At 37.6% G+C, this 144,179-nt stretch overlaps 2 protein-coding genes, 1 non-coding gene and 1 pseudogene across 8 annotated transcripts; 2 read left to right on the forward strand and 2 right to left on the reverse strand.

Moving 5' to 3' along the window:
- The window catches only part of LOC114902448, a 12,884-nt pseudogene extending 10,738 nt beyond the window's left edge, over positions 1–2,146 (forward strand).
- A 1,593-nt stretch (positions 2,147–3,739) lies between these two features.
- Positions 3,740–3,813, reverse strand: TRNAW-CCA. Its single transcript has one exon. It is a non-coding gene; the product is annotated as a tRNA-Trp (tRNA).
- Positions 3,814–7,619: 3,806 nt separating this feature from the next.
- On the reverse strand, positions 7,620–74,153 carry ZGRF1 (zinc finger GRF-type containing 1). Of its 2 annotated transcripts, XM_029235539.1 has the most exons (27): positions 74,109–74,153; positions 72,902–72,982; positions 66,538–66,597; positions 64,035–64,220; positions 61,518–63,729; positions 52,016–52,089; positions 50,402–50,452; positions 48,526–48,609; positions 46,214–46,399; positions 33,495–33,645; positions 31,050–31,705; positions 30,192–30,330; positions 29,518–29,702; positions 27,688–27,884; positions 26,364–26,503; positions 24,457–24,600; positions 23,063–23,177; positions 21,366–21,628; positions 19,493–19,652; positions 16,159–16,236; positions 15,806–15,953; positions 14,053–14,180; positions 12,041–12,164; positions 9,421–9,597; positions 9,148–9,282; positions 8,165–8,426; positions 7,620–7,989 (listed from the first exon to the last, which is right to left on the reverse strand). In XM_029235539.1, exons 1-27 carry the CDS (start codon positions 74,127–74,129, stop codon positions 7,832–7,834), a joined length of 6,315 nt encoding a protein of 2,104 aa, XP_029091372.1. In that variant the 5' UTR covers positions 74,130–74,153; the 3' UTR covers positions 7,620–7,831. The 2 variants fall into 2 exon arrangements, with proteins under 2 accessions (XP_029091372.1, XP_029091373.1); XM_029235540.1 differs by lacking the exon at positions 46,214–46,399.
- A 3,798-nt stretch (positions 74,154–77,951) lies between these two features.
- On the forward strand, positions 77,952–97,570 carry LARP7 (La ribonucleoprotein domain family member 7). Of its 5 annotated transcripts, none has more exons than XM_029235875.1 (13): positions 77,952–78,140; positions 84,124–84,334; positions 84,822–84,922; positions 84,995–85,078; positions 85,212–85,376; positions 85,455–85,548; positions 85,623–85,970; positions 86,054–86,198; positions 88,076–88,227; positions 89,029–89,147; positions 92,505–92,664; positions 92,912–93,003; positions 96,905–97,570. In XM_029235875.1, the coding sequence occupies exons 2-13, from the start codon at positions 84,133–84,135 to the stop codon at positions 96,983–96,985; spliced, it is 1,743 nt and encodes a 580-aa protein (XP_029091708.1). In that variant the 5' UTR covers positions 77,952–78,140; positions 84,124–84,132; the 3' UTR covers positions 96,986–97,570. The 5 variants fall into 5 exon arrangements, with proteins under 5 accessions (XP_029091708.1, XP_029091706.1, XP_029091709.1 ...); XM_029235873.1 differs by having other exon boundaries at positions 77,952–78,103; XM_029235876.1 differs by having other exon boundaries at positions 77,952–78,103; positions 85,626–85,970; positions 96,905–97,211.
- The last annotated feature ends 46,609 nt before the right edge of the window (positions 97,571–144,179 follow it).

Raw genomic sequence — 144,179 nt, forward strand, 5'->3', positions numbered from 1 at the left:
TCCTTGCTCTGTACTTCCACTGCAGGGGGCACAGGTTCAATTCCTGGTCAGGGAACTAAGATCCCTCAAGCTGGGCAGCATGGCCAAAAAAAATTAAAAATAAAAATAAATAAATTTTAAAAGTCCTTGCATCCCTGGGATAAATCCCACTCAGCATGGTGCATGACTCTTTTAATGTATTGTTGAATTCGGTTTGCTAGTATTTTGTTGAGGATTTTTGCGTCTATGTTCATCAGTGATATTGGCCTGTAATTTTCTTTTTTGGGATATCTTTGTCTGATTTGGTATCAGGGTGATGCTGGCCTCGTAGAATGAGTTCAGAAGTGTTCCTTCCTCTGCCATTTTTTGGAATAGTTTCAGAAGGATAGGTGTTAACTGTTGTCTAAATGTTTGGTAGAATTCGTTTGTGAAGCTGTCTGGTCCTGGATTTTCATTTGTTGGGAGTTTTTAAATCACAGATTCAATTTCAGTACTTGTAATTAGTCTGTTCATATTTTCTATTTCTTCCTGGTTAAGTCTCGGGAGATTGTACCTCTCTAAGAATCTTTCCATTTCTTTCTTTTTTTTTTTTAAATTATTACTAGGTTACTTTACACTCTTTTCTTACTAAGATTTTTTTTTTTTTGGGCTGTGTTGTGTCTTTGTTGCTGCACAGGGGCTTTCTCTAGTTGTGGCAAGTGGGGACTGCTCTTTGTTCTGGTGTGCGGGCTTCTCACTGCGGTGTCCTCTCCTGCTGCGGAGCATCGGCTCTAGGCCCGCGAGCTTCAGTAGTTGTGGCCCGCGGGCTTCAGAGTGCAGGCTCAGTAGTTGTGGCGCATGGGCTTAGTTGCTCCGTGGCATGTGGGATCCTCCCGGACTGGGGCTCAAACCCGTGTCCCCTGGATTGGCAGGCAAATTCTTAACCACTGTGGCACCAGGGAAGCCCCTGTCCATTTCTTCTACCTAGAATAATCTGTAGAGCTTAGTGAAAAGGAAGTGAAACGTCTTGTTGCTGAAGCAAAGGAAAAATTACAAGAAAAAGGTGGCAGTGATGAAGAGGAGACAGGTGATCCTTCAGAAGATGGCATGCAGGGTGCCTGTACCCAGGCCCGACCTCGGGAGCCCCTGGAGGATGGTGACCCAGAGGATGACAGGACGCTGGATGATGATGAGCTGGCTGAGTATGACTTAGATAAATATAATGAAGAAGGTGACCCAATACTGAAACTCTTGGTGAATCTCTTTTGGGTCTTACAGTCTATGGGCGTAATGATCAAGATCCTTATGTTACTCTGAAAGATACAGAGCAGTACGAATGTGAAGTTTTCTTGATTAAGCCCAATGACATTCTCATAGTTTGTGGCAGAGCCGAACAGGACCAATGCAATTTAGAGGTACATGTTTATAATCAATAAGAAGATTCTTTTTATGTCCACCATGATATCCTGTTGTCTGCATACCCTTTGAGTATGGAATGGCTGAATTTTGATCCTAGCCCAGATGATTCAACTGGAAATTACATTGCTGTGGGAAACATGACCCCCGTCATTGAAGTGTGGGATTTCGATATAGTGGAACTCTTTAGAGCCAGTCTTTACATTTAGAAATAAGCTATCAAAAAAGAAGAAAAAGAAAGGAAAGATGAATTCCTCAGCAGATGGGCATACCGATGCTGTCCTTGACCTTTCTTGGAATAAGCTGATCAGAAATGTGCTGGCCAGTGCATCAGCTGAAAGCACTGTTATTCTGTGGGATACGTCCTTGGGGAAACCAGCAGCCAGCCTTGCCATACATACAGACAAGATCCAGACTCTCCAGTTTCATCCATTTGAAACACAGACTCTGATTTCTGGATCATATGATAAGTCAGTGGCTTTGTGTGACTGCCGAAGTCCAGAGGAAAGCCATCAAATGTGGCGATTCAGTGGGCAGATTGAGAGTGACTTGGAATCACTTTTCACCTTGTCATTTTTTGGCCAGTACAGATGACGGTTTTGTATATAATTTGGATGCACGCTCAGATAAGCCAGTTTTTACACTTAATGCACACAATGATGAAATTTCTCGTCTTGATCTAAGCAGTCAAATCAAGGGCTGTCTTGTGACTGCATCAGCAGACAAGTATGTGAAGAATCTGTCCATTTTATTGGAATATAGTTTTTCGTAGTAGACTCTTATGATCCTTGGTATTTCTGTAGTGCCGGTCGTGACTTCTCCTTTTTCATTTCTGATTCGGGCCCTCTCCCTTTTTTTCTTGATGAGTTTGGCTTAAGGTTTATCAATTTTGTTTATCTTTTCAAAGAATCAGTTTTCGTTTCATTGATCTTTTCTATGGTGCTCTTCATCTCTATTTCACTTATTTCTGCTCTGATCTTTATGATTTCTTTCCTTTAACTAACTTTGGGTTTTGTTTGTTCTTCTTTCTCTAGTTGCTTTAGGTGTAAGGTTAGGTTGTTTGAGATTTTTCTTGTTTCCTGAGGTAAGCTTGTATTGCTATACACATCCCTCTTAGAACTGCTTTTAGAATTGCTGCATCCCATAGGTTTTGGATCACTGTGTTTTCATTTTCATTTATCTCTAGATATTTTTTGAGTTCTTCTTTGATTTCTTCAATGATCCATGGGTTGTGTAGTAGCATATTGTTTAGCCTCCATGTGTTTGTTTTTTGCAGTTTTTTTCTTGTAGTTGATTTCTAATCTCATAGTGTTGTGGTCAGAAAAGATGCTTGATATGATTTCAGTTTTCTTAAATTTACTGAGGCTTGCTTTGTGGCCCAGCATGTGATCTATCCTGGAGAATGTTCCACCTGCACTTTAAAAGAATGTATATTCTGCTGCTTTTGGATGGAATGCTCTATAAATATCAATTAAGTCCATCTGGTCTAATGTGTCATTTAAGGCCTGTGTTTTCTTATTGATTTTCTGTCTTGATGATCTGTCCATTGATGAAAATGTGTTGTTAAAGTTCCCCACTATTATTGTATAAGTGTCAATTTCTCCTTTTATGTCTGTTAACATTTGCCTTATATATTGAGGTGCTCCTATGTTGAGTGCATGTTATTTGGAATTGTTATATCTTCTTGGATTGATCCCTTGATCATTATGTAGTGTCCTTCTTTGTCTCTTGTAACAGTCTTTATTTTAAAGTCTATTTTGTCTGATATGAGTATTGCTACTCCAGGTGTCTTTTGATTTCTATTTGCATGGAATACCTTTTTTTATCCCCTCACTTTCAGTCTGTATGTGTGTCTCTAGATCTGAAGTGCCTCTCTTGTAGACAGCATATATACAGGTCTTGTTTTTGTATCCATTCAGCCAGTCTGTGTCTTTTGGTTGGAGCATTTAATCCATTTACATTTGAGGTAATTATCGATATGTATATTCTTATTGCCATTTTGTTAATTGTTTTGGATTTGTTTTTGTAGGTCTTTTTTATTCCTTTCCTCTTTTATTCTGTTATCCTGTGATTTGATGACTATCTTTAGTGTTTGGATTCCTTTTTCTTTTGTGTGTGGTGGTATATCTATTATAGATTTTTGGTTTGTGGTCACCATGAGGTCTTGATATAGAAGTCTGTATATATATATGATTGTTTTAAGTTGCCGGTCTCTTTTTCTTAACATTTATTTATTTATTTGGCTGCGCCAAGTCTTAGTTGTGGCACACAGCATCTTCGTTGCGGCATGCAGGATCTTTAGTCACAGCATGTGGGATCTTTAGTTGCAGCATGCGGGCTCTTAGTTGCAGCATGTGGGATCTAGTTCCCTGACCAGGGATTGAACCTGGGCCCTCCTGCATTGGGAGCATGGAGTCTTAACCACTGGACCACCAGGGAGGTCCCAAATTGCTGGTCTCTTAATTTCAGATATCCTGCATTTGCACTCTTCTCATGATTACTGGTTTAGATGTTATATTTGTATGTGAATGATTTCCTACCTTTACTATATGTTTGCCTTTACTAGTGACCTTTCCCAATTTGTAGGTTTTGTGTTTCTAGTTGTGGCCTTTTCTGCCTAGAGAAGTTCTTTTAGCATTTGTTATATAGCTGGTTTGGTGGTGCTGAATTCTTTTAGCTTCTGCTTATCTGTAAAGCTTTTGATTTCTCCATCAAATCTGACAGCCTTGCTGGGTAGCGTATTCTTGGTTGTAGGTTTTTCCCTTTCATCACTTTAAATGTATTGTGCCATCCCCTCTGGCCTGCAGAGTTTCTGCTGAAAAATTAGCTGATAACCTTATGGGGATTCCATTACATGTTATTTGCTGGTTTCCCTGGCTGCTTTTAATATTTTCTCTTTATCTTTAATTTTCATCAGTTTGATTACTATGTGTCTCAGCATGTCCCTCCTTGGGTTAATCCTATATGAGACTCTCTGCACTTCCTGGACTTGGGTGACTTTCCTTTCTGTTGTTAGGGAAGTTTTCAGCTATTATCTCTTCAAATACTTTCTCAGGCTCTTTCTTTCTCTTCTCCTTCTGGGACCCCTATAATGTGAATGTTGGTGCATTTGATGTTGTCCCAGAGGTCTCTTAAACTGTCCTCATTTCTTTTTCTTTATTCTGTTCCATGGCAGTGATTTCCACCATTCTGTCTTCCAGCTCACTTATCCATTCTTCTGCCTCATATATTCTGCTGTTGATTCCTTCTAGTGTGTTTTTCATTGCAGCTATTGTATTCTTCAACTCTGGTTGTTCTTTATGTTTTCTAACTCTTTGTTAAAAACTTCTTGTAGCTTATCGCTCTGTGCATCCATTCTTTCCCTGAGTTCTTGGATCATCGTTATGATCACTACTCTGAACTCTTCCTCAGGTAGATAGCCTATCTCTGTGTCACTTAGTTGTTCTTCTGGGGTTTTGACTTGTTCTTTTGTCTGGAACATATTCCTTTGCTATCTCATTTTGTCTACATTTATATTTGTATTTTTATATATATGGAAGGTTATGTTTCTCAACCTTGGATAAGGGGCCCTCTATGGGAGGTGTCCTATGAGTCCCAGCAGTACACTTGCCTCTTGTCACCCAAGGGCCAGGGACCAGCTGGTCCCAAGGTAGGTTATGATCTATGTCTGCTGACTTGGTTCCACAGGCTGCCGGATCTTAGATTTCGTGCTTCTGGTGTCTGCCCCTGGTGGGTGAGGCTGGTCTAGAGGCTTGTGCAGGCTTCCTGGTGGGAGGGGCCAGTGCCTGGGCACTGGTGGGTGGAGCTGGGTCTTGGCCCTCTGGTGGGTGGGGCCATGTCTAGGGGCATGTCAAGAGGTGGCTGTGGGCCCAGGACCTTGTTAGGCAGCCTGTCTGCTGATGGGTGGGGCTGTGTTCCTGCCCTATTGTTTGGCCTGAGGCGTCCCAGCACTGGAGTCCACAGGCTTTTGGGGTGGGCCAGGTCTTGGTCCCAAAATGGCAGTCTCCAGGACAGTTCACACTGATGGATGCTCCCCAGTAGGCCCACCACTGGTGTCTTTGTCCTCACAGTGAGCCACAGCTGCCCTCCACCATCCCAGGAGACCCTCTAAGACCAGCAGGTAGGTCTGGCCCAGGCTCCTATGAAGTCACTGCTTTTGCCCTGGGTCCTGGTGCGCATGAGACCTTGTGTGTACCCTCCCAGAGTGGAGTCTGTTTCCCCCAGTCCTGTGGAGCTCCTGCACTCAAGTGCTGCTGGCCTTCAAAGCCAAGTGCCCTGGGGGCTCCTTCTCCTGATGCCAGACCCCCCCGGCTGAGGAGCCTCACGAGGGGCTCAGAACTCTCCTGTGGTAGAACTTTTGTCATATAATTGTTCCCCAGTTTGTGGGTTGCTGACCCGGGGGTTATGAGATTTGATTATATCGTGTGTGTCCCTCCTACCATCTTGTTGGGTTTCTTCTTTATGTCTTTGGATGTAGAACATCTTTTTGGTAGGTTCCAGTCTTTTTAATTTTTTTTTTCAGTCTTTTTCATTTTTAATCTCCTCATAAGAGAAGATGAGCTCAAGGTCCTTCTGTTCTGCCATCTTGTGTTTTGTGAAAATGTGGCTCCTTTCTTGTCCATGTAATTGACATAAGGTGGCACTCAAGTTTGCATTCTCAGTAGAGTTGGGAAGTAAACTGGTCCATTAAGGTTACTCCTTTTCTTCTGGTTGTAAGACACGCAATTCCAGGGTAGAAAAGTAACTTCCAACTAAGCAAGGCCTCTTTGGGGTAATGGCAGATTGTTAAAGGCTTCTCTCCCCTCCTGTTTCCCCGGATGGTGATGTGGAGCTCAGCTGGGGCACCCACCCTGTCTAGACTACAGGTGGCATCTCACATGCTATCTTCAGGCCTGGGTCTCTGTCCTAGTGAATCTACTGAGGATGTGCTGGGCTCAAGGGGCTTTTGGGCCCCACCAGGGTCCCCAAGGGGCAATGAGTAATTTCTGAGGTGTCTCCTATTCAGTCAGGTATTGCCTGGAACTCGAGAGTCACATCTTTCACTTACATTAAAAGAGCAAATGCTGTTGCAATCATTAACACATTGTGGACAAGGCTTGGAGAATTACAACTTTTGTTTCTTCGTTAGATTTATTTTTCTCCCAAGTTTCATAGAGGTAGACTGGTCATTTTTTACAGTGAAGTAATTCAAGTAAGCAATTTTCTGCATCTTTAAAATAAATGTTGGGCTTCCCTGGTGGCGCAGTGGTTGAGAGTCCGCCTGCCGATGCAGGGGACACGGGTTCATGTCCCGGTCCGGGAGGATCCCACATGCCACAGAGCGGCTGGGCCCGTGGGCCATGGCTGCTGGGCCTGCGCATCTGGAGCCTGTGCTCCGCGGCGGGAGAGGCCACAGCAGTGAGAGGCCCGCGTACCGCAAAAAAAAAAAAGAAAAAAGAAATTGACTCGAATCACTCAAAAAATATGAGTTTTTAATTGGTAAAGACAAATATTTCATTGGTATTAATTATAATCAAGCCCTTGCCATTTTTCCATGTAGGATAAGTAAATGTTCCTTTGTTAATAAATGGCTAAAAATCATATAACAAATGGTTTATTTACATATTTACATATGGAATATAAGGATAGAAAAAAGACTGAAGCAATATGTTAGCAATTATTATCTCTGGGTAGTGAATCTCCAGGTGCTTTTTATTTTCCATTGTATACTCTTCTGTATTTTGCAGATTTTCTATAAGGGGAATGTATTCTTTTTATAATATTTTAAAATCCATTATATACTATATATACCAATAACTACTATGCAAATAAATGCACAGGAAAAAGACTATAGAATGAAATGAGCCAAAGGGAGTCTTTCATCCATCCATTCATTCATTCATTCATTCATCCAACAGATACTTATTGAGCACCTACTATACCAGGGTCATGGCAAGTTTTGAGCACTGCTGTCTTCAGGAATGAACTTTTAGTTCATTTCTCTTCTTTCTTTTGTACTGCTTAAAAGTTTTATTGTGAATATGTTTTTACTTATAAAATGACAGGGCATTATAATTATTTTTAAAAGATTCAGCTAGAGCTGTAGTTCAGAAAGGAGTGTGTTGGTATAACTGTGTAGACATGTTTTAACAGATGAGCTTTTGAGATATTCACTTATTTTTGAAGTAACATTGGTATTCCCCATAAAGGCTTTTTCTTGCTCCTTGTAAAATTAATTTCTTTAGCAAACAGAAGCCATAATTTTTAGAAAAAAATTATTTTTATTAGTGAGATTTTATATTACTTTCAACATCTGCCTATCTTGATATAAGTAACTATACTTTTTCTGAAGAGCAAAATTTTACATATGTTTATTTACTTTTGTTTAAATGTCTTTTTTATTTCAATAATGGGTTTGGGGTAATAAAAATATACAAATGTATAGTGTAAAATGAATTTGAAATTATATAAATACAAACTACATCATGTCTTTTTGCAAATAAGATTTATCTTTAGATTTATCTTTTTCACTCTTTTTCTTCTGTTTTTCTTCTGCTTGTTTTTCAAAATAATCTTTAAGGAGATGGTTCAGCTGTGGTTCATACTGGCTTGCATGTTGCAATCCATCTTCCCTCCCTTAGAAAGACACAAAACATGAGACAACTATACTTTACAGTAGTTTCCATATTATCATTTCACTCATCTCCCATAGTGGCAAATTCAGAGCTGTTCCTACCTGAACCACCCCAAGCACTAACCCAAAAGTCAGTTTTAATTCAAAATGCTTGAATTAAATACATTTTTATTTTACCTTCACAGTGTTGGATCACACGCCCCCATAGTCGATTTTTCCTCAGACAGGCTAAATTTCCTACAATCAACAAATGCCTCCTTCCTCTGGTCAATGCAACATTCATTCTTTTTTCTGAATCAATAAATCCTACTTGTCTGGTCCTTACGCAGGACAGAATAATGATCTCCTTTTCAGCTCCCTGAAAAGCATCTACTGTGGACACCTGCACAGCTTTCGTATCAGTATGGTCGAAGTCCACAGCACTGAGTAAATGACAGAGCTGTGGAGGAAAGAAGACAAGGCTCATGTGGTGCAGACGTCATGAAGAACCTACGCCTCTCAACCTACCCACAGCAGCTGTCATCATTTAACTAATAGTGGGTAATTTTCATTTTCTTTTTTATTACTCACAGAGATTTGGCTAATTTCTGAAATGATAAATAACTAATGATAATGTAAGTTATGAAACAAAATCAAAGTGATGATTTATCTTTTGCTAGGAAACTTATTTAGATATGCTAATTTAGAGCTGATAAACTAAATGAAACAGATGAAAAATACTAAAAATAAATAAATATAAATGAAAACTAGTTAGAAGTAACTGGCTTGTGTGTAGATTAATATCTGGTATCTATCTTTGATTTACTGATAAAATGTAATAATAATGAAAGAACATTTTGGAAAACAGATTCAATCCCATCTGTCCCAAAACACAAAGCATATACCATATTTCCTTCCCTCTAATTTGTTTATTTGCATTTTTGCCCCAACAGCTGTAAACTGAATTTAATTAAACCTTGTTAGGTTTACATTTAATTATACAGAAAAAAAGCCAGACTAGACAAAAGTCTGAATGCTGTTTTAATATAGTAACTACAGTCCCCAAAGTTTTTCTAGCACCAAACCAACACAAACCAAACTACTACAAATGTAATATAAAATATTATAATATGAAATTATAATATTTAATAATGATAAATATCATAATAGGTAATACAAACCTTGTACATTTGGGATTTGTACAATGTTATCACCCCAATCATAGAGCCCGCTATTCCACTTGCAATCAGTGATTGGATGAGCTTGAGTGTGAAAGCAGCTTCTGCCACATTATGAAAGCTGTTATCTCTTTCAATCTGGAATAAGAAACAGAACCTAAATTACATTTCCCAGAAACACTACGGAAAGACCATGAAAAGCATGCAAACAACAACAATAAAATTAAAACAGGAAACTAAACTGTGTTGACTCTTATCAACACTAATGTCATTTACCTGTTCCAGTCCTTTAACATTATAGAAACACAGGGTTGGGAGCCATTCCAGTAAAGGGCTCCTCTCTGTTTCTGAAACACCATTCATGAGGTTTCCTTCATAAAACAGATCATTAGCAATAGCACTGATTGTAGGGTGACAACGGTACTGGGTTCTCAATAGAACTGGTTTGTGACCCTAAGAAATTTAAGTGCAGAAAAATAAAGAATTAAAACAGCATTTTTTTTCTTAGTGGAAAAAAAAATCCACAATAATATTTTAAAGTTTAAAAATACTGCCATATTGTGCTCTTAATAAATTACAACCATGATAAAATGAATAAAAAGAATTTTTTTGAATTTACTAAAAATATTTTTATAGTAAACTTTTTATACCAGAAAATTATAAAATATAAACAAATCTTAGACTGTCTAATAAGTATGGTACCTAACATCATGCTTTCATAATCTATATGGAATTGGCCTAACACTAAATTGAAAATAAATCTTTAAAAAAATTAGAAACTGCTGTTGATAACTCATTAACTATCCTCCTTAGGTACAAGCCATTTTTCATTCTGAATCTTCAAAGAAGTTTCCGATTTTCTTAATACATCATAAACCAACTCCCATCTACTTCAGGGCTTTCCTTGAGTATGTTCTTTATTTGCAAAATGTTCTGTAATATTGTTTGAACATTTTGAATAGTTACAAGGCACGCTAATAATATGTAATAAAATGCAGGATTAGTGACCACATGGACAAAGGATCTTCTATGAGGGAGAAATATGTGAGGAAAAAAATCAATCCCCAATACTCTTTTAGGGCATAAATATGTGAAAAGACAACCCACCAAATGGAAGAAAATATTTGCAAATCATATATCTGATAAGGAATTAATATCCAAAATATATAAAGAACTCCTACAACTCAACAACACAACAAACAACCCAATTCAAAAATAGGCAAAGGGCTTGAATAGGCATTTTTCCAAAGATAAGTGCATGAAAAGATGCTCAACATGATTAGACATTAGGGAAACCACAATGAGATACCACTTTATACCCATTAAGTTAGCTGTTATTTTAAAAAATGAAAAATAACAAGTGTTGGTGAAGATGTGGAGAAATTAGAACCCTTGTACATTGCTGTTGGGAATGTAAAATGGAGCAGCAGCGATGGAAAAGAGTTTGGCAGTTTCTCAAAAGTTAAACATAGAATTACCATCAGATCCAGCGTTGCACTTCTGGGTGTATACTCAGAAAAACTGAAAGCAGAGACTTGAACAGATAATTGGTACCAATTTTCCTAACAGCATTATTCACAATAGCTGAAGGGTGGAAACAACCCCAATGTCCATCAACAGATGAGTGGATAAATAAAATGTGGTGTACACATAAAGCGATGCACTATTAATTTAGCCTTAACAAGGAATAAAATTCTGACACATACTAAAACATGGACAAACTGTGAAAACATTATGCTCAGTAAATAAAGCCAGACACAAAAGGGAAAATAGTGTATGATTCTACTTACATGAAGCACCTGTAATAGGCAAATACAGAGACCAAAAGTAGAATAGGGGTCACCAGGGGCTCAGGGGAGAGGGGAATGAGGAATTATTGTTTAATAGTTACAAAGTTTCTGTTGGGTTGATGAAAAAGTTCTGGAAAAGGATGGGGTAATGGTTGCACTACACTGTAAATGTACTTAAAAAAAAAAAAAGTAAAAGTACTGTTACATGCCGCCAGTGTGGATAAACCTCAAAAATGTCGTGCTAAGTGAAAGAAGCCAGACACAAAAGGTCACATATTGTATGATTTCAAGCTGTATGATACGAAAATTGTAAGACCGTATGATATGAAATACAGAAAAGATAAATCCATACAGACTGAAAGCAGACTGGTGCTTGCCAGGGGCTGGAGGGAGGGAATAGAGAGTAACTGCTAAATGGGTACAGTTTTATTTTGGGGGGATGAAAATGGTTTGGAACTAGACAGAGGTAGTGGTTGCACAGCACTGTGGATGTACTAAAATGCCACTGAATTATTCATTTAAAATGGTTAATTTTTGGGGGGGGATGATTTGTAAAATTTATTGTTATGATTGCTTTCCACATTTAAATATATATTCACTTTTGAATTTTAATTTTTGCATCATTGAAAGTGAACTTCCAAAATGTATAAACCCAGGCCCCCCCAAATCTGCATCCATCCCAGTGAAAAAAAATGGAAGAATGAGCCTCCAAATGATAGCAATTATAAAATGGTTAATTTTACGTTACGTGAATGTCACCTCAACTTAAGACTATATTAATAATTTTTAAATTAAAAAAAATGTGAAGTAGAGCTCTACAACAGCTCTACAATAGGGGACATGGATAACAGAGACATACAGATTTTTTTTTATTTTACAGCAAAATCAATATACTTACTACCCACTACGAAAGTACACAGGAAAAAGATTCATTTCATTCTTAAATTATTAGGGTTCAACTTATCTTTAAGATGAGTACTTTCTAAACAATTCCAATTAAAATAATTTTAGGGCAAGGACTTGTTCTTCTAATATTTTCACTTTCTATCAACCTACACAGTGTATAATCAATAAATGATAGTTCTGTATGAATTCAGCAGTAGTACCATTAAGCAAAGTCGATCAAAAAGCGTTTGTTCCAATCCATTTTCATGAGCTGCATCAGAACCCTGAATAGTAGGAGGGAGCTGTTTGGGATCTCCAACAAGAATCAGCTTTTCACACTCAAACCTAAAAACAGAATTCTAAAAATTAATCTAAGCAATGAGAGAAACATGCATTAACATCATTTACTGCACTATTTTCTAAAATGTATTTCAAAGAATTTGAATACCATGACACGTTCTCAGAGCTAACAAGGCTTAACAGTGATAATAAGTGTATTAAAAGGCTTTAAAAAGTTGTGCAGTAAAGAATCCTTGGGCTTCCCTGGTGGTGCAGTGGTTGAGAGTCCGCCTGCCGATGCAGGGGACACGGGTTCGTGCCCCGGTCTGGGAAGATCCCACATGCCGTGGAGCGGCTGGGCCCGTGAGCCATGGCTGCTGAGCCTGCGCGTCCGGAGCCTGTGCTCCACGGCGGGGGAGGCCACAGCGGTGAGAGGCCCGCGTACCGCAAAAAAAAAAAAAAAAAAGAATCCTTTACATAACTTTACTTTTTTCCACATAAAACCTAGTAAGTGTCCCCTGCCTCTGCAAGGACTTAGTATTTCACAGAACACACTTTGAGAAACAATGATTTTTAGAATCTATAAACTTAGAAACATTCTTAGAAGTCATCTGCCTTAAACTCTTGTTTTAGAGATGAAGCAAATTAGGCTCTCAGGGGTAAAATGTCTTTCTAAATAGGAATAGAATATAGTGGGAAAAAGTCCATGTTTTGAAGAAAAACCTATATCCAAATTTTAGCTCTGTTATATTGTGTGGACACAGCAAGTTATTTAATCTCTACAGCTTCACTATTCTTATCAGTAATCCTGATATAATAATACCACGCATGGCTGTTGTAAGGACTTAATAAAGTATGTAATGTGTTCAGTAGACAGTAGGTGCTCCACAGTATTAACCCTCCACCCTCTCATGCAGGGCGTTACTTTCTCCATCCCTGGCTCCTGAGTAGGGTGACCAGCTCATTCTGGTTTGCCCAGGACTGTCCCAGTTTAAACACTGAAGACCCCATGATGCCGGAACCTCCCAAGTCCCGGGCAGATCGTGACAGTTGATGCCCTACTCCCTCATCCTTACACCTGGGAAAAAAGAACTGTAAATTCACCAAAATAATTGTGTGCTTTATTTTACAGTGGTTGTTAATGTTACATCCCCATTTTTTAAGGGGAAGAAAACATACTTTTGGTTATGACGTGTGGAGATTTATTGCCAAATATATTGAATCAAAATATATTAACATAAAAGTACTTGTGAAGTAAAATCTTTCTTGTGTGTTTTCAACACTTACAAACTGGAAATCAGAAGATTAAATATTTACTATAAAAAAGAAAGAAAACGAAACAACAAGGGGGACAGAACAAGGCCTAGGACTGAAGCCTACTGAGTCTGGTCTAGTACTCCTTCCACTACCTTTAGGATTCCTCAATAAGAGATGCTTTGAAAGCACAGTGTTTCAATTGGCTGAGACAGCTTAGAAGATTTCATAGTTTCCTAAATTTTAGTAGACAAATTTTCATTTTCAACTTATTTTTCTTTATCTACTTTCATAATCTAAAAAATATTTTCGGAACCTAAACACTGGAATTATATCAAGGTAAGGAACTAAAGAACATTCTTCAGTAGAGTTAGGTTCTTAAACTATGACTAAAGAGGCACCTTTAGTCTGGCTGAGAAGCCTGCAACGTTCTAGTAGAATCCTAGCACTTGAACTTTCAAGGCTTTAAGAATGTCTAAACTGTGATCCAAGTAGTGATCCAACTGCCTCAATGGTGATCTAACAAAATTTTGATACATTAACCCCTCCTTCAAATTTCCCTCTGGATTCTTTCAAAAAATCAGTTTAGTACTTGCGTTGCTAGGAATTTTCACAAAAGTCTGGGAAGAGTTTGAACTGAGGAAATGTTTGAAATAATTGTAACATCTGAGCATCTTTGGAAAAGAACTTTTTAGGTTACCTTGCAATGGGAAGGAGGGAAGCCGGTTCTGTGATTTGACTACACTCATCCAGGACAGCCACAGGAAATTTAAGATCATTCATGCATGGGAATGGGCAGGCTGCACAGGTAACTCCAACTACTCGGACCTTTATTACAGTAAGAATGTTATTCATTAACAACTATTAAACAAATTAAGAGAATATATTTACCAAAGAACTTACAGGCTAAAATCAGAAATGAGCAGGTCCTAATTTAATCACTGGCAATCAGAAATCATAGGCCACTTTACATTTTCATTATTCCCACATAAGAAATGGAAATTCCTCTAAGAGTTTTATTTATGAACAGGTGATACCAATGAGCAATAGTTTATAGTAAACCGGGCTTTCACTTAGAAAGGTATCAAAGAAACCATTAATAATTATTCTTACATATCAATATGCTGGATAAGGATGTAAAACGGTAAGTAGTTTACATAAATGACTAATTTGCATTAATTGAATGTAGTCAAACTAAGCCCCTCTGGATTTGGTTGGGGAGAAGGGAGGAAAGGTAAGTCTATAACTCAGATAATAAAAAGCTGGTCTGAAGGCTTCCGAGGACTTCTAGAACCCAAACTTGTTGTAGATTGATTATTATTTACAATTCCTTCCTTCCCCGTGACAGTATTACTCATCCACACCCTTTGCTGCGTGCCTCTGCAGTGTCTCCCACCAGAGAAGTAGGTGGAGTATACTTCCCTGCCCCCTGATGTCGGGCTTGGCCATATGACCTCTTATAGCAATGGAATGTTAGCTGACATGCTGGGAACAGAAGCTTTACACGTATTTGTACGATCTTGCCTGCCCTCTTGCACTTCTGCTGTCTGTCAGGAGAGGGGCATCATGCCACAGACAACTGTTCTCAGAACAAGAGGCTTGACCCACACCAAATGACCTGTAGAGTTGTTAAGTTTGTTGTCTTAAATTATTGAGATTTTGTTTGTTAAGCAACATGATTTCAGCAATAGCTGACCAAAACAGGGTCCCAAACAGGTTGACTGTCCCAAATCTCTCGCAGAAAAAGTGGACCCATGTCCACATTGTCCAACAAGCCAACAACCCTCTTTTCCTCCACTCCCTTTTCTTCCCCCCAGGCTCTCCTTTCACAGGAGAAAGCTACTAAATGACTTCTTTCTCTCCTCCCAGCTGACACCCAGACTGGCCTGGATCAGAACTTGATGAAGGAGATGATGCTACTTGTTGCAGCCGGAGACCCTATGTGTCCAGTGTTGGTTCCCAATACCTGGGATTAAGTGTCTGAGCCTCCTAGATTCTTAGGATAGATTTCAGACAGACCCTGAAAGGATTGGTTTGGTTTCTAAGAAAGCACCAAAGATAAAAATGAACTTGGATATTTTGCCTAGTGTCAGGCTTTCTCTTCCTCTGTTTCTCCTAGAAAAAAGCCAAGTTTCGTTTAACTTCCCAGGAATCTATTCCCACCTCTTCACTTTCCCCTTAAGCCTATAAAAAGATATACATATAGGGAGAAAGAGAAAAGATGACTCTGTCATGGAGAGTTGGATGTGTTCACAAATTTGAAGAACGCTTTGCAATAAAACGTGCACTGGATAGACAGGCACACTTCAGTTGAATCTGAGCTATCACAGTCATTTGTTTTATTTAAGGGAAATAAATAGGAATAATACTCCTATCAACAGGAATAAAAGGGATCTGAATCGTATATATAAATTAAATAAATAAACAGACAAACTGAAGCTGTTTCCCCTCACCTGCTTCAGCAAGGTTTTATTGGTCCCCAGTTTATGCTGCTCAATACTTTTCCTCACATAGACTCTTTCCACAGGAGTCAGGTCTTCCTTTATGAGTGCATGTAGTTCTTTTAATTGTTCATTTTCATTTTCTGAGCCAGCATACAAACTTAAAAAATAATTACATAAAAGAATACCCTTTGATTCCATTTTCACAGCATCACAAAAAAGTAAAATACAGATTTCCTAAATTAACACCAAGAAAAAGATACAGCTTTCTCTAGTCTTCTTCAGAAACCAGATTTAAGGTTAAGACTTATATAAAATTATACTTCTGTGAACATTCTGTGACTTTTGGAATTTAGCGTTCTTACCTGTAAGGTAAAACTGGCTTGGCAATCTTCCTGACACTCCCAACCCTGACAAACTTTTCAAATCCAAGACTAAGAAGCCTTTAAAGAAAACAGGGTAAAATAGATTCTGATTATTTAGAAAATGGAATCTAAAAGTTTCACATAATATTTACATTATTAAAATTAACTTTGCGTAACAGTATATTTTATATTATGTAGTTCAATGTGAAATGGCTAACCTCAAAGTAAATATAATGTAGTTGAAAGACTTTATAAAATGTGTTTCAGAGAATTTTAAAAAATGTATTATCTCTTTTTTAAAAGCATGCCTTTATTTTCTTTTATTTTAACTTTATTTATTTATTTTTGGCTGCATTGGGTCTTCATTGCTGCGCACGGGCCCTCCTCAGCTGCGGCGAGCAGGGGCCACTCCTTGCCGCAGTGCACGGGCCTCTCACTGTGGTGGCCTCGCCCATAGCGGAGCACGGGCTCTAGGCGTGCGGGCTTCAGCAGTTGTGGCATGTGGGCTCAGTAGTTATGGCTCGCGGGATCCAGAACACCAGCTCAGTAGTTGTGGCCCATGGGCCCATTTGCTCCACAGCATGTGGAATCTTCCCGGACCAGGGCTCGAACATGTATCCCCTGTATTGGTAGGTGGATTCCTAACCGCTGCACCACCAGGGAAGCCCAAAAATATGTATCATCTTATGTTGAGGGCTCATGAAACGTTCATAAAATATTTATGTTAGAATTTATCACAAGTAAAATTGCCCTGGGAATTCCCTGGTGGTCCTGTGATTAGGACTTGGCTCACTGCTGTGGCCCAGGTTCAATCCCTGGTCAGGGAACTAAGATCCCAAAAGCCACGCGGCCAAAAAGAAAAACAAAAACTACAAAAAAACAGGGCTTCCCTGGTGGCGCAGTGGTTGGGAGTCTACTTATTAGCTATGTGGCCTCAGCAAAATACCTGACTTGAGTTTCAGTTCCTCATCTCTAACATAAGATATTGTGCAGAGCTGTAATGAGTATTAAACAAGATAAGGTATGTTAAGAAGCTAACACTCTTCCTACTAAATCTCGATGCTAAATATATGGTAGCTATTGCTTTCCATATTATTATGTCTTTAGGGGCAACTTTTTTTTTTTTTTTTTTTGCGGTATGCAGGCTTCTCACTGTTGTGGCCTCTCCCGTTGCGGAGCACAGGCTCCGGACGCGCAGGCTCAGTGGCCATGGCTCACGGGCCCAGCCACTCCGCCGCACGTGGGATCCTTCCGGACCAGGGCACGAACCCGTGTCCCCTGCATCGGCAGGTGGACTCTCAACCACTGCGCCACCAGGGAAGCCCTAAAGAATCTCTTCTATGTGTTTTCTGTTACTTTTCAGTAGTTAGTATTACTCTTCTAGCTTCTTGATTTTTCTTTTCTAACAGTCTACAGTTAAATTTTAATCTTAGGCTAAGCAATCTGAAGTTCTTTGCTGTTTAGTCTCCAGGTAACTTGTCATTATCTTGAATCAGAAAATGTCCTCAGCCACTGTTTTCGATTACTCAGAAGAAAGAGTACACACAGGTAGAACCTTCCTGGAGGGCAATCTTGCAAAGTATATTAAGAAGCTTAAAAATGTTCATATCTTTTATTCTAGGCCTAGGACGTTTTCTTCAGGAAAGAATAAGAAATGGATACCAAGATTTATGTTTAAGGAACTTGGTTGCAATATTATTTATAATGGCAAAAATCTGGTAAGAACTTACTGATCAAAAATTGCTTATCGTATAAGAAAATCATTGCATTTAATAGAGCTATGAAAAATTTTGGTTTCTAAGCTTTAATACCATAGAGAAATAATCACTGAGTAAAAAAAAGCAGGACAGGGCTTCCCTGGTGGCGCAGTGGTTGAGAGTCCGCCTGCCGATGCAGGGGACACAGGTTCGTGCCCCGGTCCGGGAAGATCCCACATGCCGCGGAGCATCTGGGCCCGTGAGCTATAACCACTGAGCCTGCGTGTCCGGAGCCTGTGCTCCGGAACAGGAGAGGCCACAACAGTGAGAGGCCCGCGTACCGCAAAAAAAAAAAAAACAAAAAAAAAACAGCAGGACCCAAAACAATATATACTGTTGAATCCTAAGTTTGGAAAACAAAATGAGTGTGTGTATATGTATTAAAAGTCTGTAAAGAAATATAATAAAATATTATCTGTACTGTCTTGCATATTTTCTGCCATAAGCATTAACTTATATAATTATAAAAGTTAATTTTTAAAAAGTCTACACTTAAAAATAACGGATTATTTCTCCTAATCAAACTTTATCATTTGTGTGAAATTCAGATCATTAAACATTGGAATATTGGTAAAACATTACGTAATACTTTCTTTGCTTTTTTTTTTTTTGGCCACACTGCGGCATGAAGAATCTTAGTTCCCCAACCAGGGATCAAACCCGCCCCATGCAATGGAAGCGCCAAGTCTTAACCACTGGACCACCAAGGAAGTCCCAATTTTTAATAAAATTTACACAAAAATTTTACACCTGTAAAACAGATTGTGCTATTGCCTTCCATGAAACAGCAACAGGCTAACTTATTAGTCTGTAAGTAGGATAAAATCAAATACAAAACCTGACAATTTTGGTACAGGGATGGGATAAAGGTAAAACTAAAGGTAGATCCCTCTTATTGAAACCAAAAACATAATTTAATCAAACCGTTCAGCTATTTTACTATTATTTGTTCATATAGGCAGGTGGATAAGAGAATAACCCATGACTTGGTTTTGCAATTTTAGCCTACTTCCAAGGTAACAACCCAAAGCTCCTGGGTCAGAGACAAAGGACTTTTACTTATGGCACAGGAAGCAGCATAAGCACCAACATATCTTCTGTGGTTTCCCTTGGTCCCCTTGTCCTATGAGGAGACACAGAGAATCCAAATGGATGCCTGCACTGCAGTGGATTGAGTTGTAGGAAAGGAACACTGAGCTTGGGAATCCACTATTTTTATAACAAGCAGTAAGTAACCCTGCTCTTTGTCTGGGAGGGAGATACTACCTCATCAGTCAAGGTTGCTCACTGCAGACACAACCCTATGAAATGTGCTGAGTAAGAGTGGTCAGGGCCTCGCACGGTAGATTCCTCCCCCAACAATACACGTTCTGGGCTGGACTCAAATTTTTACATGAGCAACTAATAAGTTAGCCTGTTACTGTTTCATGGATGCTGGTTCTTGAGTCAGAGATAAAGGCCTTGCATGTCTGGCATACCCAGGAAAAATGTGCATGGACACTCAGGGCCTATGGTGATCTACCTCTCTCAACAATAACCTAAAACATTAGGTACTGAAATATACCTGTGATACCTACCCAAGAAGTACTCTGTCAACAGCTACATTAGTAGAAGAAGAAATCAAAACTTTCCATGGTCTTGCATTTCCAACGGTAAGAGCTTCACTCTTTTCAAATAGCTGCACAAAAAACAAAATCACCACTGCCAGCAAATAACTCTTTCCTGCTCCAAAAACACCTAATTATTTTGAAAGGGAAAAAAATAAAGGCAATATCATAAATAAATTTCTGAAAAGCACAAGAAATATTTCATCCATCTCCCTCTCTCCTTCATTTAAGTAATTTATTGAAAAATATTAACTGAGTGCTCACTATGTGCTTAATTAGGACAAGGGATAAATACATAGATAATTATTCAAAAGACCTCCATATTTAATGAGCCCATAGTCTACTTAGGAAGATAGACAAGCAAAGAACAATGATAAAACAATATGGTAAGTAACATTGTTGGTATCAGAGAAAGAACATCTCTCTTTGCTTTGGTGGAGTTGGGAATGCTTCCTAAAAATAAAAAGAGTAACAGAACTAAATCTTCCAGGATAAGATATCCTGTTAAAGAGAGGGTCATTCTAGGCAGAGGCATGACAAAGCACACAGCTGACAAGTATTTCCATACAGCCTATAGCAAATAGGCAAGAGATGAGGCTGTCTGACAAGGTAGGCAAGGTAGGCAAGGCTGTCTGACAAATCACAAGAGTTCTGCTTGCTATGGCTAAAAGTTTGAATTTTATCTTAAAGACCAGGGGAAATCAATGAAGGATTTTAAGTAATGGAACTAAATCACATTTTTTTTTTAGAAAAACTACTTGAGGGAAAATATGAAGAAGGGTAAAACTAAAGGTAGGTCAATTAGAAAGCTGTGTGAGGTGATCATAACAATAATACATGCCAACTTTACTAAGTGCCTCCCATGTGCCAGACACCACTCTAAGCCCTTTATTTATGTTAACTCATTTAATCCTCCAAACCTATGAGACAGATGCTATTATCAAACCCCATTTTACAAGGTAGTCTCACCAACTAGGCTATACGGAGGCATGATGAAGGCTTGGATTGAGGAGGTGCAAATGAGCTGGCGAGGAGAGAATCAATATGAAAAGTGGGTACAAACAAGAAGGGACATCTCAGTGACTGATCTGATGAGGGGAGAGAAACAGCGAGATGGAGGAGTGTTAAGAGAAAGTCACTTAATCTAGGGAGAAAAATAATCTAGGATGACTCCCAAGTGTCTAGCTTGGTCAACAGAGTGGATGTGAAGCAAATCCTCAAAATAGGACGAAAAGTAGGATCAGCTTCAGGGAAAAGGTCTGTGAGAGGAAATGAGTTAAAGAGGGAACAGATTCCAGATAAAAGTAGTAGCTCTGAAGAGGAGACAGTAAAGCTCCTTCACTGAGACAGAACCAGAAGAGTAAGAATAGGTCCATACTTAGGTAAGTTGGAAAAGGAAGGCAGGACATTGAAAGGAGTTTCTGTTATGACCTCCATTTCTTATTTTAGAAGCAAAATCAATTTCAGAGAGAGAGAGTGGGGCAGGGGCAAGGATGGTATTATGGGAAGGATGAAGGTTTGGAATAGCTACTATGAAGGATGAAGGGTGAGCTGACTAGGAATTAATTAATAGAGAGCAACACGTAGATGTCTAGATCAAATCTGGATACTCTGATAATGAGAGTATAATGCTACCCATTCATCAGATATGCTGCCTATTCTCCCTTTTAGGGTGGTCAGTTCTGCTCTCATCTAATAGTTTACTAAAATGGGTCCAGATTTGAAAAATGTAGAGTTATTCTGGAATCTTGTCTGACTAGGAAATTACAAGCGAGCTGATTGAGTTACAAAAGCTTATATGACAATGTATTTACTAGAACCGTTTTCTTTTCTTGCTTCTTACCATGTATGATCGTGATAGGGAGGGTATGAATTCCCAGTTCCTTCACTTCTTCACCACTTTCACGTGATGCCATCATTTGAGCTATCTGAATTAGAGCTGTAGCTTGATCCTTGTTTAACTTGTGCGCCTGAATTAACTCACTAGCTAACTGCAACGTTGCTCCTATACTGAGTAGTTCAAATTTTGTGCTGATATTCGAGGAGGCTGGTGGGATAAATTTTCTCTTATTGACTCTTTTGTTGCTCATTGTAGTTGATGAAGACCTAAGCAAATGAAAATTTTTTTAAATGAGAGGCTTTTGAAATAGGTGAGTAGACCTAGTCATAACTTAGCCTTCACTTTATAAGCATCACAGCGAACATTTTTTTGGAGACACAAATAAACATATACCCCAATTTGGAGGAGGATGGAAGAGAACTAACATTTGTTGAAAACCTACTATGTGCTGGCATTATACTAAGCATTTTACATGTTACTTGATGCAATCTTCACAACAGTACTAAGTAGTTAATTATCCCAAATAGAGGTACAGAAATATTAACATTTTTCCCCCAAAGCACACAGCTAATAAGTCATATACTGACTTAAAGCCCATGTTCTATTAAACAAAACCGACTTAGGTAATTAATATAGCCTCTGTTTAAGGTAAAACTGCAATAAACTGGTTTTATTTCTATTAAGACTGAATTCCTGGGCTTTGCTGGTGGCGCAGTGGTTAAGAATCCACCTGCCAATGCAGGGGACAAGGGTTCGAGCCCTGGTCTGGGAAGATCCCACATGCCGCGGAGCAACTAAGCCCGTGCGCCACAACTACTGAGCCTGCGCTCTAGAGCCCGCGAGCCACAACCACTGAGCCCGTGAGCCACAACCACTGAAGCCCGCGTGCCTAGAGCCCATGCTCTGCAACAAGAGAAGCCACTGCGATGAGATGCCCACACACCGCAACAAAGAGTAGCCCCCGCTCATGCAACTAGAGAAAGCCCGCGCACAGCAATGAAGACCCAAAGCAGCCAAAAATAAAACAAATAAATAAATTTAAAAAAAAATACATTCCTTTCAAAATAGATAAATGACATAATGGATAAGGATATTTATTTTTCTTACCTAGGACTTTATTATGGTGAAAAAAAATGAAATACCACAAGTTAGATCATAATATTGCAAATTAGAAACTAGACTTTTTCTATCATTTTAGTGAATTCAATATAATGCCGCTCCCAATTTTTAAAAAAGGGGCACGGTGCTTGAGAAATTAAAAATGAGATATAGGTTATGTCAAGAATAAAATTAGTATCAATATATATACTGGATTCAAGCTGTAAAATGTTACATAATTTTAAATGTTTTAAATGTTAAATAATTTGTAGCATAAAAGTACAGATAAATAAATAAATAAAAACACTCAAAAGATCCTTAGGAAATTATTCCTTGACAAAGGAAAAAGATTTGCAGTAACCCTTACTAGACTCTACCACAATAAATAAATAAACAGATAGATGAATGGGTGGATTGTTGGGAAATGATGTGTATTCCCGTTTCTCTTTTGAACCACTGACAAACAGTAACCTCATAATCACTGAAAGAAAATTAACACTTTGTTGGCAAAAATTTATGTAATGTACTTTTATTACATTTTCATATTTACAATTAGTCATCATTTTTTAATACCAATGACCCAAAGGTAAACAATGACTTACATTGTTAACAGGTACTGTGTTAGAGGTAGAGTAGCTGGATTAAAGTTGTCCTGAATATTTTTCAAAGTGGTCAGCTCTGTGCTAGCATTACAAACCAATAATGCATGGACCACTGCTGTAGACAGAATGCAGAAAATTAACATTAATGTAAATGAAATGAACCATTAAAAAAACTCTATTAAATGTACACATAACTCAGAGTTCAGCTACTGAATTAATCACACAACATAAAATAAACACTTAAGTACATGCAGAGGTCCTTTTATCCATTAAACTACTATACTACATGCTCATTCATACTTAATAAATTGCATAACTTAACATCAAATTTGGACTTCCACATGTCAGTTAATGAATAAGAATAACTGTTTTGAGTTAGGGTGTGGTGACACTGCTTAACAGCCAGTTCGATTTAATCAGCATACATTGTACAGTAGTGTTTATGGAATTTGTTAACATTTTCTTGCATTTCTTCCTCAATTATTTTATAGGAATATATGGAAAGCAGAAAATTAGAATGCTTTTATTGTTGAGGAAACAACTGCAACAAATATGAAAATATGCATTCAAAAAATGACAAATGTTCACTTAATTAGGCTCTTATTGAACTCAAGCTGGTTGACTAGGTTTATTCAGTTCTAAAAGAAAAAAAATCAAGTTAAAAATGTCTATGAAATATTTGAAATGGGTCATTAAATGCTGTGTCTTAATTAGATATGGACCAAATTCGACCATCAGAAATTACTCCAGAGATCAAAATGTATAGAGAAGTATACAGATTCATAGAACTGGATAGGGATTCAGCTTACTAAAGCTTCCTTTATTAAAAGAAAAGTAAGGCTCAGAGCCTACTGTCTTATTAAGAATTTCTCAAGGCAGATGATAAAATAGCCTCAAATGAAAATCATACCCTCCTGCTCAACTGCTCACGAAATCTCTTGCAAAATCTACAAGACCTTCTCAATGTAAAAATAAATGATTTGTTTACTAAATGTATACTACTAGAATAATAAACCAAGAGGATTAAATAAATCAAGAACTGGAACTTGATATAAGAAATTATTTAAGAAAATTCTTATTTATATGTTTAATATTTATATTTTTAGAAATCGGGTATATACCATGTAAAATTCAACTTTAACAAAATACTTAAGTGAGGGGTCAAGATTTTATTATATTGTTAGCCCTCTAGGACTTGAGCTGCAGAAATATTTAGATATTCAACTTTCATACACATTTCAAGAATACTGTACACAATAATAGGTAGTAGAAGCGGATGCTTTTTGTTGGCTTTAATCAAACAATCCCACACAAAGTTAGCATTCTTGCTCACAGTCATCACATGTCTTTCATTCTTTTTTAATACAAATTAATATGGGCATAATAATACTTACTGTTAGTGGGCCAATTCGAAGGGAAATAACCTTTCAAAGGTAGTAGCTCTACCTCATTGATAGATGATGGACCAAAGAAAGTACTACATGCAATAAAAGTATCCAATTCAAAGTCTAGGGTTTTTGAAACCACCCAAAGATCATCTGAAAAGACAAACACTTTTAAAGGATTCAGAACTATGCTCCATCCAAAGCTACCTTGGATTTCTTTGATGCTTAGTCCTACATTATTTCTCAAAAAAACAAACTTGGTTATTATCACCAACAAGATTCCACTCAGAGACCCAAACACATAACATTTCATTCCCATGTTTTTAACTCAATTAGTTTAATGTTTTTAAAGTTACTTTATAATTTTAAAAAAATGTAAATAAAGCAAAGATAACATCTAACTCATTTTTCTCTTATAGCTACATTTGATTTTCCCAAGGTAGAATATTAGTCTAAAAAGATGCTCCACCATGTAAAGGTTTCTATGCTCAAATAAAGTTGGCAATCCATGGATAGAATACAAGTTCTCTTAACAGACTTCCACTTAACATATGTTCCAGATTAATTAACGTTCTCCTTTCTTCTCCATAGTACACTGAGCACTCATAGCTAGTAGGCTGCTTTCCAGAATATCTATGCACTATTTCTACCATCAGTGGAGTTTACAAAGAGTCAACTGCATTTGTTCTAAAACTTATTTATACTAGTTGTATTTGCTATTATAATTATATAACTTAGTCACATATTATTTGACCCATTATGAGTATGAAGGAAAAAACTTGTTGTTTAAAGAAAACTACATTCCGGCCTTACCTGGTGGCACAGTGGTTAAGAATCCACCTGCCAATGCAGGGGACACAGGTTCAAGCCCTGGTCCAGGAAGATCCCATATGCTGCGGAGCAACTTAAGCCTGTTTGCCACAACTACTGAGCCCATGCGCCTAGAGCCTGTGCTCCACAACAAGAGAAGCCACCGCAATGAGAAGCCCGTGCACTGCAACTAAGACCCAATGCAGCCATAAATAAATAAATAAATGTATTTTTTTAAAAATGTAGGTAGCTATAAGGTACTAGATTTAGCTTTGCTTTGTTGATTCAAAGTTTCTTATATCATTTAAAATAACTAATCAAATAACAAAAGCAAGCTAGGTTAGGATCAATGACAAGCGTAGGTCATGAAACCAAAGATAAAAATTAACCCAACTTAGGGACTTCCCTGGTGGCATGGTGGTTAAGAATCTGCCTGCCAAGGCAGGGGACAAGGGTTCGAGCCCCGGTTCAGGGAGATCCCACATGCTGCAGAGCAACTAAGCCCGAGCACCACAACTACTGGAGCCTGCGCACCTAGAGCCCGTGCTCCGCAACAAGAGAAGCCACCGCAATGAGAAGCCCGCGCACTGCAATGAAGACTAGCTCCCGCTCACTGCAACTAGAGAAAGCCCGTGCGCAGCAACAAAGACCAAACGCAGCCAAAAAAAGAAAAAAATTTTTAAGGATTTTATTTCCAAATATACAAAATTTGGGGTCCAAGGTTGTCATATTGTGCAGCAATGACAGAAGTATCAATAAACTCATTACATTTTCAGCTTATTTTTTATATTAGGTTCAGGATACAGTTCATTCAGTATACTTATGATGCCAAGAGCTTGGTGTGACTCTTTAACCAAAATTAAACAGTTTTTGGTAGCCTATAATAAAGCTTTTAAAAAAACTAAAATTTAAAATATGCTTTTTAGGGGTGGGGGAATAAAATAAAATATGCTTTTTAGAAATGGTCTAATTTATTGTACAATAATTCACAATATGTACTATGAAACTGTACTCTTAAAAATCTCTTTAATATAAAGAATTTACAGGGCTGTATGTAACTGAGATACAAGGCTAGACGCAGCCACAACATAATCAGATCAACTTACCTTTGCTGTAAGTCGAAGAACTTTCCTTCCGACTCAGCTTAAGATAAAGTTTGCTCTTAGGTTCATTATAAAATTCAGGATCTACAGTAGTAAACTTCTTTAGTTTACCATACTGTTTTCTTTGAAAATCAAACCCTTTTCTGCAAAATGAGTAAAAGACAAAAGTGAATTTGAATATTAAGGTATGATTTTTTTTTTGAGATATAACTGACATATAACATTATATTAGTTTCAGGTGTACAACATAATGATTTGATATATGTATATACTGTGAAATTATCAGCATAAGTCTGGTTAACATCTATTGCCACACAAAGTTTTTTCTTGTGAAGAAAATGGATGAAGTTTTTATTTTTAAATAAATTGAATTTTTTAAAAAAGCACTGAAGAACTCATTGCGTGTATAAAATTTTTTCTTGTAATGAGCTCTTACTCTCTCACCACTTTTCAAATATACAGTAAAGTAATATTAACTATAGTCACCATGCTATACATTACATCTGCAGGACTTATTTATTTTATAACTGGAAGTTTGAAGGTACAACTTTTTTAAAAAAATCTTTAAAATACAGTATGAAGAGGCAAGAACCAGGGATGTGTATGTTTATATACTTTCATACATATATACACAATAAAAATACATTGTGTCAAAGGAAGAAAATAGCAAGCCTCACAGAAACATCATTAGTTTTAAAAGAGATTGAGATAGGAATAGTATCTAAAAGACAGGGTACTTCAGTTTCTATAAGTGTAAAAGTGGAATAATAAATTATCATATTACCATTTCTTATAAATTATGATGATTAAATGAAATAATACATGCAAAGTGCTTAGAAGAGTGCCTGGCATGTACAAACTCCCAATAAATGCTGTTATTATTAAATTACCATGCAAATGCTCATTATATTTACTTTTTGGGTAATCCAACTTTTGTAAGACATGTTTCCAAAAAGTAGCATTCTATCATCCTATAAACTATGTAGTTCAGGCTTGTGAATGACCAATATGTATTATCCTGTGCTGATAAAAATTATTCTTGTGATTTTTTTGATAGGGTTTCCCTTAGAATTATGATTATATGTAAAAATGCTTAGAAAAATGGCATTCCTGCCAGTAATCCTGATATTGCTGACACTGCTCAATGTTTAGAGGGGGCCAAAAATAGCTTTAGGGAATTATTGCCATTTTATAGTCATAAAAAATGAGGTACTCTATCTTTTAGACATTCTTCCTATCTCAATCTCTTTGAAAACTGATCATAATTCTGCGAGGTTACTATTTTCTGATATAATTAGAGGCAATTACTTGGCACCATAAAACATACCTCACCAAAAGCTGGCATTCCTCATAGAGAGGTATCTTTTGACTTCTTAAGTACAAGCCAATACTTTTTATATCATTTAAAACCATGCTAGGTAGAGATTTTTCCTGTGTTAAATATCCTGGGGTCACTTCTTCAAGCCACTTGAAAAATTTACATCGGTCAGCTCTGGGTCCATCGCAGGTATAAAAGAGACGACCCTAAGGGGAAAAAGATATTGAAACTTTAGTGAGAAAAATAATGTTTTTATTTTTTATTTTTTTTTTACTGTTTTTGTACTATGTTTGTCAAGACTTTTATAAAGACTGCTTGGCATTAATGTACTCCAATAAATTAGCCACTATACAACTTAATCTTTTTATTAATTTAAACAATAAATTAAAACTTAAAACCACCTACTTTTCATTTATTACTTTTTATCAAAAATTACACTATTCTGAAAACTCAATCTTATTTGACAAATAATATTTATTGATCTCTGACTTAACATGTTCACTATAGAAAACCTGAAAGCTGCCCCAAAACAACTATAGGGAACATCTTGTGCATTTCTTTTTTTTTTTTTAACATTTACTCTTTTTTTAAAAAATTTATTTAGTTTTGGCTGCATTGGGTCTCTGTCGCTGTGTGCGGACTCTCCAGCTGCGGTGAGTGGGGGCTACTCTTCGCTGCAGTGTGCGGGCCCCTCATTGCCGTGGCCTCTCTTGTTGCAGAGCACCGGCTCTAGGCGCCCGGGCTTCAGGAGTTGTGGCTCGCGGGCTCTGGAGCGCAGGCTCAGCAGTTGTGGCGCACAGGCCTAGCTGCTCCGTGGCATGTGGGAATCCTCCCGGACCAGGGCTCGAACCCGCGTCCCCTGCATTGGCAGGCGGACTCCCAACCACTGTGCCACCAGGGAAGCCCCTCGTGCATTTCTTTCCAGACTTTTTTCTCACGTAAGTGCAAGCATGCGCACACACACACACAAGGATACACACATGTATATTGTTTTAATAAAACTCAGATAACAACACATTTTCTAGTCTATAACCTAACTCTTATACCCAACAACATACTATGAGCATGACAACCATGTCATCAAATAATCTTAAAAAGAAAAAAAAAAAACACTTTTAGTGGCTCTATAATATTTTATTCTATGGTTATAATATTTTTATGAATTCTTGCTTTTGAAAACTAAATTTAAAACCAAATTTACATACTCAACTAATGATGAAGTGGAATATGCAAGCAATGGAGGAAAAGTTGTATTATTATGAGTGAAAGCACAGTCTTATGAGTACAAACCATCGGTCAATATTACAAACATTTTACTAACTTAACTTCTTCCATAATAATGTTATCAGCAGTATAAATTAAATCAATATGCTTTTCTATTCCCCTGGCCTTATCAGTTACATTACTCATACTAGGGATCACATAGTAGACCAGCTTTAACCTTTACTTCCTTCAGGCTCATCTCTGCATTCTCTAAGCCCTCAGGTTGGGACATATTCCCTTCTCAGTGCTCTCACTGTAATTTGGGCATATCCCTCCTACTTTATCAATTACAGTATTATATAAAATTTCCTTTTATATATCTCTCTCCATCCACTACTGTGCAACAAGTTCCTAAGCAACTTGAAGGTTGATTTTAACTCATATTTTTGTATCGTCGAATGCAAATCATCTTTCAGGAAAAATGTATTGAGAGTTTACTATATGTTAGTTACTAATGTCTCAAGCAGAAGGCTCCCAGTCAAGACTTACTCTTTAAGCTTGTTGTAAAGCAATAGGTACCTAAGCCTTTTATGAGACTGACTTGTCTCATAAAAGGAGGGGAAGAGGGAACAATACCTTATTTGGACCTTCCTTTTTAACCATGACAAGTTTTGCAGGCTGATGATGATGGCAGGATGGCACATTATTTTCTACATTTTTCAGTTTGTCTCTGTTTGATGATGTGTAAAACGATATGTCAACTTTTGAAAGAGCTCTGTGCAACCTTTGTGCCAACCCAAACAGCAATATATTTAAATGTTCTACAAAAAAATTTTTCAAGATAATTTAAAAAAATACATAGGTACAGATGAAAATTAAATACAAAATAATTTCACATTTGTATCAGATATGTATTAGCTAAATTTGAAAATAGCCTTTTGACAGTAAACTATAAGCTAATACTAACATCCATTTTTTAAAAGTCCAGTTTTACTCTTGAACAAAACAAACTATGCACCATACTTAAAATTTCCTACTTAACAAAACCATCTGTAACACTTCCAGTTAAAAAAATTTTTTTAAACTACACCTTGAAAAAGATAATGCTGTCATTTCCCACTCAAAACTCAACTTTGATCTGAAATTAAAATACAACTTGCTGTCAAAAACTGGATTAAATATATAGAAAATAACAAATCTCAAGTAGACAATTTAATGTAAAAATTCATAAAAGATATACTTTCTTACAGCTAAACTATTTACATTAAGCAGCAATCAATCATAATAAAATAAAAAGATAACAGTCATACCTATGAGACAAGATGTAAAAATTTGCTTATAATGAGCAGGAGACTGAAAAACAGCTGGTATGTGAATTTGCCTTTGGGGAAGATATGTAGATTTTATTTTCTGCCTACTTGGGAAGCATAGCTCGGAGTCATTTATCTCCTGAAATGGAATAATTCAAGTTATTATAACAACTCCAGAAAAATACTGTTTACTAATAAGCAAATTCCATAGATATGTTAAAGGAAATAAACAAATTTTTCTTTTGACTTCCAGAATCCATGAAAACCATTTTCTAATTTTAAATGAGAAACTAAGTATAGCAAGAAAGGCTATGCCATGGCACTTTTAATGATAAATAAGACTAACTTTTCTTGTCTGCCCCTTAATAAGTTTTTAAATATTTTTGCTAGGAAAAACTTAACTGATGTGAGTGAATCATTATGTATCTCTATTTCTGGTTACAACTATAGTAAGAACTGTTCGTAACCAATGTATAATAAGATGTATCTTTACCCTAATAATGATCTGATCAGCAAAACTGAGCTGAGAGTGAAAAATGAAAACAATCATAGTAACAGTAGTAGTGGAAGTGATGGTAGAAACAGAGCTATAATTTATTAAGTATCTATTACGTGCCAGATACTGCACCAGATACTTTCAAATATATAATTTCATTTAACGTCCACAAACTCTAGGAAAGATCTTAAGTCAAAGAAAATGTGAGTGTAGCAAGAGTTTTGGAAAACTCTAAAAAAAAAACAAAGCCATTGGCTCCGAGATTAAAATCATTGCACCTACATGATTTTGGTAATTCTTTTGCTGAAATTCAGATAATAACTACTGGAAAAAAGATGCAAAACACGGGTACATTTCCTCACCTGAAAATCTCCTGTTACACTGCAGTTGTAGCAGGCATACTCTCTTAACACATTTTGAATTTCCTCAGTCTTAGAAGTCTGCTTTAAATTCAAAGAAAACGCTTTCTTTCTGGAAACCAAATCTTGACTGCTAAAATCCTGCTGCTGTTGCTGAAGCATGTGTTTCATGATTTGCAAATGCACAGAGTCTACAGAACTTTCATTCACAGCACCACTCTGTCCTTCACCCGTGTCACTAAAATGCATCCCAGAAATAGCCTCAGCAAAGAAGCCATCTGTTACTTTCTGATCAACTCTGTCTGGAGTAGTCAAGTTGCACTGGAGTATGTTTTGATATTTCAGCCACTTGCTTTGAGTAGATATATCATCAAAAAGTGAAACGTCCCTCGGAGTCACTTCCTTAGATTCTTTAGAGATAGAAGTTTCGCTCTGGTCCTCTGACCCAAAGCTAAAAGAAGGAACTTCTGACTCTTCACAAAAGTTGAATATTGGAGAACCAGAAGACCCTTGCCTGTCACAGTCGATCACATATGAACAAGAATCTACATCAGGTGGCCCACTGGCAGGTGGCAAAGTAATAAGTGGAACTCGGGTTCCACTTACTAATGAAAGCCTTTGAAGGTTCTTATCCTCCAGAGAACTCGATTTTTTCATTACTAAAGAAAAAAAAAGCTAGTTAAATAAAAATGTTATTACGGACATCACCCAATCTCTAGAAAACAGTGGGTATCCATACAAAAAAGCAAAAAGTACCAACATGCCTTGTACCAAAACAAACAAAAATATCACATTTCCTTTAAAAAACTTTAATGGTTTTAGTCTCCAAAAAATAAAGAAACTTTTCCAAGGTTGATAAACTTGAAATCCTTCTCTTTTTCTCTTCCCTCTTAGCTAAGGATTTCCACTCACCAGCGCCCCACCAATTACTACATTATATTTACATAACACTGAAGTTTTCAAAGTATTTTACAGCCGAGAAGGGATTCATCATCCTCATTTTATAGATAAGATTGCAACAAGGCCTAGAGGTAACATGACTACCAATTGGCAGAGTTAAGACAAGAACCCAGAACTAGTTTTTTGTTCTCAACTTTATATTCTCCAGAGACTGAAGTTCAAGGTTTATTTATCGATGTGTTGCAACTTCCTTTATATATTTATTACATTCACAGACTAATATGTTGACCTTCAGGGTAAAGAAGACTTTTAGCTTTATTTTGATACATTGTTATGTGATAAGAGTTCAACTCTGGTAAACTCATGTTATGGCAGATTTTGGCTGAGTTTTATAATTCCTTCTGTCAGCATCGTTAGTAATTGATATATTCCTGAAAATGTAAAAAGCAGTAATATTTGTTGAATAAATAATGAATAATACTGCATGGGAACTATATAAGCTTAAAGTTTTTCTCTGAAATGCTATGGTTTACCTATTTTATAATAATGTACCTTCTTGATAGAGTTTCTATTTTGTTGGGAATAAACTCTGGAGGTCACTTGGGAAGGTAGTAGAACAGTCAATGATATTTTTTTATAAACTGTTACCTTGTAATTCTAACAAGCTGATCAAGCAACACTGACAGAAAAGTTAAAACCTCATTAAATAGTAAAAGATTCATGGTATAACTGTGTAAATCATCTATAGGCCATTGTCACCTCACTTGTTTTAGATACCCACAGCTCCCATACTGACTCTTTCCTACCTTGTTTCCTCTATCAACCACACCTACTAAACCTTCTTCAACCCAGCTACCCAGACACATTAGTTTTTATTTTTATATCATCCACCCATAACCAAAAAATTATCTACAACTTCACCCCTCACCCAATATAACTTCAGAATCAAGGGAAGATACATTGACGAGATTACAAGAAAAGAGAGAGAAAAAGAAAAGTTAGCGAAAGGGATCCTACAGAATGTATTATACTTATCAAGAAGCAGGAAATTACTCACAGGGAAGAGTCAAAATGTATGAAAACACAGAGGCCTGAGAATGCAATTGAGGTAGCAGCAACTGAAGAGTTCCCTGATATTGCCAGGATCCCAAAGCAAAAGAGGGGAACTAAGAGGTTATGCTAAGGTCAACCATGACCAGACATTCACAATGAATCCTTTCCCTGAGAGGGGAAGGGGCTGTAGAGGGGCCGGGCTCTGGAGTTACAGCTGTGAGAAGTGTTGGCAATGGTAGAAGACACTTTTAGAGGTCTGTGATGAGAAGATGAGAGAAGAAATAAGAAGGAACTAGAAAGCTGGAAGGGAGTATTGTATTTGAAAATAAGAGCCGTCTCCAATAGAAAAAGTCAAAAGGGAGAGAGGGTGTGGGAAGGTTTGAGGGCGTAAGACATTGAATCTTGTTTCAAGATTATTTTTAGTTTAGTAACAATCTCTCAAATAAAAAACTTCACTTTACATGGACAGACAGATTAGAGCCATATGGTAGCAACTGTCTAAGTTGAGAAAGTGAAAATCACCAGGTAAAGTTCTTGCTTTCAGGGACTCCTCAGAGAATTCCAGTATGAAGTCTTCATCTCTTGAGTTCAAAGGTAAAGTAGAAACAGGGCTTAATGTGGAGATCTTTTGTTCTGGTGACGTCACCTATCCAGAAAGAAGAGACAAAACTACAGATCAAAATCTTTTTCCCTATAGTTTGAATGAATTCTAATAACTAGTGTAAAAATAATGCTTTCAAGCACATTGTGTAGAGCTATAGTGGGGCAAAGCTTCCTCCAAAAGGGGCAGGACAGAATAAACTCACTAAAATAAACAAGAATAATAGAAAGTGAAATACAGAACATAAAACCTGTTGGATTTACTTGAAATGGGTCAGATTCTGATTTGGATTGATCTGGGTTATGGGGATTTGGTTGTGAAGATCAGTTTCCAGTCTAAGGGTCTCAGGCTTAATCAGATCTTATGTTTGGAGCTGTGAAGGTAAAACTTCCTGAAAACCCAAGGACAGCTTTCTCTTAGGTCCTCAGGTCTAGGAGGACTTTTTTGATATATTCTACATCTGAACAGTCATATTATTCTCTATGTTATTCTCCTTAGAACAGTATTTAATTTTGTTGCTGCTTCCAGAAATTAATCACCCTAAAAATCTAATACTAATTGAACAGACAAAACTGGGGCTTGGGCCTCACAGGCAGCTGGAATCAGGGCTTCCACTGCTGTCACTAACTCCATATCTTTCTCTGAAAGTCTGCTTCTCTCTCTTTCCCTGTAGACCAGATTCCTCCACATGGCAGGAAGCACAGCCCACTGAAAACTTCCTAAACTTTCCACCATTAACCACTGTAGCAGACGCTGCTGCTGTCCTGGCCATGTCTCCTTGGCCCATCTATGAGGTCATCTACAGTTGGGGAATTGCTCCCCTACCTGTCCCAGGCTTCCTACCTCTAGCATCTGCATCATTCTGCCTGAGGACAGCGGCTGGGGGAGCGCGCTGGGACAGCAGGTAGGGCAGACCAGAAATGCCAGGTGGTTAATATGCCCAGGAGTAATCTTCAGCCAAAGAGGGGTGGGAATTGGTGCATAAATACCTTACTTTCCTCATTCTTTGGGAGGACAATTCTAAGTTTTGTTTTATAGGTCTCTTAGAGGGCTCCCAGCTGGACTCAACACCTTTTATTATTGCTTTCTTCCTTTCCCTGTCCCCCAGTGTGACTGTATATGGAGACAGGGCCTTTAAGAGGTAATAAAGGCTAAATGAGGTCATGAGAGTGATGCCCTAATCTGACAGAATTAGCATCCTTATAACAAGAGAGTTCTCACTCGCTGTGCTCTCTCTTGCTCTCTCTCTCTCTATGTGCACATACCAAGGAAGGACATGTGAGGACATAGTGAGAGGGCATAGTGAAAAGTAGCCATCTGAAAGCCAGGAATAGTTCTCACCAGAAACTTGATCTTGAACTTCTACCTTCCAGAACTGTTACAAAATAAATTTCTGTTGTTTAAGCCACTTATCCTGTGGTATTTTGTTACAGCAACCCTAGCCAACTAATAGAGTCCTGCATCTTACTCCACTCAGTAAAGCCCACCTCAGTCCACGCTGTTAAGTCAAAAAAGCCAGGAGTCTTTCTCCTGCCCTTCCTTCATCCTACTCTCTACATCCAATCCAGCAACATCCATGCTTCTAACTCAAAAATTTATCTTAAATCTCTTTATCAACTGCTCTACACTTTCACTGCCACAATCTCTACTTCAAGTCACTATCGTCTACGGCTCCTCTTGACTGGTTCCCTGGCTTCCACCACAGTGCCCATCACATGCATCTTCCACCCAGCAGCCAGCAAGATCTCTTAAAAATGTAAATGTAATGGGTGTTCTGCTGAAAACCCTTCAGTGATTTCCCCTGGGAACACAGAGCAATATCAAAGTTCTTAACCTGACCTGCAAGGCTTTGTATGTCTGGTCCTGCTCCCTTTCCCAATTTCATTTAATTACCACTTTCCCTGTCACTTTCCACAATCCAGCTACTTTGATCTCCTTTCACATTCTTGAACCCACCCAACTCTTTTCAATCGCAGGGTATTTACACTTGCTGTTTCTGTACGTGGTATGTTCTTCCCCCTACTGCTGCCACAGCTGGAGAAGCCTTCCTAATCATCTATAAAGTAGATTCCCCTATAATTTCAGAGTATCTTCACAACTTTTCTGTATAGCAGTTATCTCAGTTTGTTTGTTCTCTTGAGTAACATCTCTCTCCCCTGCTGGCCTTTAAAATCAGAGATCATTCCTGTTTTGTCCAACACTCTATATCCAAGTCTTACAAGTTCCTGACCTATAGAAGGCATTCAGTAAACACTGCTGAGTTCCTATTTATTCATAAATTTTATATTTCACAGTAAAATTTCATTGCTCATTTCACACATGTTCCACACATTTCCAATTAAGATCATGCCTAGGCACTTCATTGCATATCATTTGTTACTACTCTTGGGACTCTTTTTCTGGTATATTTTCTACTTGGTTTAAGAAAGCTATTAACTTTTCAAGTTTATCTTATCTTCAGCTCCTTTACAAAATTATTTTTAAACCTCTCTTTTTTTTTTTCTTTTTTTTTTTTGTGGTACGCGGGCCTCTCACTGTTGTGACCTCTCCCGCTGCGGAGCTCCGGACGCGCAGGCTCAGCAGCCATGGCTCATGGGCCCAGCCGCTTCGCGGCACGTGGAATCCTCCCGGACCAGGGCACGAACCCATGTCCCCTGAATCAGCAGGCGGACTCTCAACCACTGCGCCACCAGGGAAGCACTCATTTTTAGTTGATTCATCTAATTCTATTTTTTCCTTTCTAATTATGTATGCCTCGCATTTCATGTCACATTGCAAAAAATAAAACATCTGAATAACAAAGAAGATAGCAGTAATCCACATTTTGTTATTTATTCTAACAAAAATTATACTGTGCTGTTTCATTACTAAAATAATCATGGTTGGTTGTTCATAAACTTTCTTGATCATGTTAAAAAAAATCATCTAGTCTTAAGATTTTTATCATTTTAGTTTTTAGTAGAGTCATTTCTTATAAGACCACAAACATTTTTTACTCACAACTGTTAAAACTTTGTTTGGGGAATTCCCTGGTGGGCCAATGGTTAGGACTCAGCACTTTCACTGCTGGGGTCTGGGTTCAATCCCTGGTCAGGGAACGAAGATCCCATGAGCCGCAGGGTGCAGGCAACAAAACCAACAAAAAAACCTTTGTTTACATTATACCTTATTTGCTTCCCACGAAGTCCTCTCTGTTGATTTAAAATTATAATCCAAATAATTATATAAATGTTCTGAATCTTTAGGAGGGAAATCTAAAATTGCTGTGGGGGGAAAAAAAAGCATGTATCTTTACATAGTTTGTTCAATGTCAAATAACTTCTTAATGTTACATTTTATTTATAATTTACTTACAATCATTTTCAACTGAGTCCTTATTAGACTCAGCTGTCACTTGAAAATTCTCTTCAATATTAAAGCTAGTACCTCCTTTTGGAAAGTTTTCTTCATCTGGGAACTAGAAAATAGAGATCTACTTATCAGTTCAGAAAAAAATGTGTGTGCATATCCATATATTTACCTATCTCTCTCTACACATATAGTTTATAGTTATAACTTGAGACATAGACAAACAGAAAGAAATATGTTATAAAGCCAGTTCCATTCCGGAAAAGCAGGGTACATTATATTTCATCAATTCTTATGACTCAAGTTTCTTACATCTTAACAACTTTGAAATAGGGATGCACCTCAAAAATGACATTTTTACATCTCTAATAGCACAGGCAACATCTGTGACATAGTTGTCTTTGCCTGTGCAAGTGCAACTATATGCAAAGTAGTAATACTATTCAAATAATGATGACTTAAATATGACTTTGTGCATTGTTAACATTAGACATATTAAGCAATTCTGCTGTTTAAATGCCTTCAGAAAGATCACACTAGGATTTAGCATTGAAAAAAATGTACTGTGGGGACTTCCCTGGTGACACAGTGGTTAGGAATCCACCTGCTAACGCAGGGGACATGGGTTTGAGCCCTGGTCTGGGAAGATCACACATGCCATGGAGCAACTAAGCCTGTGCGTCACAACTACTGAGCCTGCTCTCTAGAGCTCACGAGCCACAACTGTTGAAGCCCACGAGCCACAACTACACAGCCCGTGTGCCACAACTACTGAAGCCCGGCGCCTAGAGCCCATGCTCTGCAAAGAGAAGCCACAACGAGAAGCCTGGGCATCGCAACGAAGAGTAGCCCCCACTGACCGCAACTAGAGAAAGCCCACGTGCAGCAAGGGAGACCCAATAAAGCCAAAAATAAAGATTAATAAAGAGCAGAAACTAACACAACATTGTAAAGCAATTATACTCCAATTAAAAACAAAAAAAGGTATTCATGGATAGCTTCTATTTGTCAGGCACAGAGTAAGGCACTGGAAATACAACAAACAAGCAGCCACTGACGGTGCCTTCACAAAAGCTGATACTTTTGGTGGGAGAAAATTAAGGACGAAGCAAAATTTGTGGCCCTGAACCAAGATGGCGGAGTAGAAGGACGTGCTCTCACTCCCTCTTGTGAGAACACCAGAATCACAACTAGCTGCTGGACAATCACTGACAGGAAGACACTGGAGCTCACCAAAAAAGATACCCCACATCCAAAGACAAAGGAGAAGCCACAATGAGATGGTAGGAGGGGTGCAATCACAGTAAAATCAAATCCCATAACTGCTGGGTGGGTGACTCACAGACTGGAGAACACTTATACCACAGAAGTCCACCCACTGGAGTGAAGGTTCTGAGGCCCACGTCAGGCTTCCCAACCTAGGGGTCCGGCAACAGGAGGAGGAATTCCTAGAGAATCAGACTTTGAAGGCTAGTGGGATTTGATTGCAGGACTTCGACAGGACTGGGGGAAACAGAGACTCCACTCTTGGAGGGCACACACAAAGTAGTGTGCGCACTGGGACCCAGGGGAAGGAGCAGTGACCCCAGGGGAGACTGAACCAGACCTACCTGCTAGTGTTGGAGGGTCTCCTGCAGAGGCGGGTGGTGGCTGTGGCTCACCGTGGGGACAAGGACACTGGCAGCAGAAGTTCTGGGAAGTACTCCTCGGCATGAGCCCTCCCAGAGTCAGCCATTAGCCCCACCAAAGAGCCCGGGTAGGCTCCAGGGTTGGGTTGCCTCAGGCCAAACAACCAACAGGGATGGAACCCAGCCCCACCCATCAGCAGTCAAGCAGATTGAAGTTTTACTGAGCTCTGCCCACCACAGCAACAGTCAGCTCTACCCACCACCAGTGCCTCCCATCAGGAAACTTAGTTACCCTCATCCACCAGAGGGCAGACAGCAAAAGCAAGAAGAACTACAATCCTGCAGCCTGTGGAACAAAACCCACATTCACAGAAAGATGAACAAGATGAAAAGGCAGAGGGCTATGTACCAGATAAATGAATAAAATAAAACCCCAGAAAAACAACTAAATGAAGTGGAGATAGGCAACCCTCCAGAAAAAGAATTCAGAAAAATGATAGGGAAGATGATCCACGACCTCGGACAAAGAATGGAGACAAAGATCAAGAAGATGCAAGAAATGTTTAACAAAGACCTAGAAGAATTAAAGAACAAACAAACAGAGATGCACAATACAATAACTGAAATGAAAACTACACTAGAAGGAATCAATAGCAGAATAACTCAGGCAGAAGAATGGATAAGTGAACTGGAAGACAGAATGGTGGAATTCACTTCTGCGGAACAGAATAAAAAAAGAATGAAAAGAAATGATGACAGCCTAAGACACCTCTGGGACAACATTAAACACAACAACATTCACATTATATAGGTCCTAGAAGGAGAAGAGAGAGAGAAAGGACCCGAGAAAATATTTGAAGAGATTATAGTCGAAAACTTCCCTCACATGCGAAAGGAAATAGCCACCCAAGCCCAGGAAGCGCAGCGAGTCCAATACAGGATAAACTCAAGGAGAAACAAGCCGAGACACATAGTAATCAAACTGGCAAAAATTAAAGACAAAGAAAAATTCTTGAAAGCAGCAAGGGAAAAACAACAAATAACATACAAGGGAACTCCCATAAGGTTAACAGCTGATTTCTCAGCAGAAACTCTACAAGCCAGAAGGGAGTGGCATAATATACTTAAAGTGTTTAAAGGGAAGAACCTACAACCAAGATTACTCTACCCAGCAAGGATCTCATTCAGATTCGATGGAGAAATCAAAAGCTTTACAGACAAGCAAAGCTAAGAGAATTCAGCACCACCAAACCAGCTCTACAACAAATGCTAAAGGAAGTTCTCTATGTGGGAAACACAAGAGAAGAAAAGGGCCTACAAAAACAAATCCAAAACAATTAAGAAAATGGTAATAGGAACATACATATCGATAATTACCTTAAACGGGAATGGATTAAGTGCTCCAACCAAAAGACACAGGCTTGCTGAATGGATACAAAAACAAGACCCATATATATGCTGTCTACAACAGACCCACTTCAGACCTAGGGACACATACAGACTGAAAGTGAGGGGATGGAAAAAGATATTCCATGCAAATGGGAATCAAAAGAAAGCTGGAGTAGCAATACTCATATCAGATAAAATAGACATTAAAATAAATAATGTTATAAGAGACAAGGAAGGACACTACACAATGATCATGGGATCAATCCAAGAAGAAGATATAACGATTATAAATATATATGCACCCAACATAGGAGCACCTCAATATATAAGGCAACTGTTAACAGCTCTAAAAGAGGAAATCGACAGTAACACAATAATAGTGGGGGACTTTAACACCTCACTTACATGGACAGATCATCCAAACAGAAAATTAATAAGGAAACACAAGCTTTAAATGACACAATAGACCAGATAGATTGAATTGATATTTATACGACATTCCAACCAGAATCAGCAGATTACACTTTCTTCTCAGGTGTGCATGGAACATTCTCCAGGATAGATCACATCTTGGGTCATAAATCAAGCCTCAGTAAAATTAAGAAAATTGAAATCATATCAAGCTTCTTTTTTGACCCCAACACTTTGACATTAGAAATGAATAACAGGGAAAAAAACGTAAAAGACACAAACACATGGAGGCTAAACAATACGTTACTAAATAATCAAGAGATCACTGAAGAAATAAAAGAGGAAATCAAAAAATACCTAGAGACAAATGACAATGAAAACACGATGATCCAAAACCTATGGGAGGAAGCAAAAGCAGTTCTAAGAGGGAAGTTTATAGCTATACAAGCCTACCTCAAGAAACAAGAAAAATCGCAAGTAAACAATCTAACCTTACACCTAAAGGAACTAGAGAAAGAAGAACAAACAAAACCCAAAGTTAGCAGAAGGAAAAAAATCGTAAAGATGAGAGCAGAAATAAATGAAATAGAAACAAAGAAAATAGTAAAGATCAATAAAACTAAAAGCTGGTTCTTTGAGAAGATAAACAAAATTGATAAACCATTAGCCAGACTCATCAAGAAAAAGAGGGAGAGGACTCAAATCAATAAAATGAGAAAGGAAAAAGGAGAAGTTACAACAGACACCACAGAAATGCAAAGCATCCGAAGAGACTACTACAAGCAACTCTATGCCAATAAAATGGACAATCTGGAAGAAAAGGACAAATTCTTAGAAAGGTATAAGCTTCAAAGACTGAACCAGGAAGAAATAGAAAATATGAACAGACCAATCACAAGGAATGAAATTGAAACTGTGATTAAAAATCTTCCAACAAACCAAAGTCCAAGACCAGATGGCTTCACAGGTGAATTCTATCAAACATTTAGAGAAGAGCTAACACCCATCCTTCTCAAACTCTTCCAAAAATTGCAGAGGAAGGAACACTCCCAAACTCATTCTATGAGGCCACCATCACCCTGATACCAAAACCAGACAAAGATACTACAAATAAAGAAAATTACAGACCAATATCACTGATGAACACAGATGCAAAAATCCTCAACAAAATACTAGCAAACAGAATCCAACAGCACATTAAAAGCATCATACACCATGATTAAGTGGGATTTATCCCAGGGATATGAGGATTGTTCAATAGACGCAAATCAATCAATGTGATATACCTTATTAACAAACTGAAAAATAAAAACCATTATGACCATCTCAATAGATGCAGAAAAAGCTTTTGACAAAATTCAACACCATTTATGATAAAAACTCTCCAGAAAGTGGGCATAGAGGGAACCGACCTCAACATAATAAAGGTCATATATGACAAACCCATAGCAAACATCATTCTCAATGGTGAAAAACTGAAAGCATTTCCTCTAAGATCAGGAATGAGACAAGGATGTCCACTATCACCACCAGTATTCAACATAGTTTTGGAAGTCCTAGCCACGGCAATCAGAGAAGAAAAAGAAATAAAAGGAATACAAATTGGAAAAGAAGAAGTAAAACTGTCACTGTTTCCAGATGACATGATACTATACATAGAGAATCCTAAAGATGCCACAAGAAAACTACTAGAGCTAATCAATGAATCTGGTAAAGTTGCAGGATACAAAATGAATGCACAGAAATCTCTTGCATTCCTATACACTAATGATAAAAAATCTGAAAAGAGAAATTAAGGAAACACTCCCATTTACCATTGCAACAAAAATAATAAAATACCTATGAATAAACCTACCTAGGGAGACAAAAGACCTGTATGCAGAAAACTGTAAGACACTGATGTAAGAAATTAAAGATGATACCAACACATGGAGAGATATACCATGTTCTTGGATTGGAAGAATCAATATTGTGAAAATGACTATACTACCCAAAGCAATCTACAGATTCAATGCAATCCCTATCAAATTACCAATGGCATTTTTTACAGAGCTAGAACAAAAAATCTTAAAATTTGTATGGAGACACAAAAGACTCCAAAGAGCCAAAGCGGTCTTGAAGGAAAAAAACAGAGCTGGAGGAATCAGACTCCCTGACTTCAGACTATACTACAAAGCTACAGTAATCAAGACAATATGGTACTGGCACAAAAACAGAAACATAGATCAATGGAACAAGATAGAAAGCCCAGAGATAAACCCACACACCTATGGTCAACTAATCTATCACAAAGGAGGCAAGGATATACAATGGAGAAAAGACAGTCTCTTCAGTAAGTGGTGCTGGGAAAACTGGACAGCAACATGTAAAAGAATGAAATTAGAACACTCCCTAACACCATACACAAAAATAAACTCAAAATGGATTTGAGACCTAAATGTAAGACCGGGTCCTATAAAACTCTTAGAGGAAAACATAGGAAGAACACTCTTTGACATAAATTACAGCAGGATCTTTTTTGATCCACCTCCTAGAGTAATGGAAATAAAAACAAAAATAGACAAATGGGACCTAATGAAACTTCAAAGCTTTTGCACAGCAAAGGAAACCATAAACAAGATGAAAAGACAACCCTCAGAATGGGAGAAAATATTTGAAAACGAATCAACAGACAAAGGATTAATATCCAAAATATATAAACAGCTCAGGCAGCTCAATATTAAAAAAACAAACAACTCAATCTAAAAATGGGCAGAAGACCTAAATAGACATTTCTCCAAAGAAGACATACAGATGGCCACGAAGCACATGAAAAGCTGCTCAACATCACTAATTATTAGAGAAATGCAAATCAAAACTACACTGAGGTATCACCTCACACCAGTTAGAATGGGCATCATCAGTAAATCTACAAAGAACAAATGCTGGAGAGGGTGTGGAGTAGAGGGAACCCTCTTGCACTGTTGGTGGGAATGAAAATTGATACAGCCACTATGGAGAACAGTATGGAAGTTCCTTAAAAAACTAAAAATAGAATTACCATATGATCCAGCAATCCCACTACTGGGCTTATATCTAGAGAAAATCATAGTTTAAAAAGACACATGCACCCCAATGTTCGTTGCAGCACTATTTACAATAGCCAGGACATGGAAGCAACCTAAATGCCCATCAACAGATGAATGGATAAAGAAGATGTGGTACATATGTGCAGTGGAATATTACTGAGCCATAAAAAGGAACGAAATTGGATCATTTGTTGAGACGTGGATGGATCTACAGACTGTCATACAGAGTGAAGTAAGTCAGAAAGAGAAAAACAAATATTGTATATTAACGCATATACATGGAACCTAGAAAAATGGTACAGATGAACCAGTTTGCAGGGCATAAGTTGAGACACAGATGTAGAGAACAAATGTATGGACACCAAGAGGGGAATGCCACGGGGGGGCTGGGGTGGGATGAATTGGGCGATTGGGATTGACATGTACATACTGATGTGTATAAAATTGATGACTAATAAGAACCTGCTGTATAAAAAAATTAAATTAAATTAAAAAATTTAAAAAGGTTAATAAAAAGTATTGTGTTCACAGAAAGACAAGAAAACAAAACAGTATGATATACAATAAAACACTATGCTCAAATAAATATAAAAGAATATTCCACTAAATATAACATTAAAAATCCAAGTGAAGGGCTTCCCTGGTGGCGCAGTGGTTAGGAGTCCGCCTGCTGATGCAGGGGACATGGGTTCATGCCCTGGTCCGGGAAGATCCCACATGCCGCAGAGCAGCTGGGCCCGTGAGCCATGGCTGCTGAGCCTGCACGTCCAGAGCCTGTGCTCCGCAACGGAAGAGGCCACAACAGTGAGAGGCCCGCGTACCGCAAAAAAAAAAAAAAAAAAATCAATTATAGGTGAATTACAGATCAAAATGTGAAAGGCAAAATAATAAAGCTTCTACAAGATAACATGAGAGTATCTTTATGACCTTAGGGTAGAGAAAGCCTTCTAAAATAAGACAAAAAAGCAATAATCAGAAAGGAAACAATAGATAAACTGTATTGTATTGAAAATTATAAACTTCCATTCATCAAAGGCATCACTAAGAATGAAAGATAAGTCAGAGTCAGGGAAGATAAGCACGCCAATTAAAAACTGAGGAAGAAAGCTTAACAAACACTTCATGAGAGAGGATACAGAGAAGGCTAATAATACACAAAAAGGTCCTAACCTTATTATTAGGCAGGAAAATGCAAATTAAAACCACAATGAAATAACACTACATACCCACCAGAATAGCTAAAATTCAAAACAAAAAACTGTCAGCACCAAGTGTTAATGAAGATGTAGAGTGATGGGGACTCTCATACATTCCTGATAGAAAATATAAACTCTAATAACCATTTTGGAAAGCAGTTTGGCATTATCTACTAAAAGTAAAGACATGCATATCTAGTGACTCAATAATCACACTTCTAGGTAGTGTAAATAACAGAAGCATGTCATGTGTATACACATTCATGATATATCACAGCAGTACATGATTATTCACAGCACTATTATCTGTGATAACCTCCAAAGGCAAACAACCTAAACAACTGAAGAATGTATTGGGGTGTATTTACACAATGGAATCCTACACCAGCAATGAAAATGAATAAACTACAGCGACAAGCAACAACATGGATGAAGTTCAAAACTGCAATGTTGAACAAAAGAAGGCAGACACACAAAAAAAACACTGTGTATTACTCTAAAGTTTTAAAAGCGAAACTAATATATGGTATTATAAGTCAAAATGGTGGTTATCTTTGGGGAGAATGGAAGGGGTAGTGATTGAAAGGGGGCAGAAGGGGTACTTCTGAGATGCTGGTAATGCTCTATTTCTTAAGGGTGGAGGTTACATGGGTGTGTTCACTTTGTGGTAATTATTGGGCTGAGCACTTACAATCTGTGCACTTATTTTGTATGTGCATTATGCTTTAATAAAAAAGGGAAAAGTTTAAAAAAGTCTCTTTAACAGTTACTGTTTCAAATATATGCATACATCCTTTCTCCATAACCTTTTCTATTTGGGTAGCAATGACAGGTACTTGGTGTCCTACTTAGTGGGGAGAGGGGTGGATATTAGAAGGAAAAAAAAATCTGCTAGCTGTTAAATATATTTTCTATATGTAATCTGCCTATCTGTTCTTGTCATAAATTTCTACTATTGTCTGAAGTGAAAAGTAATCCTTTAAATTCCTGATCCTAAAAAGGCAGTAAATCTTTCAAATATTTTTGTCTTATTTAGTTTGATTTAAGATATGATATTTCTTGTCAATTTACTAAACTTTTTTTTAACTTACAACTGTACAGATTTAAATATACTCTCTTTACAAAATTTAGTATTGACATAAAGAAAATGATTTGGCAAGATGCAGCTATAAAAATATTTTTAAGGGCTTCCCTGGTGGTGCAGTGGTTAAGAATCCACCTGCCAGTGCAGGGGACACAGGTTCGAGCCCTGGTCCGGGAAGATCCCACATGCCACGGAGCAACTAAGCCCGTGTGCCACAACTACTGAGCCTGCGCTCTACAGCCCGTGAGTCACAGCTACTGAGCCCACGTGCCACAACTACTGAAACCCGCGTGCCTAGAGCTCATGCTCCGCAACAAGGGAAGCCACCACAATGAGAAGCCCACGCACTGCAACGAACAGTAGCCCCCACTCGCTGCAACTAGAGAAAGCCCATGCGTAGCAACTGAAGACCCAATGCAGCCAAAAATAAATAAATAAAATAAATTAAAAAAAAAAAAATATATATATATATATATTTTTTTTTTTTACCTGAAAGAAGTCAATCTGCATACAAGTGCTAGGCAGCTCTGGTGTCAAAAAACAACTGTTTGTCGTGCAGTTTTCATACACAATGCTATCTGGAAACTGACTGCATTCAAGCTGTGAGCTGTGTCCTCTCACTATCACAGCACTAGCAGCTGATCCTTTCACTTGATGCCCTTGAAATTCAACAGGCTATAGTAAATTATTAAAAATGAGTATTACATAAGTATACATATTTACAATACACACATACAAAGAAAATAATGCATAATTCGGCTTTCTATTGAATATTAATGTAAATAATTACTAAGAGACTAATACTGAAAACCAGGAAATATTCCTATTATCCTAAAATATGTTAAGCGTAGACTAATTTAAAGTGCAGGGATTGGGGCTTCTCTGGTGGCACAGTGATTAAGAATCCGCCTGCCAATGCAGAGGACATGGGTTTCAGTCCTGGTCCGGGAAAATCCCACATGCCGTGGAGCAACTAAGCCCATGTGCCACAACTACTGAGCCTGTGTGCTAAAGCCCACAAGCCACAACTACTGAGCCTGTGTGCCACAACTACAGAAGCCCACGCGCCTAGAGCCCATGCTCTGCAATAAGAGAAGCCACTGCAATGAGAAGCCAGAGCACCACAGCGAAGAGCAGCCCCTGCTAGTGGCAACTAGAAGAAAGCCCGCGCACAGCAACACAGTCAAAGATAAATAAATAAAAATAAATAAAACATTAAAAAATAAAGTGCAGTGATTTAACTGCATTCAAGGTCAACATTAATACGTATGATTTTTTTTTGTTTTTTTACAAACACAAGGAGTGTAATGATAATGGGTTGATTAAGCCAGAAAGACACAGGTGCTCCTTCCTCTATGCTTCCACTATACATTACACAACATTTTTGGTTTTTTATTTTTGTTTTGGCCATGGCTTGTGGAGTCTTAGTTCCCTGACCAGGGATCAAACCCGGGCCCTTCGCAGTGAAAGCGTGGAGTCCTAACCACTGGACTGCCAGGGAATTCCCCACAACTTTCCATTATAGACATCACATTACACTACAATGAAGTTTCTTCTTATCTGTATACTAACTGTACTGCAAGCTCCTTGAGGGCAAAGACTCTTCTGCTTGCTTCATCAGGATATCACCTGATGATTAAATATCACCTGGTATTTAATACCATGCTTGGAATACAGGAGGCAATCAATAAACACATGATAATAGGAAGGGAAGAGAGAAGGAACAGAGGAAGCATTTTCCTTTAAGGGTTTTGTAAACTATCAGGCTATTAGCAAGAGGGATGCTGGGTTCCCAGCTTCCCAGATGATCTGATCCTATAGCTCTGAGAACAAAGGCCTAAGAGTACCAAGACAGACATGTACCTCAGAGGGGTGCTTTCACGCCCTCAGAGACTTGGTCTGCTTTCAGACTTCAGATGGCTTTCTCTGCTGCCCCATTGAGGGTTCTAGGGTTTTTACTCTGTGCAGGGTGACAAAGCCTACCCAGAATGTGGAAAAATAAAGAGTATGTAGAGTCAAAGGAATGTACATAGAGAATGAATTTATTTCTAACTGATAAACTAATAGAATGACAAAAATACATAATCTGAATATTCTCTTATTTAAAAATGAGGATTCTAAATCACACATTTGAAAGGAACTAAATTGCCTCTGAAACAAGAGTCTTGTTGAAAACATTATTCTGAATTTTAAAACATAACATATATCAATAAAAAAAAGTCTAAACCTTTAAAGACTGTATATTTCTGCTTTGTTTCATGTGGAATACAAATTCTCTACAAGCAAACAGGTGCCTTGCTTTCTTTGATGCTATGTAGATCCTTTCCAGAGATCTGCTGAGTTTTAAGAATAGAATCACTATTTACAAAACCCAACCATTTATATGCTGTTGTCTCTATCAATTTTTGCTGTGGAGTGGGTAGCATTACTCAGAGCTTGGGTTATATATACTTCTATCCCTTCAGCCTGAAGTAAAAGTGGTGGAGTAAACTATAATGAATTAAAAGTTATAAACATCTTCACTTTGTTCTACACAGAACATTCATTAACTGTACTTTACATATCTTTGTGCCCAATCCCTAGGATATCCTATGCATACATAATGCATCATTAGTTCATTAGTAACAGAGAGAGGGCTCAAGACCAAAAAAAGGGGTAGGAGTCATTAGTGTCTCTTGTTCTTAAAACCAGGTTAATTCATTTTGCTCACTAATCTTCTGCTTATGAAAACTCTGATAGTTGTGTAAAAAAACAGCAGGAAAACACTGTGGCTTAGAAAATCAATTCTTCACAAATTTTACCTTGGGGTCACAGGTTTCTCTCTCCATTTGTTTAGGAATAACAGCTAGAAAAGCAGTCTCTTCTTCACTGCCCAAGGAAAAGAACTAGGATAAAATATCAATAAGTATGTTAGCTAAAATAGTTTTGTAGGTGTTTATGAGTTTGATGGGAAAATATTCCTCAAACTTAAAGTTAAGTCTGCCCTTTCAAAATGATGATACTTGTCATCTCCATCTTGCTTCTCTATATACATACATACAATAAGCAACCCCCGGCAAAGGAGTGCTCTAGCAGAGAAAGTACTATACTAGTTAATTTAAAAACTCAGCATATTAGAAAATTGGAATTCTAAACTTTTAATTGAATTCTTTTTTAACATTGCTGGGTATGTTATAAATCCCATACTAATATTTATGTTAATGCAGATTATTTAATTCAAAAATTAGTGTAAAATTAAAGAAGTGTAATAGTTTATTTAAAGAGAGAATCATCTTCTAGCCACCATAAAACACAAGATACAGACAACAGCAACTAGTAATTTTTAGTTCATCAAGTAACAATATAAAATAGCCATAATTTCTAATATGAACTACAGACTCAGAAAATGAACTCAACTGTACAAGTAATTTCTTTATGTTTAACAAATATGGAGAAAAAATTTGCCACTAAAAGAGGTAAAATAGTGTATTTATTCAAATAATAGTCACTTTCCTTTTATAACAATATACATAAGCACAACTGCCAATCAGGTAGATCTTAAAAACATTCAACTCATATTTTAGAACTAGCATTTTTGAATATAGTGAGTTTAAAAAATTAGTTAGCATATTGTATCTTCTAGCTCCTTTGCTTTGTGTGACTAATCACACTTACAGAAATAAGGTGAAGGTGGCATTAGATATTAAGAGCACCCTAATTTTAAGTTTTGAAAGTTCCTTCTATCACTAGGTGTGTATGAAGACTTTGATTCAGAGAGTTGTAGCAAGAAAGCTATTATAAAAACACAAATGTACTTTGATATTAATGCTAAAAAGATTTAAATATTTTTTTTTGCAAAAAATTCTAAGACCTTTTTCATTATTGTGAGATTATAAAATATTTTGCTTTAAAAATATATGACATTTATTTAAATGGCAACTCATCCTGGAGGGAAAAACAGTGATAGTGTTAATTTGCAATTTATACTTTGTGATAATTATACTTGAAAAAGTTTAAAACGTTTTCTTTTGTTTTTCTGTTTTTTTTTTTTTTTGCGGTACACGGGCCTCTCACCGTTGTGGCCTCTCCTGCTGCGGAGCAGAGGCTCCGGACGCGCAGGCTCAGTGGCCATGGCTCACGGGCCCAGCCGCTCCACGGCATGTGGGATCCTCCCAGACCAGGGCACGAACCCGTGTCCCCTGCATCAGCAGGCGGACTCTCAACCACTGCGCCACCAGGGAAGCCCTAAACCGTATTTTTTTCAAGTGAAAAGAACCCAGTAAGAATGTGATCATTTGTAAGCAGCTGCTGACTGTTCATTATTTTATACTCGATCTTGTAATATAAGGGTGAAAAATGATTGAGTCACCACAATGGATTTTGTTTTATTTTGTACTCTTCTAGGCAACAGAGCCTGCAGGTGCAGTTGTAATTGTCAATGACAATTCTTGGATTAGGTAATGCTTGCAAGTTTGAAAAATTAGCTTTATGATAAAATATTTGTTATTTACCCAAATTCTACTGACTACACAGGACACTTATACAAGACAGTAGACTCATCTAAATGAGTATAAAAGGGTAACTAATTACAAATAAATTTGAAAACTGGCAATATAGAATACAAACGTATAATTACATGCCATACCTATATATACGAATACAATTTCTGGCTATGTTACATTTTAAAAGTTAACTCACCTGCAAAGACTGAAGTGATTTACTTGGTTCAACTTCATTTTCTTTTATCATCTTAGGAATAGAACATTAATATAAGATAAGCCAAAAGGTAATAGTAACTTAGAAAATAAAATATAGATTTTTTTAGACATAAGAAATATAAGGTCACCATTACTAATAATCAAAGAAATAAAAACTAAGTGTTGATTAAATACTATTTCACTTAGGAAGAATTTTAAAAGATCTCAGTACTGGTAAATATGAAATGAAACAAATATCCATATTGTAAAACATTGAGATATTTTGATTTGACTTATATCAACAATCTAAGAAAGTTGTTCTTGGCCTCTCAAATTATCAGTTCCATTTCTAAGAATCAAATCTAAGGAAATAACTAAACGTAAACAATAATTTATGTGCAAAAACATCTACTAAAGTTTTATTTACAAAAGCAAAATGCTGGAAATGATCTAAATGTCCAAAATAGGGAACTGTTTGTCCAAAGCGTAGGATATCCACGAGATGGAATGATAAGTAACCTTTAAAAGGTATGTGTAAGTGTTCTTAATAATGTGAGAAAATACAATATGATATTAAGGAGAAAGGATATAAAACTATTTGTACCCATCAATCTGACCATATTTTTAAAATTAGGCCAAAAATGCCGGAAATGTTAATAGTAATTATCTCCAGGTAGTATGGTAAGTTTTATTTTTTCTTTACCTTTTTCTGTATTTAAAAAAAAAAGGAGGAAAAAATTGATATTATTAAAAAAACAGTAACATGGAAAATAGAATATGATACAAACTGGGGGTAAATGAAACAAGGAAAGAACTGTCTCTTCAAAAGTGCTAAAAGCATCTTCACTGAGAAACACTAATCTAGATAACTTATTGTAGAATTTCATTTCATCCTAATTAGTACTATTATTTTTTATATTATTTCTATGGTTCCCAAACTGCTGTAACAAGGTACTTTGGGGTGCCACAGTGAACTCAACAGAGGCTCCACAAGATATTTTAAATTTGAGGGAAACACAGTGTCATTAGACATCTGTCAGAAACGGAACAAACTGCAAACTCAAGGTAGTTCAGTTTCAACATCAGATTTCATGTCATTTCTGTCAGTGACATCATATCTTTGTGAAGCTGGGTTTTAGGAAATGGCTATGATAAAAATCAATTGCCATACAAAAATCAATGTGGACCCAGAAACTGAATCTATTCCAAGCTTTGAGAAGTTGCACAGTGCCCAACAAGTGCATGCATTCCATTAGTAACTGTGTTTATTTAAAAATAAAATGCTTATCATAACCATTTCACAATATATGCATATATCAAATCATTATGTTGTACATCTTAAACTAATACAATGTTATATGGTCAATTATATCTCAATAACACTGGAAAAAAAAGACAAAATGCTTACCAAATTACTAAGTTTTTAATACTACTAACTAAATAAATGGAACTGTTAGGTTTCTTTTGGCCAAGCAATGCAATAAAAAAACTCACTAAGATACAGGAGAGGTCATGAACCAACATAGCTTCAGACCCCTGTATTTCTATAGTATCATTACAAATTATAGAACATTCTATATCAAAATAATAAATATACTGACAGAAAAAAATGTACCTGTTGAGGATCCTGGTTCAGATGAGGAGACTTTGGTACAGCTTGTGAAACTACTGCAGTCAATGGTTTCCTAGCTAGAATGGACAAAATCCAATGATCTTGTTCATCATAAATATAGTAGTGCTCTAAAGATTTTAAAAACTTATTTCTAAAACTGAGTGAAACAAGGAATATAACAATTATTTTCAAAATACAGTATGCCAGGCACTGGGGAAACAGCAGTGAACAAAACAAACAAGATCCCTTGAAAAGAAAGGGACACAGAAGATAAATAAATTCAGATCGTGATACAAAAAGGTTTCATAACACAGGGTGAAATGAGAGAGTAACGTTAGCAGGATGACCTGAAGAGATCTCTCACAGGAAGTAACATTTATGCTGAAACCTGAAGACAAGAAAAAAGCAGCTATGCAGGGGTAAAGGTGTTCAGGTGAAAGGCAGAACAAGTGTAAAGACTCTGAGACAGAAAAAGCTGGCAAGCCTGCAGAATGGAAAGGAGGATGGGGGGAACTCAGCCGGCTTGAGAACGAAGAAGAGCGTTCTGAGAAAGGTCTCAGAAAATATTGGGAGATTAGTCGAAAACTTCCCGAACATGGGAAACGAAATAGTCAATCAAGTCCAGGAAGCAGAGAGTACCACCCACAGGATACACCCAAAGAGAAACACACCGAGACACATATTAATGAAACTATCAAAAATTAAATACAAAGAAAAAATATTAAAAGCAGCAAGGGAAAAGCAACAAATAACATACAGGGAATCCCCATAAGATTAACAGCTGCTCTTTCAGCAGAAAATCTGCAAGCCAGAAGGGACTGGCAGGACATATTTAAAGTGATGAAGGAGAAAAACCTGCAACCAAGATTACTCTACCCAGCAAGGATCTCATTCAGAGAAATTAAAACTTTTACAGATAAGCAAAAGTTATTAGAATTCAGCACCACCAAACCAACTTTACAACAAATGCTAAAGGAACTTCTCTAGGCAGGAAATACAAGAGAAGGAAAAGATCTACAAAAACAAACCCAAAACAATTAAGAAAATGGTAATAGGAACATACATATCAATAATTACCTTAAATGTAAATGGATTAAATGCTCCAACCAAAAGACATAGATTGGCTGAATGGATACAGAAACAAGACCCATATATATGCTTGTCTACAAAAGACCCACTTCAGACCTAGGGACACATCCTGACTGAAAGTGAGGGGATGGAAAAAGATATTCCATGCAAATGGGAATCAAAAGAAAGCTGGAGTAGCAATACTCATATCAGATAAAATAGACTTTAAAATAAAGAATGTTACAAGAGACAAGGAAGGACACTACACAATGATCATGGGATCAATCCAAGAAGAAGATATAACAATTATAAATATATATGCACCCAACATAGGAGCACCTCAATACATAAGGCAAATGCTAACAGCCATAAAAGGGGAAATCGACTGTGACACAATAATAGTAGGGGACTTTCACACCTCACTTTCACGAATGTACAGATCATCCAAAATGAAAATAAGGAAACACAAGCTTTAAATGACACATTAAACAAGATGGATATAATTGATATTTATAGGACATTCCATCCAAAAACAACAGAATACTTTCTTCTCAAGTGCTCATGGAACATTCTCCAGGACAGACCATATTCTGGGTCACAAATCAAGCCTTACTAAATTTAAGAAAACTGAAATCATATTAAGTATCTTTCCCAACCACATCACTATGAGACTAGATATCAATTACAGGAAAAAAAACTGTAAAAAATACAAACGCATGAAGGCTAAACAATACACTGCTAAATAACCAAGAGATCACTGAAGAAATCAAAGAGGAAATCAGAAAATACCTAGAAACAAATGACAATGAAAACACAACAACCCAAAATCTATGGTATGCAGCAAAAGCAGTTCTAAGAGGGAAGTTTACAGCAATAAAATCCTACCTCAAGAAACTACTCAAACAACCTAACCTTATACCTAACGCAATTAGAGAAAGAACAAAAAAACCCCAAAGTTAGCAGAAGGAAAGAAATCATAAAGATCAGATCAGAAACAGATGAAAAAGAAATGAAGGAAACAACATCAAAGATCAATAAAACTAAAAGCTTGTTCTTTGAAAAGATAAACAAAATTGATAAACCATTAGCCAGACACATCACAAAAAAATGTGAGAAGACTCAAATCAACAGAATTGGAAATGAAAAAGGAGAAGTAACAACTGACACTGCAGAAATACAAAGGATCGTGAGAGATTACTACAAGCAACTATATGCCAATAAAATGGACAACCTGAAGAAATGGACAAATTCTTAGAAAAGCACAACCTTCTGAGACTGAACCAGGAAGAAACTGAAAATATAAATAGACCAATCACAAGCACTGAAATTGAAACTGTGATTAAAAATCTTCCAACAGGGGGCTTCCATGGTGGCGCAGTGGTTGAGAGTCCACCTGCCGATGCAGGGGATGTGGGTTCGTGCCCCAGTCTGGAAGGATCCCACATGCCGCAGAGCGGCTGGGCTCATGAGCTATGGCCGCTGAGCCTGCGCGTCCGGAGCCTGTGCTCCACAGTGGGAGAGGCCACAACAGTGAGAGGCCTGCGTACTCCAAAAAATAAATAAATAAATAAAAATCTTCCAACAAACAAAAGCCCAGGACCAGATGGCTTCACAGGCAAATTCTATCAAACATTTAGAGAAGAGCTAACACCCATCCTTCTCAAACTCTTCCAAAATATAGCAGAGGGAGGAACACTCTCAAACTCATTCTACTACGCCACCATCACCCTGATACCAAAACCAGACAAAAATGTCACAAAAATAGAAAACTACAGGCCAATATCTCTGATGAACACAGATGCAAAAATCCTCAACAAAATATTAGCAAACAGAATCCAACAGAACATTAAAGGATAGTACACCATGATCAAATGGGGTTTATCCCAGAAATGCAAGGATTCTTCAATATATGCAAATCAATCAATGTGATACACCATATTAACAAAATGAAGTATAAAAACCACATGATCATCTCAATAGATGCAGAAAAAGTTTTTGACAAAATTCATATGATAAAAACTCTCCAGAAACTAGGCACAGAGGGAACCTACCTCAACATAATAAAGGCCATATATGACAAACCCACAGCCAACATCATTCTCAGTGGTGAATAACTGAAAGCATTTCCACTAAGATCAGGAACAAGACAAGGTTGCCCACTCTCACCATTATTATTCAACATAGTTTTGGAAGTTTTAGCCACAGCAATCAGAGAAGAAAAATAAAAGGAATCCAGTTCGGAAAAGAAGAAGTAAAACTGTCACTGTTGCAGATGACATGATACTATACATAGAGAATCCTAAAGATGCCACAAGAAAACTACTAGAGCTAATCAATGAATCTGGTAAAGTTGCAGGATACAAAATGAATGCACAGAAATCTCTTGCATTCCTATACACTAATGATGAAAAATCTGAAAGAGAAATTAAGGAAACACTCCCATTTACCACTGCAACAAAAAGAATAAAATACCTATGAATAAACCTACTCAAGGAGACAAAAGATCTGTATGCAGAAAACTATAAGACACTGATGTAAGAAATTAAAGATGATACCAACAGATGGAGAGATATACCATGTTCTTGGATTGGAAGAATCAACATTGTGAAAATGACTATACTACCCAAAGCAATCTACAGATCCAATGCAATCCCTATCAAACTACCAATGGCATTTTTTACAGAACTAGAACAAAAAATTTCACAATTTGTATGGAAACACAAAAGACCCCGAATACCCAAAGCAATCTTAAGAAAAGTGGAGCTGGAGGAATCAGGCTCCCAGACTTCAGACTATACTACAAAGCTACAGTAATCAGGGCAGTATGGTACTGACACAAAACAGAAATAGAGATCAATGGAACAGGATAGAAAGCCCAGAGATAAACCCACACACATATGGCCACCTTATCTTTGATAAAGGAGGCAAGAGTATACGATGGAGAAAAGACTGCCTCTTCAATAAGTGGTGCTGGGAAAACTGGACAGCTACATGTAAAAGAATGAAATTAGAACACTTCCTAACACCATACACAAAAATAAACTCAAAATGGATTAAAGACCTAAATGTAAGGCCTATAAAACTCTTAAAGGAAAATTTAGGCAGGACACTCTATGACATAAAACATAACAGGGGGGCTTCCCTGGTGGCGCAGTGGTTGAGAGTCCGCCTGCCAATGCCGGGGACATGGGTTCGTGCCCCGGTCCGGGAGGATCCCACATGCTGCGGAGCGGCTGGGCCCGTGAGCCATGGCTGCTGAGCCCGCGCGTCTGGAGCCTGTGCTCCACAACGGGAGAGGCCACAACAGTGAGAGGCCCGCATACCGCCAAAAGAAAAAAAACAAACCAATCCAAAAATGGGCAGAAGACCTAAATAGACATTCCTCCAAAGAAGATATAGATTGCCAACAAACATATGAAAGGATGCTCAACATCACTAATCACTAGAGAAATGCAAATCAAAACTACAATGAGATATCATCTCACACCGGTCAGAATGGCCATCCTCAAAAAATCTACAAATGATAAATGCTGGAGAGGGTGCGGAGAAAAGGGAACCCTCTTGCACTGTTGGTGGGAATGTAAATTGATATAGCCACTAAGGAGAACAGTATGGAGTTTCCTTAAAAAACTAAAAATAGAACTACCATACGACCCAGCAATCCCACTACTGGGCATATATCCTAAGAAAACCGTAATTCAAAAAGAGTCATGTACCACAATATTCATTGCAGCACTATTTACAACAGCCTGGACATGGAAGCAACCTAAATGTCCATCAACAGATGAATGGATAAAGAAGATGTGGCACATATATACAATGGAATATTACTCAGCCATAAAAGGAAGCAAAATTGAGTTACTTGTAGTGAGGTGGATGGACCTAGAGTTGGTTATACAGAGTGAAGTAAGTCATAAAGGGAAAAACAAATATGGTATGCTAATGCATATGTATAGAATCTAGGAAAAAAATGGTTCTGATGAACCTAGGGGCAGGACAGAAATAAAGATGCAGACGTAGAGAATGGACTTGAGGACACGGGGAGGGGGAAGGGTAAGCTGGGACGAAGTGAGAGAGTAACAATGACATATATACACTACCAAATGTAAAATAGCTAGCTAGTGGGAAGCAGCTGCATAGCACAGGTAGATCAGCTCGGTGCTGTGCGACCACCTAGAGGGGTGGGATAAGGAGGTGGGAGGGAGACGCAAGAGGGAAGGGATATGGAGATATACGTATGCATAGAGCTGATTCACTCTGTTATACAGCAGAAGCTAACACAACACTGTAAAGCAATTATACTCCAATAAAGATGGTAAGGGAAAAAAGGGGGAAAAAAAGAAAGAAAGGAAAGTGCATAAAGGAAAAAAAAAAGGAGGACAGGGTGGCTACGCCAAACCACCTTATCAGGTATCTGTTTAAAATGGGATTTTTCCCTTAAAAGAAATTCAATAATCTCAGTTTCTTGCAAAGTCACCGATAAGACTATAATTTTGGTGATAACTACCGTTAAAAAATATAGCCATGGAGCTTCCCTGGTGGCGCACTGGATAAGAACCTGCCTGCCAATGCAGGGGACACGGGTTCAAGCCCTGGTCCGGGAAGATCCCACATGCCGTGGAGCAACTAAGCCCGTGTGCCACAACTACTGAGCCTGCACTCTAGAGCCCGCGAGCCACAACTACTGAGCCCGTGTGCTGCAACTACTAAAGCCCGTGCGCCTAGAGCCCATGCTCCGCAACAGGAGAAGCCACTGCAATGAGAAGCCCATGCACCGCGACGAAGAGTAGCCCCCGCTCACCACAACTAGAGAAAAGCCGTCGCACAGTAACAAAGACCCAACGCAGCCAAGAATAATTAATTAATTTTTTAGAAAAAACATTCAATAACTAAAAAAAAAAAAATAGCCATATCCAGTGCAAACTTCACTTTTTGCCAATTGTTACTTTTGGTTTCATTATTTTCCTGTAAACATTCAGACTATACCAAATGAAACAAAAATAAGTGGATTTTGGAACTTGAGGTTACTTATAAAAGGAATTTTAAAAAGGCACTGGATGAAAATTATTTTTCCCTTTACTGCCTTCACTCAAGAATAAAATTCTAAATTAACGTTTATAAAATATATCCAGTCATCTCACAAAAACTTGAAGATAATGGAGAAAATGTTTTTTAACACTTTCACACATTCTAAAATGGTGGTAAAACAGACTCTTCTCTAATTCTGTATTAAAATCCATGAAGTCATTTGCTATATTCCAATTAAAAAAATTCCAATTCTCAAATTGTCTCAAGAAAACCAACTTAATCATTTTTAGAGAAATATATTTATATCAGAAAATACAGTCAATCCTCATTATTCACAGATTCTGCTACTTGCTAAAATTTATTTGTAACCCCCAAATCAATACTGTGTTTCTGAGGTCATCTGCAGACATGCAGAGCTACAAAAAGTGAGTTGCTTGACATGCACATTCCCAGCTGAGGTAGAACAAGGCGACATTCTGCCTTCTAATTCCAGCCCTCATGCTACAAACAAGTGTCCTTTTTGTGATCTATTTAGTACATTTTTCATATTTGGGGGCTTTTTATTGGTGACTTTGCTATTTAAAATGTTCTCTAAGCATAGTGCTGCCTAGTGTTCCTAAGTGCAAGAAGGCTCTGATGTCCCTTATGTAGGAAACACGTGGTAAGTTTCATTCAGGCATGAGTTAGTTACAGTGCTATTGGTCATAAGTTCAGTGTTAATCAATCACCAATATATGTTAAATAAGGCATCTTTAAATGAAAACATACATAAAACAAGGTTTTGTACTGATCAGTTGATGAAAATGTTCTGACCAGAGGTCTGAAGGAACCTAACCCTGCATTTCTCCAAAAAGCAATGGCCTATTTTTCACTAATCCACTGTTTGGTAACTTTATAGAACACAACCGCCACAAATAATGAGAATCAACTGTAATCCTCTTTTCCAACTTGGTAAGAAAAAAGAATAAATTTCCCAAAACTAAATTCTGTAATTTCTAAACCTTCATATTAGGAATTTATATCCTTATATGACATTGCATAACTACATCTACCCATATTTATTTTTCAATAGGTTTCTTCTTATTTTTAATTTTTTAGAAAATAAACCGTAGGGACTTCCCTGGTGGCACAATGGTTAAGAATCCTCCTGCCAATGCAGGGGACACAGGTTCCAGCCCCAGTCCGGGAAGATCCCACATGCCACGGAGCAACTAAGCCCATGCATCACAACTACCAAGCCTGCGCTCTAGAGCCCGTGATCCACAACTACCAAGCCTGCATGCCACAACTACTGAAGCCTGCGTGCCTAGAACCCGTGCTCCGCAACAGAAGAAACCACAATGAGAAGCCTGCGCACCACAACGAAGAGTAGCCCCCCACTTGCCACAGCTAGAGAAAGCCCACAAGCAGCAACGAAGACCTGACGCAGCCAAAAATAAATAAATAAATTTATTTTTTTAAAAAAGAAAATAAACTGTAATAATAGTCATCCTATTTAACTACATTTGAAAGAAACATTTTACTAGGTACAATAATTTATTCCTATTTTTCTCAGGGATTCCTTGAGATATTCAAAGAAGAGTTCAATTTTAACTTTTGAGTACACTGTTCATTAACATTCATGTGTACATAATATTTATGTCCTATAATATTATTTTTCTTAAAAAAAATGTTATTGGCAACGTACCACAAGCCAAGTCAAAAGACCAATCAATGACATACTGAAAGAAAATATCTGCAACATAGATAAAGGGCTGCTATTTCTAATATATAAAGAGCTCTTCCAAGTAAAAGAGAATAAAAGACCAACAACAATTAAAAGACTGGACAAAAGAGTAGAGCAGACTATTCATGAAAAAAGACATACAAATGATGCTTAAACATATGAAAAGCTCAATTTCACTTGTAGTGATAGAAATACAAATTTAAAATACACTCTCATTTCTCATCTATTAGATTGGTAAAAATTCAAAAGCTTGGCAAAATACTCTACTGGCAATGCTATGGAGAAACAGGCACTCTAATACATTATTGGTGGGAATGAGAAATGGTATGATTCCTTCAAGAGAATTTTGAAGTATCTAACAAAGACACAACTTTACCCAACAACCTTACTGCTAGGAATTTGCCCTGAAGACATACCTGCAGTAACATGCAAAAAGTCCATATAGTTATATAGATACAGATATATAAAGTTACTTATTGTCACATTATTTGCAATAGCAAAATACTGGAGACTGGTTGTAAAAATGATGGTTCATCCACACAGTAAAATATTATATAGCTATAAACAAATAAAATGAGGATGAGTCCTATGAAGTGATAGGTAGTGATTTCCAGGATATATTATTAAGTGAAAAGAATCAAGGTGCTAAAGAATACAGAGCACAGTATCTTATGTTGAATAAAGGGAAACAAGAATTTATACCGGGAGGTGTTTATTTTTGCAAAAAAGTAAAAAATAAAAACCAGACCACAAGTATGATATATTGGTTACCTACAGCAGGTAGGAATAGGATGGAAGGCATAAGGAAGGAATCTGAGTATATGTCTTTATACAGTTTTGATTTTTGTACTCAGTTAATATTCTACATAGTCAGAAAAAAAAATTTTTTAAAGAATAAATCAACTATATCCTCATACAAAATATAGACGATGAACTTAACTATATATCAAATGATAACATAATCACGGTAAAGAAAAAAAAGTACCCAATAACTTTGGAACATAATACTCCAACTCTATACTCTCAGGATATACTCTAAACACAAACAAAGAACCAAAACACAACCAGTTTTAAAAAAAATGCAAACAAAGAAAAACTCCAAGAAATTTGTAAGCTTTACAATTTTTTTTGCCAGTAGTGATATTGGTTTAACAATTTGGAAACCATTTGGTGTGCACCATAGAATTGAGGAAGTAAATATACTGATGCTGCTGGGCACCAGGACCCTTTCCACTCTGAGAATAAAGAAACACAATTATGTAATGAAGGGAAGAAAGGAAGAACCCTGTGGTTTAGAACTGGAGTTAGAGATATCAATATGAGCTCATGACTTTTTTCTTAAAAAAGTATCTCCTAGCACATGACCAAAAATGTATAACGACAGGAATGGATTATAACACACACACATATTTGCTTATATGTGCCTATATATGCTTATATACACATAACATATTTTTGAAAGGATACTCTGGAAGAAGACTGCTAATTCTGAGTGGACTGAAGGGCTGTGGTAGGAAGGAGACTTACTTTTCACTATATTATCCTCTATTACAGTTGATTTTATCAAGTACATGTATTACCTATTTAAATACCATGTAATTCTTAATGTAGCCTCCAGAGCAAATATCTCCTCATCCTTTGAACTATAAAGAGAACAATCCAAAACAGACAGGACATTCTAACCTTCAGGATTGCTATCTGGCTCATCGGTCTGCCGAGTTCCTTGTTGTTTAAAAGCGGTATTCCTCTTTTTCAATACTTCCAAGCCTTCCAAAGCCGTACTGTGTTCAGACAATGATTTTAATAGGGAAATGCTATTTACTAATCTGGAAAGTTCTGAAGAATGTCTAGGATTATTCCAGTATTGTTTGCTTTCTCCAGCAGTTTCTACATCAATATGGTCCTGGGGTAAACTTCTAGTCCTTCCCAAGTCTTCAGATTCAGGAACATGTGATTCTGTGTCTTTGGAAATAGGATGTTTTTTTCCCAAAGGGTAAAACAAAGAATTGGAAACTTGGGTATGTGATTTATCAAGTGCAATACATTCTTCAGAGTGAATCTGACTGGCATTTAATAGCTGGATACTGTTGTCACTGCTAGAGGTTAATGGTAAAACCTGTTTGGTATTTTTGTCCAAGTCACTTCCCATAATAAAAGGCCGAGGCTGAGCCTGTTCTGAAAATAGGTTTTTTTCAGGATTCTGATGAGTGGCTATGTTTAAAAAATGAGGAATATGTAAATTCGTGTTTATACTTTCAGATTTATTTGGGAATGAAGCACTAATAGATTTATTACTGTCTTCATTATTTTCTGCATATACATCATCAGTCCACTCTAAGGATGAGTCAAAATTGCTTAATGTGTCACTCCACTCCTCCTCTATTTCTTTCTCAGTGTTTCCAGCTTTCCAAGGTCCTCTGTCAAAACCTACACACGTTTTATCACAAAACTGTGATGGCAGAATCTCTTTCATGGGAAATGTCTCTGATAGTTTGCCCCCAGTAGACGTTAAGAGAGGCAAGTGTTCACTGCCAACTTCTTTACAGCTTATATTCTCACATCTTGAATTGCCGTCATTAACCAAAGTTTCTTTCACCCAATCCTCTGAATCCTGGGAAATTCTGTTGCTTTCCTCTGATTCCTCCTCAGTGTCACTGGTTTCAAAATTCTTTAGATTAAATGTGACCTCCACAAGTGGCTGTGTTACATTACTCATAGGTTCATGAATATTATTAAGGAGTTCATTATTAGTACTACTTTTAGAAAATATGTCCGTATTATCATCAGAGATCCCAGAATTGTTACTTAGTGAAGATTCAATTTGTAGATGTTTATACTCCTTTTCTGGTGTTCCACGTATATCTATCTCCTGAGCTTTTTTTCTAATAAGAATTGACCCTTTTATGCCCATCTGGTCATTTTGATTAAGAGGTCTTTCATTATTTTTTTGAATGTCAGATTCTGATAACAAGCCATCATTTTCTGCGTTACTACAGGTAACTGGTAAGCTGCTGCTTTCACAGAATGAAGGAATTTCTAATTTTCCTTCTCGATCCCAGGTCTGATCATTATCATCTACTGGCTTGTCTTCATTATAGTTTTTTCCATTTTCAGCACCTGTTTCAAAGAACTGTATCCTTTTTTGCACCAAAAGGTCTTTCAAGTTTAAATTACCAACTTGGGCCTTGGGTTTTTTTTCTATATCATTTCCATCTACCGCAGAGGAATGTATAGGCGAACTCTGTGAGGATAAATACATGGCCCACCGGCTTTTATTTCTCATGGTATTTTCTGATTGATGCTGGTAGTGTAAACTTTCTGTGCTCTTCACCTCAGCATACTCTTCTTGTTCAATTAAGCACTTTGGTTTAGTAGGAATTTTTAAACTTCCTTGTGGTTGCATCTGAGGGAAATGTCCTGTAATCTCAGAATTTAGTTCCTTAGACGTACTAGTTGATTTGGACTTCAGAAGAGCTAATATTTGGGCTTTGCTTCTAATATTTTGTGAAACTCCTAAACAGTGAGATACCAAACTATCTCTTTTCATAGGCTCATTGGTCAGTAAAGAATCTGAATGCTTATTTACAAAACTGACATGAGAGCAAAAATAATTTTCCTCACATAGCATTTCTGGGTTAACCTTGAAGGACGAAGTAGAGACAAGTGAAGAAAAAGGTATGCCATTTCTCTCTCTGTTCTTGTAAGTGACAATGTTCTCAGGGTCTGTTGGTATATTATTTATATCTTTCTTGCCAACTGTAGAAAACAAAGGAGGTGTGCTGTAGAATGGAGAAAGAAAAATAGGACCAGGCTTCTTAGCTTCCAATGAAGCAGCCGATTCATTATTTTCTGTAATAACCATTTTCTTCGGCACTTGACGCGGTCCTTGAAAACCCTAAAAATATTAAACAATTATTAGCTGTTCTATATCCTATAAAGAAAATGTAAAATGAACTGACTAAAAAAAAAAAAGAAAAAGGAATGTGGATGTTTTACAAGGTAATAATTAAGATATAAAGTTTGCTAAGCTAAAATGCAAACACTCATTTGTATTAAGATTAAGCTTTACTTCCTTTCTACCTAGGCATATACTATGAAGCACTATTTTAATCATACAGTACAATAGCTTCACAATTCACTACTTCTTAAAACAATTTTATAAATATATATTGATTTATTATTTTCAACAGAGAAACTTACAGCAAACTTCCTTTTTAAACCAGCAGGCTGACACCCAAGGGATCGGCCAGAAGATATAAACCTCTTTGAATTCAATGCTGGTGCTTCTTTAACAACATCCTGTTTGACAGCTGTGCTTCCAGTAACTTTAACCTCCTCAACTGTGATTAAGTATCGATCACTTTCTAAATCATCTCCAGGTTTCACCTAAATTTTAAAGAATTAACATCAAGATCATATACATCTAATTATTTGATTACCTATGTGTTCCAATAAGCTTCTAGCACAAGCAAAGACACAATGGATATTCAATAAATAGTTGTTGAATGAATGAATCGATAACTAAATTATTGATTACTATGCACTAGTTAACTATCAACAAGAACAAAAAAAAGTAATACAACAAAAAAAATTCACTAATTTGTTTATTCAACAATATATATTAGGGGGACTTCCCTGGTGGTGCGGTGGTTAAGAATCTGCCTGGCCATGCAGGGGACACGGGTTCGAGCCCTGGTCCGGGAAGATCCCATATGCCGCAGAGCAACTAAGCCCGTGCGCCACAACTACTGAGCCGGCACTCTAGAGCCCGCGAGCCACAACTACTGAAGCCCTCATGCCTAGAGTCCGTGCTCTGCAACAAGAGAAGCCACCTCAACGAGAAGTTCGTGCACCGCAACAAAGAGTAGCCCCCGTTCGCCGCAACTAGAGAAAGCCCGCACGCAGCAACGAAGACCCAACACAGCCAAAAATAAATAAATAAATTTATACTAAAAAAAATACATATTAGGGACCTATGTGAGAACTTTTGTTACATGCTGAGGATACAAAGACAAGCAAGGAAAAGATGCCTCCTCTCAATTCACCTAGAATTCATAAATCTAAATGTAATTTTTAAATTAGAGCTATTAGGGACTTCCCTGGTGGTGCAGTGGTTAAGAATCTGCCTGCCAATGCAGGGGACACGGGTTTGAGCCCTGGTCCGGCAAGATCCCACATGCCACAGAGCAAGTAAGCCCATGCGCCACAACTACTGAGCCTGCGCTCTAGAGCCCGTGAGCCACAACTACTGAGCCTGCGCACCTGGAGCCTGTGCTTCGCAACAAGAGAAGCCACTGCAATGAGAAGCCCGCGCACCGCAACGAAGAGTAGCCCCCGCTCGCCACAACTAGAGAAAGCCTGTGCGCAGCAACAAAGACCCAATGCAGCTAAAAAAAATTAATTAAAAAACAATTAAAGCTATTAAATAATCAGTTATATATATATCTTTATAAATTAATGTGAATTAGATACATACTCATAATTATCACAAATTATTGTTAGTTCTTAATCATATTCCCAAGAAAGCATTTTTAATCACTTTAATTAACAAATACAGCACTTGCCACAACTTCTGACTGCAGCATAAACATAAGATTATCAACCTAGTTGATAATATACAAAATCTGTGTATTATCACAGATAATGCGCTCAATCTTTACTCATGAAATAATTTTAAATGAAATAATAACAACAGTCATTACCATCACTAAGTATCTACTAAAACAGTGCTTCTCCAAGACCCTCTTTTGGTAAGTATAAAAATTCCACAACCACTACTGTCATAAAATTTAAAAACAGGTTAAGTACCATGGCCAAAATCAACACAGTGATAATAAGAATATGTATGCATTTTAGCACTTTGAAAATCACTGTACTAAACTGCTAGGCACTTTGCCTAAGCTATTTCTAACTTTCCCACCAACCGAGTAGGCTGTCTCCGGTCTACATTTGACAGCCGAGAAGCTGAACACAGAGAGGTTAGGTTAGCTAGGAAGTATGTGAAAGTGGGAAATAAACCAAGAACAAACAAATTCTAATATCCTTATTCTTTACACTAAAATATTCCCTTCCATTTTCCAACAGAGGAAAACATGGAATAAATATTTGAGAAAATATTTTAAATAGGAATAATTTCACAAAATATATCCCACTGTAGGTCTCTGCTTATCAAAACCACATATTAGATTTAGAGTCACTTTCTGGCTTCAAATCTCAGCCTTACCACTTTAACTCTATAAGCATGGGCAAGTTATTTAAACTTTCAGTACTATACTCCTAATCTATAAAAATCACAGGGTCCGGGCTTCCCTGGTGGTGCAGTGGTTGAGAGTCCACCTGCCGATGCAGGGGACACGGGTTCATGCCCCGGTCCGGGAAGATCCCACATGCCGCGGAGCGGCTGGGCCTGTGAGCCACGGCCACTGAGCCTGCGCGTCTGGAGCCTATGCTCCGCAGTGGGAGAGGCCACAACAGTGAGAGGCCTGCGTACCGCAAAAAAAAGAAAAAAAAAAAACAACACAGGGCTGTATAAAGGTTAAATGAAAAAATACCTAAAAGCTCTTAGCAGAGTCTGGCTAATAATAAATGTTCAATAAATACTAGCTATAATTACTAGTATTAGTACCATTACTATACTATTTAACAATATTCACAAAGGAATTAAGATTTAACAATAACTTAAAAATAAGATAAATTAAAATACCTCAAGGCACTTAAGAAATAAACTCTCCAAACATTCTCCTTTGTCATCGTATAGAATTGCCTATATTAAAACAAAAAAAGTGTTAAAAATGTTAAAAAGGGACACAACACAATTCCACTTTTCTTAAACATCTTCAAAGCAAATCAAAAATTGTTATATAAGTAAATCATGTAATGAAAGGATTACCCACTTTGTAAACTTGGATTAGAAAGTGCATCTATCTCAAATGTTTTCTAAGCATCCATTCAGTGTGTGTAAAAGAGCAAAGGCATACACGTAAATTCAACAACTTATTCCCTACCAGGAGAATCTTGGAATGGAATCAGGGAGAAGACAGAATTGGAATGAGTTACAGGAGGCAAAACAGGAAACACGATCAGTAAAGAGATTATTGTAATGGTGTGATATGAAGGATCAAGGAGATAATTAGAGTTTGAAATAAGTCATTAGCACTGGGATAAGACAATTGTATAAGAGGCATAAAGAGTAAAACTTATCGAACATGCAGGATATGGGAGAAAAAGGAAACCAAGGTGATTGTCATTTTCTGGCTTTCTCCTCGTGTCTCTCTAGCTCTCTAGCCATTTTTCATAGCAGCTTCTCTACTAGTCCCTTAAACATTGTTGTTTCCATCACTTTGGATAATAGTTAGCAGTTCCTTAAAAGATTGAACACAGTTACCACATGATCCAGCAATTCCAGTCCTAAGTACGATATACGTACAGAGAAATGAAAACATGTTTTCAGAAAAACTTGCATACAAATGTTCAGAGCAGCATTGTTCATAATACCAAAAAGTAGGAACAACTCAAAAAAGTTCATCAATTGATGAATGGATAAACAAAGTGGGATATATCCATAAAGTAGAATATTATTCAGCAATAAAAAGGAATAAAGTATTGGTACATGCTTCAACATGGATGAACCTTGAAAACATGCTAAATGAAAGAAGTCATTCGCAAAAGACCACTTATTGTATCATTCCATTCATGTGAATAGTCCAGGATACACAAATGTGTCGAGACAGTAAGCAGATTAGGACTGAGTAGTGCCTTTATGGTATTTCTTCCTGGGGTGACAAAAATATTCTAAAATTAGACTGCAGTAATAGTTGCAAAACTCTGTGAATATATCGAGTTGTATACTTTAAATGGGTGTAATGAAAAATGTGTGAATTATATCTCAATAAAGCAGTTAAAAATTTTGGTATTTCTAAGGTCTCCTACCTTTTCTTCTCTACTCTTTACATTCTATTCTCCATCCCTGAGCATATTATTCACAAAATTCATGTCACACTTCTGCTCAAATGTCTCCACAGCTCCCAAAGAATAAGACAAAAGTCCCTACATTAGCCAATAAGGCCGACATAGTCCCCTTTATCTTCATTCTTACCCTTGCTCACTCTACTTGTTGTTTGCCTAACTCACTAGACATACATCTTCATTTAGTTTACTGGTCTGTCTCCTCCATGTTATTTCCACAAAGCCAGGGATTTAACTGTTTTGTTACCTGCTGCATCTGCTAGAACAGTGTGTAACTACTAACAGGTGCTCAAAAAGCATTTGTTAAATAAATGAATGAACGAATCCACTCCAGGAGCTTCAAATATCATCTAAATGCCAAGTACTCCCAATCTGCATCAGTAGCCCAAAACTGTTTCCTGAGTTCCAGGTCCCTATCGCCATATTACTTGAGTGTTTTGATGACACTGAAAATTCGGTATGTTCAAAATGAAACTGTAAATCTTCATTGTTCCCCCAAACTTGCTTTTCTTTTTCAGATATCCTATCTCACTCAATACCATAATCATAATACAGAAACCTGAAGTCATTCTGGATTCTCTTCACCTTCCATATCCAAGACCTTAAGATTCTATAATATTTTCACAATTTCTCTCTAATCATCCTTTCTCTCCATTGTCAGTGCTAAGGCCTCCTTAGTCAGACCCCCATCACTTTTCATCTACATTATTTTATAGCCTCTTTATTATAACTGTCTTCCGAAATCCAATCTTTCATCCTACATAACTTAAAAGGTATGTTAGACATTGCTGCCAGAGTGATCTTTCTAAAATAGAGACATGATTATGTCATTCTTCTACTCCTAATTCTTCACTGGCTCCTCAAGCTGAGCACACAAAGTCCTTCATGATATGGCTCCTGCCTACCTCTTTAGCGGTGTATTCTACAGTTTGCCCACACGGCACCTTCATTCCAGCCAGAGTCAATTGTTCATAATTCCCCAGAAATATTTCACACTGTTCCACACCTCAACACCGTTACAGCAATGACACAATCTTCAATCTTCAGCTCCCCTCCTTCCGACCTATCAATTTTGTTTACAAAACAAAACAAATACTCAAAAAAATACTCTTCATCTGGAAAGACTTCTCTGAACCAGAGTCCAATTTTGATGTCTCTCATTTTAATCTCATAGACCCTTAAGCATATCTCTGTATATACTCTAATCCTTAGGCGCTTAGATAAAATTCCCTTGAAGACAAAAACTATAACAGTTACTATTTATTGCATGCTTAAAATGTGCCAGGTACTTCGTTAAGAGGTTTATTTGTTATCTTATTTAATCCTCAAGAAAACTTTATGAAGTATCATTTTCCCCACTTTACAAAGAAGAGACTATACGCCTTGAGGGACTAAATAACTTGCCAAGATTACACATCTAGTAAGTGAAGAGCAGGATTCAGGCTAATGTCTATTTGACATTAACTGCTCTTCTACACTGCTTCCATACGTCTTATTTGAATTTTCCCACTGCCCAGCAGCAACATATGTTTACTGAATGATGACTCAGTTAATGGAAGATGAATAACCCTGACAGTAAGAATCTGAATACATAGAGAAAAGGCATTACTATCAAGAAAAATACTGTAAACAATAGCTTGGATTTGGGAACAAGGGTTAGGATATGAGATTATTAATTTTCCTGGATCATAGAAAAACTCTCTGGGACTAACTTGTATTTATCTTGCTTTTCTGTAACCTATCAGTGTCAGGTATATAATGGACACTCAATAAATATAAGCTATAGTTGAAGATAAAGTTGGATAATACCACTAGCATAACCTTAATACTTATGATTTTGTACCAGAAGAAGACATGAAAGACAGGCAGAATCCAATCATATGTCTTTTTAACATAACACAAACTATAAGATTTTAAAGACTTGGCCTTAACTGAATAGAAAGAACACCCAAAAAAAAACCCCAGAGTTTTACAGAACAGCATTGGACAGTGAATGGATTAATTAGTTTAAAAGTATCTAGCCTGTTTGACTTAAGTCGACTAAATATTAAGCTAGGACTCAACTAAAAGTTAAACTAAACTAGGTTTATAAACTGAATAGGATCTGTAAGCTGAAATTGAAGGCTTAAGGCAAAACTAATTTTTCTTTTACTTTTCTGGTTTTTTGTTGTTTTTGTTTTTGTTTTTGTTTTTAAAGAATAGTGCTCATTTCCTTCCCTACCATCTCTTTTATTCTATTTTCTTTGGTCACACCACACAGCTTGCGGGATCTTAATTCCCCAACCAGGGGTTGAACCTGAGTGAAAGCACAGAGGCCTAACCACTAGACCACCAGGGAATTCCTACTTTTCTGTTTTAATAAATCAAATGTTAATTTAAAAAATGATAAGTAGTCTTTCTACATTAAAAATTTTCTCTTAGTGATAATTTCAGAGTGATAGATATGTAGAATAAGGACAGAATATGGAGATCTTTAACTGCTGGCTTCATTCAGGAGGCCACAATCTTGTCAATGTGTCCTATATGTTATCAACTCACTAATAATAAAGTTCTTCTTTTAAATTAGTAATATTAAAAGAAACAATAGAATGGTTAGGGCATGGGCTCTGGAGCCAAAAAATCTAAATTAATAAACGACTCCTCCACTTTCTAGCTGTGAGATCTATGGGCTTCATCTCTCGGAGCCTTAGCTTCATCATCAATAAAATAAAGATAAAAATAGTACCTAACTAATAGGGGACTTATAAAGACTAAGTAAGTTGATACATTTAAAGCATTATGCCTGGTACACAGTAAGCACTTGATAAGTTTTTTTTAAAGAAATCAAAACAGGGTGATGGTCCAAATGGGTGAAGGGGGTCAAAAGATACAAATATCCACTACAAAATAAATAAGTCATGGGGATATAATGTACAGTATGGTGACTATAGTTAATAACACTGTATTGTACATTTGAAAGTTGCTGAGAGTAAATCTTAAAAGCCCTCATCACAAGAAAAGAAAAAGAATTTTTCTAACTATGGATGGTGATGGATGGTAAGTAGACTTATTATGATCATTCTGCAATGTATATAAATATCAAATCATTAAGTTGTACACCTGAAACTTAAATGTCAAAAGTATACCTCAATAAAATAAATGACTACAGCAGATTGCTCTGTGGCTGGGCCTCATCCCATCCGTGGAGGGCCTATATAGAACACAACGGCCAAGTAAGAGAAAACTCCTCCTGCCTGACTGTCTTTGAGCTGAGACATCAGTTTTTTCCTACCTTCTGACTCATACTGAAATACTGGCTCTTCCTGGGTCTCAAGCCTGTTGGCATAAACACTAAAACCACATTATTAGTTCTCCTGGGTCTCCAGCTTGCCAACTACAGATGGTGGGACTCGTCAGCCTCTATGATCACATAAGCCAATTCCTTACAATAAATTTCTGTCTTCTCCACAGAGAGAGTGACAAAGAGAGAGAGACAGAGATAATTTATATATCTTTATATATAAGAGCATGTAATCCTGAGTCCTGACTAAAAATTTTAAGTATGGGAAGAGAATGAGCCCACAGAAAATACTCAGAAGTGGGCAGTAAGCAACATCAGGAGAGCATGGTGTCACAGAAGTCAAATGAAGAAGTGTTGTGAAGAATGGAAGAGACAAGGGTGTTAAATAAGGTCACGAGAACTGATAAGAGGAGAACATGAAAATCTGACAGATGGAGATAATCAGGATGGGAAACCCAAGGAAGGATCACCATATCTAGCAGGGTTGACGATTATCCTAGTAAATAATTTTCTCAAGACTGATAGGATCATATCATAAAATAACAGATTCAAAGAAAATCCAAAAATAGAAGAATTCTATACACAATTTCAGAAATTGGCAGCTTTTCTAAAATGGTATGTCAACTCTATGTACCATTACACTGTTAGCATTATTGTGTTAGAAATATATATATTTTTTGTTTGTTTGTTTTTTGTTTTTTTCTTTTTTGCGGTACATAGGCCTCTCACTGTTGTGGCCTCTCCCGTTGCGGAGCACAGGCTCCAGATGCACAGGCTCAGCAGCCATGGCTCACAGGCCCAGCCGCTCCACGTTATGTGGGATCTTCCCGGACTGGGGCATGAACCCGTGTCCCCTGCATCGGCAGGTGGACTCTCAACCACTGCGCCACCAGGGAAGCCCTAGAAATATATTTTAATAGTAGTTTTTTCTGTATAGTTAAACTCTTATTACCTGCAAAGAAAAAAAGTGTGCCAGGACTTCCCTGGTGGCACAGTGGTTAAGAATCTGCCTGCCAATGCAGGGGACATGGGTTCAAGCCCTGGTCCAGGAAGATCCCACATGGCACAGAGCAACTAAGACTGTGTGCCACAACTACTGAGTCTGCACATTCTAGAGCCCGTGAACCACAACTACTGAGCCCACGTACCACAACTACTGAAGCCCGTGCGCCTAGAGCCCATGCTCCACAACAAGAGAAGCCACTGCAGTAAGAAGCCCACACACTGCAGTGAAGAGTAGCCCCCCCGCTCAACGCAATTAGAGAAAGCCCACACGCAGCAACAAAGACCCAACGCAGCCATAAATAAATAAATAAACAAACAAATTTAAAAAAACAAAAGAAAAAAGTGTGCTAAAATTCCTGAAAAGTTTCATAGAAAATCTAATTTTAAAAAAAATCAGAAGAAATTAAATTTTTTTTTTTTTTTTTTGCGGTACGCGGGCCTCTCACTGTTGTGGCTTCTCCCGCTGCGGAGCACAGGCTCCGGACGCGCAGGCTCAGCGGACATGGCCCACGGGCCCAGCCGCTCCATGGCATGTAGGATCCTCCCAGACTGGGGCACGAACCCGCGTCCCCTGCATTGGCAGGCGGACCCTCAACCACTGTGCCACCAGGGAAGCCCAATTAAATAGTATTAACTGAACTTTTATAATGCACAAATGAATCACTGTGGTATGGGAATCATTTGACAACTTCTGTTTTCATATCACATCAGCTTATGGACATATCTAAGATTTTATCATCTACAGAGTTTTCTTAATATTCAATCAAAAGGCAAGAACCCAACTCTTAGACTCTGTAGTCAACTGCTATGCACTTACTTTGTTTCCTAAGTGAGTGATCTTCAGAATTCCATCTTGCCACACTTTTGACTTCTTCATCTTTTGATGAGTATATAGTACCTTATTTCCAAAAGTACAAAGGAAAGAAATGGTTTCTATTTACAAGTATTAAATGTTATATATTTTTATACCCTTCCTACCTACAAAAAATATTGAAGACATCTTTTATCAAAATAAAAGCACAGATATAATAACAACAAACACCAACAACAAAAAATACCTGGTAGCAAAAGGCAAGGGAGGGGAGAAAGGAGAGGTAAAACCTAAGGAAGAAACTGAAAAGTTAACTGAGCAACAAAAACTATTTTGAGCTTCCTAGTCATTTGTGGGATGGAAAAAATTGTACAGTTCTCAAAGTCCAGGAGTACAGAGACTCCTAGAAGTGTCCCCCTCAAGACTTTTTCAGGGGTCTGTGAAGTCAGAACTATTTTCATGATGTTGTATGCATCTCAGTCTCACTCCTTTGGTCATGTACTTAGTAGAAGCTCCCAAGGTTATATATATGCAATATTGCAAGATTCAATTTCCGAATGAATGCAGAAGCAGATCTGAGAATCTAGCGGCTTCTATTAAGTCAAATATTAAAGGGATTTGCAAAAAATGCACAGCATTGCTACTCTTTACAATACGTTTCTGTTGTTATTGGACCATAAACTTTTCATTAAAAATGTAATCTATGTTAAATGTAATGGGCTTATTATTTTTAATGAATTAATAAACATTTAAAAAATTTCCATTATAATTTCTAATATGAAAGACAGCACTAGATATAAGGCCCATAATCAAAAATTCTTTGGGGTCCTCAGTAATTTTTAAGAGTATAAAAGGGTCCTGAGACCAAACAGGTTAAGAACCACTAATCTAGAAGAGGCATGCCAGTCCTTCAAGAGAAAGAAATTATTTCCTGGTCCCAAACTTCCAAAGAATTTGTTCCAAAGGACTTTGTATAACCAATGTGTAGGGTTGCCAGACACAATATAGGGCAATATTTGGGACATACATACTTATACTAAAAAATTATTCACTGTTTATCTGAAATTCAAATTTAACTGAGTGTCCTTCTTTTAGGTTTGGGTTTTTGTTTTTTTTAATTTATTTTAGGTTTTTTTGCTAAATCTGGCAAGACATTTGTGAAACATGGAAAGAAGGAAGAAAAAAGGAAATAGTGAAAACTGGTAAGACTTACAATAAATTCTTGGCTTTCCATTGTTTCTTCTGAAATTATATAGTCAGGTCCAGAAAATAATCAGTGGTCATTCAACAATTTATATCACCTAAAATGAAAAATGACAAAGAATATTCAACCCTGATGAACAGAGTAAGTATCAAATACAATTTTTCCCCCACAAACTCTTGACCAGAGAGAGGCATCTAAGCGTCCTGAGACTACGTAACTATCAAGGCAAACACAGGTATAGGGAATTCCCTGACGCTCCACTGGTTAGGACTCCACGCTTTCACTGACGAGGGCCCGGGTTCAATCCCTGGTCAGGGAACTAAGATCCCACAAGCCATGTAGCACGGCCAAAAAAAAAAAAAAACCCACAGGTGTAATCAAATTATCTGCCACTGAGGACACGATAGAATAGTGACACTACACTGTGGAAAAAGAATTTGCCAAGTAAAGAGAAAATCAAGTAAAATATATAAAATAATTAGTAGGCTGCAAACATTTTTCCAGCTGCCATAATATGTATCAGAAAATATGATTCTTCCCTTCCCCCCAAGCTTGATTCTTTACAGAAAAAGCTTCAATTTTTAAAACTTTCTGAGTTGCTACGATCACCACAAGATGGCCCTCTTGCATTTCAAATTTTTCATTTAACATTTTAAAGTCAATATAACACAGTATCTAAGACCAAATATACATTATAATACCTCTCCAAGGAAAAACCTTTCCAATATCATTGCAGTGAGTACTGTAGTTATCCTACGCTATTGGATAAAATTATTACTGTGGACAAATTTGGAAATCTAAAATCTGAGGGTGAATTGAAGAACTAAGTAGAGATGCCAAAGAAAATTATTATCATTTTTTTTTTTTTTTTGCGGTACGCGGGCCTCTCACTGTTGTGGCCTCTCCGGTTGCGGAGCACAGGCTCCGGACGCGCAGGCTCAGCGGCCATGGCTCACGGGCCCGGCCGCTCCGCGTTATGTGGGATCTTCCCGGACCGGGGCACGAACCTGTGTCCCCTGCATCGGCAGGCGGACTCTCAACCACTGCGCCACCAAGGAAACCCCAAGAAAGTTATTTTTAACCACTGCCTTAGGTCCCTGGGCCAACAGCATTAGCATCACATGGGAACAAGTTAGAAATTCAAATTTTTGGGTCTTGACCTATTAAATTATAAAGTCTGGGGTTGGGGCTGGATGGCCTGTAATTTAACAAGCCCTGCAGGTGATAGTGATACATGCTCAAATTTGAAACCCAGACGGATTCAATAAAGCTATAATTTGCAATTCTGGATTAAATTCATCCTATATACATATAATATATATAAAAACAGGGCACCTACATATTATTTACAAATCACATATATTTGTACTTACTGCGTGCCAGACATTGTGCTAGGCCGAGATACTAAATTGAACAAAATACTATTCCTAGTCTCAAGGAATTTTCAGTATAGCAGGGTAATAAACGGTAATTACAATAAAATGTGGCAGGAATAAGCACAGGAGGGGCACCCAACTCGGTCTAGGGCATGAAACAAGGTTCCCTGAAAGACATAATATCTAAGCTGTAAACTGAAATAATCATTAACCAAGGAAAAATGCCAGGGAAGGTATTTCCAAATAGGAATCAACATGTCCAAAACCCTGTGGAAGACACAGCAAGGCATAATCAAGGAACTCTAGTACAATCAAGTGTAAGATAGTGAGTTGTGAGAGATAACACTGAAAAAGTGAGCAATAACAGGATTCAAGGGGCCTTCTGTTTTATGCTAAGTTGTCTGGACTTTCTATAAAGACAGTAGGAGGCCAAGGCAGGATTTTAAGAATAAGATTACATAATGTGACTTTGGTTTTACAAAGATTGCTCTGGCTGCCAAATGGAGAAAGGGTGTCGCAAGGGGTACGCAAATGAGATGTGAATACTTGCCCCACGACACAGTGCACAGGACAGGACCCAGACCTACAGAGGCACTGCGTTTCAGAAATATAACTCCCATATCCGATATCCCTCCCCTGCAGCCCACGGGATTGCTAGATGTCCAATGAATGCCAAGAAGATAACAGAGAGGTCCAGAGAAATACATCATTCACTGCTGCTTTTATAGCAACTTGCTTCTAGCCACTGAATGGGTTAAGACATCCTATATATGTAGGTAAGACTACATGGTGTCAAAACAATGCCTGGCATGTGGCAGGTGTTAACATTAAGCCCCTTTAATAACAGCTATTATTTACTCAGTGCAATTATATGCTAGACACTGTTAAAATGCTTTAAATGTTCACACCTTATGGTATAGATACTATTTTTTATATTCATTTTACAAAAAAGGAAACTGAAGTGCATAATAGGTATGTAATCTGCCTAAGATCATGAAGTAAATAAATGGCAGATTCAGAATTCAAAATTAAGTAGTCTAAACTCTGGTGCTCATATTCACAAAAACTACATTATGTGACTATTTGTTGAACACCTACTGTATCAGGCAGGAATGGGACTAGATACCTTACATATAATATTTATCATCTCATAATCCTGAAAAGTAGTTATTACCATCACAATTTACATATTAGAAATCCAGTATTTACTAATTTAGGATTGCTTATATGCTATTTACAAATTGCAAAATAAAATTTCCCATTGTTTTCCTAAATTAGAAATATTACTTGTTTAAAATTTAAAAGGAACTGAGAAGGTCCAAACTCATATATGTGGTAAGTTAGTTTATAGGACTAGACATCGAAAAAAAAATACTAACTGGATCTTAAAATATTTAGAAGCCCTAATTCCCACATTCAAAGGTGAGTCAACACCCCTTTCCTACCATTAAACAGGAAAAACGTTTTTAGCGAAAAGCATCATATATTTCACTGAGGTGCAAAGATAAAAAGCTTTCTGAAAGTATTCATCTATCCATATCTCTAAAACAATTCAAGTGTTGACCCACCTCTAGTGGGTGAAACCTTAATGTGCAAATAAGTTTTTGGCATGGAGACCCTAGATGTTCTGTGATACTTAATTACAGAAATACATACATATCTTCACACATACATTATTGTGCTGCTTTATAGATTTATGTATAAAATTCTGTGTTATCACTAAAATGAGATGTTTTCTGTTAAGTACGACGAGATGTTTTTGGTCCTCTTGTTTTGGAACAAGCAGGATCTTTCGAATCCCTAAATGATTCACAGATTTAAGAGTCACGAACCCGATAGCTTATTAAGAAAGCATCCAGTCCAGATAACCAAAAGACGCTCACATTTCATTTGCCAAAGTTTAATTACCATGATCCTGTGTAACCAAATGACAGTGGAGAATTGACCCTTTGTCAGTCCCAAAAACAAAGAGCAAAACCATCTCTGGTTCTCACACGTATGTGGGAACTGCAAAGTAAGGGCTGGGAAAGGCGGTGAAGAGGAGACACCAGTTCTTACAAGTTGTCCGAGAACCCTGTGATCCAATCCTGGTTCCACACGGCTTCCTTACCGGTCCGCTTCTGGCGGAGCAAATTCCTTCGTCCAGTCGCGCCAAAATCAGTGACACCACCTCTCGCTCAAAACTCCAGCCTAACCCTCCTTACACCCCGGAAACCCCGTGAAACAGCTCACTTCACCCATCTATCGCACAAAATCCATTTTCGAACGTTTCCCGCGAAAAGCCGTGACGTCATCCACTCGCGACCACACCAGATCAATCTCCAACATTTAGCCCGCCCACACCGCCCCGGCGAGAACAGCCGTTTTCAAACCGCCAATCAAATTCTTCATCGTCTGCGAGCCTCCGCAGCGGCCGCCTTCTCCGATGCCCCGCCCCGCACGCTGAGGCAGCCCACGCCTGTGACGTAAACGACAATCGCACAGTCGCTGGGCCTGTCTTTTCCGAGGCGTACGGAAGAACGCTGTCGCTCCTCCTATGACGCTAAAACAACTACGACTTTAAGGATCGGGAGACGGGAAGGACTGAAGGACGCAGTCTCTGGCCCTGTATTTTGGGAATTGGACGGAGTAAGTTCTAAGTGGACTATAGGGTCACCCAGGTTAGGTGAGGTCTGAATTTCTCTCAGTCCTTTTTTATGCAGCCCATTCTAACATCTGTCCTTCTCACCCCGCCCCCTCCCATCAACCGTCAGTTTGCTCGTCGTAGTGCTCTGTGCGCACGCGCAAAAGTCCTCCGGCAGCCCTTGTAGTTCCCAATTTTCAGTGATTGGGGGCGCGTGTTGTCCGGTGTTGGAAGGTTCGGGGCCGTCCAGCGTTTGGCGGCGTCCGTGCGGAAGGACGGGTACCGAGAGGGGCAGTAGTCAAAAGTGAAATTGCTTTACTTCACAGGTTCGAGTTTTGCTGGCTAAAAGATAACGAATGTGAGGACTTGTATTTTAAAATTAAGTCATTTTCTTTCTCAGAACTTTAGTCCTTGTCATTCAGAGAGCTGAAAATCCAGTTATGGAAGGAACAAATAATAAGCGTTAAATAGTGTACCGAGTACGTTAATAAACTTACTTAAGAGAAAACAGATGAGGAGGCAGTTGATTACGGGAGACGTGGTAGTGGAAGGCTAGAAAGAGTAAGATACCATTTAACCTAGGCCTTGAAAATTGTATAGAAGTTTATAAGGCAAGGAAGACGAGAAGACTCATTTAAAGCGAAGGCCCAAGAGACAAGAAAGTGGGTACTGCTGAATAGTCAGCTGTGACTAGAACAATGGTTCTTAACCTTTTGGGCACACCATTTCCTTTTAAAACATGATTTTAAAGCTATGGATGAGCCTCCCAGGAAAATGCATGTACATGTGAAAACATTTTGCTACAAATTTTTCTAAGAAAAATTGTGGAAGACGTTGAAATGGCCCATAATATATGTATGTGTATATATATATATATATATATATATATTCACACACACATATATGTGGTGTCTTGTCTAGCTCACTGTTCCAGGTTATCTCTGCCTTTCATCGTCATTGAGCTATTTTACAATTGTGTAAGTTGTAGAAAACAATAATGGAAACCAGTCTTGCAATTATTGCCTTGACTAGTATTGCAATCTATTTTAACAAATTCATTTCAATATTCCTGATTGCTTGTACTTGTCTAATTTTTGAGTTCTCCTTTGAAAAGGAGTTTTTGAGTAACTCCTTTTAACCAGGAGTTAAAAACTCCTGGTTTTTAACAGTTGGCTAGTTCCCTGGTTAATTGTTTAAATAAAATCTTTGACATGTGATCATTTTATATTTGTAGAAGAGTCATGATTTCACCTTTTCTTTAAAATTTATCTTTTGAAAATTTCATGGGATTCACAAGAATTCTTGCAATCCATCGCAAATTCCAGGGACTTCAGATTAAGGATTTCTGAGTCAGAACATAGAGCACATGGTGACAGGTTGCAAGAAGGTCTAGTAAAAAGTAGGCAGTGTGGGAGTCAAGCATACCTGAGCTTACTTACCCAGCTAGCTTTAGCCAAGTCACTTAATCTTTGAGCCTTTGTAAAAAGAAGTTAAAAGAACCTAGAGGGATTATGAGGATTTAAAACAACGTATGTAAAGTAACTGACATTGTTACAAGGTAACTTTTATTTGTTTAAAGCCCATGAAACCAGTTCATTCATTTAACAATTTTTTAAAACTACAGATTATGTTACTAGAAGGTGCTGAGGAGTTTCTAATGTTGGAAGTTTTAATGTCAGAGTCAGAAAATTAGATCTGTGTTTTAGACAAGTTACACAGCTTCTGTGAAGGATGGATGACTTCTAGAACAATTTATAAACTAGTTCCATACTGTTGTGATAGTAGTTGTGGAAAACACTGGATGGAGATAAGGGCCATTCCAAAGGTTGAATTGATAGTACTTAATAACAGATTGGTAAATGATAAAATGATAATAAATAATAATGCTTACATATTATTGAGTGTGTGCTATATAGCAGCAATGGGAAGTGGTTTATTTATTTTGATTAATTCTTACAACTCTATTATGGAGGTATAATTTTTATTCACATTTTATAGACCATAGAAAGGTAACTTGCTCAAAATCCATACAGCTAGTAAATAGCTTGATTGGTTAACTAAATGGAATATGTCATCCTTAAATAAAATGAGGATGGTGAGAAGAACAGTCATGGGTAGGAAAGATAATAAGTTTGATTTGGAATGTATGGAATGACAACACACATATTTGTTATCATAGGACATTGAGAAAGTAAACTATGAAGATCAAAATTGTAACAAAAATACTGCCATGTAACTTCCTGATCTTCTGCAACCATTGTGTAGGGAAACTAACTTGTACCATAGCTTGTTATTTCCTGTTTAATTCAGGTCTTCCCCTAAAGTGAAGGTATACTTGATTATCTATAGAATATATTTTTAAGATTAAAATTTGCAGATGAGTGTTATTCACACTAGGCAAGATTTTCTGAACTTAATTCTCCAAGCCACAAAAAATTCTTTAGGAGAAGGAAAGAAGGAGAGTATCTGGGCTGAGATATGAGAATGATGGGAAAAGTCTGATTTCTGGGAGAATTGTGACTTTCTGTGCTTATGCAGTTCTGTCCGCTATTTCCTTAGATGGTGGCTTTGACGATGCAAAGAAGTGGAGAGCTGGTAGTCTGCCCTCTATAATTTGTAGTTTTTTTAGAAGGGAAAGTTAGCGTGGACCCTGCTGTAGTGACAGTCATACCCTAAATTTGACCCCCTAACAAAATAACTTGAAATGCTTAACACTTTACAGTTTATTAGATCCTTTTAGTTATATTATTTAGCTATTCAACAAATGCTGAGGTTGTGATCAAACTGAAGTCTCTACCTTCATAGTGTTTATATTCTAGTAAGGCAGACAGGCAATAGAATTATAATTCCAGTTAGGGATAAGAGGATACAAGTGTAGAAAGTGGTGACTGAGGGGGCGGGTAGGGTTAAGGTTGGCTGGGAGGGGATATTTTAGATTGGGTGAAAGAGAAAGCCTCTTTGAGAAAGTGACATTTGCAGAGACCTGAATGAACAAGGAAGTAATCCCTGCAGGTGTGGCAGGGAAGCTAGAGAGCAACAGGAGCCTTGATGGGAATGGCCTTAGCTTGTTTAAAAAGGAACAGAAAGGTGGTGTGTTGTGGTTGGAATGAGCACTCTGGAAGAAGTTGCGAGTGATGAAGTTAGAGCGAGATCCCCAGGCCAGATGGAATAGGGCCTGTAGGCCACAGTAAGGGTTTTGGATTCTATTCTGAGTGTGATAAGAAACCTGTGGAGGATTTTGTTCAAGAGATTGACATTTTATTTACATATTTAAATGATTATTCCAGCTGCTATCTGGAAAATTGATGATAATGGAAGAAGAGTAGAAGCAAGCAAATGTTAGGATGTGTTTGCAGAAGTTCATGCAAGACACCGTGATAGCTTGGAACAGGTGGTTGTGATGGAAGAAATGAGAAAGATTCATATTCAGTATGTATTTTGAAAAGGTAGAGCTAACAGAAATGCTAATGAATTGGCTGTGGGGTGTGAGGAAAGAAGAATTAAGAAGGATTTCAGTGTTTTTGCCCTCTCAGCAATTTTGTCACTGGTGTTTTCTGAGGTGGGGAAAACTAGGCAAAAAATAGGTTTGTTAAAATTAGAGAGTTCAATTTCTGCCAATTTGAGCTTGAGATACGCAAGAAATAAACAAGTGAAGAGGTCAAATGGACAGTTCCATGTTGGAATGGGGAGCTAATGGGAAAAGTCAGGGAGAAGATAGATTTATGAAACATCAGCATAGAGCCAAGGAGCTTCAGGCCAGACGCCCTCTGAAAGGAGGTCTGTGTAGATAAGAAGGGGGCTCAGGACTGAATGCAATCCTAGGCAGCATGTAAAGGTAGAGCGGAGTAGGAGGGTCCAGAAAAGGAAATTGAGAAGAACACGCCTGGAAGCTAAAGGAAGAAAATGTTTTCAGTGAGGGAGTTACCCACTGCGGATGCTGCTGAGAGGTCCGGTAGACAGCGGAGATAATTGTTTTCAGTTTCATTAGAAAGGTGGAAAGGAAAGCCTGACAGGGTGGGTTGGAGTGGGAGTGCGAGGTGAGGACTATGGTTATGCAGCACTGAATGACACCTGATTGTCTTTCTAATGATAAATTCTGACATATTCCTCCTTTTTTTTTTTTTTTTTTTTTTTTTGCGTTACGAGGGCCTCTCACTGTTGTGGCCTCTCCTGTTGCGGAGCACAGGCTCCGGACGCACAGGCTTAGCGGCCATGGCTCACGGGCCCAGCCGCTCCGCGGCATGTGGGATCCTCCCGGTCCGGGGCACGAACCCGTGTCCCCTGCGTCGGCAGGCGGACTCTCAACCACTGCGCCACCAGGGAAGCCCCATATTCCTCCATTTTATGAGTTATGCTAGCATCATCTAAGTAAATACTTCATTACTTGTATATTTAAAAAATTGGTGCTTAGCCAATCAGCGGAAGCCTATTCTAAAAATACCAGAATACTCTTCTATTGACTTTGGTGAGAATGCATTTAGTTGGAGATTGAAGTGAAATGCCTTAATGGCTTTGTACCCTCTTACTGGATGTCACTTTGAAACACTATTTCTGGTACTGTCTGCAGCATCACTGCTGCAGTGACAGATTCTAGCTGACAGTCAGACTCAGGAGACACAAATAGGCTTTAATCTAATACTGTGTTTACTGAGCTTTAAAGGATACAAGGCAGAAGATACAGTAGGGACAGAATCTTCATCTCATCTGGAGTCCTAGCCCCAGCATTTACTCAAATCCACTGCTTCCCCTGCCCCCAGCCCCCCCATCTACAGTAGACAAGTATGGCTTCCACAGATAAAGGCAAATGGTGTTTTGGGTCACCTTGATATGTAAAAGCTTTAGCCCTTTTGCCCACCGATCTACTGTGTCATTCTGGTCACAGCCTTAAGGACTGCATACCAGCTAATAGCAGCACCCAACCCAGTGCGACAGAGGAGACAGATGACTCTCCCCATTTGTCTTAATGCTCCTGTTTCCAAAAAACCATGTTATGGGAGACTGAGGTTATTCTTAGGCAAGGCTGCATCACCCCAGGCCTCATGTTAAGCCTTTGCTCATCTACTCATTTTTGTGTGCATACCTTTAGTGATTCAACTAAGATGACACAATTCATTCAACAAATTTTTGAATGAGTACTGTGTACCAGGGACTGGGGATTCACCAGTAAGCAAAAGAGACAAAAATCTGATTTCATCAATCTTACATTCTAGGAAGGATAAAGAATAGACAAATGTATAGTAATAGGGTTATGGGAGATCTCACTGAAGTGACATTTGAACAAGACTTAAGCAAGTGAGGAAGCAAGCCATGTTATCTAGGGGATAATTTTAGAGAGAATAGCAAGTTCAAAAATCCCTCAGTTCAGTTTGCCAGCTGAGTTGTAGCTACAGCTAGAAAAGCAGCATGGCTGGAGCGGAGGGAGCAAAGAGGCATGCACAGTGACTTGAGGAATGAGGGGGTTGAAAGTTGCTGACCAAGAAATAAACACTGGGACAGGAAGGTCACCTGAAAAAGAGATGGTGGATTCTGTGACTTGTCAGTTGAATTCTGCTTCTAGTAAACAAATTAACATTTTTTAAAATCAAGAATCAATTTTTATTTCATTAGAAGTTGTATTTTAAAATGCAAATAACTTTTTTGAGGTTTTTCAAAATGAAGAATGTTTCAGTTCCTAATGTTATACTTTGAGATATAAATGTAGACATAAATTATACTAGGATAATCTGGTTCTGCAGTTTAAGACATAAAATGCTGAAGCTGTGCTCCATAACATAGGAGGTAAATTATTTTAAAAGTAAAAACAAGGCCAAATGAGAAGTGAACGAGAAAGAACTAAAAAAAAAAAAAAAACGACTCAAGGCCAATGAAAGTTTCCTCAGCTGATGTGAAAAATGAAAAGTGTTCCCCTGAAGTTTGTTCTCTGGCAGTCAAATTTGAGTCCATTTCCCTTCAGACAAAGGCTAAACTAAACATTTTTTCTGTATTACTAATTACTTGTACTGAGTTGATATTTACCTTTTCCCAGTTGACAGGAATGGAAACTGGAAGTGGAAATCAAGAAAAAGCACTGGAAGAGGAAAGCACTGAAAAGAAAAAAGAAGTAGAAAAAAAGAAACGGTCTCGGGTAAAACAGGTGCTTGCAGATATTGCAAAGCAGGTGGACTTCTGGTTTGGAGACGCAAATCTTCACAAGGATAGATTTCTTCGAGAGCAGATAGAAAAATCTAGAGATGGATGTAAGTTTGCTTCAGTGTATAATTGAACTAGTTTTAAGAGGTGTATCTACTTCTAAGATAGTGTATGTAATGTAGTGTATATAGCATCAAATCCACCACACTTGTGTAATGTGTATAATTTTACAAGAACTATTGTAGGCCACTTTTTGTAGCCTTTATATTTTTACAGTTAAAGACTCACTAGGCCTCTAGCAACTTCAAAGCAGATGAACATTTACCATGCATGTTTATTTGAGAATGCATAGAGGTATATGCAGGATTCAGACAGAAAGGCATTTTACCTAGTCTGCATTTCAAAACACCTTTGACTAGTTTTGAAGGGAAGTTGTATCAGTTTTCTGTTATGAATGTATAACTGTGACCAGTAGGGCTGTGTCTAACTTAAGGGGCAGATTTAATTCATCCCAAGTACCATTTATCCTGCTGGTTTATCTTTTTAATGTTTTCTTTTTAATGATATTTATTCACTTTAACTTGTTTTCATTAGATGTTGATATATCACTTCTCGTGTCATTCAACAAAATGAAAAAATTGACCACTGATGGAAAGTTAATAGCCAGAGCACTGAAAAATTCAGCTGTTGTAGAGGTAAGAATTGTTACAACTTATTATGTCACATAGTATTGTATTAGTGTATTAACCTTATGTACTGTTTTAAAGCTGGATTTAGAAGGCACCAGAATCAGGAGAAAAAAGCCTCTGGGTGAAAGACCAAAGGATGAGGATGAGCGGACTGTGTATGTGGTGAGCCATTTTTCTGGAAAAGCTCAGAAGTGTTGTCCCCAAAAAAACAACAGAAACATTTTAATATTCAGTTAAGTAAAACTTTATTCTAAGATTTAACATTTTATTTAATATTGCTTCTAATTTATCATAGGAATTACTTCCCAAAAATGTTAATCACAGCTGGATTGAAAGAGTATTTGGGAAATGTGGCAATGTTGTTTATATAAGTATACCACATTATAAGTCTACTGGAGATCCAAAGGGATTTGCCTTTGTGGAATTTGAGACAAAAGAACAAGCAGCAAAAGCTATTGAGGTAGGTCCAGAACCTAAAACAAAGGAAAAGAGAATAACCAACTGTTTTAAATAGTAACAAAATTTTATTTCATTTCAGTTTCTTAATAACCCACCAGAGGAAGCACCAAGAAAACCTGGTGTATTTCCCAAGACAGTGAAAAACAAGCCCATTCCTGCCCTTAGAGTAGCTGGTGAGTTATTAAATATTTTTAAAGTAGATGTAGTTGAAGTAAAATAATAAATAATAAAAAGAAAATTGTTACAGAAGAAAAGAAAAAGAAAAAAAAGAAGAAAGGCCGAATGAAGAAAGAAGACAGTATCCAGACCAAAGAGTCAAATATGGACCCAAGCAAGGAAAGCGTCTGTAAAAAAAGATCAAGGACCACATCTGAGGGCTCTGAAGTAGAGGTTACTGAACCCCAAAAACCACCCACAAAGAAGAAGAAAAAACGAGAAAGAACTGAAGTATCCAGCTTACCTTTAGGCAAAACAGTAAAGAGAAAGAGAAGTAGCTCTGAAGATGCAGATTACTTAACTCCCAAATCAAAACTTAAAAAAGTGGCTCAGAAAGACAACATTAAAAAAGCTTCAGAAGTTTGTAAAGAAAACAAAGGTATTTCTAACTTTAAGCTTACGATTAGATAAATAAGGTTTTCTTTTTTTCTTAACTCACGTCTTTATTGTTTTTTAATTTAGAATTAGAAGTCTCTACTGAAGAGGAAAAAGACACTGGAGATATAAAAGATGGATCCCTCTTGAAAGCAAAAAGAAAGCATAAGAAAAAACATAAAGAGAGGCATAAAATGGGAGAAGAGGTTATACCATTACGAGTACTATCAAAGTAAGTCAGCGGTACAAATTATATTGTTGGCATTTGACACACTCCATCACCATTGCTAAAGTGCAATTCCAATTTGTATTGAACAGAGTTGCATATTAGCAACAGTAATGGCCTGAAGCCATGATCTGCAGACAAGTTGCTTTAATACGATTGGGGTTTAAAAAGGAACCACCACACTAAAACATGGAAGCACTTATTTTTTATCAAGTCACAGCAAGTGCCTCCATGTTAAAGTAGAGGGTGTTCCTTAATAGATTTAGAAGTAGAGCTTTAATGTATCATAGACCGGCCATTCAGTTAAGTACTCCTGAAGTTTTCTTGAAGTTAAAATGAAAAAGGAAGACTTACCATCACTAAAACATGGAAGCACTTACTTTTTTAGTTTCAAAGCAAGTACATCCACGTTTAAGTGGTGGGGAGCCCAGTCTTGGGAAGAAAAATAAAAATCATGAATGTCCTTTGACCTGTTAAGAAAATTTAGAAAATAATCTGGGATCAGAACAAACGCGTCAGTTTGGACCTGTCCGACAAAGATATCTTAAATTAAGTAAAATTTCATTGTAAGGATTATATATTTTTATCCTTTATTCAAAATTTAACAAGCAATGCTGTATTTTCATTATTTTCAGAGCTTCATTAGTAGCCAGTTTCAACAGCTTATCCTATAAAAATAGATCTGAATCCTTGAAAGTGTCGGTTTGGGGACACCTCCACTGAAACATGGAAGCACTTACTTTTGTTTTACACAGCAGGTACCCCCATGTTAAAGCAAAGGGGATCCCCTTGGCTTCTGTAAGTTAGAAAGGTTGATATCTCGAATCCGGAGGCATAATTTGGATTCACTTCTACTAAAACATGGAAGCACTTACTATTTTAAAAGTCACAGAAAGTACTTCCATGTTAAAGTTAAAGGGAGTCCATCTACGCAAGGGGTGAGAGATAAGTAGAAGAAAGCAAATGGCATACCTTTTAGAAGAGAGTTTTTCTTAACCTTCCTGGATTACTTTCCAAAGAATCCAGTTTTCCTCTTGGAGGGTTAAAAGGCAACGACTTTGGGTACTTCTATTTATACTATTCTTAACTCCTGAATTCCTTTTGCCTTTTTATCTCAGAGAATCATTACAAGAGCCCTTTGTTATTCTAATGTATCAGCTCTCAGGGAATGTATGGTCCTGGGTGGGTCTGGATACTTTTTTTTTTTTGAAGTATACAGATGTCAATGTTAACAGCTAAAACCATTACCACAGATATTCTCCTCTTTAAAAAAAAAAAAAAAAAATCCCCTATCTGCTTGTTTGATGGCATAGATTAGGGTAACAATGAGTGCTCCTGCAGAGCCAGGCGAGGCATTGTGTTTCTATCTGGAGGAGCTCTAGCTGTTTGAAGAAATATCTTACACGTTAAATGTATGTAAATAAATAAATTGCTTCCATGGGGTGTTTTTTTCTTCTTAGAAATTCCTTTTGACTCAAGTAAATACTAAGGAATGTTGTCTCTCAAATTGGAAGCAGTTTAACAAATCTTTAAATTTTAATTTCTCATTTTTTCCCCAGAGTTGACTGACTTTTCTAGTAAATGTTACTAGTTAATTAATTCAATACTTTTAGTTTCATCAATTCAAATATTTGAAACATACTCAAGAATTGAATCATCAAATATAAAACATTTAATCTGAATGTTGGGGCAAAGGGAACTCCCCTTTGCTTGTTTGCCAGATGGACTTAGAACTCAGGAAATAATTTGAGTGTAAGTGTTTAAAGAAAGAAAGGTTGGGAGGAGGAGTGATTGTAAGTCACTGAATGTCTGTATTAGATACTTACTTTTTATTTAATGATCTATTGTCACTATTTTAAAAGTACAGTGTTTTTTCATTATAGGACCCAATGGCTGGATTTGAAAAAAGAGTATTTAGCACTGCAAAAAGCTAGCATGGCTTCTTTAAAAAAAACAATATCACAAATAAAATTAGAGTCAGAAATGGAAACAAACCATGAAGTACCTACTAAGTCCGAAATGAAAAATGAAAAAAGTAAGCATCACTATGATAGTTTTTGTAGCATTATATTGTACTTACACTAAATGTACTTTCTGAGTTATTACATGATAAACTTTAGTTTTAAAAACTTGATTATACAATGGTTGTTATTTGAAAAATTACTGATTTGTCAAGTTGTCCAGACGTGTGATTTATTCTTAACATAAGAAAATTTGAAGGGTTCATTTTAAACAGAATCTTTTTTAATCATATAAGTTTTCTCTACAGTTTTCATTATTAATCAAATTTAGTAATGAGTGCCTAGTTTGAGTTGAGCAGGTTTATAGAAACAAAGCTGATAATTTCTCACCTGACATGTTATTCCTTGGTATTAACCACAAGCAGGAACAAATTAAAACAAGATTTTTGTGAAATCTTCAATATTAGGATATATTTTAAATTCCAGTAAGTTGAAAATATAAATTTCACATTTGAATTGTAATTTATATACAATATTCTTATATATTATCCTATGCCTGTTTATTTCTTCATTGAGTAAAGCACTTTGTTACTTGGTTCATTGAAAAGGAGCTTTTTTTTTTTTTTTTTTAAGGTTTTACAAGTGCTCTTCTAATGGTAAAAGTTTGCATTTACAATAATAAAGGTTTTTGTATTTTACTTCATGGTGATCTGCAATAAATAGTATAACTTACAACATAATGACTTTATGAGTAAATTTAAATTAATTATTTAAATCAGGCTGAGAAATCATTATTGTTATTCTAAAGTGGGCCTCCTAAGGGTTAAATTATTAAGTGTAAGAGATTTATTTCTGGTCTTCTTCTTTTCAAACAGCAGACAGTGAAGAGGGTGGTCCCCAGGAGAAGGTTAATGCAGCAGGACCACAGTTTGTGAGTGGTGTGATTGTGAAGATCATTAGCACTGAGCCTTTACCTGGCAGGAAACAAGTCAGGGTAATGCTTTTGTATCCCCAGGATAGTTGTTTCTCTTTCCTCTAAAAAACTCCCCCATGTGAAGATGTTTTGAATGTGGAAAATGAAGCAAATCAAATTAGAATTTGTTCTCTTGTGGTAAACTGATTACTGGTTTTGATTCCATAATAACCCTTAAGTTTGACTTGAAGCAAATTCTAAAGACTGAAATTCCTCACTGGATCAAATTTACAGTGAACATAGTTTAATCCATTTATAGGAAAAGTGCAATTTGTACTTATTTTTATTGGTGCCCTTAATGGTGGTTGTATAGTTAGATGAGGAAACCATACTATAGTTATAACTAATAGGGTAGATAAAGTAAAATGTTTTCCAGTATTCATTTTTTAGGGGACTTCCTCTGTTTTCAGGAAAACCTAGAGAAACTAGATTTTAGGAAAATACTTAGTGCTAAAACTTTTTAAAATATTTAATCAACATTAGAGTTGGTTTGAAATTATTTTTAAAATAAAATTGTAATTATCTGCCGTTGTCTGGTTTGGAGCAAACTAGAGAATTTGTAATTTGTTTTCATTAGAGCTCTTAGCTTTCAATAGATTCCTAAAAGATTTTGTGACTTAAAACAAGTCAGAACGATTTTGGAATAAAAGGGTTAATATGCATATTTTTCACTTACCATGGACTTAGTTTATTTTTGTCTGTTAATGAATCCTCTTGGGAATAGAAATTTTTTTCCTGAAAGGCACTTTTTTTTTTGGAGAAAAGAGCCTTTAAAATTTTTATTTTTTAAAATTTTTGGTATTTTTAATCCATGCTGATTATTTTAAAAATTTGAAACAATTACAGAAAAGTGTAAACTATTTTCCAAAGCTCCAAAAATTTTACATGCATATGCAAATAAATCTTTATTTCTACACAATTTACACTTTAAATTGCTATTCATACGGTACTAGTCTTCTTTTTTCACTTTATAAAGTTATCTTCTACAGCATTTTGTACCAGCACAGCAATATTCCTTTCTTATTCACATATTCCTTTGAGTGGGAGTACCGTATTTTATTTACTTTTAAACCTTGTCACCCATTTAGGTAAGACGCTTTCTTTTTAAACTATATAACATGTTCTGTAACATAGCAAATATATTTAAAATTCTTATACTGACATGAGCACCATGTAGTATATTGTTTTGCTTTTGCATAGACTCTTAGCAGTCACATTTTTTGACTTGCATAACCATTAAGGTTGCTCATTGTAACCATCTGTAAGCACTCTTCATCTGAAACCCTATCCCCTAAAATCCTGTAGCTGTCACTAACACAAAATTTAGATTCTCATTACAGTATTAAACCTGGTCAATCCCAAATTGGTATTACCAGCTTGCATTTCAAGTTTGGTCACAGTATAGACTTTCAAATAAGAAGGATAAAAAATTGAGGATGTAAACACTGCTGTGGTTAGTCAGATTGAAAAAGATTTAACAGAAAAATTACACAAAGTTTGTTATTTGGAATGACTGACATAGGTTTAATTATATTTATCAAATAGCTTTTATTATCTAAATGGTAATTATGTCAATTATAGATTCTTCATTTATGATCACCAAAATCGTAAAATAACTGCATTAACCAAGTTAGTAATTACTTACATTTTGCTGGAACAAAAACTGAGCTACGATTGTTACTGCTGTCTGTGACTTGCCCATGTGATTACCAGGTTAATTTGTCATTCTAAGAAGGGTTTTAAATCCGGGGATTAGCCTGACATTATAATGGATATTTAGTAAATATCTTTTGAATTGTAGTAATCTAATCTGTCTGATAAATCAATTATAAAACTCTCACTACTACCAATGAACACATTAAAATTTCATCACTTCATACCATAGTTTCTTGCTTTGTGTCTAAATTTAATACTGATTAGATAGAGAAATGGGAAGAATTAGCAGGTATATTTCTCTCCAGTTCTCTTAATTTTTTTTCATTGAATTAGCATACATTTATTAAGAGCCTATTTTGTGATAGGCAGTGTTTTAAGTGTTGGGATGAATTAAGATATAGTCCCTGGCTTGTACATAAGCACAGGTTTTTACTACTTTATAAACTTTTCTTATGAAAAAATATTTCCAGGTATTGCTCAGTTCTTTTTGTAATTCATACTTTAAAAATCCAATGTCTAAGAGTAATCTAGGGAATTCTCTGGCGGTTCACTAGTTAGGACTCCGCGCTCTCACTGCCGAGGGCCCGGGTTCAATCCCTAGTCGGGGAACTAAGATCCCACAAGCTGCATGGCAGGGCCAAAGAAAATAATAAATGTTTTAAAATAAATAAATAAAAGTAATCTAAATTAGTTGTGCCTTGAAATTTTGGGTTAAAACTAAAGGAGGTGAGGTGGGTAAGGCTTTTTTCCCCCAGTTGGGAACCTTCAGTTATTTCTTTTAGCTTTATGAATGGAAGTTGATGAATTAAGAATTAGTGTAACATTCCTGCATAATTGCATTGCGTACACTCTAGATCCTGCTGTGAAAAAAAAAAAAAGACTAGGAATGCAGGAATCTTGTTAATTTGCCCTCACAGCAGGCCGTATAAGTAAAAGTTTTCCTTGCTGTGTGACTCAACTTGTTTAGAAGAGGTTGCTTAGGTGTTTTTATCAGAGAATAAAAGCTCTTGAGCTATCTGTATTCCCATAGACTACTTGGGAACTACTTTGTATGTTCCTTGAAATGTTTTTCACGAGTGGTTATAAAAAGTTTACATATATTTTAAGTCATAAGTGATTTGGTACAGGTAACTGGAAACACACCTTCCTTCATCCCTTTTCGATTTTGTTTGTTTTTAATTTTACTCTTTAACTACACCCAGACTTGGAAACCTTCTTCTGAATTTGGAGTTGTATTTGTACATTCCGCTCTACAAATCTCTTTTCCTCATGCAATATTCCCATGCCAGTTAAGATTTTAAGGATGCTGTTGAAGGAAGGAAAGTTATTATTAGAGTTGATGTTAAATTGGTTCTCAGCTTTGTCCAAGTCACTTTTTAAGAGCATTCGTTTTGGGGGCTTTTATTCTTTCTCTTTTTCTGGTTTTTTTTTTTTTTGGTTTTTGGCGGCACTGTGTGGCTTATGGGATCTTAGCTCTCCGACCAGGGATTGAACCTGGGCCCTCAGCAGAGAGAGCACAGAGTCCTAACCACTGGACCTCCAGGAAATTCCCCATTTGTATATATTTTAGAAGAAATGTTTGATATAGGATAGTTTCTCCTCATTTTAAATGACATATGGCTCAATTTTATAATAGATTCTAGTACAGCCATTGGAATAATTTTAGAATTATATTGAAACATTTTTGTTATTTACTTTAAGCCTTTCTAAACTCTAATGCAGGATACTTTGGCAGTAATCTCAGAAGTTGTTTATGTTGATTTGCTGGAAGGAGATACAGAATGCCATGCTAGATTTAAAACTCCTGAGGATGCTCAAGCAGTAATAAATGCATATATGGAAATTAAAAAGAAACACTGCTGGAAACTAGAGATTCTTTCTGGTAAAACTTTATAGAACATTCTTTTTCAACAATTCTTATTGTGGGGTGATTGTTTTATAATTTCTGAGTTTGGCTAATGAAACTACGTTGTTGGGTTTTTTTGGTACTATAATATGCATAAAGTAGCATTAATAAAATGAGACTATTCCGGTTTGGTTGTTGACAATATAAAGCCTTGAATATGTTTCTTCATCTGTATCCTTATGATCAGCATTTTCGTGGGGTTTTTTGTTCTGTTTTTTTTAAGGTGACCATGAACAGAGGTATTGGCAGAAGATTTTGGTAGATAGGCAGGCCAAACTTAATCAGCCTCGTGAAAAGAAAAGAGGCACTGAGAAGGTAATCAATTCATTTTTTTTTTTTATTTCTCTAGATTTTGAAATATACGAAATTAGAATTATTTTCCACACAAGGGTACATAAGTTTATCTTTTTTTAAAAAGAAAATAGTGATGTAATTTAAATTTCTGGCTGCTTTCATTTATGGCTTTGTGGTGAATGATTATTTAAAGATTGTCTTAATGGTAAAAAACACAATGTATTTAGATTGTACTTTTTAAAAATATGAGCCTCCACAGATAAGATTGAGAGACTATGCATAACATTCCCTGTAGCAACGGTAAGCTTTATTCCTTTTTCTCTAGGCTAGCTGACAAGTGAAAGAAACAAATAAGTACATTAAATAATTTAAAGCAAGCCTCTCTTTCAATAATTTTATTTTAAATGACACTAAATTTATCAGATATTTATTGTTGCTAGTAAGCTGTCTAGTTTATTCTTTTAAAACATTATTATACATGTAAAGGTTAGAACATCTTAAAGTGCTTAGAATAAAATAGGGCACATAATAACTGTGCCTTATTATGTGCACATAATAATAGTAATATTACTAGTATAAATTTTTTAATGTATATTGTAAAAATCGGTAAAATACGGAAAGATGTACGTACATCCTTTTATGATTGATTAGCACTTGAAAGGTCATACTTCCTGTGTTCTAGGTTTGTTGCTTTAGGGTCCTATTTATAAAATTCTTTGTTGTTTTTTTTTTAATTGGAAAATTAAGTTTTTTCATCAGCGTTAGATAGCCTAGGATTCATTGGAATTTAAGATGATTTAGGAGGAGGTTTTCTACTGGTCTTTGTTAATTCTGTGAATGTGGACTGAATTGGCTGAGATGGGGAGGCCTCCCTTCTTAAGGACTCTTTCAGGTCCATGAGGTGTTAATTTCAAAGCCTGCTTGAGAGTATTTAAATGTTAAAATCATTAATCCAGAACTGACAACTGAAATGAAATCATTTTGTTAAATAATGCTTATCCTTCTAATTGGTGTGAAATTTCATTTAAATTGTATATATTTCTAAAACTAGAAATCAAAGTTTATTTTTCAGAAAGATTCCATCTCCACAAATTAAATTTGAGACAAGGAAATAAACAATGACTTAGGGAATTTTATAAATTGGGTTGGAAACCAGTAAGTAGTTCTATCATTGGGAGAGTTCTCATTTACCTGTTACACCATCAGGTTTATCATACACATGATTTGTGTGATAAACCTCTGAAAGTATAGACTCCTAGCTAAAGCTATGGATGTAACTAGTTTGCTCATTTCATGAAATGAAAAAAAGGTACCACACAGAGAAGCTTCTCAGAGGAGAGGGGGTTAGACCGTAATTTAGTTTACTTCTTTCTTAATTCATTTAATTAATATTTTTGGTGCCAGTCTGTGTTAGCCACTGTTCTAGGAACTGAGTATATAGCTGTGAGTAACAAAGTCCCCTTCTTTGTTGAGGCTTAGAGGTAATATATTAATAAGTCAGATGATGACATGTGCTGTACAGAAAACTCAAAAGTATAATGGGATACATGAGATGAGATTGTCTGGAAAGTTCTATCTGCAAAGGTGACAGTAGAGGAGACCTTAGGGAAGTGAGCAAGCAAGTCAGGAAAATTTAGATGCACAGGGCTTCCCTGGTGGCGCAGTGGTTGAGAGTCTGCCTGCCGATGCAGGGGACACGGGTTCGTGCCCTGGTCCGGGAAGATCCCACATGGCGCGGAGTGGCTAGGCCCGTGAGCCATGGCTGCTGAGCCTGCGCGTCCGGAGCCTGTGCTTCGCAACGGAAGAGGCCACAACAGTGAGAGGCCCATGTACGGCAAAAAAAAGAAAAAAATTTAGATGCACAGCTTTCCAGTAGGAGGCAACAGAAAGTGCAGAGGCCTTGGGACTACCCTGGTGGTCCAGTGGTAAAGAATCTGCCTTCCAATGCAGGGGACAAGGGTTTGATCCCTGGTCGGAGAACTAAGATCGCACATGCCATGGGGCAACTAAGCCAGTGTGCCACAACTACTGAGCCCGCCGCCTCAACTAGAGGGCCCAAGTACCACAGACTACAGAGCCCATGCGCTGTGGAGCCTGCATGCCACAACTAGAGAGAAAAAAACCCGCATGCCACAACTAGAGAGAAGCCCGCGTGCCGCAACTAAGAACCGACACAGCCAAAAATATAAATAAAAATATTTAAAAAAAAAAAAGAAGAAGAAAGTGCAGAGGTCTTGAAAGGAGATTGTGAGACTAGGACAGTGTAGCTGGAGTACTGGAAGCAAGCATGTTAGTAATGGAAATTAAGTATTTTAGAAAAAGTTAGCAGCCAAAAGTATAGCGTAAATACCTCACTGACATGCCAGCCTACCGTTTCCACAGTAACATTATACTTGGTCCATAATTGAGTGAAAAAAAAGCACTAAAAAAAATCCTGGTTCTTATTTTCACATTGTGGAGGAGAAGGCTACTGGGGACACTTTCCTGAGCTCTGGTCAGTTTACACAGAATTAAAAGAGAAAAGAATTGGTAGAAATATTTTATTTTCTATGTATGATATTTTTACCCATAAAAATCAAGTACAGATAAGTTAAATTAAGACCTCTGACAAAAGATCAGTAAGATGAAGGAAAGATCTGCCAAAAGGGGTCTGATTCATTCTACCCAGACCAAATCTTTGTAGTGTACCCTATCACTTTGAGCACGCTGGTAAAATTAGGTAACAGATACTGGAGACACAGTAAGGCTTTTCTCATTTCTCTTTAGCTTTTAAAACATATTTGAATTTTTAAATGTTTTTATCAAAATGTTCTTTCCTTTACAAAGTACTGATGGTTAGATATTAAGCAGGTATAGGTGGAATTCATAAAATTTGTGAAGAGCATATCGGTGTGACAGTTTTAAACACTTACATTTTGACTCACTTCACTGATAAAAAAGCTTTTACTTTAATCTGAAAGTGATTTCCTGCCAGTGGCCACTTATCATCAGTTTAAATAAACTATTTTAATGAATACTCATTAGAATCTGTGTTTTCAAGAGAATAAAATTTTCATTTCCTTCAAAGCTAAATAAGATACCTTAAGTTTTTTTATCAAGAAATCTTCTGGAATATATGGATATTTTAAATGTTCTTCTGCATTCCACATAATTTCATTTGCCTTCTTTAAAATTTTCAAGTATTTATGTAAGAGTGTAATTAATAAGTACTCTTAATAGCAGTTTCTTATTTGGAATATTTTTTAAATTTGTAAGCAAAGCTTTGTGTAGCACTCAGCCCAAAATATGCTGTCTCATTCAAATAATATGAATTTTCAAGCACAATATAATTATTAAAGACCACACATCATTTAAGAAGTGTCTTGATAATTAATACTCAAGCCCAACGGCTATGAAACAACAAATGTTGGTCCTTAAGCCTCCTAAAATGTCAAAAAAATTACCAGCATGGAATGTTTTTTTTTTTTGTAATTTTATATTGTAGCATAATTGATTAACAATGTTGTGTTACTTTCAGGTGTAGAGCAAAGTGATTCAGTTATACATATACATGTATCTATTCTTTTTTCAAATTCTTTTCCCATTTAGTTTATTACAGAATATTGAGGAGTGTTCCCTGTGCTTTATAGTAGGTCCTTGTTGGTGGAATGGTTATTTTTAATTGAAAATTTTTTTAGTAATCTGGAACTAAAATGAGAGGATCTTAGGTAATTCAAAGATTTAATATCTATTTAATAAGCCATAATCTAGACACTTCTCTCTGTAACTGATTTGATGTAAGCTTAATTATCTCATTTGTTTTCTTCTTCCCCTTTTTAAGAAGTTTTATTCAAGCTAATAGTTATGAGATTTTTCTAGTCATAATTATCTTTCTCTTTTTACGTATCCAGTACATTCTAATTTCTGATTTCTTTCTCTGTAGTTAATCACCAAAGCCGAAAAGATCAGACTCGAAAAGACTCAACAAGCAAGTAAACACATTAGATTTTCTGAATATGATTGAAAAAACCATTTTGGTTCACCTCTTAAGATTTCACTGGATGCTAGAGCTATTCTTAGGGAATTCTTTTTTTTTTTACGGTAGTAATGTGTAATGAATGTTTTTCTAAAACCTACATTTAATTAAAAGAAATAGTTTTGTTCCTTAACTTGTAAACAAGACGTTTGTCCAGAGACAATTACACTGTATACCACAGTTTTTTCATTAAACATTGTATTTGTTGAAATTATCTGATATAAATTAACCTCAAACTGATTTAGAAAATAAATGTGTTTTGAACATTATATTTTTTTCCAAACATTATCATTAATTTTGCTGTTTTGTATTACAAAAACAGTAACATTTTTGCAAAAATAATAGTACTACATAAATAAATAGTGTAGGAAACAATGTTTAACAGAGAACTCTCACTGTAGTTATTATTTTGTAGCTTGCTTTTTCCATTTGAAACATCTTAAATACTTTTTCATGTTGATTTATGCAGAGACGTATGTGTGATATTTCATTCTGCTTATTGCACTTTGCCTATCTGAGCTTCCACTGAACAGACCATATGAGCTGTTTCCAATTAAAATGTTAAGTGAGTTTGTTTTCATAAATGAAGCTAATAAACATTTTATTTTGGTTAGACAAAATAAAATGTACCAGATGCTATGAACACAGAAAAAAAAAAAAAATCTAGGAATCAGCCTTAGGCATAACCGAAGTCTGTCATTTTATTCGGGAAAATCACAGAATGGTATACTGAAGGCCTTCCCAGAACTGAACCTGAAGGGCATGTACGTGACTGGCATCTTAATCTCTCACCAGGTATCAGGAAAGTACTCTGGACAGCCCTGGCGTTCATTTTCTTGGGCTACAAACCCATTTTTAGTTCCATCAGCATTGTCCAGCAGTGAAGGACTAATTTGGCTGTCCCTTCTATGCATTGTGGGAAGCAAAGGATCAAGAATCTATTCATTCCTATGAGCCAGAAATTTGAGGAAATTGGCTGCATCATTGGTTGGGATGGCAACAGCTTATCAGTACCAAAAATAGGTATGCTGGGTCTTCCCTGGTGGCGCAGTGGTTAAGAATCTGCCTGCCAATGCAGGGGACACAGGTTCAAGCCCTGGTCCGGGAAGATCCCACATGCCGTGGAGCAACTAAGCCCATGCGCCACAACTACTGAGCCTGTGCTCTAGAGCCCGCAAGCCACAACTACTGAGCCCACGCGCCACAACTGCTGAAACCTGCGTGCCTGGAGCCTGTGCTCTGCAACAAGAGAAGCCACGACAATGAGAAGCCCACGCACTGCAACGAAGAGTAGCCCCTGTTCGCCGCAACTAGAGAAACCCCGCACGCAGCAACAAAGACCCAATGCAGCCAAAAGTAAAGACAAACAAATTTATTAAAAAAAAAAAAAAAAAAGGTATACTGACAGGTTGCCAATGACTCACTAGTTTTTCTCTCCCCATGAAGGAAAGCTAGCATACACACTCGTGAAGGAAAAGAATGATCAATTAATAGTTGCTAAACCCTTTTGTGAGGATTGTGACTAAATAATGCTCCAGTTGATCTAGAATAATCAAAAGTAGGTGTGTGTATGTCTCAAGAATTGAGTTAATCTCAAGGAGGACCGTCATAAGGTGACTTCGAAGAGGTTATCAGATAAAATCTCAGAACTTCTCCTCTTGGCAGTCTTTAAAACAAGAGAAGCAATCATTCAACAAATATCTGTGTTTAGACACTCTTGCTCTCGTGGTGCTTATGTTTCAGCAGTAGATAGAGAAAATAAACAAAAATAAGTAAAAATCACACAGTTGGTTAGATAAGTCCTAGGGACAAAGGGAAAAATGTGGAGAAGGAGAAAACCCTATTCATTCATTCTTTCATTTATTCTTTTTTTTTTTTTTTTTTTTTGCAGTACGCGGGCTTCTCACTGCTGTGGCCTCTCCAGTCGCGGAGCACAGGCTCTGGACGTGCAGGCTCAGCGGCCATGGCTCACGGGCCCAGCCGCTCTGCGGCACGTGGGATCCTCCCGGACCGGGGCATGAACCCGCGTCCCCTGCGTCGGCAGGCGCACTCCCAACCACTGTGCCACCAGGGAAGCCCTCATTTATTCTATAATTCACTTAATTAAAGGAATACTTATTTAGCCCCTGCTATATATCAGACACTGACACTATAGACATTAGAGATACAAAGAAGAAGTAAGGAAGGTCCCCTGCCCTTAAGGAATTTACAGCCTTGGGGAAGACAGGCAAGTCAACATAAAGTTGCGATACAATGTAAGTGACAGGACAAGTTACTCCAGATATGGGATGGGTTCCTGAAAGCAAAGTCAATTCTGCATGACCTTTCAAGGTCTCTAACCTTTGATCCTTTGGGTAAGTGTATTCCCTTCATTATCCAACACTTAGTACCTAGTAACTGCTTAGTAAGTATTTGTTTAATTGAATGTGTGCTTCAGGATGTTCCCCAAGATCAGATGCTGATTTAGTTGCATAAAGGATATTTTCTCTTTCAAGTTGCTGATTCTCAGGACTCTTGTTCCTTTTTTTTTTTTAAAGTGCCTACAACATACCTGTCTTTGTGCATGTCAGTGGGGTTTCCTTCCTTAACTGCGATGCTAATTTTATTTAAGCACCTTGCAGTAGCTCAGTACCACTGTCACAAAGAAAACCTCCATGGTCATTGTCTTTTGTTAACCTGTTTACTGTGTTACTTCAGTGAAGTAGGTGCCACTATTATCACCACTTCAAAACTGAAACTGAAGCACTTGCCCAAGGTCAAAATAGCTAGCCAGTCTAGGATTTAAACTCAGTTTCTCCTACTGTAAAGACCACATATTTAAATGATTAGAACACCTCCTTTTCTCCCGACCTCTTCCCACTTCCTTTCTTATTTCCTTCTTTTCAACCAATGCTTTACCTCTCGTAGTAGAGATGTACTGCAATTTCTTGTAGTTATCTGCTTTATTTTACTACTAAAAGCAATGCTGTGTGTCCTCCACATTTGTTGACGTGTGTGTGTGTCTGCAGTACAGATTTCTGGAATAGGAATTGCCAGGGCAGAAATATATTTTACATTGCATGACTGAAATAGTCCAAAAACACTGTACAAATTTTCACTGCCAGCAACAGTTAACTACATTCTTGTAAATATTTTCTCCCATTCAATCTCTTGCCTTTCAACTTGGTTTACGGAACATTTATTTTACAGATATTTTATATTTTTACAGTGATATCTTTTTTTTTTTTTTTTTGTCTAAACCACATGGTTTGTGGGATGTTAGTTCCCCTACCAGGGAACCCAGCCCCGTGGCAGTGAAAGCACCGAGTCTTAACCACTGGACCAACAGGGAATTCCCAGCACCATATCTTTTAATCTGCTGTTAATAGAACATGATTTCCCAGTCTGAAACCTGTGAATCCTGTCTTTACCTCATTTTTTGGTTTTGATATCCAGAAGATAGAGACATAAGCAGAGCTCTTTCTTGAGTTAGCATGAGTGAGTCCATTCTTTGCAGCCAGTACAACCTTAATTAAAAGGAATATCATTCTTTAAAAAATAAATCACACTTTTTTTTAGTCTAGGTTCATGAGTTTTTAGACAGTAGTAATTTCTCAAGAACTCAGTAGACTTCGTTGATTCCAGAGAATTCCACATGCTAATAACCACATCCTTGGTCTTTTTAAAGACATATTTCTATGCTATCTTGCTTCCTTACCTCTCTCTGGATTTAAGAGAGCTGCTGTGACCAAGTTATACTATTCATCTAAAATTTTTTCCCCCAAATTTCCATAGTTTTTTTTAACCATTTTTTTAAATTGAAGTATAATTTACAATGTTGTGTTAGTTTCAGGTGTACAGCAAAGTGATTTATATGTACATACGTATATATACTTTTTCACATTCTTTTCCATTATAGGTTATTACAAGATATTGAATATAGTTCCCTGTGCTATACAGTAGGTCCCTGTTGGTTTTAAATCACACGTTTTTGAAAATGCCTTAGGAAGTTTATAATACAGAAAAGCAATTGGAATGAAAGACTAGAAAGGAGTCACGCTAGGAAAGAGTCAACACTATCACTTGTACTTAGTCCCCACTTGTCTGTTGACCTTCTTAATGATACCACACAAACAAGGCTGCTTTTTTCATATTGAGGCACAAGTCATGCACTGATGGCAGCATTTGCATAGGTTACAATGTGAACCTGTGTTCTTGGATTTGGTGTTCTTGGATTTGTGCAGTGCACAATCTGCCCACCATACGTGTCAGCCCAGTGCACAAGGATGTTCAGCTTTTTGTATTTTGTATTTGAGAATATTCTTCCACTGCTGAAGGAAACAGAACAAAAAACTAACATTCTTATAAATCATCACAAGTAGTCCAGGTCTGGGGTGATCCAAACCTAGAGGCATGATTTGTAATACAGACCAAATCATCATCTAAGTAGAGACTTCAGGGACAAGAATTAAAATAGGGATCTCTAAAGGTAGTCCATCACCCTGAGATTTTGAACTACTATAGGACAATATTAGTTTTTCATTATTATTCTTTCTGTAACAAATACTTAGAGCTATAATCATAACTATATTCCAAGGGTATGGAATATAATTTATGTTTCTGGAAGGTTTTAGATTTGTTTTATCTTGAGTAAACAAGGCTTGGTCTTAAGAAAAGTGTTGTGTTTTTGTTTTTAATCCTACAAACCAATGAGGAAAGACTAAACTTAATAGAAAAATGGATGAGGATAAGGAAGTATAAATGGCCAATAAACATAATGAACAGACCCATGAACTCACTAGTAATCAAGAAAATGAAAAGGAAAATAAAATGAGGCACCCTGCCTTTTATGGGTCGATTAGATTGACAAAATAAAAAAGATTAGGGCTTCCCTGGTGGCGCAGTGGTTAAGAACCCGCCTGCCAATGCAGGGGACATGGGTTCGAGCCGTAGTCCAGGAAGTTCCCACATGCTGCGGAGCAGCTAAGCCGGGGAGCCACAACTACTGAGCTGCGTGCCGCAACTACCAAAGCTCACGCTCCTAGAGCCCGTGCTCTGCAACAAGAGAAACCACCGCATTGAGAAGCCCGTGCACTGCAACTAGAGAAAGCCTGTGGGTAGCAACGGAGACCCAATGCAACCAAAAATAAATAAATAAATAAAATTTGTACAAAAAGAAAGATTAGTATTAGTATTATCCTGTATGGTCAGGGATAGGGGTAAAGGGGTAATATTATATACTGTATTGTGAATTGATAGAACTTTACCACCATGCAACTGGAATCCACGGTATTATTTAGAATAATAGCTTATACCAATGAACAGTTATTTGAAAGAATCAACTGACAATATCAGCATCCTTATATCCCTACAATAGGCTTAGCTGATGCCAGGGGAAAAAAAAAGGGCTTTTATGTGCCTTGAGTCCATTTGATAAGCCTCTTGCTCTGTTATCTTTTAACTAGAATAGATCTGAATTTGTATTTCCAAAAGTCTTTAGTGGCATGAGTAAATAAAAATTGTTGCGATTTAAGGAGTTTATTTTCCTGTACTTAAAGAACATTTATTTCATGGAATTACTTATAAAGTAACCTTTCAAACAAACTCCTGCCAAATCCTTATTTTAATATAAAGTGAAGTGTACAAAAATAGGATGGCTATTTAAAAATTAATCTTCATATCTCGTGGGTTAACTAGTGAATTCATTATTCAATTGATAAATTACATTCTGAACCAATGAGTATGGAAAATAATAATGTACATCTTTACCTAAAATATTACAAAACCATTATTTCTGTTGCAATAGAAATCAGCCCACAAACGAAGGTGTGCAAGAAATATAACTTTATTTTCCCATAATACAACTTTGTTTCAAGCCCCACATCCCACAAATATTCTTTTTTTTTTTTTTTTTGCGGTACGCGGGCCTCTCACTGTTGTGGCCTCTCCCGCTGCGGAGCACAGGCTCCGGACGCGCAGGCTCAGCAGCCATGGCTCACGGGCCTAGCCACTCCGCGGCACGTGGGATCCTCCCGGACCGGGGCACGAACCCGTGTCCCCTGCGTCGTCAGGCGGACTCTTAACCACTGCGCCACCAGGGAAGCCCTATTCTTTTTTTTTTTAATATATCTTTATTGGAGTACAATTGCTTCACAATACTGTGTTAGTTTCTGATGTACACCAAAGTGAATCAACCATATGCATACATATGTCCCCATATCCCCTCCCTCTTGAGCCTCCCTCCCACCCTCCCTGTCCCACCCCTCTAGGTCATCGCAAAGCACAGAGCTGATCTCCCTGTGCCATGCTGCTGCTTCCCACTAGCTAACTGTTTTACATTCGGTAGTGTATATAGTCGATGCTACTCTCATTTCGCCCCAGCTTCCCCCTCCCACCCTGTGTCCTCAAGTCCATTCTCTATGTCTACATCTTTATTCCTGCCCTGCAACTAGGTTCATCAGTACCTTTTTTTTTTTGGATTCCATGTATGTGTGTTACAATATGGTATTTGTTTTTCTCTTTCTGACTTATTTGCAAATGAAACAACAGACAAAGTATTAATCTCCAAAATATATAAACAGCTCATGGAGTTCAATATCAGAAAAACAACAAATCCAATTAAAAAATGGGTGGAAAATCGAAAGACATTTCACCGAGGAAGACATACGGATGGTCAAGAGGCACATGAAAAGATGCTCAACATCACTAATTATTATAGAAATGCAAATCAAGACTACAATGAGGTATCATCTCACACTAGTCAGAATGGCTATTATCAAAAAATCTAGAAACAATAAATGCTGGAAAGAGTGTAGTGAAAAGGGAACACTCCTGCACTGTTGGTGGGAATGTAAATTGATACACCCACAAATGTTCTTAATCTCAGTCAATTTAGGGTTCTCTCCCTTTCACTTAGTGTTGAGTCAAAATTCTCAAGGCTATGCAATATGAAGTTTGAGGGGACCATTTATCTCCAGAAATATATCTGAGAAGGCCACTGTTCCATTTATGAAGTTACAAATCTTGAATTCACTCCAGCTGCAAAGGTATTCTTGTATACTTGGCTCAATAGTTCTCATGGTACTTCTGGGCCATACATAGGACACAAGAATAACTCCAGAGCTTTTGTGCTGTGCTGGAACTTGCCCGGCTCATGAAATACATACTCAGTGATTGTTGATTTTCTTCACCTGTCAATCAGAGTAAGAATAGGTCAATACGGGGCCCAGCAACTTATTTACAGAATAAGTGTGCAAGAATGAGTGAGAAAGAAATTGTATTATTTACAGGTTTTTTTGGTTGCAAGAAACAGAAAATAACTCCATTAAATTAAGCAAAGGAAAAAAATTATTGTCAGAATACAAGGGAGGCACATGAACTCTGTGGAAGAGATAGATGAATAATAAAGCCTAAAGAAGTGGAGGACCCCGGGCAGCTCTGGACCTCTTGACAACAGGAGTTTTTAGAGAGCCTACTTCAACTGTTCACTTGACTCAGTAGCAGTGCTCTCCAGGCTTGTAACTCTCAATTCCAAATTTCCAATTCCCAGAAGACAGACTCTGACAGACCAAGCCCGGGTCAGGTGCATTCTTAGATCAATCAGTTGTGGCCAGAGGAGTAGATTTTCTGAATAGTCACACTGGGATTGATTACAGGTTTGGAAGTATTTCTTAGAGAGGGCAAAGGTTGTTAGTTGAATATTTACCTAACTAATTCTATTATAGTAGTAAAGTTGAGAGAACAGCATATGTAAAAATAATAAATTTGGAACTTGTCTGGCATGTTTGGGACACAGCAAAGAATCTAAGCAGCTGAAAAGATTGATAAAAAGAAAGTAGGAAAAGATAAAGAATAGGATAAGTTGATAAGGATCAGTCTATAGAAATTTTTTGAATGGCAGACTCAGGGGTATGACTTGTAGGCAGCTGAAGATTCTAAACACGGGAAAGATATCATGAAATATCAGTCTAATAAAACCAACATCAATATGTAACTCTCTGAAGTGATGAAGGAAAAAACAGATATCAGTGAAACTAAATTAGAAAGCCACTAGAATATCTCTGTCATGAAGAAGTGGAGTTCAGTGAAAATGGAAAGGGTATTATTGAGGAAGAGCTGACAATCATTGGTGACTGATCAGATATAAATGTTGATGGAAGCTGAAGAGCCAAAGCCTGAGATTTTAGGCTGGATGGCGGAACACAGCAGTTGATTTAGAAAAAAAAAGAAAGGTTAAGATGAGAGTTGATTTTTCAAGAGGGAGACCAGTGAGGTGGAGGTGTGATTGTTAGCTTTTTAGTATGTGCTAATTTGGGGGTAGAATTCTAAGTGGAAATATACTACGGTTTGTTGGACAAATAGGAACCACGATTAGATAATAGCAAGAGGCCAAATACAGGGACTTGGGTTTCTCCCACAAAGCTATGCTACTGAGGCTGTGATGCTAGAGCAGTATTTTGGAAAAGAGGGTATAAGGTCACATATCAATCATTTATTTGTAATTATTATATATTTAGTCATTTAAATATGCAAAAGCACAGAGTTAAAAGTAACCTAAGTAATTGCTGTGCTGCAAAAAGCACCAGTGTTTAAGTCTTATAAATAGCAATTACAGTAACAACTCTCTTTTCAACTTCTTATTGAAGTGTAACATGTATACTGAAAACTGTATGTTAAAGCTTAGTAAAGATCAATGAAATTTTACAAAAGGACTACACTTGGGTAAGCAGAGCACCCAAATCGAGAAACAGATAAGCACCCTAGAAAAATCCCTGCTTCCAGTCACTCCGACTCCCTTCACCAAGGGAGGGCTCAGCATAGATTAGTTTCAGCTGATTTTGTGCTTGATCCAAACAGAATTAAACATTTAGATGTTCTTTTTAAGGTCACTGGTTTGCTCATTCCAGGATTGTTTCTAAAAGAAAAATCCTAAGTCATCAAAAAGAGACTGGTTGTTTTCATTATGGTACAATTTATACAATTGAATGCTCTGTAGCAGTTAAGATTGAAGTGGAGAAAAGATGTTACAAACCAATAATATTATATGAGCCCATCTGGGTAAACATATTAAAGAGAATATATCTCCTTTAGAAAAGCATGTATCATATATGTACTATTACATACATTAAACACATTTTAGAATAATACACAGGAAATTTGATAATAGTGATACCTTTGGTGAAGAAGAACTGAAGTAATGACAAAGACTTTTTAATTTTTATGTCTTTCTGTCCTGTTTCCATATTCTAATAAACATGCATTACTTGTATTTAATTTAAAAAATATGAATAGAAAGCTGAAGAATCCTCTGAATACAATCCTTACATTTAATATGAGAATCCTTCTTGCCATCTGTGCAATAAGACATTGGCCCTTGAACTTAAATTGTAGTATTGGAAAGTGTCTGAAAATCCTAGGAGGAAATGGTGACCCACTTAAAATTGTTTATTTAAGCTGTTAAAATTGTTGGTTTAACTTTGAATCAGGCCATTTTCACAGTCATCATTTTCAAACCCCTAGAATAAAATCAGACTGATAATTAGTATGCATATCTATTACTCAGGAAATCCAAACAGTTTTAAAAGAAAGTAATGGGGAAAAAAAAAAGAAAGAATGTTTGGAAGCTTTAGCTGCTATTACTAAGGAAACCAACTTTATTTGCCCTTTCTCTAGATTTAAGAAAAAAAAAAAAAAAGCAAAAATGTTTGATAAAGGGTAAGGAAGGAAGACTAAATATAGGAATGAAAATATATTTATTTTTAAATTATCTCAAGTACTGAAAATAACTTTAAATTTTTTATTAAAAAGTTCTTCCCCTGTTATTATAATTCAGATACATAAATAACACAAATTCTGAGGAAAAATATTAGAAAATTTATATGGAAAGAAGAAAAGGAAGTCATCAGAATTCTATACATATTATTACACTGTTTCATAACTTCCTATGTTTACTGAGTAGTATACTGTAAAGATTTTTCTGTCAATAAATATTACTTTCAGGTCAGGTTTTTTAATCCGAAAAATAGAGATAGTAATATTATCTACCATCTAGCACATACATGGCATATGGTAAGCACTCATCAAATCTCTTAAAAATAGCATCCTTATTTTTTAATAGCTATCTGGTGTGCCATTATGTCATCTGCCATAATTTATTAATCAATCCATCATTACTTGACATTTAGTTTTCTATTTTTTGATTATTATAAGTTTTTGTGTATGCTTAGGCTAAATTCCTGGAAGTGTTGACGGCAGGTAGCTGGTGGAGTAGAGAGGAGGTTGGGCCATGCAGTCCTAAGTAAGGGCCTGCTAAATATTTCTAAAAGCCTTTTTTGCCCCTCCTGCAAAGTTAATATGGTTTGTGCCATGCATGTCAAGAACCTCCTTCGCTACTGTGACCATGACTGACTAGACCAGAGACAAAGGCACACGTGTGTGCTGACCTGATGGAATCCAGTCCCTCCAGTCGGTGTACCACTGGACGCAGCATCATCCTCTCTCTTGGGTGTTAGGTCGCTGCAGAGTAAGCTGAGCTCCTGGGTGGCTCTCCAACAGGACTGCTTTCATCACAGGCTTGACTGGAATGCCTGATGAGTTGACATATGTGTCATATTCTGAAGTAATCTGGGCATGTCTCTCTCCTACCACTTTAAAGAATCTAACTTTCCATCTTCAAAATGAAATAAGAGAAACTGGAAGAAAGGAACACCTAATTAGAAATTTGTAAGACACTATACATTTTTCTTAGCTCTGAGTATGCCTGTCCTGTTTCTGAGCACCAGCTGAACTGTTGCTCACTATCGATGCCAGCATGGATACTCAGACATGCTCTTTCTTCCCAATTGTGTGTTCGGTGTTTTACTAATCTGATTAAAAACACTGCTTTTCTAAGAATAAGTTGTCTGCAAGTCTCTGATCACATTATGCTATTCACTTGCATTCCCCACTGATCCTAAGATCAGCCCTCAGGACTGTTTTCTGCTTCTATGGACATATTTTGGTTTGGTTGGATCTAGCATTAGTCTCAGGTTTAATATATCATATATCAAGATTTCTTAGATTATTTTTAAAGAAGAAAAGCTGATGTCAATCACTGTCTATGAATAAATACATTTACCAGCTTACCAAAGGACCATATTCTCTATTACACATTTATCCTCTCTAACCAGAAACTATACAGCTTGGTTCAAGGCAGCCTGGAAGTCAGTACCCTGTCCAAATTTGATTATGAGTATATATGGGAGGGGCTTAACTTATGTATAGTAAATTTAATTCTATATATATACATATATACATATATATACATATTTCTTTCTGATTATAAAATAAATATATTTAAGTGAAAAAACAAGTTCAAGACCAGAATAAGCCCACTCATGTAAGACAGTTATGCACATACATTCAGATGTGAAATTTGTATATGTGTATAAAAATAGGACACATATAAACCAAACTATTAACACTGGTTATGTATGCAGTATGGGATGGGTATGGATTTTCACCTCTTACATTATACATTTCTATATTAATTAACAATAAAAGAATACTCACAGCTGCTTACTGTGCCAGGCACTGTTACAAGCACATGCATTTATTCACTCATAACAATCCTATGAGATAGATACATTTTACCTTTGAGGAAACTGAGGCTCAGAGAAATTAAGAAACTTGTCCAAGGCTGCACAGCTAGTAAATGGCAGAGCTGGGATTTCAAACCAGATCTCTTCAGTGCCTAGATCTGTGCCTGCTGCATAGCAAGCATCAAGAAAGATATGTTGGTCATCTCAATACATGCAGGAAAAGAATTTACCAAAATTCAACATCCTTTCACTATAAAACTCTCAACAAATTAGGTATACAAGAATGTATATCAACATAATACAGGAGAAACACCACTAATAATCAAATTTATCCTAGGGAAAAAAATCCCCCACGAATATGCCTCAGTGGAAAAACTTGTTCTTTAAGCTCAACAGGGAATTCCCTGGCTGGCCAGTGGTTAGGACTCAGCACTTTCCACTGAAGGGGGCACGGGTTTGATCCGTGGTTGGGGAACTAAGATCCCACGTGCAATGTGGTGTGATCAAAAGCAAACAAAACAAAATGAAACAACACAAAACAAAAGAAACTCAACAGAGCCATTTTTCTACCACTATTAGAAGCAGTCCCTGTTCCTTCAGGTGGACACCAGTGAACATGAGGATCATGTCATATGACAAATGAATATTTATTTATTCAATTTTCTTAAATTTACCGAGGCTTGATTTGTGACCCAAGATGTGATCTATCCTGGAGAATGTTCTGTGCCCACTTGAGAAGAAAGTGTAATCTGCTGTTTTTGGTTGGAATGTCCTATAAATATCAATTCAATCTATCTGGCCTATTGTGTCATTTAAAGCTTGTGTTTCCTTATTAATTTTCTCTTTGGATGATCTGTCCGTTGGTGTAACTGAGGTGTTAAAGCCCCCCACTATTATTGTGTTACTGTCAATTTCCTCTTTTATAGCTGTTAGCAGTTGCCTTATGTATTGAGTTGCTCCTATGTTGGGAGCATATATATTTATAATTGTTATATCTTCTTCTTGGATTGATCCCTTGATCATTATGTAGTGTCCTTCCTTGTCTCTTATAACATTATTTATTTTAAAGTGTATTTTACCTGATATGAGTATTGCTACTCCAGCTTTCTTTTGATTTCTATTTGCAAGGAATATCTTTTTCCATCCCCTTTCTTTCAGTCTGTATGTGTCCCTAGGTTTGAAGTGGGTCTCTTGTAGACAGAATATATATGGGTCTTGTTTTTGTATCCATTCAGCGAGCCTGTGTCTTTTGGTTGGAGCATTTAATCCATTCACGTTTAAGGTAATTATCGATATGTATGTTCCTATTACCATTTTCTTAATTGTTTTGGGTTTGTTTTTGTAGGTTGTTTTCTTCTCTTGTGTTTCCCACTTAGAGAAGTTCCTTTAGCATTTGTTGTAGAGCTGGTTTGGTGGTGCTGAATTCCCTTAGCTTTTGCTTGTCTGTAAAGCTTTTGATTTCTCCATGGAATCTGAATCAGACCCTTGCCTGGTAGAGTAACCTTGGTTGTAGGCTCTTCCCTTTCATCACTTTAAATATATCATGCCACTCCCTTCTGGCTTGTAGAGTTTCTGCTGAGAAATCAGCTGTTAACCTTATGGGAGTTCCCTTGTATGTTATTTGTCATTTTTCCCTTGCTGCTTTCAAGAATTTTTCTTTGTCTTTAATTTTTGGGAATTTGATTACTATGTGTCTCGGCATGTTTCTCCTTGGGTTTATTCTGTATGCGACTCTCTGTACTTCCTGGACTTGGGTGGCTATTTCCTTTCCCATGTTAGGGAAGTTTTCGACTATAATCTCTTCAAATATTTTCTCTCGTCCTTTCTCTCTCTCTTCTCCTTCTGGGACCCCTATAATATGAATGTTGTTGCATTTAATATTGTCCCAGAGGTCTCTTAGGCTGTCTTCATTTCTTTTCATTCTTTTTTTATTCTGTTCTGCAGCAGTGAATTCCACCATTCTGTCTTCCAGGTCACTTATCCGTTCTTCTGCCTCAGTTATTCTGCTATTGATTCCTTCTAGTGTAGTTTTCATTTCAGTTATTGTATTGTGCATCTCTGTTTTTTTTTTTCTTTAATTCTTCTAGGTCTTTGTTAAACATTTCTTTCATCTTCTCGATCTTTGCCTCCATTCTTTATCCGAGGTCCTGGGTCATCTTCACTATCATTATTCTGAATTCTTTTTCTGGAAGGTTGCCTATCTCCACTTCATTTAGTTGTTTTCTGGGGGTTTTATCTTGTTCCTTCATCTGGTACATAGACCTCTGCCTTTTCATTCTTGTCTATCTTTCTGTGAATGTGGTTTTTATTCCACAGGCTGCAGGATTATAGTTCTTGCTTCTGCTGTCTGCCCTCTCAACAAATGAATCTTTAAATGCTAAGTGTAGCTTCACGCCCACACTCAGAGAGGAATGTGAGGAGAAAAGAGAGGGAAAAAAAAAATGTCAGGGAACAGGATCCCCTGGTGGTGCAGTGGTTAAGAATCCACCTGCCAATGCAGGGGACACGGGTTTGAACCCTGGTCCAGGAAGATCCCACATGCTGCAGAGCAACTAAGCCCATGTGCCACAACTACTGAGCCTGCACTCTAGACTCCATGAGTCACAACTACTGATCCCATGCACCACAACTACTGAAGCCCATGCACCTAGAATCCGTGCTCCACAACAAGAGAAACCACCACAATGAGAAGCCCGCACACCACAGTAGAGTAGCCCCCACTCCCCACAACTAGAGAAAGCCCACACGCAGCAACGAAGAACTAACTGAGCCAGAAATAAAATAAATAAATTTATTTTAAAAAACTCAGGGAAGAGCATATTACCATTTCCCAATTAAGGAGACTTTTCCATACTAATTACATCATTGTCACACTCTCAATCCTCTCCCTCTCCTTCCTTTTCTTCACTCTCTCCCTCATTTTCTCCCTATCTTCTTTCTAAGTGTGTATGGTTTGCTATTTAAGGTCAATGTACGTATTTTCTGACTCTACCATAGTTGATGGGCCCATAGAACCACAAGAGGAACTGAAATAGTGGGAACAGAGAAGAAAATACAAGAATGATGTGCATCTGCTGGTGAGGAAACTACCTAGTGGTTTTCTTTGGTTTATATCAAGTAGGAAATCCTTACACTTTTTTTCTCGCCATCCCAATGACTTACTCTCCCAAAATGCAAAACTCATTTCTCTATACTTTTGGCCAAAAGTTAGTGTTGACCCTTAATACATGTTGAATGAAATCTACAGGTTCTGCTTTTCAATACTTCGCTCTCCCTAGCTCTTAGAGTCCTAGACAGGTTTGGAAAAGTTTCTCTTTGACATCATCACTTCCAGGCTATCAAGTCCTGGCAAAATTCCTACACTGATTTGTTATTCATCAAATCTGCTCTTGATTTAAATTCTCCACAGTATCCTTTAGTTGTGTGGACCCCAGAGTGAACAATTAGAGCTCAATTATAGATGAATTCTTATGCATGTAGAATATCAAAATTAAAAAGAACAGTAAAACTCAGGATTAGTACTAGACAGTATAGCATCACATTTTCCCTTTTATTTAATATCTTTGACATATTTAAAAATATCAAGATTTTTAAGAGCTATTTTCAGCCTTGTTACTGCTCCAGTTAAAGATGGTGAAATTCAAGTCTAGATGCAGTTGCCTTAAATGAAGCTGACATTGTACGCAAACAATATAGCAAGCAGAGACTTCACTGGTTTGACCAAGGTTAAGTGGTACAGCCTTTACAGCTCAAGGCAAGTGGAGGTTCAGAAATGTAGTTCAGAAATACAGTGTTAGGATTGGTTCAAAAAAACCTGAACTCCTTTTTCATGCTAGAAATTTGGTGTATTAAAAGTTATTCTTTTACAGCACAAATTTACATTAGAATTATTGTACATTGTTTGATGCTTGGGTGGGGGGGAATAGGGCAGGGAATTGTTAAAGCAGATTAAGTATACAAACAGGAGAAAGACATAATAGTGCAAATAATTATTATGTGTCTTATTCACAACAATTCTTGCTTTAAATGGTTTATATTGCCAACAATATAAACCCACGGATTTTACTTCTATATCAGTATTCATTTTGGATGTGAACCTTTTTTAATTGTTTTTATCACATCACTACCTCATTGTAAATCTATCAGAATTCTCTGTTTACTGGTTACCGTATCTCTGAGTTTAGCATTCTGGGCTCACTGTCAACTCTCCAGCCTCAACTTTTGTTATTCCCTAACATGACCTTCTTCTTGAGCCAAGTTAATTGGCAGATAGCACCCAGCATATGACTTGCTAGTTCCTCTCTTTTGGACCTTGGAAAGGCCATTCTTTAAATCTGGAATGGCTTTCCCACTCTCTGCCAATCATATCCATCACTTCCTCTCAGTGCTGATTCAAAACTTAACTTTCTTCTGGAAGCCTTCCCATTCTGATCACTTCTTTACTGCGTGTTCTCTAATCACTTAAGTACTGTGGTGCTTCTCACTTATTTCCTTAAATTACTTCACTGACTGTTGTCTCTACAGAACAGGGACTGATTCTTTGTTTCTCTGTTACTGGAGTTGAATTTAGCACTCAATGCTGTTTTCTGCAGGAGATTCAAATGCTATTGCCACTGTTGGTCGTAAAAATCAGAGTTAGTTATTTTCTATTTTTAAGCCACTGAAAAGGAAACACACAGAAAGACTGTAAAGCATAACAATAAAAAGCATATTGGTTAAACTGATACATGGAAGTGTGTACATAAAACAAGTGAAAAAGAAGCGGTAGCCTCAAATCCTTAATAGATAAACATAAAGCAGAAATTAAAAAATTAAAATCATATTGCAAAACTAGTACATATACACTGATTTCAACTCAGGTAAAATATTGTGTGTACTTCATACAATGTAAATGGTGTTAGAGATTAATATTTTCTGTAAATTTTTTTTTAATTGAGGTATAGATGACTTATAATATTTTATTAGTTTCAGATATACAACATAGTCAATATTTGTATAGACTATACTCCATTTAAAGTCACTGTAAACTAATGGCCATATTTCCCTGTGCTGTACAATATGTCCTTATTACTTATTTATTATACATAGTAGTTTGTATCTCTTTGTAAATTTGCTTGAGTATAACAAAACCCAAAACATGAGAGATGAGTGATGGAAGCTGATAAGTTCTTCTTCTTTGATATATGTGAATATGTTCCTCCTTTCCCACCTTTCCTTTTGTCCACAAGCCCACAAGAATTGATGAAGAGCCTATTCTGGGCAGGGCATTAGAGGCTGTGATCTATCACCAGGTGATGATCCTAATGTTCATTAAGGTTGCAGAACTACTGCACCAGGGCTTGAGATTCACTAGTTCAATGGTTCTCAAACGTTACTGTGCAGCAGAATCCTTGGGGGGCTGGGTAAGCTTGCTGCACTCTACCCGCAGGGTTTCTGATTCAGTAAGTCTGGGGTGGGACTGACACTTTGCATCTTGAACAAGTTCCCAGGTGATGCTGATGCAGCTGGTCCAGGGACCACACTTTAGGACCACTGTTCTCGAGATTATCTCATGATTATACATGGAAGTGTATTACTATCCCATACAATACATTTTTGCATATCATTTGGCTTCTTCTACTTGCTTAAACCCCACATCGTATTCCCTTGTGAGGTAACCTATTGTCTGCTTCCAACTTAACCCCTCTTCATTTATACTTAATTTTTCTTCCCCTAAACCCTCTAAGTAAAAAAGACTACCATCCTCTAAATAGCGTTTCTTTCCATCACTGCTTCCTAACTGACCTATGCCAAGAAAGAAAGAGCTATAATTAAAAGTTTTCCAGAGCAAGTTTTGGATGACTCTGATTTAGTTGGCATCCAAAGCTGATGTTTAATCCTAGAGTTGTGAGACCCTGCACAGGGCCAAAGAAGTGTTTGGTTTCACTACACCTCTGGCCCCAAACTGCATATCATTGAAATGTAGTCTCTACTGACCTCATTCTTAATTTTGAAACGGTTTGAAAAAGTAGTAGGGGACTTAAGACCTTTCTTACATTGTTCTAATCTGAAAGAGTTATTGAAAATTGACTTCACAAAGACTAGAAGAGGCCCTGGGTACTGGTTTGAGAGTGTGTGTGCTATCAGAAGTGAGAAGAATGCTGTCACCACATGACAAATGTTCTTGCAGCTGCTGGGAAGGCATACATGGCTTCCAATATGATACAGAGTATTTTTGTCTGGAGTCACGTAGCCCCTGCCTTTAAATATCCAGTTTGCGCTTGGAAAAGATGGTCCAAATACCAGATCATTTAAATTTCTAATTATTATATGAAAATAGAGAATTGCAAATCTTAGTTTCTTAAACTTTCCTATCTCAAGGTTGAAACCAGGAATAACATAATGTGTTCCTTGTTGATAGGATCTAATTTTGGCAGAACTTAGTCTTTCTTTCTTTTTTTTAACATCTTTATTGGAGTATAATTGCTTTACAATGGTGTGTTAGTTTCTCCTTTATAACAAAGTGAATCAGTTATACATATGCATATGTTCCCATATCTCTTCCCTCTTGCGTCTCCCTCCCTCCCACCCTCCCCATCCCACCCCTCCAGGCGGTCACAAAGCACCGAGCCTATATCCCTGTGCTATGCGGCTGCTTCCCACTAGCTATCTACCTTACGTTTGGTAGTGTATATATGTCCATGCCTCTCTCCCGCTTCGTCACAGCTTACCCTTCCCCCTCCCCATATCCTCAAGTCCATTCTCTAGTAGGTCTGTGTCTTTATTCCTGTCTTACCCCTAGGTTCTTCATGACACTTTTTCTTTTCTTAAATTCCATATATATGTGTTAGCATATGGTATTTGTCTTTCTCTTTCTGACTCACTTCACTCTGTATGACCAACTCTAGGTCCATCCACCTCACTACAAATAACTCAATTTTGCTTCCTTTTATGGCTGAGTAATATCCCATTGTATATATGTGCCACATCTTCTTTATCCATTCATCCAATGATGGACATTTAGGTTGTTTCCATTGCCGGGCTACTGTAAATAGAGCAGCAATGAACATTTTGGTACATGACACTTTTTGAACTATGGTTTTCTCAGGGTATATGCCCAGTAGTGGGATTGCTGGGTCGTATGGTAGTTCTATTTGTAGTTTTTTAAGGAACCTCCATACTGTTCTCCACAATGGCTGTATCAATTTACATTCCCAGCAACAGTGCAAGAGGGTTCCCTTTTCTCCACACCCTCTCCAGCATTTATTGTTTGTAGATTTTTTGATGATGGCCATTCTGACTGGTGTGAGATGATATCTCATTGTAGTTTTGATTTGCATTTCTCTAATGATTAATGATGTTGAGCATTCTTTCATGTGTTTGTTGGCAGTCTGTATATCTTCTTTGGAGAAATGTCTATTTAGGTCTTCTGCCCATTTTTGGATTGGGTTGTTTGTTTTTTTGTTATTGAGCTGCATGAGCTGCTTAAAAATTTTGGAGAATAATCCTTTGTCAGTTGCTTCGTTTGCAAATATTTTCTCAAATTCTGAGGGTTGTCTTTTGGTCTTGGTTATGGTTTCCTTTGCTGTGCAAAAGCTTTGAAGTTTCATTAGGTCACATTTGTTTATTTTTGTTTTTATTTCCATTTCTCTAGGAGGTGGTCAAAAAGGATCTTGCTGTGATTTATGTCATAGAGTGTTCTGCCTATGTTTTCCTCTAAGAGTTTGATAGTTTCTGGCCTTACATTTAGGTCTTTAATCCATTTTGAGCTTATTTTTGTGTATGGTATTAGGGAGTGATCTAATCTCATACTTTTACATGTACCTGTCCAGTTTTCCCAGCACCACTTATTGAAGAGGCCGTCCTTTCTCCACTGTACATTCCTGCCTCCTTTATCAAAGATAAGATGACCATAATTGCGTGGGTTTATCTCTGGGCTTTCTATCCTGTTCCATTGATCTAGCTTTCTGTTTTTGTGCAAGTACCATACTGTCTTGATTACTGTAGCTTTGTAGTATTGTCTGAAGTCAGGGAGCCTGATTCCTCCAGGTCCGTTTTTCGTTCTCAAGATTGCTTTGGCTATTCGGGCTCTTTTGTGTTTCCATACAAATTGTGAAATTTTTTGTTCTAGTTCTGTGAAAAATGCCAGTGGTAGTTTGATAGGGATTGCATTGAATCTGTAGATTGATTTGGATAGTAGAGTCATTTTCACAATGTTGATTCTTCCAATCCAAGAACATGGTATATCTCTCCATCTATTTGTATCATCTTTAATTTCTTTCATCAGTGTTTTATAATTTTCTGCATACAGGTCTTTTGTCACCTTAGGTAGGTTTATTCATAGATATTTTATTCTTTTTGTTGCAATGGTAAATGGGAATGTTTTCTTAATTTCAATTTCAGATTTTTCATCATTAGTGTATAAGAATGCCAGAGATTTCTGTGCATTAATTTTGTATCCTGCTACTTTACCGAATTCATTGATTAGCTCTAGTAGTTTTCTGGTAGCATCTTTAGGATTCTCTATGTATAGTATCACGTCATCTGCAAACAGTGACAGCTTTACTTCTTCTCTTCCGATTTGGATCCCTTTTATTTCCTTTTCTTCTCTGATTGCTATGGCTAAAACTTCCAAAACTATGTTGAATAAGCATGGTGAGAGTGGGCAACCTTGTCTTGTTCCTGATCTTAGTGAAAATGCTTTCAGTTTTTCACCATTGAGTATGATGTTGGCTGTGGGTTTGTCATATATGGCCTTTATTATGTTGAGGAAAGTTCCCTCTATGCCTACTTTCTGCAGGGTTTTTATCATAAATGGGTGTTGAATTTTGTCAAAAGCTTTCTCTGCATCTATTGAGATGATCATATGATTTTACTCCTTCAATTTGTTAATATGGTGTATCACGTTGATTGATTTGCATATATTGAAGAATCCTTGCATTCCTGGAATAAACCCCATTTGATCATGGTGTATGATCCGTTTAATGTACTGTTGGATTCTCTTTGCTAGTATTTTGTTGAGGATTTTTGCATCTATGTTCATCAGTGATATTGGCCTGTAGTTTTCTTTCTTTGTGACATCCTTGTCTGGTTTTGGTATCAGGGTGATGGTGGCCTCGTTGAATGGGTTTGGGAGTGTTCCTCCCTCTGCTATACTCTGGAAGAGTTTGAGAAGGATAGGTGTTGGCTCTTCTCGAAATGTTTGATAGAATTCGCCTGTGAAGCCATCTGGTCCTGGGCTTCTGTTGTTGGAAGATTTTTAATCACAGTTTCAATTTCAGTGCTTATGATTGGTCTGTTCATCTTTTCTGTTTCTTCCTGCTTCAGTCTTGGCAGGTTGTGCATTTCTAAGAATGTGTCCATTTCTTCCAGGTTGTCCATTTTATTGGCATAGAGTTGCTTGTAGTAATCTCTCATGATTTTTTTTATTTCTGCAGTGCCAGTTGTTACTTCTCGTTTTTCATTTCTAATTCTATTGATCTGAGTCTTCTCCCTTGTTTTCTTGATGAGTCTGGCTAATGGTTTATCAATTTTGTTTCTCTTCTCAAAGAACCAGCTTTTAGTTTTATTGATCTTTGCTATCGTTTCCTTCATTTCTTTTTCATTTATTTCTGATCTGATTTTTATGATTTCTTTCCTTCTGCTAACTTTGGGGTTTTTTGTTCTTCTTTCTCTAATTGCTTTAGGTGCAAGGTTAGGTTGTTTATTCCAGATGTTTCCTGTTTCTTAAGGTAGGATTGTATTGCTATAAACTTCCCTCTTAGAATTGCTTTTGCTGCATCCCATAGATTTTGGGTCGTCGTGTCTCCATTGTCATTTGTTTCTAGGTATTTTTTGATTTCCTCTTTGATTTCTTCATTGATCACTTTGTTACTAAGTAGTGTATTGTTTAGCCTCCATGTGTTTGTATTTTTTACAGATCTTTTCCTGTAATTGATATCTAGTCTCATAGCATTGTGATCGAAAAAGATACTTGATACAATTTCAATTTTCTTAAATTTACCAAGGCTTGATTTGTGACCCAAGATATGATCTATCCTGGAGAATGTTCCATGAGCACTTGAGAAAAATGTGTATTCTGTTGTTTTTGGATGGAATGTCCTATAAATATCAATTAAGTCCATCTTGTTTAATGTATCATTTAAAGCTTGTGTTTCCTTATTTATTTTTATTTTGGCTGATCTGTCCATTGGTGAAAGTGAGGTGTTAAAGTCCCCTACTATGAATGTGTTACTGTCGATTTCCCCTTTTACGGTTGTTAGTATTTGCCTTATGTATTGAGGTGCTCCTATGTTGGGTGCATAAATATTTACAATTGTTATATCTTCTTTTTGGATCGATCCCTTTATCATTATGTAGTGTCCTTCTTTGTCTCTTGTAATAGTCTTTATTTTAAAGTCTATTTTCTCTGATATGAGAATTGCTACTCCAGCTTTCTTTTGCTTTCCATTTGCATGAAATATCTTTTTCCATCCCTTTACTTTCAGTGTGTATGTGTCTCTAGGTCTGAAGTGGGTCTCTTGTAGACAGCAAACATATGGGTCTTGTTTTTGTATCCATTCAGCCAATCTGTGTCTTTTGGTGGGAACATTTAGTCCATTTACATTTAAGGTAATTATCGATATGTATGTTCCTATTTGCATTTCCTTAATTGTTTTGGGTTCGTTATTGTAGGTCTTTTCCTTCTCTTGTGTTTCTTGCCTAGAGAAGTTTCTTTAGCATTTGTTGTAAAGCTGGTTTGGTGATGCTGAACTCTCTCAGCTTTTGCTTGTCTGTAAAGGTTTTAATTTATCCATCAAATCTGAATGAGATCCTTGCTGGGTAGAGTAATCTTGGTTTCAGGTTTTTTTCCTTCTTCACTTTAAATATGTCCTGCCAGTCCCTTCTGGCTTGCAGAATTTCTGCTGAAAGATCAGCTGTTAACCTTATGGGGTTTCCCTTGTGTGTTATTTGTTGCTTTTCCCTTGCTGCTTTTCATATGTTTTCTTTGTATTTAATTTTTGACAGTTTGCTTAATATGTGTCTTGGCGTGTTTCTCCTTGGATTTATCCTGTATGGGACTCTCTGTGCTTCCTGGACTTGATTAACTATTTCCTTTGCCATATTAGGGAAGTTTTCAACTATAATCTCTTCAAATATTTTCTCAGTCCCTTTCTTTTTCTCTTCTTCTTCTGGAACCCCTATAATTTGAATGTTGGTGCATTTAATGTCCCAGAAGTCTCTGAGACTGTCCCCAGTTCTTTTCATTCTTTTTTCTTTATTCTGCTCTGCAGTAGTTATTTCCACTATTTTATCTTCCAGGTCACTTATCTGTTCTTCTGCCTCAGTTATTCTGCTATTGATCCCATCTAGAGTATTTTTCATTTCATTTATTGTGGTGTCCATCGTTGTTTGTTTCATCTTTAGTTCTTCTAGGTCCTTGTTAACTGTTTCTTGCATTTTGTCTATTCTATTTCCAAGATTTTGGATCATCTTTACTATCATTATTCTGAATTCTTTTTCAGGTAGACTGCCTATTTCCTCTTCATTTGTTAGGTCTGGTGGGTTTTTATCTTGCTCCTTCATCTGCTGTGTGTTTTTGTCTTCTCATTTTGCTTATCTTACTGTGTTTGTGGTCTTCTTTTTGCAGGCTGCAGGTTCGTAGTTCCCGTTGTTTTTGGTGTCTGTCCCCAGTGGCTAAGGTTGGTTCAGTGGGTTGTGTAGGCTTCCTGGTGCAAGGGACTAGTGCCTGTGTTCTGGTGGATGAGGCTGGATCTTGTCTTTCTGGTGGGCAGGTCCACGTTTGGTGGTGTTTTTTTTTTTTTTTTTTTTTTTTTGGGTGGTGTGTTTTGGGGTGTCTGTGGACTTATTATGATTTTAGGCAGCCTCTCTGCTAATGGGTGGGGTTGTGTTCCTGTCTTGCTAGTTGTTTGACATAGGATGTCCAGCACTGTAGCTTGCTGGTCGTTGAATGAAGCTGGGTGCTGGTTTTGAGATGGAGGTCTCTGGGAGATTTTCGCCATTTGATATTATGTGGAGCTGGGAGGTCTCTTGTGGACCAGTGTCCTGAAGTTGGCTCTCCCACCTCGGAGGCAGAGCACTGACTCCTGGATGCAGCTCCAAGAGCCTTTCATCCACACAGCCAGGTACGTGGGGGGTTTCTTGCCTTTTGGGAGGTCTGAGGTCTTCTGCCAGCGTTCAGTAGGTGTTCTGTAGGAGTTGTTCCACGTGTAGATGTATTTCTGGTGTATTGTTCTTTAGGAATTCTCGGGTATTTTGTTCTTTGTTTTCTTTCTTGGTATTTTTTTTTTTCCTTACTTAGTTGCAATGAAATTTCCAGGAATGAAGCAATAGACAGGTGAATGGTCTCCAATTCAAAGCCAGGCGTTTGTCAAGCTCTTGCTAGTTCTTGTTTTCCTGGTTTCCCTGGAGGGAGAACCAGGAGGTGATGCCGGGCTCCATCCCTACTGCTTCCCCGTGCAGACCGGTGCCTAGTCTTTATTTCTTATAGTACGATGTGGCTATATTTAGTTAAGTCATTCCCTTCTGGGCCCTTGAAGTAATTTTTTTTTCCTCTACTGCTCTTAGAGGAAAAGGAGAGATCTATTAACATGAATAAGAAATGGCCACAAAAGAGTTTTAATACAGTGGAATTTCTGAGATGAGGTTTGGGTTTTCTTCAATTGCCTGGATTAATGCAATATTGTTTCTGGCCCACCAAAAAGGCTTGGCTTTCTGCAAAATGATCAGGTAGACGAGCTTATTTTCAGACCTCCAAGACTGTCCTGTTCCATGCCCTTTACCTCCATGTGTGTCCCATCTGATTCTCATGCTTCCTCTCATGATTGTACTTTTAGAAAATATTTTCTTAGCTAATCCATTTCAAATGGCAAGGTATATGACTTATTCACTTATTCGTTCAGCAAATATTTATTGTGTAGCTATTAATGGCTAAGCATCAGCAATAAAATATATATGTGCCCTTGTTGAGCTTATGCTCTGGAGAGAGCATAAGTGGACAGAGATAGCAATCAATATATAAATGCATATGTGCTATTTTGGATTTTGACACATCTATGGAGAAAAATAAAGCCAGGAAGGGTTGGTCTCATTGTGAAGATGATATCTGAGCAAAGAACCTGAAGGATGTGAGATAGGGGGAGTCTAGGTTTTAAGTCCAGGAATATCAGATGCAAAGTCGCTGAGGTGGGAGTGTGCCTTGGATATTGAGGTACAAAAAGAAGGCCAGCAGAGCAGCTGTGGAGTAGGTAAGAGTGGTAGAATATGAGGGTAAGCATGGAGCTGGAGATCAGATGATGTAGGGCCTTGGTGGGGTGGTCACTGTAAAAATTTTTTATTTTGATTCTAAGGGAGATGAGAAGCCACTGGAGGGTTTTGAGGAGAATGATGTGATCTAAAACATCTTAGAGTACTGCCCCTTCCAAGACTACAAAACTGTAGAGATAAAGTAAAAATAGGGAATTCCCTGGTGGTTCAGTGGTTAGGAATCTGCGCTTCCACTGAGGGGGCCCAGGTTGGATCCCTGGTCAGGGAAGTAAGATTCCCACATGCCACGCAACATGGCCAAAAAAAAAAAAAGTAAAGATAATACGTAATATTATATATATATTATATGGTAATAGAAATAGCCATCATATATTGAACAATTAATAAATATGTGCTGGCACTGTGATAGGCATTTTACAAGGAGATTCTGAAATAGAATTTCAGGGGTAGGAAGATATTTTTGGGCAAGGGATATCTTCTTTCTGAAATCACCTCATTTTCTCTCTTCCCCTATCTATAGACAGGACCAACAAGGTAGTACCCTGAACTTCATTAGCGATGTGAGAATGAAGGTCTTCTTTTAGTGACAAGAGGTAAAATAAGAAATAAAGAGAAAAGTATCAAATTACATTGTTCCAGAAATATTATTCTTAGTATGAACCCATCATTAGATGGGGACCCATCATTGCTAACTCATCATAAAAATATGCTGACCAACTCTTAGCATTTCATATTCTCTCTCCTGTTGGATCCTAAGTTCTTTCTAGGATGAGGCAGGACCATTATTTCTCTCGTCTTCCTTTTCTAAATTCTCTGCCTGAACCAGATTTATATTGAGAGTCCATGAAGTTGATGGCTAATGCAAAGTCCTGTGTGGCTCTGCTGTCAATTCAGTAGTGCAGGCTCTATGGCAACACAGCAGAAAATTCCTGGATCTGTGTCCCACTGGCCACTCTTAAATTCTCACCCCCTTTCTTTTCTTTGACATGGAGCCAAGTAGACTTCATAACCTGGGGTATGTACATATGAGTGGCAATGCTGGGCATCATTTTGTGACATTGAAGGGCCAAGGAGATTTCTCTCTCCCTTGCAAAACTTCTCAGATGTCTATGCTGGCAAAGAATTAAACTCATGTATATACGTGCTCATCTATTTAATTCAGTTGCAACGAATACACATGAGACACCATTCTAGCTGTGCTAAGAAATAAAGGTTTAAAAAAATTATCTGCCTGGCACGCTATTAGTCTTTTTGAATGTATTGTTTCATTTAGCACTTAAATTTGCAGTCGGGTACTATTAGCTTCAATTCGTCTAAACAACTTGAACTTTAGAGAATTAAAAATTGCTTAATGAAGTTCCCACAATTAATAAGTGGCAAAGTCAGGAGTAAGATTTCAAGTTTATCTGACATCAAAGCCCACGTTTTACCAGCACAAATGATAACATTTTGTAAAATAGCATATAAATATCAAGCATACAGTCCATATATAGTTTCATTATTTCGTGGAACATTAAACATAAGTAAACTCTTTAAATTGTGTATCCCTATGGCAAGACAGATCTCTTTGATCTTTTTTTTTTCTTTTTTTTTTTTGCGGTACGCGGGCCTCTCACTGTTGTGGCCTCTCCGGTTGCAGAGCACAGGCTCCGGACGCGCAGGCTCAGCGGCCATGGCTCACGGGCCCAGCCGCTCTGCGGCATGTGGGATCTTCCTGGACTGGGGCATGAACCCGTGTCCCCTGCATTGGCAGGCATACTGTCAACCACTGGGCCACCAGGGAAGCCCCTCTTTGATCTTTTTTTTTTTTTTTCCTCTTTGATCTTTTATTGAGGTGAGAATGTTGCCCAAACCCAAAGAGGTTGCCTAAAGCAATGCTGATCATTAGGAACCCTAAGGGATCACTCAGTACCAGCCTAAATGTCATGGGCATTTGCATTATGCAGTTAGAACAGGAGAGTGGGAGTTTAGGCTTACCATGTCTTAATGTGTGTCTCCCCAAGGGCAGGATGGAGGAGGAGGGTTAAGGGCAGGCACTGGTGTCCGGCAGGAGGCCAGGTGCAAAATGAGAAGCAACAGCAGCTGAGGATCCAGGGCCTCTGAAACCCATCCTTCCTCTTTGACCTTGACTTATTTTTTCCACTTTCTTTTATATCCAGCATCAACCTTCTCTCACTTTGTGTTTTCTGTTCCCTGAAATGAATAGGTGAGGCTTCCTAAATCCCTCTGAGAAAAACATTGCAACAATATGAAACTTCAGCTCAAGGAGGCAGCTTTTATTCCTCCAAGATGAAAAATTAGGTTATTCTCCATTGTTGATGATAAATAACACAGACAAGTGCAGGTGAAGTGCAAGGGGTATATATACATACATTAAAAAAAAAAAAAGATGTAGTACGGTATATGCCAGGAATTAACGTTGTTGCTTGGAATACATCTCTTGGATTTCTTTTTCCTTTTTTTTCCTTGTATATTTTATGATGCTCTTTAGTAAACAGGTATTGCTTCTTTAATAAAGGAGATGAAGATTACATTTCATTTTAAAATATGCATATATGATGACTTACCAATATATTTAAAAGTGGAAAACAATATATAAATTGGAAAGGCTATATAAGGACAGATGTAGCACCAAGATAGAATTAAAGAAACTAAAAATAATAGGTGAAGAGTTAAGGAAAATCTGTAGAGGGTCTAGCATGGAGACATCTATAAGCCTACTTTTGGGAAAATTTGTTCAGTGGACCCTAATGGTGTGCTAAGGAAGGGCTAAAACCACCACTTAGCTTGACGGGTCAACCTGATTAAACTCTGATGGTTGGGTTAACAATAGCCAAAGATAGATCGTACTAATATCCAAGTAAATTCCACAGAACATTACAGTCATTAAGAAAGTATGTTGGGGCTTCCCTGGTGGCGCAGTGGTTGAGAGTCCACCTGCCGATGCAGGGGACATGGGTTCGTTCCCTGGTCCGGGAAGATCCCACATGCCGCGGAGCGGCTGGGCCCGTGAGCCATGGCCGCTGAGCCTGTGCGTCCGGAGCCTGTGCTCCGCAACGGGAGAGGCCACAACAGTGAGAGGCCCGTTTACCGCAAAATAAATAAATAAAATAAAAAAGTATGTTGCGATGGGAATTCCCTGGTGGTCCAGTGGTTAGGACTCGGTGCTTTCACTGCTGGGGCCCAGGTTCAATCCCTAGTCAGGAAACTAAGATCCCACAAGCCGCATGGCCAAAATAAATAAATAAATAAACATTTTTAAAAAAGTATATTTATGCAAAGCGAGAGAGAGGCATGGACATATATACACTACCAAACATAAGGTAGATACCTAGTGGGAAGCAGCTGCATAGCACAGGGATATCAGCTCCGTGCTTTGTGACTGCCTGGAGGGGTGGGATAGGGAGGGTGGGAGGGAGGGAGACGCAAGAGGGAAGAGATATGGGAACATATGTATATGTATAACTGATTCACTTTGTTGTAAAGCAGAAACTAACACACCATTGTAAAGCAATTATACCCCAATAAAGATGTTAAAAAATAAAATAAAATAAAATAATCTAAAAAAAAAGTATATTTATGAAAACTTTAATTATGTGGGAAAATGTTGAATAAATTGGAATGTGAAATTGTATTTATAGTAGGAATACAAATAGGTTTTTTAAAAAATAAAAATAATCTAAGCATTAAAAAAAGACTGGAAGGAAATCCACTAATAGTCTATCAGTGACTTTGAGGATGGGACATGAGTAAAGTGTTTTTCCTACTTCTATCTTTCAGCATTTCTAAAAATTTTAAAGTAAGTGTGTTACATTTGAAATAAACAGAAAAGCCATAGTAATACAAATTTAAAAGTAACTCCTTTTCATATATTAATCAAACAATTTGAGAAAGATTGGGATCTTTCACTGAAAATTTAGAAGCTTTTTAAAATTTTTATGTTCACCAAGTTCAGTTTAATTTTGGTCTTATACATATACTGAATAGAGAGATAAATTTTAAATGAATTTTAATATATTAGACAAAATATTCATTATTTTTGACCCAGCAATCCAAATCTGAAAACTTGACCTAATATTATAATCCCAAAATAGGAACGTTCCTTCAGGGCTATTTATAATAAGGAAGAATTAGAAGAAACTGTAAGTGAAATAGTGACTGAAATAGTAATATATATACTCTGCATTATACAACAATTATAAATGCTACTTTTGAATACCATGTAGACAAAAGGCAAAGTTAAATATGCAATACAGATGATAGGTTATTCCCAATAATGTCATTATGTAAAAATATGCGGGCATTTTGCAAAGTACTAGGAAAAGAATATACAAAATATTAAAATTAGATTTAGGGAGATGAAATTAGGTTGATTTTCCCCCTATTTTCTTCAAAAAAAATTTTTTTATAGATGTAGTTTGCTTTTAAAAGGGAAAAATTATCTAAAAAAAAAAAAGAACACTCAAAAAACAACCCAAGAGGGTTTCCCTGGTGGCACAGTGGTTAAGAATCTGCCTGTCAATGCAGGGGACACGGGTTCGAGCCCTGGTCTGGGAAGATCCCACATGCCACGGAGCAACTAAGCCTGTGCGCCACAACTACTGAGCCTGCGCTCTAGAGCCTGCGAGCCACAACTACTGAAGCCCATGCACCTAGAGCCCGTGCTCCGCAACAAGAGAAGCCACCGCAATGAGAAGCCCGCGCACCGTGAGGAAGAGTAGCCCCCGCTCACCACAACTAGAGAAAGCCCGGGCACAGCCACGAAGACCCAAAGCAGCCAAAAATAAATAAAAAACAAAACAAAACAAAAACCCAAGAGCAAGAGGGGTTACTCTGTATGAGCACGAGTTTGGGTTTGGGCACAGGACAAGTGGCAGAGTTCAGAGCCTATGAAAGGACGAGTGAATGAATGAATGAAAGAAAACAAAGTCCTATGCATTCAGGCCAGTTTAACTGCTATCTTTTTCCCACATCTCACATTCAACCAGATTTTGTCGGCCTTACCTCCATAAATAACCCACATCTGACCTTTTTCATCACCTACACTGGTACCATCCTAGTCTAAGCTACCAAACTTGCACAACTAGGCAATTGCAATAGCCTCTTAACGGACACCCCTACTTTCATTTTTGCTGCCTACAATCTATTCTCCATAAAACAGTAAGAGTGTGACTCAGAATTTCTCACTCTTCTGCTCTAAAACCTCCAATGACTTTCAGTGTCAATCAAAATGAAGTCAAAAGTCCTTACAGCGGCCTGTCAGACTCTGCATCTGCCCCCACTCCACATCTCTCTAACCTCATGATCTACCCTTGTGCACTCCGTTCTAGCCATATTAGCTTTTTGCTCCTTCCTTAGGTCCTCTGCCCCTGCCTTTCCCTCTGCCTGGAATTCTTTCCCCAGAATAACTGCAAAGCGTGCATCACTTCATTTAGGCCCCTGTGTAAATGTCAGCATATCAAAGAGGACTTCCCAGATTCTCCTACTAAAAATAGCACCATTTCCATCCATCACTCTCCTGTCATTCTCTGTGCCTTTACTCTGCTTTGTTTTTCTTCATAGCCCCTTTAGCCACCTGAAATAATACGTATTCATTTGTAACATCTATCTCCCCTCCTATCCCCCGGCTAGAATGTAAGCTCCATTGACGCAAGGGATTTTCTTGTTGTTTTTTTACTGCTAGACACAAAATTAATTTTTTGAAAATTAAAACACAATTACTAACTGTTAAAAGATTATTGATGGGCTTCCCTGGTGGCGCAGTGGTTGAGAGTCCGCCTGCCGATGCAGGGGACACGGGTTCGTGCCCCGGTCCGGGAAGATCCCACGTGCCGCGGAGCGGCTGGGCCCGTGAGCCACGGTCGCTGAGCCTGCGCGTCCGGAGCCTGTGCTCCGGAACGGGAGAGGCCACAACAGTGAGAGGCCCGCATACCGGGAAATAAATAAATAAATAAATAAAAATTAACATATTGGTTAGCATTAATTCATATTGAAAATGATGTATAGCTTATGACAGAAGAAATATGGCAGCAGCTATTGCTTGATACTTTTCCGAGGTTGTGTCTCTGTGAATATGACTACCGGGGACTTGAAACTTGATTTCAACCTCCTGATAGCAGATTGTCTTAACAATTACCTAGAAATACTGGTTCCACAGAGCATGCTCCATACAGTTGTCTCAGGCAATTCAGATGGACTGAATATTATGATCCTTGTTAATGTACATATTCTGAGATAGTTTAACTCCTCATTGGCTTTGTGATCTTGGCCAAGGGACTTAACCTCTCTCAACTGCAATATCCTTGTCTGTAAAATGGGGATAATGATAGCAGGCAATTAATAGGCTTATTATAGAAGTTAAATCATATACTATCTATTAAGTACTTTAGAAGGAAGCAGAGGTGCAGGAAAAGGGATATATCATTAGCGAACATAGAAGGAAACCTGCATTCACTGAATTTGTGCTACCAGTATATGCCCGGAAGCACTAAGTGCTTTGTGCATATTTAGAGCCCAGCGATGAAGAGCTCTTGCTCTGGAACCAGACCACCTGGTTCTAACCCTGCCTCTGACACCACCAGGGTGATCTGGGGCAACTTGCTTAAACCAGAGTTGTCCCATAGAAGCATAATAGGAGACACATAAGCAATTAAAAATTTTCTAGTAGCCATGTTAAAGAATGTGAAAGAAACAAATGAAATCAACTTTAATAACGTATTTCACTTATGCCAATATACACGAAATGTTACTTCAACATGCAATCAATGTAAACTTTTACATTTATTTATTTATTTATTTATTTATTGGCCACACTGTGTGGCTTGCAGGATCTTAGTTCCCTGAACAGGGATCGAACCCATGCCCTCTGCAGTGGAAGTGCAGATTCCTAATCACTGGACTGCCAGGGAATTCCCTAATGTAAATTAATATTAATGAGATAGTTTACAATCTTTTAATTTGTGCTAAGTCTTTGAAATCTTATATGTGCTTCACCCCTACATCTCAGTTGACACAAACTACATTTCAAGTGCTCAGATGTTACATGGGCTAGTGGCTACTGTGTTGAACAACTCAGGCTTAAACTTCTGCCTCAGTTTTCCTAGCTGTAAAGTGTGTGTAAGAACGGTAAGGTCTGGAGGGTGGGGAGGTGGGTGAAATGGGTAAAGGGAGGTCAAAAGGTACAAACTTGCAGTTATAAAATAAATAAGTACTGGGGATGTAATGGATAGCATGGTGACTATAGTTAATAATACTGTATTGCATATTTGAAAGTTGCTAAGAGATTAGATCTTAAAAGTTCTCACAAGAAAAAGAAATTTTGTAACTATGTATGGTGGTGGATGTTAACTAGACTTGTGATCATTTTGCAGTAATACAAATATTGAAAGCATGTTGTATACCTCAAATTAATACAATGTTGTCAATTATACCTCACTAAAAAAATAAAGATAACATTAAAAAAAAGACCTGTCTCGTGTGATTAAATGTTATTAGTTATGAAGTGCTTAGCACAGCTTCAGAGTTTATAAAACAAAACCCTCTCCAAGAATGGCCTGGTGGTCTGTAGGGGAAGAGGAGCTTGTTGCCACTCCGAGTAGAGGAGGGGAGATCTCCTGACAGGAGGCTGAGTAAGGCTGTAATCATGAGTTAGCAAAGGTCACAAGGTTGCTTGAAAGAGGCACTGAGAGCATACATTTGCAAGGAGTTACAAGATGTTTTACAGTAAAACATTAATGATCTATCATTTTGCTGAGACTTTAGCTTTCTTTTTCTAATTACTGATGTTACCACTATCTTATTTTGCAGGTTCTCATTTTTGCAAGAGGAAATGCCAAATAGGTAACTGCTCTTAAATATTATCTTTTAAAAACTTTTTTATTTTACTGTTAAGTCCACTTAACGTGAGAGCTACTCTCTCAACAAATTTTTAAATGTACATTGCTGTTGACTATTTAAATTATTATCTTAATCTATTTGCTAACAACTCAGTAAGAAGAGTGTTTTTATCTCCATTTTCCAGCCTAGGGATCTTATAGATGAAATCAAGGGAGAATAGCTAAGTCATCCAAAGAATGAACAAAGATTTGGGCCTGAATTTATCTGTTTCCAAAGCCCCTGCTCTTTTCAGTTCACCATATATTGAAGAGAACATAGACTGTGTCAGATATTTAAATCAAATTGATTTTGTGATATGTCTTTTTAAAATACCATATCTTACCACTATTTCCTAATTTGGTATATGTTCAAATATTTATTTCTATTTGGTAGATTTTTGTTTCTTTTCTTCTCTTTTAATTTTTGGCTGCACCCTGCGGCATGTGGGACCTTAGTTCGCCAACCAGGGATCGAACCAGTGCCCCCTGTATTGGAAAGCAGAGTCTTAACCACTGGACTGCTGGGGAAGTCCCAGATTTAGTTTCTGAAACAGTACTAAATCTTATACATTAATACCATTCCTATCCAGAGCCCAAAGAATCATGAAGTAAGGAAAGTATTCTGTTAGGCAAATATAATTGTCATTAAGACTACTGCCCTAGAGTTCATGACCATTCTTATAAGAGAGTGTCCAGGACCTCATTCTGAATCTACTTGTGTTTTGCATACAGTTACAGCAATTTTCATGATGTGTCTCCCAAACTTGTAACAGATCAGAATCATATTAGAGGAAGAACAGCTGACTCAGGTGGCATATGGACAACAGTAATAAGCGACAAGTGATTTCATGTCAGCAAGGAAGCGAACAGAAAAATATAGAAAAAAACTACTTGAAAGAATAGTAATAAGGAGTCATTTAGAAGAGTCAAACAGTCTTAGTAATTTTTTAGAAGGCAGGGAGGTTATAATATGTCTTAGAAATTTTTCTACATAAAATGATTAATATAAAAATATTTTTGTTGCTTATAAGGAATACTGTCAGCCATCCTTAAATATCTCCATCCATCCATCCACCCATCCACCCACTAGACACTGTATTCAAATTGAACCCAGTATCCAAGAAGCTTACGTTCAAGCCAGGAGGAGAGACATAAATCATCACCACATCGTGACAATATAATATAATGCCTGGCACATGGTAGACACTCAAATATTTGTTGAATTAATGAAGGAGTAACACAGGTAAAATGAGAGCATAAGACAGAGGAATTTATTTATCTTTTTAAAAATTATTTATTTATTTATCTATTTGGCTGTGCCAGGTCTAGTTCCCCAGCCAGGGATTGAACCCAGGTCCCCTGCATTGGGAGCACAGAGTCCTAACTGCTGGACCACCAGGGAAGTCCCCAAGACAGAGGAATTTAAATTAAACTGATGGTGGGGTAGGGGTAGCAGAACCCAAAAAAGGACCTTAAGCTGTGTTTTAAAGAGGGGAAGAGCATTTGAGTTACTGGGGGCAGGATGTCTGAAGGCAAGATGGTGAAAAATGTGTGCAGTGTGCAGTGTGTAGTATGTAGGAATGGTAGATGATAATGCAAGAGCCACAGGCAGGGGCCAGATTGTGAAGAGCTTTGTGCATTGAACTAAGGAGTTTAGAGTTTATCCTGAATACTATGCAGAACCTTTGAAGAAGTGGAAGCAGATGTGCCCCCTGATTAAACATTCGTTTGAGAAAGATCATTCCAGGATAGATCACAGGATTGAAGTGGGAGAGACCAGTCAAGAAATCCCTGCAGTAGGGCTTCCCTGGTGGCGCAGTGGTTGAGAGTCCGCCTGCCGATGCAGGGGACACGGGTTCGTGCCCCGGTCCGGGAAGATCCCACATGCTGCAGAGCAGCTGGGCCCATGAGCCATGGCCGCTGAGCCTGCGCGTCCGGAGCCTGTGCTCTGCAACGGGAGAGGCTACAACAGTGAGAGGCCCGCGTACCGCAAAAAAAAAAAGAAATCCCTGCAGTAAAACAGGAAAAAAAAAAAAGCAGTGAGAGCCTGAATTGAGATTATGGCAACTGTGAAGAAAGAGAAGGGAACTGATACAAAATAAATTGGTATAAAGGGAATTTAATATCTGATGTGGGGATGATTAGACAAAAAGAGGAAGGAGATTGGGATAATCCCTGAATCTCTGGGATTTCACTATGAGAACACAGAGAAGCAGCCAAGGTGGTTGTGGACATGCTGAGTTAGAGATGCTTACTGGGCCTGAATAGTTGACCTATAAAGGATGTTTTATCCTCATTCTAGTCTTTCATTATTATACTCCATATCCCCTTTTGCACTGTTAAAAAAAAAGGATGTAGGGAATTCCCTGGCCAACCAGTGGTTAGGACTCCTTGCTTTCACTGCCAAGGGCCCAGGTACAATCCCTGGTAGGGAAACTAAGATCCCACAAGCCAAAAGGCCTAGCAAAAAAAAAAAAAAAAAGATGCATATAAGTGAAGAAAGTATTTCAAGGACACAAACTGAAATTTGCTTGCGTGTCAAATTGAAAAAATAGAGGTATTTATCTTAAAAGCTAACATATAAGCATTTTTGCAGAAATAGGAAAATAATTGTTTAGTTTGGAGATCCACACATTCTTTTCTTTGTCACTGAAATAAACTACTCTCCATTTCTCTCCCGTTCTTTCTGATTTATTTTTACAGTCATATTTATGTGCCATCTGCAAACCAATGAAATTTGCTATTCAAATTTTCCTAGTTGCCTATGAACATTCTACTTCCATTTACAGATCCTTAGATCACATTTTAATTGATAAAAAGAAAATAAAAGGTCAAATGCACATTGTCCCATCTATAAACCTATGTCTAACTTGATTTCCTGTGCTTGTATTCCCTCCTAAGAACTAACATTGCTAAGGAAAAAAATTCTATTATATGGAAAAATTCTTTTTTTAAAAAAAATTAATTTATTTATTTTATTTAATTTTATTTATTTATTTATTGTTTTTGGCTGCGTTGGGTCTTCGCTGCTGCACGCAGGCTTTTCTCTAGTTGCGGCGAGCAGGAGCTACTCCTTGCTGCCGTGTGCGGGCTTCTCGTTGCGGTGGCTTCTCTTGTTGCGAAGCATGGGCTCTAGGCACGCAGGCTTCCGCAGTTGTGGTGCACGGCCTCAGTAGTGTGGCTCGCGGGCTCTAAAGCGCAGGCTCAGTAGTTGTGGCGCATGGACTTAGTTGCTCCACGGCATGTGGGATCTTCCTGGACCAAGGCTAAAACCTGTGTCCCCTGCATTGGCAGGCAGATTCCCAACCACTGCGCCACCAGGAAAGCCCCGATATGGAAGAATTCTTTTTTTTTTTTTTTTATAAATTTATTTTATTTTATTTATTTTTGGCTGTGTTGGGTCTCCGTTGCTGTGCATGGGCTTTCTCTAGTTGCGGTGAGCAGGGGCCTACTCTTTATCGCAGTGCGCGGGCTTCTCATTGCAGTGGCTTCTCTTGTTGCGGAGCACGGGTTCTAGGCATACTGGCTTCAGTAGTCGCGGCACGTGGGCTCAGTAGTTGTGGCTCGCAGGCTCTAGAGCTCAGGCTCAGTACTTGTGGCGCACAGGCTTAGTTGCTCCGCGGCATGTGGGATCTTCCCGGACCAGGGCTCGAACCCGTGTCTTCTGCATTGGCAGGCGGATTCTTAACCACTGCGCCACCAGGGAAGCCCCGTTATGGAAGAATTCTTATATATTTGTAAATTTTTTTCTATTCTAGTTTCCTCTTTTAGAACAGTGCTTTTTGACAGCATATTATTTCACATTTTCTGAAACACATTATATAGCTGTTTCAGAAATTGTGAGGTTAAATGTGTCCTAAATTTGTAGTTTTCCTCAGTCTTCCTTTTCTTTCACAGTTTGCTAACTGCTCCGAAGGGGCAATATTATCTTAATACACTAAGATACTCCCTGTCCTTAAACAGGAAGTTGTTTCAAACACTAGAGCGAGTCCATAAAAGGGTGCTTACCCGTTTGACCTACTCAGATAGCTGATTTTCACATTGGCTCTTCATGTACCAGGCATTCTGCCCTGGGTGAGCTGGAGGATATCCCAGTAGAGAAGAAGGTCAGAAGTCTTCTGGGTTTCCTTCAACCTAAGGTTGCTGTTTTTGTCTCTTAAGTTCAAATTAAATCATGTTACCAAATGATAAAACACGTACAAATGGAATGGTATTTTTGAACTTTATACATTTTCTACTGGAAAGACTGTCCTGGGCCTCACCCAGGACCATATTCATAAAGTTCCCATTACATTCCTGAAAACAAGCAGGGCCTGTATTAATTTCATAACACAATCCTTGACTTTTAGAGTCACTTCGATTTGATTTCTTGAAGCATGTTGTGATAGAAGATGCTGTGGCATCTGATAATACCTTGCTGCTTATAGTGTTAAGATTCTAACTTAGACCACTCTGCAATAAAAGGGATGAACCATTGATGGATGCAACAACTCGACTGGGAATTTAACAAAAAGTTAATCTCAAAAGGTAACATACTATATGATTCCCCTTATATAACACTGGGGAAATCTGAATTGGTAGATTGTATGAAAGTCAATATCCTGGTTGTGATATTATGCTATAACTGTAAAATGTTACCATGGAGGGTGACTGGGCAATGTGTACAGGGGATCTTGCTGTATTATTTCTTACAACTACAAGTGAATCTACAATTATCTCAAATAGGCTCATATTTTGTTTTAATTATTATATATTTGTTACATAAGTTGCTTGTAGGTATCAAGTATTATATTAAAGTTAAAGAAACAAAGTAGATTTATGTATACTGATATGGAAACACACTATATTGTAAAGTGAAAAAAAAGTAGGCTGTATAACACGATCCCTAAATTATACTTATATCTGCAGATATGTGTGCTAAGAATTCTGGAAGGACAAATAAGAAACAGTTTATGGTAGTTTACTGCTGGGTCATGGGACTAGAATAATGGAGAATGGAGGACTCATTTTTCACTTTATATAGTTTTGTAATGTTTGTGTGTTGTTTATCATGAGCATTTATTACCTTTTTTTTTTTTTTTTTTTTTTCCGGTACGCGGGCCTCTCACTGTTGTGGCCTCTCCCGTTGCAGAGCACAGGCTCCGGACGCGCAGGCTCAGTGGCCACGGCTCACGGGCCCAGCCACTCCGCGGCATGTGGGATCTTCCCGGATCGGGGCACGAACCCGTGTCCCCTGCATCGGCAGGCAGACTCTCAAGCACTGCGCCACCAGGGAAGCCCCCTATTACCTTTAATAATCAACATTTTACAAAAAAGATTACAGCTTCATAACTATCTTAAATCTTAATGAAAGTTTGTGAAGTACTGAGATACTTGTAAATATGAGAGTCAAAAACATCTGGAATAACTTTAAGTAATATGGTATCAATAAGTTGTCAACTAAAAACCAATGTGTTCTTCAAAACTTGCTTCTCTATGCTCCCTATTATTTTGATGAAGCCAAAAATTGCTTGAAAATGAGAAAAATAATCCTTTTTAAAAAAAGTTCCTGTGTAAGAAAAAGCCCATTTCTAACATTTTTTCCCTATTTCTGGCAACTTCTTCAAATCATCAACAATCATCATTCTTATTTCATGCCCACTATTTGTAGTACATGTGCTAGGTTCTGAGAATAAAAGCAAGCATATGATATAGCCTCTGACTTCAAGATGTTGATGATATAACTACTGAGAAATAGAGTATATAAATAAAATATAGATAACTGTATAATAAGTGTTATACATAAATATTATATATATGTAAGAGTTATATACTTGCTACAGACAGTAAGTGCTGATAAATTATCAGAGGATGAAGTAGTTACAAAAGTTTAGGAAAATCCAATAATACTTTTGCTAGCAGGCCAAAATAAATGTGGGGACTTATTTAAGAGAGAGTAGACTGGTTCAGCTCTACAAAGATTTATGTAGAGAAAAGATAGGAAATAAAATCGAAAAGAAGCAGATCAGTCCTAATGTGAAGTCTTCATGTCACCTTCCTAACGTTCAGTCTATATATATATATATATATATATATATGTATATATATATATATATATTTTTTTTTTTTTTTTTTTTTTGCGGTACGCAGGCCTCTCACTGCTGTGGCCTCTCCTGTTGCGGAGCACAGGCTCTGGACGCGCAGGCTCAGCGGCCATGGCTCACGGGCTCAGCTGCTCCACGGCATGTGGGATCTTCCCGGACCGGGGCACGAACCCGTGTCCCCTGCATCAGCAGGCAGACTCCCAACCACTGCGCCACCAGGGAAGCCCTCAGTCTATATTTAATATGAAAATAGAACTTGGATCAAGATCTATATAAGATAGAATATCTGAATTTCAGCCTATTGATTTGTTTTGTGTAACTAAAACTCCTGTCCTTTTAGTTGATCAGCTTTAAGACTGTTTTGGACCTTTGCATATTGGTTTAGTATGTTTATTTGGAAAAGGCCCAATTCTCTTTAGAGATTTATTACCCTCTCAATTTTGTCTGGAAGCTGGAGAGAGACTTTTTAATCCTTTGCTAGGGTATAGTGTGGAAAGCAAGGTCTAGGGTTTTTTTTTTTTTATATATATATATTTTTTATAAATTTATTTTTGTCTGTGTTGGGTCTTTGCTGCTGTGTGCGTCTTTCTCTAGCTGCGGCAAGTGGGGGCTGCTTTTCTTGCGGCACGCGGGCTTCTCACTGCAGTGGCTTGTCTGTGTTGCGGAGCATGGACTCTAGGTGCATGGGTTTCAGTAGTTGTGGCACGTGGGCTCAGTAGTTGTGGCACATGGGCTTAGTTGCTCCGTGGCATGTGGGATCTTCCCGGACGAGGGCTCGAACCTGTGACCCCTGCATCAGCAGGCGGATTCTTAACCACTGTGCCACCAGGGAAGTTCCAAGGTCTAGGGTTTTAGATTAAAAATCTGAGCTAAAGTATCAATTATACTGTATTAAAACTATATTCTCTTATGAGTAAGATGGGTCCTTAGCTTCTTTTCCAGTTATATATGGAGGTAGAGGAGGAGGAAATACCTGTAAGCTAATTACAAATGCTGTGGCCAGGTGGTGTGCTGCAGGTAATGATCCTTGACATTTGTATGCCATGGCCCTTATCATTTACAGTGTGCTATCACATATATTTGATCCTTGGGAGTGCAGCCCGTGATAAACATCAGAAGGGGTAGAGTAATGGCACATTAGTGGCAGACCCATAACTTCCTAGGAATTTAATTCAGCATTTCACATGATCTAGTCTGGTTACACATTGAAGCATTTATTTCATGTTATTCATGGTCTTCAGTTCATCTGAGCAAACGAGTAAAAGCAGGTGGAGGGAAATCAAGCTCCAGAGTCAGAAAAGAAAAGGAAAGAAAAGAGTGCTTTTTAGTCAGAATTAGAAAACACCTGGGAATTTTAATAAAGTTCCACAGTAGTATAATTCAGCAGAAAGTGCTTGACAAGGGCTCTGAAAACGTTGATTACTAGCCACGTGACCAGGGTCATAGAACTAAACTTCTCTGGGTCTTATTTTCCTTAACTGTAACATAGGTGTAATGTGGTCTTGCTGCTCCACGTTGTATTTGTGAAGCTCAAATGTGTGATAGGTATAAAAGCCTGCAAATGAAAAAGTAATCCTAATGGGAACTTCAGATTAAGGAAAAAATAATACCCAATATTGTTTCTCACTCATTTAGTTCCCAGACCCAGTAATGAGTGTTTTATACTGCATTTAGAGCCTCTACCCCACTAGACACACACATACACACACAAAACAACCCATGAGGTTTGGAGAGGTAACTTGCCTAATGTCACAGATTATAAGAGACAGAATCCAAACTCAAAGCCAAGTTTGTCACACCAAAATACATACCTTTACTTTTTTAGACCTGCACAAATATCTATGTGTTCTGGCAATGAGGGTAATGAGTCTCTGTTATGAAATAGAGATCAGGAGCTAATTGGAAACATTTGAGAGGTTGGGGGCCCTGTGTGTTTTGAAGCTTGATTGAAGTGCTTATTAATACATATTTAAAATATATTAACATATATATTACATTATATATAATACTATTTGGGGAGTTTTGTGAATCTAAGAAAATACAAGATAATAAATTTATTTTGATTTTTTAAAATTTTATATGTACATTTCTATTACTCTGTAAGAAGTTATAATCTCTTAGAGGAAACAAAGCATCGATCTTTGAGAGGACTTCTGAGAACTGTAAGTTAAGAATTATGTGGTTATGTTTCTTTGCTTCATATTTGATACAATGATCTCTCCAAATTATTTATACAAACACACACACACTTTCTTTCACACACATGGTTTGGTGGAACCTCAGTGCAATCAGCTATCTCTAGTTATAGGTTATGATTCAATACTGTTTCAAGTTGTGCTTTTTTAAATCACAAGCTTTACTGAGTATTTATTAAATGTGAAGAACTATGCTAGGCACTGGGAATTCAGAAAAAAATAAAACCCAGTCTTAACCCTTGGGAGCTCATAGTCTGGTTGGGGAGATAACTGTGTAGACAGACAATTTACAGATGTCAAGTATTAAAATAGAACTAGGAAAAATTGCTTGTGGGACCCAGAGAACAAAACTCTAATCGGTCTGAGGGAGTCAGGATGGCTTTCTCTTGATCTAGGTGTTGCAAGGTACACAGATGTTAGTCAGATGAAGAAGAGAGGTGAAGGCATTCTGGGCAGAGAGAACCCAGCATGTGTGAGGCCCCGGTCACAGGCAAGGCTGGCTTTTAGAACTGAGGAGTGGCAGGAAAACATGAATGAGAAACAGAAGGAGACAGGCTCAAAGGCCAGCTGTGGAAAGATTGGGAAGGGCAGGCACTAAAGGGAAAAAACCCCAACCAACTAATAACTTGAAACAATTTTATTATGACAACAACTATACCTGAAATAGTTGCCTAAAGTATATGTGAATGGCCTGAATAGCATTCCATTATACATCCCAATATGCGGAATTTATATAATTTATGCACTCAATTTTTCCTTTAGAATATTTAGGTGATTTCCAGGTTGTTATTGTTTATTTGTTTTACTATTATAAAGACTGCTGCAGTAGAAAAAAATCTTTACTCTTGTTCATGATTATTTTCGAAGTCAAAAGTTATGTACAGGGCTTCCCTGGTGGTGCAGTGGCTGAGAATCCGCCTGCCGATGCAGGGGACACGGGTTCGTGCCCTGGTCCGGGAGGATCCCACATGCCGCGGAGCAGCTGGGCCCGTGAGCCATGGCCACTGAGCCTGCGCGTCCGGAGCCTGTGCTCTGCAACAGGAGAGGCCACAGCAGTGAGATGCCTGCGTACAGCAAAAAAAAAAAAAAAGTTATGTATATTTTTAGGGCTTTTTTTGTACAGAGTGACAAAGTACCCTTCAAAGAGTTTGTACCAATTTATAGCTCTGTCAACAATGCCTGAATATTCTTTCTGAAGCTCTGGGGGAATTTTCTTTACTAGAAATCGCTTCTCTGACAGTTTATAAGTGAAAATAGTATTTTGTCATTTGAATTTGCATTCCTTTAATTTTAATAAGTCTAAACATTTTTTTTCATCTGCTCATTGGAAGTCACTATTCTTTTGTGAGTTTTCCTAAAACCCCTCCTCCCTTTTTATAAAGTGATTGTCTTTTCCACATATTAAGGATATTAACTCCATCTGTCCATAAAAACTGTATAAATGCTTTTGCTTGGGGTCATTTAACTGTTAATTTTTTTCTTTTCATACACACAAATTCATACATTTATGTGTATTATTCATTTTCATACCCAAATTATAATAAAATGAGCTTTAACATAAAGAAATTTTATAATTTTATGTAGAAAAAAATCCAGCAATCTTTTTCTTATTTATTATTTTATAGCTATCATTCTTTTTGTTAAATTAATTAATTAATTTATTATTTTTAGCTGTGTTGGGTCTTCGTTTCTGTGCGAGGGCTTTCTCTAGTTGCGGCGAGCGGGGGCCACTCTTCATTGTGTTGCATGGACCTCTCACTATCGCGGCCTCTCTTGTTGCGGAGCACAGGCTCCGGATGCGCAGGCTCAGTTTTGGCTCACGGGCCCAGTTGCTCTGTGGCATGTGGGATCTTCCCAGACCAGGGCTCAAACCCGTGTCCCCTGCATTGGCAGGCAGATTCTCAACCACTGTGCCACCAGGGAAGCCCCATAGGTATCATTCTTGAAAAATCTCCCTCAACACAAAAAGTATATTAATATTAAGAAGGGCTTTTACGTCAAAGCAAAGGGATGTAGATTTCATCCTGAGGGCAACGGAAAGCCATCAGGGCTTTTGAAATGAGAGAATTTTTTTTTAAGGAAGGTAACAAGATGTTCCAGGATAGAAGAAGCTCTGCAGGGTCATTATTAAGAAACTACAATACACTAGGTGTAGCTGAAAGCCTAGAATAAAGCCATGGATATGGAAAAAAAGAAGCAGGACATTACCATATGAGAATTCCCGGGGTTTGGTGAGAGATTATTATAGAGTGTGAGAGATGTAGAGAGGCCTAGAGTGACAGTACAGTTTCTTGTTGGAGTCACTCAGTTTATGCTGAGAATCTTCATCCAGATTAGGAATGGAGGATGGAGCAGGTTTTTTTGAGTATTCGTGTATATGGATGGATAGAGGAGATGGATAAGAAAAAAGGGATGTGTTTTACTTCGTCTCATATTCTAGGGACTGAATAATGCCATTACTTAATGCACTGGAGCAAACACTTTCCTGGAGTACTCTTCACTGCTGTGGCAGGTGCAAGTGATACCAAGATGTATGAAAGTAAAAATGGGACTCTTTTCCCACTCACAAGATTACATTATAAATCTATTTATCCATATCAATCAATCTCAATATCTACCTATTACTTACCTATCTGTCTACTTTAAACCTTAACATTATTTATTGATATATTCCTTTCTTGTTAATTTTGAATTAAGTACCCCAGGCCACTAGAGACTGAAGAACCTGATTTGGATTTCTATGTGCCCAGTCATGATTCAGAAGAGCTGGAAGTCATAGCCAAATTACTGTCACTTAACTTGCCTCACTAAGTTTCCCCTGATTCTCTGAAATGGTTTCTTTTTAACCACCTTTATCCTCAGCCTCCTATTATTTTTTCTTTTTCTTTTTTTTAAAATTGAAGTATAGCTGATTTACATATTGTGTTAGTTTCAGGGGTACAGAAAAGTGATTCAGTTATATATATATTTTCAGATTATTTTCCATTATAGGTTATTACAAGGTGTTGAACATAGTTCCCTGTGCTATATAGTAAATCCTTGTTGCTTATCTATTTTACATATACTAGTGTGTATCTATTAGTCCCATACTCCCAATTTATCCCTCCCCCGACTCAGCCTCCTATTTTTTAGGTAGCTATCATTACATAAATAAATAGTAATAACTATATTATTGAGTGTTTACATTATGTGTTTATAATGTTTATGAACATTATCTCATTTAATAGTCACAATAACCCTGTAAAGTTAGTACTGTTATTATTTCCATTTCATAGATAAGGAAACTAAAGTATAGAAATGTTAACTAGAATTTAAACTGAAAAGGAAGTTCACCAACTTAAAGCCTACTACACTGCCACCATAAAAATTTTCACATAGATTGACTTGAGGAAATGCTTGTAAAGGAAAAAAGAAAACAGTTTTTATGATGTAGCTTCATAACGAGTTTTTCATATTTGAATATGAATGTAATTCTTATCCACACATTTGAGAAACTATAGTATAGTGTTTGAGTTATAGCATAGAGTTTGGGTTTTAAGATTTGAACTACAGTTCAAATCATGACTCTCCAGTCTTCTAAATAAACTTGACAGAAATATTTAATTCATTCAACAAATACTTATTGAACATCAATGTGTCAGGCACTGTTCAAGGTACTGGAGGTTCTACATGTTAATTGTTTGCTTGGTTTTTGTTTGTTTGTTTGTTTTTGTCTTTTTTTTTTTTTGGCCACGCTACGCGGTTTGCAGGATCTCAGTTCCCCAACCAGGGATTGAACCCAGGTCACAGCAGTGAAAGCCAGAATCCTAACCACTAGGCCACCAAGGAACTCCCATACAGTGAACAAAATCACTTCCCTGATCTCATGGAACTTACCTTCCAGTGACAGGCGAGTGTCAATAAATCAACAAGTAAATATATAAACTCTGTCAGACAGCGGTAAGTGCACAGGAGGGATGTACTGCAAGGTAAGAGATATAAAAAGGGTGGAGTGTTATTATCTTATAGGATATATTAGTTTTCTAGGGGTGCTATAGAAGTACCACAAAGTGGGTGGCTTAAACAACAGAAATCTATTGTCTCACAGCGCTGGAGGCTAGAAGTCTGAGATCAATATCTACAGGGTTGGTTCCTGATGAAGGCTGCAAGGGAGAATCTGCTCCATGCTACTTTCCTAGTGTCTGGTAGTTTGCTGGCAAACTTTTGGCGTTCCTCCATTTGTAGGTGCATCATCCCAATTTCTGCCTTAATGTTCACATTGTGTTCTCCCTGTGTGTGTGTCTATGGACAAATTTTCCCTTTTTATAATGACACCAGTCATATTGGACTGGGGACACATCCTACTCCAATATGACCTCACCTTAACTAATTACATCTGCAATAACTCTATTTCCAAAAAAGGTCACATTCTCTGGTACTAGGGATTAGGATTTCAACATCTGCATATGGGGGGACACAATTTACACCATAATACACGGTAATCGGGAAGTCCTCACTGATAAGGTGATATTGGCACAGGGGCTTGAAGGAAGTAAGAAAATGATCCATGCATATATCTGAGGGAGGAGTGTTCCAGATACAAAGGACCTGAGACCAGGTCCTAGAATGTTCAAGAAGTGGAAACAAGGCCAGTGTGGCCATGGTGAGTGAGTGAGGGGATGCCTGGAAATAAGGTTAGAGAGGGGTGGGCAGGAATGGAGGATGGATTACATCGATCTTATCTTACATCAAAAGATGGAAAAGCCTTGATTCTTACTCTGAGTGAGAAGGGAAGACACAGGAGGGCTTTGAGCACTGCTAGCTGCTCTCTGGTAAGCCACGTGTGAGGAGCAAGGGTGGAAGAATACAGACTGGTTAGAGACTTTTGCTATCAGGCAGGTGAAAGATAACGGTGGCTTGGACTAGACAGATTGTACTGGAAATACAGAAGTGGTTGGATTCTGCATGAATTGAGCAAATGTGGATTGTGAGAGCAAATAAGGAATTAAGACTATCTCTGAGGTTTTTGTCCTGAGCATCTTAAAGGTGGCAAAAGCTATATTGGAGCAGTGAATTTGGCAGGGGAAGATAAAAAGGAGCTCAGTTTTGCCCGTGATAAGTTTGCAACTCCTAGATATCAGGTAGAGGCGAAGGCAGTTGGCAATAGGAGTTTGAACTTAAGGGGGAAGACTGCGGATGGAGACATACATTTGGAAATGCATATCAGAATGTAGATTCTATTTAAAGTGATGCAGGACTTCCCTGGTGGTCCAGTGGGTAAGACTCTGTACTCCCAGTGCAGGGGGCCTGGGTTGGATCCCTGGTCAGTGAACTAGATCCCGCATGCTGCAACTAAGAGTCCTCATTCCGCAACTAAGAAGTCCACATGCCACAAGGAGGATCCTGCGTGCCACAACTAAGACCCGGTGCAGCCAAAATAAATAAATAAATATTTAAAAATACATAAATAAAGCCATGGAACTGTGAGATCAACAACAGAGTGAGTATAGAGATAGAGAAGATATATATGGAGAGGAAAAGGAGAACCAGAACTGAACTCTTTGACATTTCAAAGTTTAGAAGTTCACAGGTTGAGCCAAATGAGGACTGAAAATTGATCATTAGATGTAGTAGCATGGGGGTCACTTGGAACCTTGTCAAGAGAAAGTTTGGTGGGGTAAAAAGCCTGAATGGAGTGGGTTCAACGAAGAATGTGAAGAGAGGAACTGGCTGTATTAAAACTTTGTGGAAGATCTTGCTGAGAAGCGGTGTTGAGACTGGAACACTAGCTGCAGGGGAGAGGAGGGTGTCTGCGGTAAAGGAAAACATTTTTCAAAGGTGGGAGTATGTCTATATGGAGATCCATAAGAGAGGGAACAAATTAATCTCTTGAGGGTCATCTTATCTGTAAAAAGCCATAACTCCCACCTCCATGGGGCAACTGAGCTAATGAAGGGAGATAAGGATCAGGTCTTGGAAAGTGGTTTGCCCTCAGTCAAAATGACAGCTCCAGGGCTTCCCTGGTGGCGCAGTGGTTGAGAGTCCACCTGCCGATGCAGGGGACACGGGTTCGTACCCCCGTCCGGGAAGATCCCACATTGCCACGGAGCGACTGGGCCCGTGAGGTGAGCCATGGCCACTGAGCCTGCGCGTCCGGAGCCTGTGCTCCGCAGCGGGAGAGGCCACAACAGTGAGAGGCCCGCGTACCGCAAAAAAAAAAAAAAAAAAAAAAAAAAGACAGCTCCAAC

This window comes from Monodon monoceros, unplaced genomic scaffold (assembly GCF_005190385.1).
Source record: "Monodon monoceros isolate NGI ecotype Baffin Bay Population unplaced genomic scaffold, NGI_Narwhal_1 Super_Scaffold_20, whole genome shotgun sequence".
In the NCBI taxonomy this organism is placed as follows: Eukaryota; Metazoa; Chordata; class Mammalia; order Artiodactyla; family Monodontidae; genus Monodon; species Monodon monoceros.

What these genes read in the sequence shown, in the direction of transcription:
- ZGRF1 (XM_029235539.1), bottom strand. Translation starts at nt 74,129, where the DNA reads ATGGAAAGCCAAGAATTTATT. An exon ending in CCCTATCACGATCATACATG is followed by an intron (nt 19,653 to 21,365) that starts GTAAGAAGCAAG and finishes CAAAATAATTAG; the next exon opens with GTGTTTTTGGAGCAGGAAAG. An exon ending in TTGATCGACTTTGCTTAATG is followed by an intron (nt 9,598 to 12,040) that starts GTACTACTGCTG and finishes TAAATTTCTTAG; the next exon opens with GGTCACAAACCAGTTCTATT.
- LARP7 (XM_029235875.1), top strand. Translation starts at nt 84,133, where the DNA reads ATGGAAACTGGAAGTGGAAATCAAGAAAAAGCACTGGAAGAGGAAAGC. An exon ending in CCATTACGAGTACTATCAAA is followed by an intron (nt 86,199 to 88,075) that starts GTAAGTCAGCGG and finishes TTTTCATTATAG; the next exon opens with GACCCAATGGCTGGATTTGA. An exon ending in CTGGCAGGAAACAAGTCAGG is followed by an intron (nt 89,148 to 92,504) that starts GTAATGCTTTTG and finishes ACTCTAATGCAG; the next exon opens with GATACTTTGGCAGTAATCTC.